The 144179-nt window shown below is 37.1% G+C and overlaps 4 protein-coding genes and 1 long non-coding RNA gene across 6 annotated transcripts; 4 read left to right on the forward strand and 1 right to left on the reverse strand.

Moving 5' to 3' along the window:
* Nucleotides 1-4662: 4662 nt before the first annotated feature.
* Nucleotides 4663-11687, forward strand: LOC756833 (leucine-rich repeat-containing protein 61). Its single transcript, XM_030977288.1, has 7 exons — nt 4663-4815; nt 6033-6134; nt 6831-6977; nt 7437-7497; nt 8257-8477; nt 11037-11162; nt 11598-11687. Exons 1-7 carry the CDS (start codon nt 4773-4775, stop codon nt 11657-11659), a joined length of 762 nt encoding a protein of 253 aa, XP_030833148.1. The 5' UTR covers nt 4663-4772; the 3' UTR covers nt 11660-11687.
* A 5988-nt stretch (nt 11688-17675) lies between these two features.
* SLC12A2 (solute carrier family 12 (sodium/potassium/chloride transporters), member 2) lies at nt 17676-65899 on the forward strand. 2 transcript variants are annotated; one of them, XM_030976266.1, is made up of 26 exons: nt 17676-17829; nt 22046-22467; nt 30193-30285; nt 31491-31566; nt 33695-33790; nt 38528-38667; nt 43618-43728; nt 44526-44637; nt 45796-45923; nt 50939-51142; nt 51639-51746; nt 52201-52324; nt 53781-53882; nt 54685-54840; nt 55586-55685; nt 56922-57033; nt 57887-58021; nt 58620-58726; nt 59796-59920; nt 60596-60916; nt 62045-62156; nt 62651-62737; nt 63402-63513; nt 64567-64634; nt 65307-65352; nt 65511-65899. In XM_030976266.1, exons 2-26 carry the CDS (start codon nt 22090-22092, stop codon nt 65598-65600), a joined length of 3243 nt encoding a protein of 1080 aa, XP_030832126.1. In that variant the 5' UTR covers nt 17676-17829; nt 22046-22089; the 3' UTR covers nt 65601-65899.
* A 3765-nt stretch (nt 65900-69664) lies between these two features.
* LOC115920718 lies at nt 69665-70746 on the forward strand. The gene is made up of 2 exons (XR_004062486.1): nt 69665-70096; nt 70134-70746. It is a non-coding gene; the product is annotated as an uncharacterized LOC115920718 (long non-coding RNA).
* Nucleotides 70747-72749: 2003 nt separating this feature from the next.
* Nucleotides 72750-81437, forward strand: LOC593705 (snurportin-1). The gene is made up of 7 exons (XM_793175.5): nt 72750-73088; nt 74874-75057; nt 75931-76035; nt 76969-77065; nt 77917-78092; nt 78805-78885; nt 79878-81437. The coding sequence occupies exons 1-7, from the start codon at nt 72913-72915 to the stop codon at nt 80325-80327; spliced, it is 1269 nt and encodes a 422-aa protein (XP_798268.4). The 5' UTR covers nt 72750-72912; the 3' UTR covers nt 80328-81437.
* A 5142-nt stretch (nt 81438-86579) lies between these two features.
* LOC115920720 (regulator of G-protein signaling 7-binding protein B-like) lies at nt 86580-106425 on the reverse strand. Its single transcript, XM_030977235.1, has 5 exons — nt 106257-106425; nt 104701-104825; nt 93385-93574; nt 91331-91404; nt 86580-86705 (listed from the first exon to the last, which is right to left on the reverse strand). Exons 1-5 carry the CDS (start codon nt 106262-106264, stop codon nt 86611-86613), a joined length of 492 nt encoding a protein of 163 aa, XP_030833095.1. The 5' UTR covers nt 106265-106425; the 3' UTR covers nt 86580-86610.
* Nucleotides 106426-144179: the final 37754 nt, after the last annotated feature.

The following is a 144179-nucleotide window of genomic DNA, read 5'->3' on the forward strand; positions in this document are numbered from 1 at the left end:
TGGTTTGGTTTGCTCTTTTGGAGTAGAATCCACTCTTTTTAGCGCGGATACCGACTCCATAACGTGGTCCCCTAATGTGGGTTGAACTTGTTAACAAAGTAATCACTCCCTTCTCCCTCTCTCTCTCTCTATATATATATTCTAATTATGTATATTCAAACATTATAACAATTTGTGTAAATCAGTTTTCCCCTCACTCTTATGAAAATCAACCATAGTTCTGTCAATGTACGAGGCCGAATTGACTCCCCCCCCCCCCCGCCCCGCCCCGCCCCGCCTCCTACTTTGAGAGAGAAAAAAAGGATCGGATTTAGCTCCAAAATTTTGTAGCAGCAGCTATAGAACCACCCATAAGCATGTACTAGCACAGGGTATGGATCTACACGCATTTAAAGTGTATGCTCGTCATTGATTTTGCCTGAAATTGAGGAGTCTAATTATTTTGTCAGCAAGTTTATTCTCTCAATGATTAAGAGATTGAGCAGTTTTGGAATCGACAAATCCTGCTCTTTATTTATATCTATATCTGTCAAATATCTTTTCACAAGTCACAACTAAACATAAGTAGATCTCGAGTTATAAATTGTAAGGAGAGATTCAATTTGTAAAGGCTTTTTTTTTAATCTCGTGTTTATACAGTTATTCCCAGATAAAAACGAAACCGATAATTATCGATGTTTTATTATAATTTAACCACAATTATAAAATGACAAATGACACATAATATCTTAGATCCTCTTATTTCATTTGATGTTACTGATATGATGCATATTTCATGTGTGAGTGATTTAAATCAATTTGAACAAAGGGTACCAAAAAGTCATTTGGCAGACGGTATCTGAATTTCAAAGAGAAAATCACATTACTAATAAAGTTCATTTTTGCCCTTTCATATGACACCTTAATCAGGAAAAATGAGCTAGGAATAATACAGTTCTGTTTGTTGAAAGCAACGCTATTGCATTTCCATAATTGTATTACACGAATTCGTTTTCACTGGCTGCCTGCCGTAGTAACAAACAGAATTGACGAAAGATTTAACTCCGTTTCGTTGACAATCAACCATATATGAAGTCTTTCGTCTATATGGCTGATTGTCAATGAAACGGAGTTAAGTCTTTACCTTGAAGCAGCAGTTACACTGGAAGAAGAAAATAACAGTGATTTCCTATTGAAACCTATTTACTTGATGGTCATATCTTAGTCAATACTGAACATATTCAATTGGTTTTCAACATTTTGAAATTATTTTTGTATGCTCTTTCGGAAAATGAAGTTAAAATTTGAAAACCCTAAAAAATAGTTTTTTGATGACGTCACACTTGACCACTCTAATATAGATGATCAAATTATTGACAGCTTACACTAAAAGTTTTAATTATTAATCACCCTTCATTTTATTGTAGCATTAATACATTACCCTGCATTATTCGTTATTCATTGCTTGGACGATTTGTCATGAGCATGATTTTTTTTTTATCATTCTAACCCTGTTATTTCATCAACTCTAGTTTGTCACCCATGTTGTGTACGATAAAGCGACCGATCATCGAGTTTGGAAATCAACCGAGATATACAGACTCACGGCATTTACTTTCCCTAAATTCAATCGTTACAGTTCTATGCTCTGATACTTCAGTACGGAGGCCTAATTGAGCTATCTACCCGTGAGATAAATAGTGACAAACGAAACGGAATCGGGGTGCATGTAAATGGCATAGTGGCAAACTTTGAATAAGCCTATATGATTTATGTGTGTTTTATAATATATAAAACAATTCAATTTATAGAATTCCTAAATAAATGTATTTGTTTTACGAATATTATTGTTGATTATTCGCAATTGAGCCACGTGTTATTTTAATGTTGCATTTCTTTGCCACTCTTTTAAATCAAACATTTCTAATATTTGTTTGCCTTTTCTGCATTATAGTGAAATGTATCTCATACGTATCATTTTGTTTTATCAGTAAACCAGATCCCCTCTAGAAAACCAAGTTGATTAACAAAATTAAAATAATTTACAATGAAACATTAAAATAGGCCTATACATACCTACAAATATATTTCTTTAATCCTTGATTTTCAGTATATAGGTTCCTAACCATTAATTTATCATGGTAATTCAGAGAAAGATAAATATTATGTTTACATACCTCTATTTCCATAAAACAATACAGCCCCGACTACCAACCACATTATATCCATACTTTCAGAATTTAACAGATAGCTGAAATTTTCACGATTCCCACGATTCCCTTCTATACTTCAACTGAGAATGATCAAATCACTCGAAATCACTTATAACTAAACTGGCAGACTAAACCAAAATCATGTCATCGGTAAATCGAGAATGTGATATGAGAAACTGTCGCTATGACAGGCCCATATTAAGATGTAACTGTATTGGACAGAAAAGGAAAGTGAGAGAGAATTAGATAATTTTGTATTCGTTGATGTCTTTGGAAAGAAAAACTTTATCAGCGTTTCATGATGGTAAGTGGGTAAAAGCCCTAAAAAAAAATAGACATATAATTTTTTATTTTGATTAAAGGGAAATCCAATCATTGATTTTACTATGTATATGCATTTTCTTTGTATTGTTTCAATATTGTGACATGGAAAATAAATTACGATACCAATATCAATACCAACCTTAAAAATAAAGAGTGTGTAATTATTTTGGCAAAGAAATTTCTAAAAACGGTTTACTTGAAGTGTACAACCAAGGGATCACACATATACCATTTTGGTCACAATAAGGAAGTCTAATTTATTTTCATCTTATATAATACACTCCGTTTATATTCATACTGGTAGCGATAGAGCTTCCGAATTCAAATTGTGGTTACTTCTCAGGTCTATTTTGATCATTTTCTTCTAGTAATTCCACAGATCGAGCACTGTAAAGCACAATACCCCCCCCCCCTCACATTCCCTTCCCATTAAATGGCGGGGAGGGGTTTGAATCCTGTTGAATGGAGAAAACGGAGAGGAAGATCGCGGAGGACGATAGGAAGAGCTGGACAGGCAACATTTACAAAAAATACGACACAGCAGTTTAAACACACTCCCCTATATTATAACTCATATCATTCTATAAGTTCTCTCACATGTCATCCATTGGATACCCCCCCCCCCATGGTATAAGGGGCGGCGATTTCTTTTTATGACCGGGGGGGGGGGGCAAATACGAGGGACAAGGGAGCATAGAAGTGAACGAGAGAGCCTAAGTGTGTTGCATGTCTTTAGTCCACGGGTGGCCAACCTTTTAAAACTCGCGGGCCACAGCTAACGATTGTCATAACTTGGCGGGTCGTATATGTAGTCTTCTACCCCCCCCCACACACACACACACACAAACACACTCATTTAATACGTGTACACACTCTGCAACTTGGCACACACAAAAACAAGCAAACAACAACATCAGTGGAAAAAAGATTTAGTGTGATTTCTGGGGCTACTTCTAATTAAACGCGGTGTAAAGAAAAGGGGACTATCCAGTTTACGATTAAGATTCATGAGAAAGTTCATTGGCGGGAGAAAAGGGTTGTAAGTTTCAAGCCCGGGGGGTGGAGGGGGGGCGTACTCAGATTTGGTTTGGTCGGAGATGTGCCGCTCAAGCCTCGAAATCCCTACCCATTTTAAAGAGTCATTTAGGGGGATTTTTTCTCGAAATAAGGCCCATTTTTCACAATTTTGGGGTGTCTTTCGGAATTTTGGAAATTATTGAAAAAACATGATATTTTTGTCAAAAAAAGGGCCCCATGTTGAAGATTTGTTTTGAAAAAGTCACCCATTAGAGCGGTACAACCCCGCATGTGGTCCTCGGGGTTTCAAGGCAAGTATGGCATTTCAAACATATTTCTCGATTCACAACATTTTTATATTTTCAAACTGCGTGCGGAAATTACAAACTGAAATTAACATGGCGAGTGATGTCAATATCGTTGTAATGTAATGAGAGGACATTTGAGGAGTTTTGTATCAACGAGTAAGTCAATATGCTGTGAATGATGAAAATAAATTATGGAAATAGAGATAGCTGTGTGTATTATGTTTTACCCCATTTCATCGCTGATATGTGGGCCGCATTTCATGAGCTATTTTTATAATTACTTTTTCAATGCTCCGCGGGCCGCGTATCACCAAAAGAGCTCGAGGGCCGCGGGTTGGCCACCCGTGCTTTAGTCAGTATTTGCTAATATTATAATACTTTTTTTTTTTTTTGCACTTTTTCAAATTTTCCGGGATCACCGCCCCTGCATGGTAGTACCAGGGAGTTGGGATTGCCTCGATCTACCTTAATCTACTGTATTAAAATGTGAAACTTCATTGAGAAGCAGTCATTGATGTTGGAGACGGCATCAACATCCAACAGGTGTTCCAAATCGTATCAGAATCTAGTTTCATACCCAGTCTGTGCCTACCATTAGCTCTTTATCTGCACCAAACACCCCAGTCTGTTTGAGAAATTTGATATGCACGCTTTACTTAATGAACTTTTATCATACTTTTTGTTGAAGAGATAGACTATTTTTTTTTAAATTTGCAATATAGGCTTATTTTGTGCGAATTATATTATATTGAAATGTTACAAGATAATAAAACGAAATCTTATCGTCTGAAGCTCAGGCTAGACCTTAATAAAAAAAATCGTAGAGCGGCGTCCATACCAACGTCAACATCATCGTGACATTGTTCGATATATTTTTAGCATTGTTTGAACTTTTAATAAGTTTAAGACTGACTCGGAAGTGCACAAGAAAATGGCAGACGGAGCTGGTGATAAAAATGAAGAAAAGACCAAAGGTAAGTTCAAATGAATGCCTAACAAATTGTATAACGGCAATCTCCGACTCCGCAGCAGCTCCTCCCACGACTGGCCCTGTCCTCTGTGACATGTCCCCGACCCCGCGGCTCCGGGAGTAGGCCGGGGCGGGCTCCGGTGTCCGTCGTCACGGTCGCCGTTGGCACTGGCATTGCGGTGCAACTTTTGTCAGGAATCCAGGATCAGTGAAATGAAATGCTCTACGTTCTACGTACCTGTACTCTACAGATCGAATTCCCCTTCCTTTCGTCCTCGTCGTTCCCCTCCTTCTTCTGTTTGCTTGACCATTCCAACGAGGAATTAAAGTAGAATAAACCTTTCTTTCTTTTTTCCTAGGATTTTTAAGAAAAAAAGACTTATTTTTGGGATAACAATTAAAAAGATATTATTACTTAGTCTCAGGTCTAGATCTATTATTAGCCCATTGTGCTTTGTGGTTGACTTTCAGGAGAGGTAATTTAAGTATGAGAAGAAGAAAAAAATGCCTTGTGGATCTTCAGTTGTAAAGTTACAGTGACACATAGATCTAGGTCTAGTCTAGTCTACTGTCTAGATCAATGTTATGGATAATTTAGACGAGGTGTATTGTACCAGGCCTAGATCTACATGTAGTCTAATTTGGTTCGGTTTCTTTTTCGGGTGTGTTTGTTTGTTAACACAGCTAAGATGCGATTTCAAATTCTATCTTTTATCTCACACAGACCTCTTGACCCGAGTCACATGATTACCAACTTCATTGATATGTTGCTGAGAATTGTGTTCTCTTCCTATCTTAGTAGCACTGTCATTTTTGTAAAAAGAAATCATGATGACAGTGAGTTTTTAGATACTGATAATAATAATCATAAAGAATACTTACTAAATACTTGGGTAGTTAAGTTAGCATAACGAAATGACGTGATACAAAAAGATGCATCCGAAACGCAAAATGAGAAATGGTTGGTGATGTTTGTGAATTTAAAAGTTCTTTTTTTGACATACGGTATCTGAATGAAAGTTTAGGTAAACATTAAGCCTAATCGAGATAGTTTATGTATGTACCAGCTCTAAATCCTAACGATGTGCTTCTACATGTACCTCTCGGTCATAACAAGAATTTCCAACAATTATGCATTTTGCGTTTGGGAAGTATCTTTCGTGCTGCTACATTTCGCTGAGCTAACTGATGCATTTTTTACATTTTTGTATCCTTGGGCAGATAACTCTTTACATGGAACCTGTATCACACCGCAACTCTTGAAGATACAGAGTGGAGAGTTCGAGATGGATAGTATCTTTAGCCTCAACCTCAGACACCAAGGTAACCAATAATCAAAGATCATAACAGACGGGAGGCAGCAACTAAGTCCGGGAACTTTTTACTTACACCATGTTAATAGCATTGCACCGTGCACCTGGCTCTCGTAAGCACACACACACACACACTCATCAGTGTGCAAGAATCTTCAACTGTGAAGGAGCTGGACTTAACCCAAAGAAGAAGAAGAAGAAGACTTCACCAGATGATTTAATAGAGTCTGATGTATGTTCAAATTAAGGCTGTGCACAACAGTGTAATGAGGTACCCGAGTACACTCCCAGGCTCACAAGCGAATAGTTCAAATTATGCTGAAAAGGGGGGTGCTGAAAAGGCTCATATAACAAAAGAAACTTTACACACCGGACTTATGCTGAAAAGAGGGGGGGGGGGGTGCTGGGTACATGCATATGCGTATCCTAAATAACACTGAGTGGGGGGTGCCGGGAGATAATGTTAATATCTTCTCAAAACTTTATTTAATAATTTCTATGACTAATTAGATTGATCAATAAACTTCTGCAAAGATATATGAACTTCTCTTTCTCTCTATATTTATTTCTCTGTCTCTCCTCTCTGTTTCTGTCTCTCTCTTTCTCTCTCTCTCTCTCTCTCTCTCTCTCTCTCTCTCTCACTCTCTGCCCCCTCCCCCCCTCTCTCTCTCTCTCTCTCTCTCTCTCATACTTTATACTTCGTCAGATATTGATGATCTTGGACCTATTGGATCTTGTTCTTGCCTTCAGCGATTGGACATCAGTAGGAACGACCTGACAAGTTTGAAGGCCCTCTCCCCTCTCAAGCAGCTCGTCTTCCTGAACGTAGCTGCTAACAGAATATCAAGTCTTGGTAAGTGTGTGTTTCAGGTGCGCACATTTAATTTAACCCCTTTCCTGAAAGGGAAATCCAGCCCAAGGAATTTAATTTTCAACAACTATAATGGGACTGAGAAAAGTTTAATTTTCTTTCTCAGGAACAGGTATATTCACTGTTACGTGGTGCCAATTTAACAATGATTCAATGCTCTGTACTTGTTATTCAACGTTGCTCTCATTTATGATAATTGATTAAAAACTTGGTGGCCCAGAAGGAGTCAAATTCCATGGCCTTGCATGAATTTATGTGCTTATGAAACAATTTTTTTTTAAATTAAACGTTACTTTACAACATTACATGATTTGATGCATTTTATGAGGTGCTGCATTTTTGTTTCTTGTTAATACAGTTGAGTGTTTTTGTGTCAACATTGTACATAGACTTCCTATAGTTACTATTGTTATTGTTCTTATCTTTATTGGATATTTACAGAGCCTTTGACGGAGCTGGAGAGTTTAAGAAGTCTGAATGCTGCTGGGAACCTGATTGCAAGGTATCTGGGATTTCATATTCTTTACGACAGGACACTTATTTCCATCAGCTAGTGAGCCAAGCATTTTATTGTAGAAGGCATCATGCGATAGTTTTCTTCTCTTTCTTCCTGGAATCTGTATGACATTTCTGGAAATGAAAATATTTTATCAGAGAAAATACAGATATGGTTTATATCAAATTCAATTTAAATTTATCAAGGGAATATATTATTACCATGTGATTAAATTAATGAAAGCCTCCACTTTTGCTCTTTCTTTGGTTACCTAAATATGTTCTATCTGAATTTGATTACGATGCACCATGAACAATCAAAGATCATCCAGTTTTGGTACATTATGATTAAGCCAGATAAAGCCAGATTAAGCCATGTAAATGGGAATTTATATCAGCATTTTTTGCAAAGATTTATATCATATGTGACGTCCAGGGCCCAAACAATGATTGCATTAGTAAGTTTGTCAGTCTATTTATCACCTCACTGCTCTTGCTACATCAATTATACAGATTGCGAGATCTTAAAGACCCAACTTTGATCAGAGTATGTCACAAATGACTTCGATCAACATCAACGCATAAACAAAGTATTGTTCTTTCCAATAGCCTTTAATGTGAGGAATTCAATTTTATTAGTTTTCATTTCTTTTTAATTTATTGGTTCAACCATTTGTTTAAAAACAACATTCAGAAATACAAACAATGTTCAGAGGACATACAAAACATGTTGGATTAACCGCTATTCTGTTTAATTTCTTTGCAGTTTTGAATCCATCTATGCCCTCGCAAATCTCCAAAACCTGGAAGACATGCGATTCCAGGATCCCTTGCAAGACTGGACCAATCCAATATGTAATGGCGCCACCTACAGGTCTACGATAATGTCTCACTTCTGCCACTTGAAAGTGCTTGACGGAGAGAGGTTGTGTGGGAAGGGAAGCGAGGTGTTTACGACTCTTCGTCAGCTTGACAGAGAAATAGCAAGTAAGATTACCTCCACCTTTTCATTTGTGTTTTGCTCATGTTTTGCTTTGTTTAAAGGTAAAGACCAGTATTGGAAACACCCCAATTTCAAAAAATGAAATGGAAGCTCTCATTACCAATCATGTGAAAGAATATGTTTTGACTTATACATGATGATAAAAAATTTGCCGGGAAACCGCCTACTAATTCATATATTTGGTAAATTTGTTTCTCTCATGGTCTGTGAGAGATATAGGGTAGTCCCATATACATCTTTCTGTGTATAGTGCTTGTAACTTTACGAAGAATGGGCCCAATTTCTTATCATTTTGATGATTCCAGAACCTTGCAGATGCTAGATGCTAGATGATTAACCTTTTCTGATCGATTCCACAACGTTTCTTTCACAATGCAATCGCGTGACCATAACTGGTCTTTACCTTTAATTTTCTCTCTATTTTTTCTTTTTATTCATTTCATACCGGTATCTCATATTTCATTTTTTTTTTCATTCTGTTTTGTTTGTTGGTATGTATACAGGCCTGATATTTATTTATATATATTCTCTCGATTCAAAAATTTAAAAAAAACCTGATTTCTTTTTTTGCCCAATTCTTTTTTTCTTCTTCCTAATTTTACCCCTATTTTTGTCCCTATTTTCTTACTCAAAACAGGTGAATGTTGTTAGATGCCAGGTTTTTTTTCCCTAATTTTTTTGTTACTCAAGGGGGGAGGATGGTTGAAGAAAAAGAGAAAAACCTTCTTTTTTAGTTAGTGCTCACTATCACCCCTGTGTATAGTAAACTTAGTTTTAATATTTCTCCTTGAATGAAGGCAGTTTCAACTGTATACCGGTACTATGATTCGTCATTCCCCTCCTAACATTTTTTAGGGGAGGCATGATGGTCCAGTTGATAAAGTGTCTGCCTGTCGAATCAAAGATAGTGGGTTCGAATGCAACCCAGGCAGGTGACAGAAGCCTGCATTGTGTATTAACGTGCTCCTCCCCTGTTTCATAGACGCAGACTATGTTACAGTGAAAAACACTCTGTCTTTCAGATAGGACGTTAAATGGAGTCCTCTGTGTAGAGGAGAGTCACCACCTTCGTACGTTATGAACCCACTGCACTATTGTATATGAGTGTGGGGAACCCTGGTGTAGTGGTCCACCTGCACATTCCCAATCAGCAATACCAGTAGGAGAGACCAGAGGGTTACAGTGATTTGCCTTTTTCCTCTCAGGCACAGGTGTCGCCAAGTACTTAATAATAAAAAGGTGTACATATTTGCTTCTATCCAAGTATCCTTGTATCATGGAGATTTTATGCCTCCGCCACCGAAGGTGGTGCCGGAGGCATCATGTTTTCGGGTTGTCCGTCCGTACGTCCGTACGTCCGTCCGTACGTCCGTCCGTACGTCCGTCCGTCCGTCCCGTTTGACCGTTATCACAATATCTCAAGAACCATTTAAGATCTAAACTTAAGACTCGGGAATAGTATTTATCACCATAGGAAGACGATCTGATTAGATTTTGGAGTACGTAGGTCAAAGGTCACAGGTCACAGAGGTCAACTTATGAAATTCCTTGTATTGAGTTTGTTAGCGCGATATCTCAAGAACCATTTGAGATTTAAACTTCAAACTTAAGGATAGTATGTATCACCATAGGAAGACGATCTGATTAGATTTTGGAGCACGTATGTCAAAGGTCAAGGGTCACAGAGGTCAACTTATGAAATTCCATACATTGAGATTGTTATCATGATATCTCAAGAACCACTGGAGATTTAAACTTCAAACTTAGTGATAGTGTGTATCACTATAGGAAAACAATCTGATTACATTTTGGAGCACGTAGGTCAAAGGTCAAGGGTCATAGAGGTCAACTTATGAAATTCCATACATTGAGATTGTTATCATGATATCTCAAGAACCACTGGAGATGTAAAAACTTCAAACTTAAGGATAGTATGTATCACCATAGGAAGACGATCTGAGTAGATTTTGAAGCACGTAGGTCAAAGGTCAAGGGTCACAGAGGTCAACTTATGAAATTCCATACATTGAGATTGTTATCATAATATCTCAAGAACCACTGGAGATTTAAACTTCAAACTTAACGATAGTGTGTATCACCATAGGAAGACAATCTGATTAGATTTTGGAGCACGTAGGTCAAAGGTCAAGGGTCACAGTGGTCAACTTATGAAATTCCATACATTGAGATCGTTATCGCGATATCTCAAGAACCACTGGAGAATTTTCACTTCAAACTTAATGATAGTATGTATCACCATATCATAATATCTCAAGAACCACTGGAGATTTAAACTTCAAACTTAATGATAGTGTGTATCACCATAGGAAGACAATCTGATCAGATTTTGGAGCACGTAGGTCAAAGGTCAAGGGTCACAGAGGTCAACTTATGAAATTCCATACATTGAGATTGTTATCATGATATCTCAAGAACCACTGGAGATTTAAACTCCAAACTTGTTTAAATTGCTCTATGGCGGAGGCATCATTTTCGACTGCGCGCAGTCAAAATTCCATCTAGTTTTTCTTCATTTTTGACAGAGTCCAATGACCGTTCAGGAGATCATGTGACTCAGAAATCATCAGGGTCTTGGGTGGACAAAGGATTCTGGGATACAGGCACAGTGCAGAAGAAAGAGATGGATGACACAGAAAAACAGATCAGAGGTCAGTGAAGAAAAGATTCTGAAAATAATAATAATAATAATGATAATAATAATAGTGGTGTCTTGTTTAGCGCTCGTGTCTGCACATTGGCGCTCCATTATCATTACCCTGGCTTTAGCACAGCTGCCATTATAGCCCCCAAGCATTTCAAGAAACTAAACTTGCCAGGTAGGCCTACCAATTTTCCTTACCTGGGTGAAGTGTGGCAAATGCAAATTAATAACTTGCCAAATACTCTTACACTTCTCCTGATCTGTAAATTTTGAGATGGTTCATAGATGGAAGTGTATAAAACAACTGGGCCCAGTCTAAACAAATTATAGTTTTCATCACAGCGCAGTAGAGAGTATCTTGGAATAGCTTGAATAAATTGATTGAATTATTATTATTATCATCTAATAGGTTATTTTTGGTGTGTGTTCTTTATTTTTCCAGAAATGCTTCTGGACTGCAGAACGCTCAGCAATGCAGCACTTCATAAAATACAGCAGACGTGACAGGACATAATGAGAGTTTGGGCTTGCAGAAACACTATGGGACCCGCTCCCGAGTCCTGATATCTGATCTAATACTCTCAACACTTATGAGAGAAAAATGGCTGGATAGTGTTGGCGAATTCAGAAATTATTACAGTTCTTCCTTTCCAAATATTTTGAAGTGGTTCATTCTTCATAGATGGGGGTGTACCAAACAATTGGGCCCAGTCTTAACAAATGATAGTGATGTAGGCTAAACTTCATTCGAGTTTGAAAGGGAACATCAGCAGAGGAGAGATGCTGGAAGATGTTGGCTGATTAGATACTCTCAACTCCGCTGCGGCACCAATGTCCTTTGGCAAGGCACGAATCTACATTTGCCACTCTCCACCCAGGTGAAGTAAATGGGTACCCGGTAGGAGCACCTCATCATGGCAGCTCAGCTACAGCCGGGATTAATAATGTGATACTTTGTATTAAGCGCAATTGAGTACAAAATTTCTTATAAAGTGCGTGCTATATAAATGGGACTGTTATTATTTCATTTTTTATATAACATTAAGAAATGTTCTTTTTTCATGAAAAGTAAAAAATTACCTGTTTTTTTAGCTTTCGCTTTCTTGCTTGTAGTGTGCACAGTCATAATAAACTGATATGAGGGATTTAACATTACATTTACCACATCAGGGTATTGCATGGGTCGACACTACCGGCATGGGCTCAAAGATTCGTTCATTATTAGTGAGTTCACAGTAAAGGTCACATTTTTTACTGGCTCACAAAGAATCTAGCTAGCTGTGCCTCGCTCGCAAACAATTAGACTTTGATTATTTATAGCTTTGCCTTACTATTTATAAATGCAACAAATAGAACTGAATAAATACTGAGATTCGAACCCACAACTACAACATTATATTACGTTGGGTTGATGAAATGTGGGTTTGCATGCTTATTATAATCCGATCACTAACCCTAATGGTTTATATGTGCACATGTGCAGGGTTAGCTTGTAAGCTAGTATTAATCAAAGAATCTTGAACCCCATATAGTGTTGACCTAATGAGTAACAGCGCCAGCTATGACAAATGTCTGACAAAGCTTGTAGCACAACAAGCAAATGCTCACCAAAGCTGGATAATATTTCACTAACTGTGGAAAAAAGAAAGATGTATCAAGTTCTGAGGGGTAGAGAGATCTTTGATAGAACTATATGCCATCTTCACATAGAGGGCAGCATTGATGAGGTGTTGTGGTAAGTGTTCATTCACTCGACTGTTAAAGGTAATACAAAGTTTTGGGAAATTTTGAAACTTGGGTGGATAGGGATTCTTTACAATTTTGATATATTTGAATGCCCCTGTGTATTATATGTATGTATGTATGGATGTATTGTAAGCACTAGAAAATTTAGCCCCTAAAACACTTCTGCTATTTTAAATAGCGTCTACGGCCGTACAGTGGTAGCTGCAACCATGAAAATCTCAAAATATGAAGTTGTGATATATAATTTCCAAACTAATAGCTAATTGGTCGATTTTAGTGAAGAAACATTGTTGTATAGCTTAATTAATATCTTGACCTTGAGAGGGAGCTATGCAACATTATTATTTATAATTTCGATCATAACTTTAGACTCAGTTTAAACCGCGACAACAATCACTGAATATTATAGGATCAGATATTTCTGATATCTTCATATGAACCAATTTCATGACCCCATACCAAAACTTTGTATTACCTTTAATGCAAGAGTTTAAATTGATATAGCTGGTAGGGTCATGGGAATTGCAGGGCCCTTGGGAAGAACAGCACTGATGCTGTAGAGGTTACCCTAGGATATATAAAAAGAGTACTATTATTAGTAGAAGTATTTTTATTATAAACCAGATTATTGTTTTTGTTATTATTATTAGAATTATTACTATTATTATTATTGTTATTATTATAATGGTTATAATTTTTTATTTTTTTTAAATTATTATTATAATAATTTATTATGATTATTATTATCATAAGCATCCAAGCAGAAGGGGCAGTGCATTACCAGAGTACCAAGATGGTCTGAGATTATGTCTTCAGATGTATAGGTTATATGATTTATATTCATAGAAGAAGTTTTATATAAAGATGATTCATTGATTATATTGAAAGTAAATGTATTGATTCCTGAGAGCCTTGAAGATTTTAAATTAGATGATACTGAAATGTTTTTATTTTTGATATCCTGTCAATTAATTTTTATGAACAGATGATATTAGTATTGAATTCATGATAGTGTACAGAAGTTCTTTATGTATTTCATGATTTTAAGGGGGGAAATGAAAGTACATTGATGTAACATTCTCTAGACTTTGTGTCATTAATCATTGTAATGGCTAGAATGAAAGGGCCTGCTCTATAGTTATTAAGTGAGTATGTCTGAAGGAACAGAAATTTAATGATGAATTGTAATTTGAGCTGTTTTTAACCAATTTTGTAGTCCTATAAAACAGTTTTGTACACAAGTCATGTAACAAAATTGAAAATACCATAGGTCAAAGTGCCAGTTATGAAAACAACACGCTAGAGATTCAGTTTCTTTCCATTTTTGCTGTGTGTGTGTGTGTTTGAATGCAGTATGATGCATTATTAGTTTGTTTTAGTTGTCATAGAGGGTTTGTTGTCAGAGTTTTGGTAGTCTAGGGGAGACTTTTCCTAGAATTAAAGAAATTAAGTTTATTTTAGTATTATTTTTTTAATTTGTTTTCCAAATTGGCATTGATTTAGGAGACCTACACACGAATTGCAACTTCAAATCAATCAATCAATCAGTCAGTCAGTCAATCAGTCGTTTCTATTTATATGTTCACAATACTTTCTATGTTAATTCATATGCATTCAGGGTTTTGATCTCTTAAAAATGGGATTCCATATAATAATACGCAGTTAGTACAGTAAAATATTAACTTGTGAAATACTTTGCCTTAAAATTGCCTTTTCTATGCTATGACAATCTGTTTGTTGCATTCTGTAATTTGTGTAAACTTGAGTTTTTTACACTTCCTTTTTCTGTCTGAAATCAAATGCATGTTAAAATAAATCAGTAATTATTTTCCACATGTATTTGTTTGTAATATCTTCTGCAGCTTATGTGTTTTGTTCTACTCATTACCTCTTTCCAATTCTGTTTCTCTCTCTCTTTCTCTCTCTCTCTCCCATGCTCCAATTTCCCTCTTTCTTTATTCTTCCATTACAAAATGTCAATTTCTTTTCTTTGAAAATGTACTTTACTGAAGTTCCACATTTCTCTATAATTATGAAACATTTAATGATCTTGGAACAAACTAACTAACCCATTGCTAATTTAGCATTGCTGTTGCTAATGCCAATGGCTATATGTGCATTTGGTGGTGTGGTAAGATTTTTCGGTTGACCCATCTAGAAAATATTTGGAATGTTATGATATGAATGAAATCATTGACACATGCAAAATGTTAGCCAAAGGTTTAGACTGATAAAAATGAGACATAACAGACATGATACCAATATTTCACTTATTTGGTTAAGCCATAATCATTTGTCAAGAAAGTTATTGGAAAAAAATAAATTCAAAGGCATAATAGAAAGAATATACCCAGTCGGATATCATAATTCCCTTTTATTTTTTTTGTGCATTTGTTGATAATTCTTGATCCTATAAGCAATGGCATATCGACCTTTTCAAATTCCAAAGCATTTCTTGAAGGATTTCCTGCAACTACACAAGGTTTCAATGCCAACTTAATGTTTTGATGAACCCCCCCCCCCCCCCAGTCCAGTCACACACTATTTTGAATACCCCCAAAGTGCTCATATTTCGAATAAGCCAGGGCCCCTTCCCCTTTCTCATAAGTGACCCTCCCCCCCCCCCCATTAAGTACCCAAATTCAACTTAATCTGACAGGTTCCCTATCCCCCTTCACTTCGACAAGTGCCCCTTGACCTTTGTAATAAATTCCTTTCCCCTTCTTTTAAGTGCCTCTTTTCCTTTCTCAGAAGTGCCCTTGTTTCTATGTGCCAGTTTTCATTTTTAATAAGTGCCCCTTCCACTTTCTCATACATGCCGCCTTCTCACCTCTGATCAAGTGCCCCTATGTAAATCTGATCAGTGTCTCTTTCGCTTTGACAAGTGCCCTTTTTATGTAAGAAATTAATCTCTTCTTATAAATGCCCCTTTTTACCTCTAATAATTGCCTTAATTTTGATGTTTTACATGCCCCTACTCATTTTTGATAATGTCCCTTTGCACTTCTCATAAATACCTCTTTTCATCTATGATATGTGCGCCTTTCAAATATAAAAAAAAGTTCCCCTTATTACTTTACAAAAGTGTCACTTTTCCTTTCAAATAACATTTAGCCTTTTGATAAGTGCCGTTTTTTAAAACTATATTTCGCATTGTCGCTAACAAAGTATGCCCTTTTGCAGTCACATACAGACCCCTATCAAAACTCCTCAAAAAGAGTTCTGCAAGTCAAGTTTGAGTGTTGGTATCTCTCTTGATACTATATTATTATATATAATAATATTATCATATTTGACGTTGTTATCATTGAAAAGCTTAATTATTCCTCTTTACAATAATGCCCCATATGTAATAATTATGTTACCATAGAGCAGACTGTCACCTGAATATGGTAAGTCAAGAGTGAAATGTAGCAAAATGTATTGTTACAATCCCTTCAAAACACAATCCATCTTCCCAAGAAATGAAGAAATCACTATCGGAAAAATCCACATCTGGTTTGGCTATTATAATAAGTCTCTAATCGGTCGCATGCAATGTCCATTTCACAAATCTTTAAAATTTTGGCGGCTCGCTGGCTTCCCTCACCCGGAAATGAATCTTCAGATCATGCACACACTCTGCAAAGTATGGTTCTGCATGGCAGTGGCGGATCCAGGGGGGGGGGGGCGGGGGCCTGGGGGCCTGGTCCCCCCCCCCGGCAAAAATAGGAAGGAAAAATAGAAGGGATAAAAAGAGGGGGAAAAAGAAGGGGAAAAAAAGAAGGGAAAAAAGAAGGGAAAAAAAAGAAGGAAAACAAAGGAGATAAAAGGGGAAAGATATCATAGGTATCATAATATCCTCAAATTGGGCCATGTATGCATCAATTTCAAAAAAATCTTCAACTTCTGAGGGGGGCACATCCCCCGTCCGACGCCCCGTGCGTTCTTGTTCCTGTTATTTGAACTTAAGACTGTTTTCTTTTTAATTGTATTAAAAAATTATGCACCAATTTAAAACAAATCTTCCAACTTCTGAGAGGGGCACATCCTCCAGACACCCCCCCCCCCCCCCCCCCCCCCCTGCGTGGCGCGCCCATTCGCCCCTCCTAACAAAATAACCTGGCGCCGTCCCTGGACTCAACCATTATGTTCAGCTCCCTAGCTGGCCTGCTCATTAATCCCCCGGGGATTGATTCGAAGTTTTAAATGCTCTCAACTTCGAAAAAAATATCGATAAATATTTGAGAAGGTGCCGAAAGTACTAGCTTGAAGGCGCACTGCAGGTCTAAATGTCAGACAGGGAAGATGGAAATTACCGATTTCGTGCAACAACAATCTCTTATTCAGACAAAAAAATTCTAATTTTACATTTTGTCTGTTTTGATGACGAACCCGGTGACGAAACCGGTGCCGAACCAGGGTCACTAACTAAGCCGAGCAGAAAACGAGAGATAATTTAACCAGACTGTGTCAATAAACGGTTCGATTCAACTTGAGTTAGGTAGGCAGCCTTGTAATCGGGCTTGTAATGCACAAGAATAGAAGATATGATTGAATTCTATGAAGGTAATGATTAAAATCTCTTGGAATAAGCCATGATGAAATTCACTCGCATCTCAGTTAAGCCGATTGGTTCTAATTACGGACCAATCACGAACTCAACCACGGAACCAATAGCTGCAGTGGAACTCCGTTCCGAATGACGTCATGCTGATTTGCCGTGCTAGAAATAGCACATTCGCTAATGAGATTCACTTTATTACGGCGCACGCGCCCTGGATTTTGATAGTGCTGTTTTATTTCCTCTTACATTTTCAAAGATACCGTACAATTGATTTGAGACTTACCCGTTGGACTTTGTCATTTAATTGGGAGCGGACTTTAATCACAATAAACTATTTTTAACGCCATATCGGCCAGTTACTCGGAATCAAGTCAAATTGAAGGTAAGGAACAGATACACATGATTTATGAGTGCATGATATATTTCGATACGGTGAGATGGAACATGATTCTCCAGGGTATTTTAGCGAGCTGTTTGTGTGTTTCGTGGGTCGCTCGCTGTGCCTCTCATGCCCCCAAAGTTGCGGGGCATGATGAAAAGAATTTCCGCTGGCTGAAATTATACAGTCAGTAGCTAGTAGTTCCTGAGACCAATTTATTGCCTCAAATATTATGTTACTTGCCTTGCTGTCATCACATACCTCATGAGAATATGAAATACCATTTCCAATTTAATTTTGTTCCTTAGTTTACTAGACGTACTAGTAGATCTAGAGGTCTAACTTTCATTAGAGTTCGCGTAACAAAATACTGCCAGTTCACCGTCTACCTTTATCATGGGTTGTTGTTCTTTCAGAGGATTTATCGCACATAGTGTGAGAGTCTCTTTACAATTACAAATTCAATGTAAAATGCCTCAAGAAAATCTTTGCTGAATCCGTTTTTCGCATTGCCAACGTGCGGATCAGAAATAAGAAACCGCAAAAATGCGGACGATCTTTTTTTATCGGATGTGTCTGTTTGTGTTTGCGAAGACGATCCTCATTTATGCTGACAATCCTTATTCTCGGACCAACGCCCCTACTCTACAGTCAGTAGTAGGGGCTATGGTCCGAATAAGGATTGTTCGCCTAAACAAGGATATCCACGTAAACGCGGACAAATCGCGTCATTTTAAAAAAGAGCATTTTCGTGAAATCCTTTGTTCGCATCCTGTTTTCACATTGCCACATATGGATCAGGAACCCTACATCCGCAGAGCACCGAAGAAAAAAAACATCCTCAAAACTGTGGACGATCCTTGTTTTTTAGGATGTATTTTGTGCGGGGATATCCTTATTGATGCGGACGATCCTCATTCTTGGAACAGCGCCCCTACTGGTATACTGTAGTAATAGTATAGTATTGAATGAATTAATTTGTCTTGACTTAATACATAAGTCTTGAATTGAAGCAACAGCTAACAAATTCAATTTAACGATTTGTGTACATATTGGCAACACCCGGTGGCTGATCAGATCCTGAGGCTCAAAGGTAAAAACCAGTTTTGGAAACGCCCCTCTCTCAAAAAAGGAAATGGAAGCTCTAGTCTTATTACCAATCATGGGAAAGAATATGTTTTGATTAATACGTGATGATACAAATTTTTGGTGAGAAACCGCCTACTTATCAATATATGTGATAATATATCACCGTAGGCATATATCTATCTGGACTGGATAGATATGGTTCATGTGTCGCTTAGTCCCATATACATCTTTCTGTGTACAGTGCTTGTAACTTTACCAAGACTGGGCCAAATTTCTTTTCATTTTGATGATTCCAGAACCTTGCGGTAGACACCAACACTTATAAATGATCAACCTTTTCTGATCGATTTCACAATGCAATCGCATGACCATAACTGGTCTGTATCTCTAATGATTGGAAATGCTGATTCATTTTTTTTCCTGAGGAATGTTTGAAAATGGAATTCTCTTCTAAGAGACGTATTAATGGCTTAGTATTAATTGGGGGTGCATTTCGACAATGTCAATGACTGACGAAATGCAGTACCGGTAGCTTAAAGGTAAAAGAAAAGACCAGTTTTGTAAACGCCCCCCTCTGGGCCATTCCATGAGAAGAAGGACATGACATCAAAAAAAGAAATGTACCTCTTATGTTAATTCTTTGATTTATCACTAACCTTATGCCATGGATGTTCATAAAACATTAGGGCCTTTCAAATTCAACACAATTTATTTTTCATTTTTGTTGATTTCCTAAGATCTCAAACCATCATCAAAAACGTACATGTGGGACTGACACTGTAGATGAAAAAAAAACAATTTATTGCAGATTACACAGGATTCTTGTAATATTTTTTCCTGAAAATTGCGCTAAATGGAAAAAAGATGAATATATTTCCATATTCTAAGGGGTCCTGTGATATTTAATCTATTACATAGGGGTGAAAATGGCCTCCGGACAAAATGTAACGCGAGTTACCGTAACGTGAGTTACCGACATATTTGCTTCCTGCATTTTACTAGTCCATTGTTTCTTATCTTTAATATTGTGATCTTATACTTGTAAGTCACAACCTACTATCAAATTAAAGTAGGAAAGATTTTGTCAAGATTGTATGAGGAGACTTTGCCAAAAGAGGGTCTCATAAAATTGACCATGTCCTTTTTTGTAACGCGAGTTACCGAAATTCAATAATCCAAGAATCTAAAAATGTTTGTTCTTCAATTTTCTTTTTTGTTTCATTCAGTTGTTCTATATCTACCCTGTCCATGTTTGAAAAAAGTATCTTGTAGATCCTAGCAGTTCTAAAGATATAGGCACATTATCGTGTCAATGTACCCATTAGGTGTAACGCGAGTTACCATGGAATGGCCCAATGGAAGCTCTTATTACCAATCATGTGAAAGAATATATGTTTTGACTAATACTTGATGACACAAATTTTGCCGGGAAATTGCCTACTAATTGATATATTTGGTAAATTATTATATCTATTTGGACCAGATGGATATCGCGCATGTGTCATGTATCAGATGCATGTGTCGAGTAGTCCCATATACATCTTTCTGTGTCCAGTGCTTGTAACTTTAGTTTTACTTGTATCCAATCTGCAAGAATCTTCAGGAGTGAATTAGGCAGGGTCAAGGGAAGAAGAAAAAGAAATGACTGCGGCTGAGTTGGCTGCATTTTAGTTTTGGCTTGTTTGCTTTTGCTTGATCCGAATGGAACAAAGAACTAAGGTCAGATTTATCCTAGTATTACTAGGATTCTTTAGTCTTTATAAATTGTCCATTTAGAATCTTAAGTTGGGCTTGTTAATTGTAACCTTTAGGTACAGTGTACATGTAGGCAGTTTCATGAAATTGTCAAGTTACGTTAATGATATCAATTTTTGTTCTAGTCTGAAATTGCTTTTAAAAGCTGTCGTAGTGTAACCCAAGGTGAAGATTTGTATGCAACAAACGATGAAGAAATAAAGAACAAAACGGGAGAAAATAGTGTGACCATTCAAGTGAAATAGGTGCCATTTACACTTTCAATTTTAATAAATTGTTTGATTTTTTCAAATTATTTTGTAGTTCAATGTTGCATGTGAACCAAGTTTACAAGAATATTAATCACAATTTTATATTGTTTGCTTTTGAAGTGGGTCACAGCTTTTAGTTTAAAATGCACTCATGAAACACGCCCTGACTATTTTAGGCTGTGAAACTGCCTACTTCAGGGCTTGGTGATATTGATATTATTATGTTGATATAAAAACGTCTCCATTTGCTTCAATTTGCAGAGATGCCAACCAAGACGATTTAATCTTATTTAGTACGATAATAAGAGTGAAATACAATAATACGATATCATCTCTTAAAATATGATTTTTCATCGTTAACAAAAAAAAAAAAAAAAAAAATTTAAAAAAAAAAATTTAACCCATAAAAACAGCGGAATCGTATACAAGTAAACCCATGCAACCCCAACAAAAACTTTGCTTTACAATTTTCTCATTAAATTTTAATCAAAGAGCAAACATTTTACTTGACCGTACTTACCAGTAAAACATTTTTCTAAAATGTACCGGCCTGGGGACGACTGGCCGGTGGTAGTGTCAAGTTTTCGTGAAAATCTGATTTTTCTCTCCAAAATCTGATTATTTTTTTTAGGATACTCAGTCTGTTTTTCTTGTGTCAAGAGGTTGGCATCTCCGCATTTGCCTGTGTGAAAAGTAATTAATGCTGACTTTACAAAAACCTAAAATGTATACTTAATCACAAAAGCCCTAAATACAAAGAACCTTGCAGGGCTCTTCTTTATACTCCTGCAAATACTTGAAGTCGGGTCTGGAAATAAAAAATTGTTACCAGAGAGTTTTTGTTTTACCTTTCACATGTTCCTGATGATAAATGAGCTAACATGCAATTTTCATTACAAAAATGCTCACCTCTTTTGACGGTTGGCGATCTTGATTCCGCCGTAAACGCAAGCATATGCGATGTACATGTATACTTACATGTATATGATTGACTCTGCGTTGCCAATTGGATACCGACTTTACGATAATAGCGGTTAATTTAGTGTACGTAGATGTAGGCTCACTAAGCCAGTTACATGTATTTTACTTGGAGCTTAAATTGTCTCAACATTTCACATTTTTAGGTTGCAGGGAACCCCTTCTTTGAAATACGACACTCCACCATCCCATGATGAGTGGAGAAGTGGGAGAGATGGAGATGGAGGATCTCAACAAGCAAGAGGATAGCAACAAGCAGAACACGGCTCCCAAGTCGGCTCCTAGCCCGAGGCCTGGGCGCTTCCAGGTGAACATCGTCAGCGAGAACCCTGAAGCTGCCCCGAAAGAGAACAAGGACAAGACTTCTCCCATTCACAGTGAGCCCAGCTCCGGCGGACAGTCGACTCCGATGGGCAATGAGGACTTTGACCAGTCCATGGCAATGCAAACCTTTGGTCAGAACACCATTGAGGTGATGCCATCCCTAGACTACTATAGGAACCTTTTCTCCACGTCTGCGACTGCCAAGCAGAGGCCAACGTTGCATGATCTTCACGAACCTATCAAGGTGAGTTTACTCCTCAGATGTGATCTTTTCTTCTTTTCCAGTTTAATGCAATCCAGGGCTTCAAATCTTGAAACAAATTATGTTGTAAATCGCGTTCTCTAAGCTTTTTGGAATCAATTCCTACATGTAGTTCCTCATTCCCTCCCACTATTATGACTCCATTTTCGGCCCATCTCCTTTTTATTTTCTTTATATTTTTCTTCTACAAATGTATTTGCCTGTTATTCAATTCTTCTTTTTTTAAATGAATAAAAAAAGCAGAGCAATGTGAAGACATAGAATTGAAGCAAAACTTACATTAACTACATATAGAGTCTTACTGAGACCATTTGTGTTCAAATTGACCCAATGGCATGGCAACTCTTCTATTTTAATAGACAAAAAGATGGTTGACAAAATTAAAAGTCAATTCTGCTTTTTTAGACATATAATCTACATGTAGCGTCTCACGTACAGTAGACCCCAAATGAACATTCCAGAAACACTTCTGTACCGGTAATCTGTATTGTGGTCCAACATTTGCTTCTGCGGGTCCAGGGTTCAACAGGAGCATGTGTCGCACAACCATGCTGTGCATGGCACGGCCTGTCTTCACCAGTATACACACCTTGCACCTGTTGTGAAGTCAGGTGATTGTGTACTGGTGGCAAGTGCTCAGCATTCAATATCCTATTCTAACCATTGTCAGTTTCAGTTTTAGTTTATTAAAAAACACCAGACGTGGCAATCATGACGAACAAACATAATCCAAGTTGGGACATCATAGAGGTCTCATTCAACCATAGACCAAACACTATGACTATTCCTAAACCTAACCCTAAACCCATTTGCAACCTTAACCCTAACCCTACATGTATATCTTTGATGAAATCAAGCCTGAAACACTTGTCCCTAGAGCAAACATGTGCTGTTCATATACATGTACAGTATGTGTGTGTGTGAGTGCCAAACTCACTGATGTATTAATGAAGAGGTTTAATTCCAGGCATTGGGTTTTTTTCTCCCCATTTTCATTTTCTTTTTTTTTCATTCAAGAAAATGTTTTAAACTCTGTGTGTTTGTATAAATGTTTTGAATTTTGTTTATACATTGGGATCTCGTTATAACGAGGTCCTTGGGATAAAAGAAATTACCTTGTTATATCAGGAACCTTGTTATATCAGGGTAAAAAAACGAAAGAATATATAGAGCTGGAACCAGCAAAATCATCTTGTTATATTAAAGGGGAAGTCCACCCTGAAATTAAGTTAGTTTTAATAGGAGTAGAAAAATGAGAGAAACAAGTCAGTGAAAGTTTGAGCAAATTCCGATTAAAAATAAGGAAGTTAGGATTTTTGAAGTTGTGATCAATCAAACACAAATTGGCAACTCTATGACGTATCATGCGAGCTCAACTTCCATTTGCTCAGTACTAAAAAAATCTGAAATTTTCATTTTCCCTCAAGAAAAATTTCAACCATACATGCACCCTAAATATAATAATTGCAAATATGTTTCTATACTCCCCCTGCAAGGAACAAATATATATTCCGTCATCAATAACGAAGGAAACATGATTTTATGGAATATTATGCACAAAGCAAATGAAGGAGAGCTCGTATAATAAGTCACAGAGTTGCCAATTTGTATTTGATTGATCACAACTTCAATAATTCATAACTTTCTTATTTTCATTCAGAATTTGCTCAAACTTTCACTCACCTGATTTTCTTATTATTCTGCCTCTATCGATACAAACTTATTTTGGGGTGGACTTTCCCTTTAAATAGACACCTCATTATATCAGATCTCTTTATACCCAGGTTCCACTTTATCAGATTGACCTCAATTTTGTAACCTTGATTTTTTTTTTAAATGTGCTTTTGAATTTTAAGCGAATAAAGAAGATGAAATTTACTAAAACCTATGATAGATCTTTAAGATTCCAGGGTATACATGATTGGAATTCTTTACCTTATGATTTAAAAAGTAGTTCAACCCTATCAAAGTTTAAATATTCATGTAAACAGTTCTTGTTTGAACAAATGAAGTGCACTGAGTAGATTTTTCTGTACTTTGTTCTGCCTGCGGTGTGTGTTGGTGTGTCTGTGTGCATGTGAATGAATGACGGTGGGTGTACTGTATGTTTGTTTTGATAAGTTTTACAATATTTGTTATAATAATTTGCTTGTATGATTACTTTTGTACAGGGCCCTATTCTCACAAGCTTTGCTTTTCTTGGGGTCCTGTCGATTTTGCTGTTAATTTGTTATGTATTTTATTTCGAATTTTAATGAAAAATAAATGAAATGAAACTTAAAACTTATCTTGAAATGTCGCAGTTCATGTAGATGTGCTACAGTACCGTGGAAACTTGTTATAATGAGGTCCTTGGGACCAAGGAAATTACCTCGTTATATCAGGAATCTTGTTATAATCAGGGTTAAAAAAAACATTTGCTTAGCATCCCTTCACGCTTCCTTATTTGAGGCAGTCTGCTTCTTTTTAATGAATAAAAAAAAAAACATTCCGCTAAAATTATAATTTTCCCTGATTTTGGCCTCATTTTCTTTAGCATCCTGAGTCCAAGTGGAGGCTATTTTGAAAGGGAAAAAATCAATACATTTGTAATGTTTCCTTCAAAAGGCATGTTTAATGATTCATTTTGGTTTATCTCATCATTCTTGGTTTTTTTTGTACGTGTACATGTACTGTACAGGTACCGGTACACAGATCTGTGTGAATATCGCACAGATAACATTATATTCCTTTTTCTAAATGTACTCAAACATACATGTACAGTGTAGGCATGTATAATACATTCCATATTTATGTGTGGATGGTGCATATTTAATTTGATTGTCACTACAAGATTTTTTTCGGAATGATTGAATCTGCATTCTGAAGGTGTTTGAAAGAAAATATCATGTTTGTCTACAGGGCATGAAATTCGAGAGCAGCTTGTGTCACTCAAGAAATGAATGCGTGGGAGAAGGGAGCGGGTGGATACTATGGGGAATAGAAAAAAAATAATTGTATTAAATTAAATATAATCTCTAGGACTTACATGTACGTAGCCATGAAAGACTTTTAAAGTACAAGCAGTTAAAGAAATTTATGTTGTAAGCCTCTTTTATTGAGATTTTTTTCACTTACCAGTATTTGAAACCATACTTTAGTTTTATGTAAGCTTGTAGAATTTCAGAATGAAGGAAGATCAATCAATTGTTTGTATCAAGGAAACGGTTTTCACCTACATTTGTAATTTTGTAAAAAGACCTTTTGAAATGTTTTTAAAGGCAACCTGTAAATGACAATACTCTACAAAGTACATGTAGTAGGGTAAATTATTTCTTCACAAAATCTACATGTACATATACATTTAAAATTTTTAATAAGGTGTACTAAAATTTATAATCAAACTGCACATTACTCATGAATGCATTGTAGCCTACATGTACATTTGTAAAGAGCTACTGCTGTTATTGTACTCATATTGTTCAACATGTAACATGTATAAAGTGTCTGATTGGAAATAATAGTATGCTCTGGTCTAACGAGTAACGACTACCGTATATCCTTCTATCAGTCAGTGACTCAGCTAGACAATCTGCAGGCACTTTTTAGGCAATATAATCCTATTGAAGCAAGTCTGAAGTCTTGTCTTGTCCAAGATGTGGGAAGCTGAATTTTACAAATAACAATTTGATTAATCTATACTTCAAGACAGGTGAACCCGGGGGGGGGGGGGGGGGTGGGTATAGTCAGGGCAGGGTTGTCGTCATCAGATCTCCCTTTTTTTTATAAGCTTGTCATAAGGATTAAAAAAATATTTTGTATGTATTGGACTTCTCTCCTTTTCTTCTTTCTTTTTTTTCTTTTTTTTTTTTTGGTGGGGGGGGGGGGGGGGGAGGCAGGGGCTTGCTTGTCACACATACAAGTGTAATTTACCCCTGCATGATCGTGTTTCAATTAAAACAAATTTTTAAAAGGAAATGCAGACACACATGTACTGTACAATGTACATCGGGGTCAATGATCATACTGTACAGTATGCTATGTACAGTGTAAATGATTAATAAGGCATTAACCCAAATGTTGAATCAGAATACGCGATTTGTAATCCCACTTGATCGATGGATGAAGCTCAGATTATAAGGAACCTGCGGCTTATACCTGGCTGCCTGCAACAGGGAATACTCATGATGACGTCTTGATTGCGGAAGCACTTTCGGTCTCAGGAGACTAATATATTCTCGAGTGCGATCTTTGCATGTAAACATATCTGGCTACATGTATCACTTTCATGCAGAAATTAACCAATAATATGCAGGATATGCAGGTAGCGCTGCAAGAGTTAAACAGTCAAATATATGTCCATTGGGGCCTTTCAAAAGAAACCAACAAAAATTGGCCAGTGCTGCACACAGGTGGTCTTTTAAAACAGGTTCTAATGGCACACATTTCATTCTAGAGGGAGGCTACATGTGTATGTGGGTGATTGCAATGACAAAATACAGGTGGCATTTATAGAGAGGTGGGTGCTACTATTAAAGATAGGAATCATAGGATTGATCGTGCATGTATGTGTACATGTTCATGTAGTGTGTAAAAATATCCAGTGTAGTTGTAAATATTTATTGGTTGAGAAATACAAATTACCATAGACATTTTTTTATCTAGATACCAGGGAGTGTTTCACAATTACCGGTACTAAGATTGACTTTAAGTTGGACTTACACCTGTACAGTAACTACAGGTGGTAGGCCATTCATGCCACTGTTTGCTCTCACCATTTACTGGCAATGGTCTGTCAAGGGACGTACAAATCATTGTCACACGTATCTACAGAATTGAGCTTTCTTGATAGTTTATTATTGAAGGAAAAAATATTATCTAAAGATCATAATTGAGAGACCAATGGTGAGAGCAACCAGTGGCACGAAGTGCCTGTCATATTTAAGTCCAACCTAAGTCGATCTTAGCCTTTGTGCTTTGTGAAACACTCCTGTGAGCATACTACTGTTAATACATACAAGTACATTATTGGAAGGTAACAGGTCATCAAGCACGTACCGGTACCGTACATTGTTGCATGCACTATATCCTAATTGGATCGAGTTTTAAAATAGATTTTTGACCTTGACCTGTAAATACCAATTGATCGAACAAAAAAAATCTGCAAATACAGTACACAAAAGGAAGATGTTTATTCATAATGACCCCCGATTGGTATGAATTTACTTATCACACTCAAGTATGGGTAATTTGTTTACATTTGAAGTGTGACAATTTGCAGTTGATTGAAAGACACATTAACCTGTCAGTGAGTAAACTAATTGTACCGGTACGCAACACCCTCTAAGCTTCGAAGCTTCAAATCAGTGAATTCCAATTACACATTTCATGTACATTGTACGTACTGTATGTAATACTTACAAAAAAGGCACAAATAACCCAAATTCATGATTTAAAGAGAACCATATATCCATTTACCTTTTTTGCATGGTGAGATGTACCTGTACATACATGTACATTAAAATGCACAATGTTATTACTCTGCTCTTTACTATGACATTTTGGAGGGCTTCCAATTCCTCAGGGATGACAATGCTTGTGGATGATTGCTCACAATAATATCAATATCATTGTTTACCTGTATGTTTAACTATATGTATGAGTCTTTACAAAATTAAAGTTAAAGCTGTCAGGTGTGTGATACCAGTATCCTGAATCACTTTTATTGGCCATAAACTGAGCCGTCTCCTTTCACCTTTTGTACTACAAGTACATGTATGTAAATTTATATAATAGATTTAAAATCCCAAATTCAGTTGTATTGAAATAAATTACCATCATTTCTAAGCTACCATTAGCCTAATTCTAAGCTGTTCTTATCAGACCACATGTGTGATATCCTATAGTTGTCTTCAAATGATGTCACACTATTTATAGAAGAAGCGTTACTTTGCCTTTGCGAGTAGTCTGGTCAGCTTGTGAGGGAGTTGAACCGCACATAACAAGCTTTCAGGCTTCTGTGGGCAAGTTTTCCCGCTTGGCAATCCCAGCTAGTCGAATGACTCGAATCTCTGCAGACGAAGGCTTGTTACTCATGAGGTTCGACCATGGTTCTTAAAATTAGATGTGACACATCCAGTGATAAGGCCATGGGGTACTTTTAAGCCAACATGTGTACTTACAGTCTGCGAGCGGAGCACGTTAACGTTAACAGTTCAGTTAACCCCCATTGGTCACTATAAAGCCTCATAAAGATTAAAAAAGTAGTCTGCTAGCACTGTACGTCCACAGCACACTTTGTTTCAACTTCTATTAACCCATTAAATACCAAGCTTCAGATAGATCATAGGGGCCTTTTTTCTTTTTTTTAACAATTATGTACAGTACGTACATGTACATCGTCGTAAAGGAGACAGAAGTATTATTGAATACTTTTTTTTTTTTATTGTAAATTGTATTTTCCTTCCTAAAGGACAATTTCCATTTGAAAATTTGAAAGGAGCCCTTACAGAAAAGGGTTGCCTTTAATATTTAATGCCCATTAGGCCTTCATGCAGTAATTAGAGTGGTAGCAATTACATGTGCAAAGATATTTACCGGGTTTAAAGGGCAACCTGTAAGCTACTCCTCGGGCTGAAGAGTGAAATCAATAGTCTGCACGGCTATCTTGTATACACATGCATTACTTTACTTTTTTTCGGCGGAAGCAAATGTTAAAAGGTCATTATTTGTTAAGTGTTGAATTCCGAGTACCAGCAGACTAGGAAATAGGAATGTTACATTAATACGTATCATGGATTTGTCCACAAGTACAGCTTTATGAAGATTTGTAACACCATACACATGTACATTTACATGTACATACAAATCAAACAGTGTATGAAAGTAAATAACCGATAGTATACTCCAGTCACTTGAATACATGATTCACACCCGTATGAGATACGTTTTTCCCCTTTTTTTGGGGGGGGGGGGGTGGAAGGGGCAGGGAATACCCCCCCCCCCCTTCTAAAAGAAAAAAAAATTAAAACAAAAACTATATTTCACACTGCTGTTATAAAGCAGGCAGGTTGTCAAATAATAAATATATTTGCTTCCATACATTTACATGCCGATATAATCCTTTTCAATTCTACAAGCAGGAATTTACAAGACGATTTTGAAGTGCTGTGTATGAAAATGATATGCTCAACAAAGAAGTTATAAAATGTACCCCAGTACTTATTTTATATTTCTTATGACACTTAATTTTTACCATACTACATGCATTTAATACCGTAAGTAACGTTGTATAAACCGCCCTCGTGTATTAACTGCACCCCTCTTTTTCGCCTTTCATTAAAAATGCAGATGAATGTGTAAGATCATTAATGTAAATTAAAAAACAGTAGAGGACCTCTAGGACCTCTAGGATAGAACCTTGTGGTACGCTGTGCGTAATAGAAGAAAAATTGGAGAAATTATTATTATAAACTACATATTGAGATCTATTAGAAAGATTACTTTCAAACCAAGATGACAGACAAATTTGAGTGTTGTTCTAGTTTCCGAGTGGTGAGTTAACACACCGATTACTGAGCTGGGAGACATGGCCAGGCATAGTGCCAGGTGGAGAGGCATAAATCGATACTTTTTAAAAAAAAAAGTGCGGTTACAACGTTAATTTCGGTAAAGTAGATTATTACAATCTTCCCTACATTCATCTTTCTCCAAATTTAATATTTGCAGGACCCTACACCTCAGGACGCTCCTTCTGATACTGAGAGCCGGCAACCTCAAGTTTCATCTGCATCAAAGTTTGGCTGGATCAAAGGAGTACTGGTAAGAATAATCATTTTCACTATTTAAGATCTCTCCAAAGGGATGAGGGATGCCATCCCTTTCAAAAATTCTGTCCACAATTTTTTGAACCCTTGAGAACTTTTTGTGCTTGAGCCTTGAGGGAAATTTTCATTCCCCTTGTGATATTCAAAGAGGTCCTCCATCTTTTTAGGTGAAAAGAAGTCTGATTAAAATAATTTGTGTGTCCTAGCATACACATGCATACAGTAGTTTTTCATTAAAAAAAAAAGGAAGAAGAAAGAAGAATTCACATCACACCAGTCCTCAAATCACTCCATTGGTCGCCCGTAGAAAAACGTGTTATTTTCAAGATTATTTTGCTATTATTTCACTGTATACATGGCTCTGCTCCGCAGTATAACATCGGCTTGATTAAGCATTACTTTCCTTCTAGACAGCTACGTTCTCAAAACTCTGGCTTACTTGTTACTCCTAGGGTTAAAACAAAGTGGGGGGAGCGAACCTTCGCTCATGCTGGGCCTTCATTATGGAATACTCTCCCTCAATGGATTAAGAATAGCAGTTCTGCTGAAGTGTTAAAAAACAATCTTAAGAAATATATCTGTTTAATTTAGCTTATAATTGATTACCATAACCTTTCGTGTCTGTACCTTTCCTATCACACTTTGTATAAATGTATCATGTATGTATTTCATCTCTTGCACAAGCTGCGCCTTGAGCATTTGACTGTCAAGTGGATTTGACGCCTTATAAATCATATGTATTATTATTATTATTAATTGTTAAAGGGCAAGGCAGGCTGTAACAAATATTTAGAATTAAAGCTACATGTATACCGTACATTGATGTGTGTGTATTAAAGTGTGAGTATGCTCATTTTAATTATTAGGACAGCTGTAGGATGTTCCTTCGATGAAAGATATCATTTTCATTATCATCTGTGATATTTGACACACACTCTATAGACTGATAATTCATCATCATGTTATTACCTATTCAGTGGCAGCATCAACAAGGCTAATACCTTGTACAGGTACGGGTATATTGAAGATGTCTCCTCATTCATGCATTGTTGTTTTTTGTCTTTTCTAATGAATTTATAGTATATACTTTGTAAATAGATATATAAAATGTAGGTCAAAATGAGCTTGACTGTCGTAGAAATTATCATCTTTTTTTCTTCTTCTAATTTCTTTGCATTGTCATGATTGGATTCTTTGTAGATAAGATGTGTCTTGAATATCTGGGGTGTTATGCTGTTCCTGCGTCTCACATGGATTGTGGGCCAGGCTGGAATATGTAAGTATTAAAACTCATTGCTTTAATTACCAAGTAAAACTAGAAAAAGTATTTCAAGAAGAGCTTTAAAGGGCATTAAAGGCAGCTTCAAGTCATTTGCATTTTGCAGCCACCCCAAAGAACTTTAAGATCAAAAGAACTTCAAGAATTATGCATTATGTGGAGTTCAACACTGAAAATGGGCTTAAAAATTGCTCTCCTGAACCTGTGCATCTGCCATATCTCAAAGTGTGACATAATATACACCCCACCCCTCCCCTTACCCCCCCCCCCCCCCTGGAGCAGACATTTCAGATCCCAGACATTTCAGTTTGGACCAGTAGGAAATATACATGTAGTGTGGAGCACTACGTATTTGCCAATCGCTAATAATAAGGAATAGATACACTGTACATGTGCGTTCACAACAGAATACCTTTCAAAATAAATACAAAAGCATGAACTAGTAAAAAAAAAAAAATAGCAAATAAAAAGATGATATAAAGCTCCAAAATGTGGAAAATGTTGTAAATTCCTATCGTAGCACTTACTCTTTTTTTTGCTCTATTGAAAGCACTTTAAACAAAAATCAATGAAAGGGACAGATTCAGCCGCACTGGACATGTATTGAATATAATTAAAGTAGAAAACTGTATGCTTGCTGTGGTCATCCAATCTTCTTGGGTATGTTTACATTATATGATATGATTGTAGGGCCCTCAGGGAGAACAGTATGTATACCGATGAGGCTACCCTGGGTAAACAAGACATATTATTTTTACCGGTATTATTATTATTATTATTATAACATGGGCTGTATATGTAATAGACCGTTGACATGGACAGGTTGTATTGTTGTTTCTGTATTTTGATGATTCTAGAATCCGTCAATACACAACTGTGTCTATTTGTTTCTTTTATAAGTTTCTTTTTCATCTTTGACAATTAACTCTCATGACCAGGGCCCTGTCTTTAAAGGAAACCAAAACCTTCATACTAAGTTACTTTTATTGTAAAGTTTAAGATATTTGAAAAATATCAGTGAAAATTTGAACAAAATCGGGCAAGGAATAAGGAAGTAAGAGCTTTTTTAAATTACTAGTCACTAGAGGGCGGTATTCAATTTGATGACATCATCTGTGGACAACTCTCCATGCCTTTTGTACATCAAATTTCATGTTTTTCCTTCTTTCTTGTGATTGAGATAATGTACTCCCCTGAAAGCAAGATATAGGATGCAAAATGATATTCTACTTCACATGTTATGAAGTCGGATCAAGAACACAAATAAATACAAAGAAAACAACAAAATTGTGAAATTTTATGTACAAAATGCATGGAGAGTTGTTCACAGATGATGTCATCAAATTGAATACCACCCTCTATTGACTAGTCATTTCAAAAAGCTCTAACTTTCTTATTCCTTGCCCGATTTTGTTCAAATTTTCACTGATTTTATTCAAATCTTATAAACTTTACAATAAAAGTAACTTAGTATGAAGGTTTTGGTTTCCTTTAATTTAAAGAGTTGCTATCAATCGCAACTTATGCAGGTACATGTACATACGAGATAGGAGACTGCCAACTTGTGATTGATTGGAGGATTTATAAATGATTTGGATCAATCGTGACTCTTCATAGGACATTCCCTTAAAATGGAGTATACTCAACTGTTCTGAACTTAACTGGTCTGGATTAAATGCATGAGACATTATTAATTCTTTCGAGTGCCAAGCTTCCCTGCCTGGAATTGGAGCACTAGACTATAATTGAATGATGATAAGTGTAATAATACACTCTAACAAGCTCAGATACAATGTACTCTGAATGTTGAAGAGCAGTGGGTAAAAAGGCAACCTTATAGTGTAGATAATTTTCCTCAAAGATCTTATTATCGCTTTAGGTCTATACAGGTCAGCTTTATGGAATAGCTGAAATATCAAGGGGGGGGGAAATAATGCTTTATTTCAGATTTCATAACATTACACATACTGCTCTCATTTTTCATAGTTTGAACGTTATTTTTATCAGTTTACAATCTTATTATTACCACATGTACATATGTATTATCAATATCAGGATCATTATTGATATCATCATCACTAATAATGTCGTAATTATTGTTAATGTTTTGCCCTTTCTTTCCCAGTATATGCAAGTGTGATTGTCTTGATGTCTGCTGTTGTCACCACTCTCACTACTCTCTCCATGTCAGCCATCTGTACCAATGGGGAGGTCAAAGGAGGTAAAGTGTGGTTGTACACCATTCTCTTTTCTTGTATTTGTACATATCGAGGGGTCAGTGACACAAAGACGTAACTCCATTTTGGCCATTTTGAGAAAAAGTGGTTTATGTGTCACTGAGCACTTGGGCCTTAGGGAGTTAAGTCTTTGTTTCACTAGCCATTGACTTCAATGGGGTGTTGGGTGGAGTTTGTAAAGTCTTTGTGTTTTCTGGAAAGCCCACATATTTCTGAACATAAAAATACTAATTTTGGCAAAATATGGAGTTACGTCTTTGTGTGTCACTGAACCCTCAATATGATGGTTGCAAATTAATTTTGGTATTCATTGCCATAGCGCATGTGTGAATAAATCAGTTAATTTATTGAAATAATACTTTTGAACCCTTGTACAGTTTGAAATCGAACTCAACTACTGTAGCACCAAGTCATTGAACGTTTGAGCAATGCGTTTTAATCGGATATTGCTCAAACTTTCACTAATTTGTTTCTCTTGTTTTCTGCTTTTATTGATAACTATCAGGGTGGCTTTAAAGGTAATACAAAGTTTTGGCATGGGGTCATGAATTTGGTTCAAATGAACATATTGGAAGAATACGCGATCCTACAATATTCAGTGATCGTTGTCGCTGTTGAAATCGAGTCTAAAGTTATGAAATTGTATATAATAAACTCTTCATTTTGTATAGCTCCCTCTCTAGGTCAAGATATTAATTAAGCTATAAAACAATGTTTCTTGGCTAAAATCGACCGATTAGCTATTCCCGTTTGGAAATTATATATTACAACTAGAAATTCTGAGATTTTCATGGTCGCAGTTACCATTGTACGGCTATAGGCGCTATTTGAAAATTTAATCAAAGCACCGGTTCATTTTTATATTAATTTTTTCTCGAAAGCAGAAGTGTTTTAGAGGCTAAATTTGTTAGTGCTCATAAAACATCCACAGGGGCATCCAAATGTATCAAAATTGTAAAGAATTACTATCCACCCAATTTTCAAAATTCCCGAAACTTTGTATTACCTTTAATCCTTTAATCAAGGAAATGGGTTTTCAGCCCATTTTACTTTTAACCAACTTTACATGTATGCATTACCTTTAAGATTGGATTTCATAAGTTACCATGGCAACTCACAATCACAATGAAGCAAAGTCATCCAGAATTATGGCTTGCCTGTGGCTAGTCATCCTTCACCAGATTGACACGATCAATTTTCCAATCCATTATCCCATCCATCCGTGTTTCCTGGATACCCAAATCTGTGGATGATCATGATGAACAAAATTCATTATGAAAATCTTTGCTTTTGTGGGAAAAAGTGTCACATTACTGGTTTTATAGCATTAATTTACTTGGTGTTAATGGTGTACAGTATATATTTCATTGTTAAAATTATTGCTTTTATAGGGAATAGTATATCACTATCATGGTTTTACAGGGTTTACTTGGTTATAACTTGGGTTTGCATTGTAACTTAATACACATGTACATGATCTCGGTTTAGGTTATCTGGTTATCTTTCGTCTGTTTGTTTGTTTTGTTGATTTTTTTAATCCTTCAATTAAAGTCATTGAGACCATGGTTTTGAAGAAGACCATTCTCTTAGGAAGACTCGATTAACTTTCTCTTCCAGTATTGCAAGCTCAAAATAGTGTTAAATAATGTAGATCACAGATGATCCTACAAGTCTGTGATGAGCCCTTTCAGGTCAGGATTTATGTTTAGGGCTAAATTGTTCACATATTGTTCTTCAAATTGGCCACAATGATATTTTCCTTTTATTGCTACATTGTTCACATAATATATATCTTTGAAAATAATATACTCGGACGAGAATGTTGTTGGGACGTTGAATAAACTGCAAATTTTGATAGAAAAGCAGTTACTTTGGATCTCCCAATGTGTTGCCAATGTAAGGATTGTACTGCTTATTTTCCTGTATGAAATTGTGAGCGTCTTATGCGGTATAGTCATGAAACAAAAAATGGATGCTCCGTGTGCAGAAATTGTTGCCCTTGCATGATGTGGCATATTTGTTAGGGCTCATAATCACAAGTTATTGAGCCAAACCACATAATGTGGAATGGTTAATACCAAAGAGTTCAAAAAGAGTTTGATGAAACAACCAAACCATCATCATGAAATTGATGATGGCAATCTAAATTCTAAATGTCTGTAGGTTGCATATATAAAAAATTGCACTCTGTTAATTTTAGATAGACATACACACATGATATGCGCTATTGTTCTTATACTTTTATATTGAATTATTATATAATATATCAAATTAGATGAAATTTGGCTTAGAGCTTCATGTCATAATTGTTTTTTTGAGCGATAATACTCTCCATGATAATCTGTTATAGCATGCTGAATACAGTACTAATGAATGGCTTATTAATAAATGAGAGATGAATGCAGTCTTTATTGGGATAATTATTGCAGTTTAATAGATAATGTCACTTTATATTCATTTTTTAATTCATTCTATTTTTTTCTGGGGGAATACAATCATCCACACTGATGTCAATTGTCAAAAAAAATTGCCAAATGCAAAAGTTTGTTGATTATATCCTCTTAATCAAATAATTTATGCACTTTTAAAGATCATCTTTTCCCTTTGACAAATTTTGATCAAATAAGTATTTCAATTATCAATATTTTTCACCTAATTTAATTATTTTTGCACTTAAAAAGTTGCAATTTTCCTGTCAATGCAATTTAAACAGGTGAGTATTTTCATCAATAAAATTTCATGCCCAGATTTCTCTTTGAATGCTACTTGTTTTGAACCAGTTTGTTAATTTGGAATTGTTTTAATTGACAAATTGTCAAAACAATTATAATTAGAAAATGCCGGCGTGTAAGTCTTAATTTTCTGATTATCAAAATGATTCCACATTTGTATACATGTGGATTTGTGTCATTGTTTTTAAATAGTTTTATTTCATTCTGTCTGTCTCTCTTTCTTTCTTTCCACTCTAATACTCTCTTTTACTCTTTCTTTTATTCCTTCTTTCTTAGTCTTTTTGTGTCTTTTTTTTTTTATTCGATGTTTTGCTGTTTTCATTTTATTCCTCTCTCTAACTTTGGCCAGATCTTTGCCCATTGGATTTTAATTAAAGACATTAGGGACCATGAGCAGAATCGGCTTGTCTGATCCTGCTCATTATTTTGTTTTCCTCTTATTTTTGTCTTCTTATTCTTAATTTTTAGGATTATCAAGATTATTTTGTGGTCTTTTCCCTATTATTGTACTCTCCTTCCTCTCTTGCAGTTGGCCTTTAAAATAACGAGACTAATAAGGCCCGAGTGCTGACTCACAACCTGTTTTGGTACATGCACCTTTGCTCCTAGGAATCAAAGACTCTGTGCTCGGTTCTGAAAACATGAATAAAGTGATTAATGAATAAAAGACAGGTTGGAAATGTCAGCAGTGCCAGAAGAAAATGTGAAGGTTATTGTATGTGGCCCCACTGTTTGGATTTTAAATGCAATCCCTTTATTTATAGATCACTTCAAAGTGCATGCATAAAAGGACTGGCTTTGTGAGCCACATCAAAAACTGTGTACCTCTCCCCTTCTCTATCTGTCTGTCTCTCTCTGTCTGTCTCTCTCTCTCTCTCTCTTTCTCTCTCTCTGTCTGTCTGTCTCTTCTCTCTCTCTCTCTCTCTCTCTCTCTCTCTCTTCTCTCTCTCTCTCTCTTTCTCTCTCTCTCTCTCTTTTCTCTCTCTCTCTCTTTCTCTTCCTCTGCCTCTCTTTCTCTCTCTCTCTCTCTTTCTCTCACTTTCTTTCTCTCTCTCTCCCTCTCAGTTCTTACTGGTATGCTATTTATAATGCTATACACTGTTTTCTCAGACGCACATTGTATTGTATGAAATATAAACACAAGTACTTTACTGTCTAGCACTTGCAGATTAACCTGATTATTAGGCTTACTTTTTGTTTAATCTACAAATGGATGTGAAAGAGGATACTGTGATGTACAGTACATGTACATTTATCTTCTGAAGAACAAGTGAAAGAACATTTTATTGTGAGATATTTTGTCAAGATATTAATGCTTGCGAACAAGAATGTTCAGAATACATGTCAGGTCTTTGCATACATTGCTTGCATTTCCCTTTCAGGTAACACTTCTGATAAAACAACTTAATTATAATTCTGATTTTCATGGATTTTGCATTTCTTCCTCATAGTGAAAGAATTGATAAATCGACATAACTTATTTGCGATTAAAATGTCTGTTGTTTAAGCTCATCATAACAAATTATTGGCTTAAAGACGACTTTAATTTCATACATGTACCAGTACATGTAGCTGACCATTATTACTTGTACATGTACAAATTGAAGTCCTCTTCTTTCTTTCTCTTTCTCCAAGCTCTTTATCCTCTTCTCCTCCTTGCCTATCCCTTTCTTCCTTTCTTCTATTTATAATGTATAAATGTACTTGTGTATTCGGGCGTACCATTACGAGCTTTGCTAATATCGGGATTTGCGCCTTCTTCCCTCCAATACTTTGATTATATTTACGTTCCTACGTTTAAATTGTATTGTTTGAACAGATGTCAAGTATGTTGTCAAATTGAATGGAAGAAACTAAATTTTCATTTGAATTTAATTTTATTGAATAATAAATCTTCAAAGAAACATTCCATGCTTTGATTGATTAATTGACTCTTCCTTTTTTGAGGCAATCCAAGATGATTTCAGTGTTATTCCTGTTTGTTTCTAGGTGGGGCCTATTACATGATATCCCGTAGCTTGGGTCCGGAGTTTGGAGGTTCCATCGGGCTGATCTTCTCCGTTGCTAACACCATCGCCGTTGCTATGTACGTCGTTGGTTTCTCGGAGACGGTCGCTCTCCTGCTAAAGGTTAGTTTGGTATTCCATCAAGTATCAATCTCAACTAAATGATTATTTCACTCAGTTACAGATGCACTTTCAAAATGAAATTGAGACTGAGATTGAGTTTTAGTATGCTGAATACAGTACTAATGAATGGAAATAATGAATTAATTAGAGATGAATGCAGTCTTTAGTGAGATAATTATTGCAGTTAGATAAAGTGAGTAAAAAAGGAAACAATCAGATGCGCTCCTTTGGTGAAAAATACTGTTCACAAGGGAAAATGGGATCTTCATCAACAGGTTTAATATACAGGTTGCTATGAAAGCACTTTTCAATTGTATATGTAGATGAATACCATTTAGGAGCAAATGCTTAAAAAATGTAAATTTTGTACTTTTGCATGAGCTAGTATGCACAACATCCGTTGATCGTTTATTCCCTTTATACATAAATGAATTTGTATCTAGGCTTAATTTGCTGGAGCTATTTTTTGTTTTTTTTGTTTTGTTGTTGCTTCACATAGACGGTACATAAATGGTACAAAGGATATTGAACTGAAACAAATCAAATACAGTGTACATCATTATGCCATTAAAACCTTGTTTTCTCTTGGTGTGGGAAACCGCCTTTTAAGAAAATGAAGACAAAAATTCAACCACCGCAACAAAATTAAATGTCACAAGCATAGTGCCATTCACATTGCCGTCTTTTTCAACACACAAATAAGTTAGTATGCCTAGGGGCATGACTTGTACTGAGCCATTTGTGTCACCTCTGCCATTCATTTACATGTGAAATAGCATCTATAGGTGGTTTACCGCATGACGTGTGAATGACACTTCATGCAGGCTTTGTGAAACTGGTGGTAGGGGGCGAGGAGACAGGGAAAGGGGGTAGGTACGACCTTTATAAGGTGCAAAGCAGGAACCTGCGTTTGTAGATGCGGCCATGGTGAAGATTGATGCACTGAGTCACTGTATACAGTCAATACCATGGGCTGTTTAAAGGGGGTACTCCTGTGAAAGATATTCAGATTAATTCTTCATGTTTATAAACCGATAACAAGATTCTTCTTTAGACCCCTGCACCACATACTTTCACCAGTACATGTATGCATCTCTGATTTTCTGCTTTCTTCTAAAGTAGTTGTTATCAAGTAGCTTGTAATCAAGGTTGGATTCCCCTTTATGAGGAGGAATATTTTACTTGAAGCATTAATGATGTACTTGTGCCTATAAAATAGTCCATGGTTTCTTGAACAGCAATATAGTTTGCTCCTTTTTCATACCCCATTCACAATGGAGAAACTGTCATCAGACCAAGGATAGACCAAACAAAAAATAGTATTACCGTAGCTCTGATGGCCAAGACTAAGAGTCAGTTAGTGGGTTTTGAATCAGTTTGGCCGTGTCAATGAGATATTACGGACATTCCCGGTCCTTGTTTCCCACAGAAGTTAACTTGTGTTAAAGCATTCTTTCTTTACTTTCTTTGACAAAATAAGTGAACCAAATTAGTTTTCAAGTCTGAAGAGGAATTAACTGTGTATCAAGAGTAATTATTGTATGCAGATTTCTCAACAAGGATGCAATTTTAATCCACCACACTTCTCTTCTATAAATCATTTAACTTTGAAAGGATGCAATTTCGCCAGGGTTTATTTCCAATATAACCAATCAATTCTAAGCTGATATCACATGCAATACATCAGCATTTGTGGCTTGCATCCTTAATCTGTAAATGTGGTTAAATACAGAGACCGAAATGAGAGAAGTTGTACTGCTACATGTCTGAAGTTAATATTGATTTTTTGGTATTGATGTACAAAGACCCTGTCAATATAAACTGGACGGGCATTAACCCACTTTTGAAGCTGTGAAATGGAAATATGGAAACCATAAAAAAATATAATTCTGCTCCTATTAAGTTATTTTTTGTATCACAGCATAGTTATTGTATTTTTCTGTAAAACCAAAAGTGAGTTAATGCATATTGACATACATATCTATTATTTTTTATTACATATTCAGCTTGTAGGGCTTGTACTCAAAACTTTTTCCATTACCGGTAACAAATATTTGTTTACAAACTGTTTCTTTTCAGTACACTTTAACATCTCAAAAAAAAATACTTTTGTGCAGCCTACATGTACATGTCCATTTAAATGTAGTTTCAATAATAATAATTATAATACACAATATTTATAAGGCGCTTAATACTGGTGTCTCTAAGCGCACCATATTCTGACTAAACAATTAGAAGATTATATCCAGCCTGTACCAAAGTTTTTAACCAAATACTTGAAGTGATTTATAACTCGCTATTAAATTGAACATACATTTTATTTGTTTTGAAAATCAATTTTGACTTATGCTTTGTAAATCCTTTATTTAGCACCTAAATTCTGGCCTGACACACTGTAATGTTTTTGATGTGTCGACCTAAAACCCAAGCATGTAGTTATCGCCGGTTAACACCCACTTTCGCATTGAATACTCAATTATCACACAGGAAACATGTTAATAAGTAATCACCGCTTGTAGAAATCCAAATGATCCCAACCGTTTGAGCTTGAGAACCGATGGGTTAATGGTAAACCTGAGACTTTGGCTTTCCCGCGTCTCTCCCCTTCACGCTGGCAAAGACAGGAAGTGCCATCAGTCGTAGACATTGATGGACGAGAGAGCTGGATGTGACAGAACTTAATTCCCAGCTGATCGAATTTCAGAGTTCGAACGAAGGGTTCAACAAAGAAAACAACATGGCAATATTCTAAAATGAAGAATTGCACTGTCATCTGCAGAAAATGAGATTCGAAGCTTAGATTACACCCAGCTTTACAGACTCTTGGGCTTGTCTTTGGAATTCAGTAAGCTCGGTTTATTTGATCGAGCTCCGATCATCGCTCGAAAGAGTTCATGCAGGGTGTTATAAAGAGCTTTGCGTAATTACTTAGCTCCCATGAAGAGATCGTGATCCAATATCCAAAACTTTTTTGACAATAATCATGAATTCATGATATATAATTTCTAGTTGAGGGTGTACATGCAGTACATACATGAATTTGCTATACAAAATTTGAAGTTTGTAGAATATGAATATTTAGTTTAATCAACCTTTCAATATATTTTGTGAGACAAAAGTACAGTTGTCATTATTACTTAAATTTCAAATATTTCAAATAGCGCCTAAGGCTATTCCATGGTAGCTGCGACCTTGAAAATATTAGAATATGCAGTTCTGATATATATTTTCCAAACAGGAATAGCAAATTTTTTCAATTGTAGTCAAGAAAGATTGTTTTAAAACTAAAGTAATATCAGCCTTGAGAGCGAGCTATACAACATAAAGAGTTTATTCTTTACAATTTCATGACCTTAGACTCGATTTCAACTACGACAACGGTCATTGAATATTGTAAAATCTAATCGCATATGCTTCCAATATTTCATTTGAACCAAATTCATGACCCCATACCAAAACTTTGTCTGACCTTTAGTATAAGAAAGTTTACTTGTACAATAAGGTAAGAATGCTCTCCTCGTCAGCCATTTTGATTTCCTATGGCGATGCCGATTCAAGATTCAATGCAGCCATTATGATACAGTGAACAGTTTGACACTACATGTATGTGAAAATCCTGTTCTCATTTTACTTATAAAGATTTATACTCACGTCCTCTCACATGTTTTACAATATATGTCTTTATATTTTTACGTTTAAAACAGACTACAATGATAACAATCTTGTTGTCATCAGCTTCCAGAGCTGTGCATACTTTAGTTAATGCTTCCATATACAAGACAAGCTTAATATTCAGAGACTCTAAAAGGGGTTCTGATCTATAGATAAAAAGAGAATTGAGATCCCCTTCTTAAGAGTTCATTATTTTAATACTACATTGTAAATCCATGTTATAGATACTGATTGATGTGTATCAACAATTTTATCCAGAATATTTCCTGCTGGATTTTCTCTCTTCCCTTTTCTGTCAAAGTTGGATTAATGAAGAAGACAAAGCAGAGACAGCATGATATTCTTTCCAAGGAATCTGATTTGAAAGAAAAAAAAGTGATGCTCATTACTTTATTCTTACGTTTTGGGGGTAATTGGTTAACCCATTGAATGCTAACCAGAGAGGAGTCTAGGTTTAAAGTTCTGAAAAGCGCTATATAAGAACTAGCTATTATTATTATTATTATTATTACATGGGTCATATTCTCATAAGTCAAGACTAAACAAGAATTTTAGTTCAAACTTCTATGGAATGCTAGTTTTCATCTTCCTCCTTCAATATTCATGACAAAGATAATCTACCAAAGACTTTATTGAAATTCAGTTCATACTCATATGATCTTTTTCTTCTCATTTCATTACAAAATTAATTTTGTGGACACTTTTCATTGAAGGATTAAAATAATCTGTACAGGGTAAATGAGTTGGCAACAGGCACTCCATAAAAGTGTGGACTAACTTAGTACACGCTACCGAAATACCACCCCATGTATTTGAAAAAGTGTTAAAATATTCGGTTCTTGCATAGCGCATATCATATTATAACGTCTCTATGCGCTTCCAAAGAGGTTTTAGCATGGCTATCATTACCATTTCAAGGAATTATTACCTGCCAGGTATCCATTTACCTTACCTGGGTCGAGTGTGGCAAATGTAGATTAATGTCTTGCCAAAGTGGTTTATTGGTGACTATTGCAATTGCACAACAGTTTTATTGTAGTGTAAAGAGACACAACATCTGCATGAGAATATTAAACAAGATGCCATATTTGTGTCGTATTTTATCTAGGAAATTGTTTGCTCCCTATCTCACTTCTTACCCTTTTCACATAAGCACAAATGTACAATAAAGGAAGAGCATCTAAAGGTAATCTTGATATGAGAAAGGACTAATACATTGCTTTTTATTTCCTTCACTCCTTTTCTCACACTCCCCTTTTCTCTGATGATTCTTTTCAGGACTACGATGCCCAGATGGTCGACCTGGTCAACGATGTCAGGATCATTGGTATGATCACCATCGTCGTCCTCCTGGCCATCATCTTTATAGGCATGGCATGGGAAGCTAAGGTACAGTACACATTCAATCACTCACCGTGTGATACAGCTTTTACTCTTCAAATTGGCAATGTTGCGTCCAGTGAAAAAAATCTTAGCAGTGAAACATAGATGCCATATTCTAGCCATCTCATCTTTTGATAGATTTACTATATAATACAGCTTTTACTCTTCAAATTGGCAATATCAAATGCATATAGATACCATCCTCCCAGCGATCAGTACAGTACATATTCACTCACTCATCATATGATACAGCTTTTGCTCTTCAAATTGGCAATGTTGCGTCCAGTGAAACATAGATGCCATCTTTCTACTTTCTAGTCACCATCTTTTGATAGATTTATTGTGTAATACTCTTCAAATTGGCAATATCAAATGCACATAGATAACATGCTCCCAGCGATCATCTTTATAGGTATGGAATTGGCAGATAAGATACAATTCAAGTTCATTCACTCACCATGGATTGAATAAAGACATTATAGAGCGCTGTATGATACAAGTTTTCCTATTTAAATTGGCAATGTTGCTCCCAATGATAATTAAACTATGACCAAAGATAAAGGCATGGCATGGGAGGCTATCTAATTTTGAATTTGACTACGTGTTGCCAATTTGAATGTTAAGAATTTAACTTTCCTTTAACTATCCCATTCAGCAAATCACATTGAAAATTGTTTTGCCCTTAGTCCTGCATTTTTAATTTGAGTATGTTATTTGGACTTCTATGACTTGAGATTAATTTTTGTCATATGACTCTGATTAATGTTGTGTCTTACCGCTTGTTTTGATGTCATGAAATACAGATTCAGCTGGTCCTTCTGGTTGTACTCAGTATAGCCATTCTTAACATGGTTGTTGGGAGTTTCCTTCCTGTAACCGAGGCTAAAGCTGCCAAGGGATTCACTGGATACAGAAGTAAGCATTCTTGTACTCTTCTCCTCCACCTCCTCCTCCTTTTCCTCCTTTTCCTCCTTCTCCTCCTCCTCCTTCTCCTCCTCCTCCTCCTCCTCCTCCTTCTCCTCCTCCTCCTTCTCCTCCTCCTCCTCCTCCTCCTCCTTCTCTTCGTCCTCCTCCCCCTTCCCCTCCTCCTCTTTCTCCTCCTCCTCCTCCTCCTACCTTCCTTCTTCTTCTCCTCTTACTCCTCCTCCTACTGTTCCTCCTTCTTCTTCTTTTCCTCTTACTCCTCCTACTTTTCCTACTTCTTCTCCTTCTCCTCCTTCTTCTCCTTCTTCTCCTCCTCTCTCCTCCTCCTTTTCCTCCTCCTTTTCCTCCTCCTTTTTCTCCTCCTCCTCCTCCTCCTTCTCCTCCTCATCCACCTCCTCCTCCTCCTCCTCCCCTCCCCCTCCTTCTCCTTCTCCTCTTACTCCTCCTCCTACTGTTCCTCCTTCTTATTCTTCTTCTCCTCTTACTCCTACTGTTCCTCCTTCTTCTCCTTCTCCTCCTTCTTCTCCTCCTCTCTCCTCCTCCTTTTCCTCCTTCTCCTTTTCCTCCTCCCCCTCCTCCCCCTCCTCCTCCTCCTCCTCCTCCTCCTCCTCTTCTCCTCCTCCTCCTCCTTTTCCTCCTCCTCCTCCTCCTCATCCTTTTCCTCCTCCTCCTCCTTCTCCTCCTCCTTCTCCTCCTCATCCACCTCCTCCTCCTCATCCACCTCCTCCTCCTCCTTCCCTCCCCCTCCTTCTCCTCCTTCTCCACCTTCTCCTCCTCCTCCCCTCCCCCTCCTTCTCCTTCTCCTCCTCCTTATACTCCTTCTCCTCTTCCTCCTCCTCCTCCTCCTCCTCCTACTCCCTCTTCCTCCTTCCTGTCGTGCCAATCAATATTGATGTCATGGTAGGTTTCAAACCCTCAACCTCTCTATCGAAAGTCAATTGAATGTAGCACTGTATCACTCTATTACTATTTACCTTTGTGATGGTGGTCATTATGATGGTGATGAAAGTGATGTTGATGATAAAGCACTTGACATTAAAAATGAGTTTTGTGCTTGGATTTAAACATAATTATCACAATACTGCCTCTAGGTATGCATTACAGAAAATGAAAAGCATTCTGTTTCTCTTTCCCTTTTCCCTTGCACAGAGGATGTCTTTGTACAAAATCTGAAGCCAGGCTTCCAGGATGGAGAAACCTTCTTCTCCGTCTTCTCCATCTTCTTCCCAGCAGCCACCGGTATCTTAGCGGGAGCGAACATCTCCGGAGATCTTCATGTAAGTTGTTCTTTGAATATCATCGTTTTTGGCATAAATAAAGAGACTATCCACTCCTTCTTTGTCAAAAGGAGTAATAATTGGAAGAAAATGGAGCTTAGCTTGAAGATGGACTTATTTCCACTTTCCTGACAAAGGCCATAAGGGAGTTGATGCATCCAATCCCTTAGTCCTCTGCCTAGACGGCCTTCCTTTTGCCTTGAACGCAGAAGCAACCGATAAAGATTGGACATATATTGTCACAAGATGGTGTATAGTATATAGAGCACCGAAGCTGTGACATCATGAAAATCTATTTTTAGAATTTCTCAGTTTGAACTTTATTTTCTGAAAGAGCATCAAAAATAATGTGCAAATGGCAAAAACCAATTGAATATGTTAAGTATTGGCTGAGATATGACCATCCGAATGAATAGACTTCAATAGGAAATCACTGTTATTTTGCTCTGGTTCATAACATGGTGGAGGGATGGTTGGTACTCTTACTCATAACTACCCCTCGGAGCAAATGGCAATGGGCAGTTTATTTATTAGATCAAGTCCAAAGTCATTTCCTCCGCCACCTGAGCTTCATCATATGGCTGTCATATCGTTACTCATATATTATGATTGATCTTTTATGAAGTTTTGAGTGCTTGATTTGATACATTCTAGCTGTACACAAAATATTTGTCTAGGATATTGGTACACTTTAAAGGGATTGGGTACCTTTGTCTCCAGATTCTTTAAAAAATCCTGGATTTAGCGTATGCTGCAATCATAATTATAAACCTTTAGGTCAGTCAGGAATCCCATGACTTTTACAAGCCTGTCTGATTATCAAGATATTTATGATTGAAAAAAAAAAAAAATTGGGGGGAAATGAGTATGGTAAAAAGGTCACTCAAAGATTTTTACTTCATGATCATGTTGAAGCGCAACTTTTTTTAAGGCATCAATATTACACCATATCACAGACACTGATAACATGTAGGGCCATGCATCTCAGATTTAACATTGTTAAACAATGCCTTTAAGGTGATTGATACACTTTAATATTACACAAAACATTTCCTTCCTTTGTGATTTTTACCGCTTCACTCCTTATTGCTTTACATTATTAGGAAGATACCCATCCATTGTGTGGAGATATAACTACCGATTGTTTTCATTTTGGGTTAGACCTGCTATCCGGATCATGTAAATGGTTGTCCCTGACCGAGTCTGCTATCCGTGATTACAGACAGAGGAAGCAATAGAGGAAGAGATAGAATTGGGTGGAGATGGAAATTGGGAAACAGGCTATTTATTCAGGCCCATTTCACATTAAAATATTACTATAGTGTATATTCCATTTTCAGTCTTTCATTTTTTAGATACTGCCTTTTTGCTCACAAGCTCAATAGAGGCGGGATGCAGGAAAGAATTTGAATTTCATTGGATGCAATTTTTGTAGTCTTTTTCTCTCCAGACCTCTCTTTAATCTGTTGGGGATTGAATTAATAGTAAAGTATGAACAGGACCTAGGGGAAGAGATTATTTGTCTATCATCATTATGTACTCATTGTTCAGTATAACCATAACATGAAATACAACCTAAGTTTCAGAGAACTTCCAAAATATTAAAGCATATGTTTCGCATGAAATGTGAAACTATTGCCCAATTGATTCCTTCAATTAAAATATCTGTTCCTACTCAGGCAAAGCAGTATAGAGGTTTAATAGTCCTTTTATTCAGTATGTTCTCATTGGTTTGTGTAGATTCAAAGATTTACAGCAACAGAGATTTTTTTTTTTTTTTAGGGGGAGGGGGGGGGGGGGGAATGGGACACTTTAAAAGTTTAAATGATAGGCCTGTGCTCCCTTTTGTCGAGAAGAAGTTTCTGTACCAAGAGATTAGCATTATAGAAATTGGATGTGCGTTGTTGTAATTATGGGAGGTCTTTGATTGGTATAAATGAATCAACGCCTCATATGACCTGCCTGACCTTATGCTTAATTCAAAGAGGTGATGTTGGAATGCGAACAGTCTATTTAATAGGCATCATGTGGTGCAACCAACATTAATGATATCCACAACAAAGAAAATAAGGTGGCGATAGAATGCAAACACAAAGATGTCCTGATTTAAGGGTTCATGTAGAAGGCATCATTAAGTTTAGTTATTTTTTGTTTTGTCTATTCCATAACATTGGTGTTATAATAATAATTTTTAAAAATCTGTAATAATGTGAAAAGGGCCTACCTAATTGAAGGGTTCATTTAGAAGGCACCATTTAAGTATACCGTAGTCCTTTTTCATATTATCCACATAATCCCCAAATGCTCTGTTAATGTAAATAAGGTTTGATTAAATGTGTTGTGACAATGTGAACAGGCGTAATTGAAGGGTTCATATAACAGGCATCGTATGTATGTATGTACAGCCATTTCAGTTATACCCACCACATGAATTTTAATCTCGGGTGGAGCTTTTAGGATAAAGCCTAATTAGAGGTAGTGTTAGAATGTGAAAAGGGCCTGCCTAATTGAAGGGTTCATATTGCATGCACCACATGTATGCATGTATGTATGTATGTATGTACATGTATGTACAGCCATCTGACTTATACCCACATTTTACATGAATGTTAATCTCGGGTGGAGCTTTTAGGATAAGGCCTAATTAGAGGTGGTGTTAGAATGTCGAAAGGGTCTGCCTAATTGAAGGGTTCATTTAGCAGGCACCGTATGTATGTACATGTACATGTACATGTATGTACAGCCATCTGACTTATACCCACAACATGAATGTTAATCCCGGGTGGAGCTTTTAGGGTTCAAAACTTCATTTAGGAGGTGTCATTTGCTAGCAGTATCTACAATATCCAAGAAGTAATTGTAGAATGTGAAGAGAACCTACCTAATTAGTTACAATGTACATGTATAGCCATATCGTTTGTTGTATCCACAACCCAAAATGTTCTTTAGAATGTATACATGGTCCAATCAAGGAGTTGGATAATTGAAGATTTCAGTTTAGAGGCATTATTTTCATGGCATCCACATGATCACTAAAGGAATTTAAGAATTTGAAGAGGGTCTACAGGTATATGTAATTAAAGGGTTCATAAATATTGGGCACCGTTGTAGATCTTTTTCTTTGTATCCACAACACAAAAGGTCATTTTCAATGTGAAGAGGGCCTAATTGAAAGATTAACTTAGGATACATCATTACAACATATGTCTATCCTCTGTCTAGAGATATTCTATCTATATATCCCTGCTCTGTTTATGGTATGCACAGCATACAGAATGTTGGTGTTGAAATATGAACAGTGCCTATTAAGGGTCCATGTAAAAGGCATTGTTAGTTATATCTACAACCCTTAGGGTCATCTTTAGAATATGAACAGGGCCTAACTGAAGGGTCCATGTAAAATGCATCATTAGTTATAGCCATCGTTTGTTGTATTCACAACCCTGAAGGTCATTTTTTTTAGAATATGAACAGGGCCTTCCTAATTGAAGGGTTCACATAGCAGGCATCGTTAGGTGTAGCCATTGTTCGCGGTATGCATGACATGGATGTTTAGATACCGTGTGATAGTTGGCATGACCATGTGTGTGTAATCATTAGGCCTGTTTTCATCAGCTCGAGATTGCCAAATAGCCCGCTATTTCTGATTTGGGAAATAATCCCAAAGCTACAAATTGTGTCCTCATCAGCTCAAGACTTCACCTCGAAACTAGAGCTCGACAAATTAGCTTGAGATATTTTGCTCAGCGTTCTTGCATAGTGCGAGTCTCCGGGCTGGTGAAGTCGCACCGGACAAACAGCGGGATATTTTGCAAACGAGCCCAAGATATCCTGGGATGATTATCTTGACCAAATATCCCGCTAATTGCAAATTCGGGCTGATGAAAACACAAATTAACTGGATAATTTGCGATCGGGATAGTTCAAATAGCGGGATATTTGGCAATCTCGAGCTAATGAAAACAGGCCTCATGTGTGTGTAATCATCCTGATGTGTCTGCCAGGAAACTCCACCACGAATCGTGAAAGTGCAGTGGAAGGAATGATAGGAAAAGGATAATCAGCGATGGTATCCCTGCCATAATATGAAAGATACAATTACCTAATGACCTCTACATGTACATGCTGTGGGGATGTGATATGCGTGATTAATTAAATAATACACCTGACAAAATTTATAAAGGTGAATCATGAGTTTGTGCAGGTGCCTGTTAGGGCTCAGTACTATGCATGTGTTACCATGACAGGTCTCGATCTCATATTTTGTGATTAATAATGTTGTGGTCATAAATATGGGGCCTCCTTTTTTTACGTGTACATGTACATAAAGGGATTTTATTATTCTATTGATGATGGCAACAATTTTTAAACATCCAGTATTTGTTTCTTGCATGTCAATTTTTGAATTCTGAACCGTGTAATCCCTCAGTGTCTTCTTTTGATATTATCTTGGAAAAGTAATTTAATACATGTATACTTTCATGTAGTAGTGAACAATGTATACATAAGAGTGCAATGTACTTTCCAACTTAGCAATTGAGTTTATAGTCATGCCTGTGATGGTATCTGATACCAGGTCGACTGTGTATGTGAATATCTCAGGTGGATTGATTTAAAGTCAATATTTTTGTTTTCTCCACCCTTCTCTTTATTCCTTCTGTCTGTCTGCACCCCCCCCCCCTCCTCTCTCTCTCTCTCTCTCTCTCTCTCTCTCTCTCTTCTTTCCCTCTCTTTTCTCTTCTTTCTTTCTCCCTTTCTCTTTCATCTCCCTATGTTCCTCCGAATTTCTCTTCTCTCTCTTTCCCCCCTTTCCTTTCTCTCTCATTCTCCCTGTTTCTCTGTTTGTCTGTCTCTCTGTCTGTCTCTCTCTCTCTCCTGTGTCTTTCCTTTCTCTCCCTTTCTATTTCACCTCCATCATTCTTGCTCTCCCTCCATCCATCCCTTACTCTCTCTATCTCCCTCACTCCCTCCCCCTCTCTCTTGCTCTCTCTCTGCATCACCTGACCAACCCACAGGATGCCCAGAAGGCCATCCCCAAGGGGACCCTGTGGGCCATCCTGATCTCCACCGTCATCTACGTGGGTCTCTCCTGGCTCATAGGAGGCTGCATGATCAGGGAGGCCACAGGGAGCATCGTCGACGTGATAGCCGGGAACGTCACCACGGCATGTCTCAATGGGACCTTGGAGTGTGAATATGGGCTCGTCAATGACCTGGCTGTAAGTGGACTCCAGTGATCACATTCTGAATGTATGATACAGCCGAACCTGTCTATAGCGACCGCCCAAGGGAAACACAAAGAGTGGTCTTTGTAGACAGGTGCCTTTGGTACATGTTTCAATGAGAAACCATTTTCAAGGGAAACATAAAATGTGGTCTTTGTAGACAGGTGGTCACTAAACCAGGTTTGACTGTATTTTCCCTTTTAGTAACAATATATATTAATATAAATATTTGTAATCAATATTGGCTGTAGATCTGGCAGTCATTATCAAAGGACAGTGCATGACATGAAATAAAAACAACTTCAAAAATTCATAATTTTCTGATTTTTAATTGGATGTTGCTCATTAATCGGATATTGCTCAGACTTTCATAAATTTGTGTCTATCATTTTTCTGCTTTTATTAAAAACAAAGATTAATTCGGGTGGACTTCCCCTGTAAAGGTTGATGGATTATCTAATCCTTATCTCATCCCTTTATCCCACTCCAGGCAGCCAAGGTCATCTCTGGATGGGTGCCGTTGGTTCTGGCTGGAATCTTTGCTGCATCTCTCTCCTCGGCTCTGGCCAGCTTGGTCAGTGCACCAAAGGTGTTCCAGGTAAGAAGGCATTGCTTTTAAAAGTCTAATTCATATCTTCAGATTATCTTTTAAAGGCAAAGTTTAATAATGTTAAATCTGAGATGCATGGCCCTACATGTTATCAGTTTCTGTAATATGGTGTAATATTGAAGCCCTAATAAAAACTGCGCTTCAAAATTATCATGAAGTGCCTCAAAAAATAAAAATCTTTGAGTCACATGTTTTACCATAATCATTTTCCCCAATAGACTGTAGTGTTATAAAAATGAAATTTCGATTTCCAATCATAAATATCTTGATAATCAAACCGGCGATCGGCTTGTAAAAGTCATGGGATTCCTGAATGACCTAAAGGTTTATAATTATCATTGCAGCATGAGTTAAATCCAGGCTTTTGTTTTAGAATCTGAGGCAATGTTACCGAGTCACTTTAAGTCTGTATGGACATTACTTTGTTTTACTTTTGACACAGGCTGTGTGCAAGGACAAGATCTTCCCTAAGATTGAATACTTTGCTCATGGTGTAGGAGCGGGTGATGAACCCAAGAGGGCATATGTTCTCACCTTCTTCATCGCTGCGGCATTCATTGCTATAGGTGAGTTGAGAGATACAGGGGTCATTCCATAAAGTTGGGGCAAAAAATATGACGGTGTCCATGTAACATAAAGTATGAGATCTTCTACTACACATGGAAGATTTATTTATTTCTGATATTTATACAGGGTGGCACATATCACCAATTTTGTGGTTTTCCATGAGGCCCTGTTTAGTTATAATAAAAAACAAATAATAGCATCAAAAGCAAAATAGATAAATACACAAGCATATAAACAGGTAAAATACAAATTAATTGGTATCCCCATTAAATAACTGATCATTCACGAATCATCCTTGATCATTTACAAGAAATAGGTGAATAGAATTTTATCCAATTTATCCAATAGAAATTAAATCCAATTTTTAAAAACGTTCATTTAATAACCTGATAATCTTAACGCACAGAATGAAATTATCTGTTGAAGATTTGTATGCAATGGATATATCTATAGTAGTGCCCTGCCAGAATCGTTCCTGTTTCAGTTGCTTTTTTTCAAAATATTTGCTTAATACACATTTCTCTTTTTACCAGCGTTACATGGACACCATATTCATATAACATTACATAAACTTTGGGTCAATAATATTGATTCACCATAAAGCTTGAGTACTTCTGAAGATAGTTGGCAATGCTTTTTATCCAAAACTCAATTTGAGCAAACATTGTTACAGTTGATAGGAGACATAGTTTCTCACTTCTGGTATGTCACAAAAACTGCCCCAACTTTCTGGACGGACCCAGAGAAAAAAACAAAATCTCATTCTTTCTTTTCCATGGCTTGTGTGGATGCAAAACTAGGTCCTATTTTTGCTTTGAGGGTAGACATTTGTTAATGCTCATTACAATTATCTATTCCATGTGTACTCAAAGGATTATTCAGATACCATATTATTTGTATCTTGAAAATTTAGTTTGTTGTGTCTTTCTTTCTTTATCTCTTTATTTCTTTGATTTGTACCGGAGTGTTGGCTCAGTCAGTAGAGCGTCCGCCTCACAACCGGGAGGTCGTGGGTTCGAACCCCGGCCGCGTCATACCAAAAGACGTTAAAAGATGGGAGTTGTTGCTACCTTGTTTGGCGTTCAACAATAAGGGATAGAGCAACGTCGATCTGGCGCTGCTCAGTGGCTGCCGGGCTCACGATCAATTGGGCAAAAAGAATTTCCGTTTCGGTTTAATAAAATTTGGAGTGGACTATTAGGCTATTATTATTATTATTATTATTATTATTTCTGTAATTCTGTGAGACTTGATATTCTGCTGTTACAGGAACTCAAGATTATCTATTAAAATTAGGCATGTTGTAAACATTGTTTTCTTTAATGAATATGGAAAGTTATTGTATGCAGCATATTTGACTGTGATGCAGTCATAAAGTATAGTACAGAGAAAAGGGCACCTGCCTAGAGATTGGACATTGAATAACTTTGTTTTCTTCTTTTATTTCCACTACAGGTGATCTGAACACGATTGCTCCTCTCATCTCAAACTTTTTCTTGGCTTCCTATGCTCTCATCAACTTCTCTTGCTTTTCTGCATCCCTAGCAAAGTCACCAGGTAAGTTCATATTATGTACATAAGATGATAGCCCACATTGTAACCCGGTGTCTGAAGCCCACGCACGCCAGCTATCCCCCACTCCTGGCGACGGATAATCAAACTGTTCGAAACGTCGAGCCACTCCTACTACCCATCCTCTCCAACCGGCACTATAGTTCTCTTTAGAACTATAATAATAAGCTCAAGAAAGATTAAGAAACGGTCCTTTTCATGACTACACACACACTCAAGAAAGAAAGATTACAGACAGTCCTTTTCAGGACTCCCCAATCCCTCCCCCCCCCCCCTTTCTGACATGGTGCTACCGTAAGGCTACTGTATATCTACTTCACCATGCAAGCCGATACTTATAAGCAGCATCAAACAACAGTTTGTTTTAGATTTTGTTTGTTTGTTATTGTGTGAATATTTTCTATCTATACAGGGGGGGGGGGGGGGTGTTTCATAAAGCTGTGCATAAAGTTAAGAATGACTTTACAAATGATTTGAATATGAAGAGCCAAATGGGATGCCCCAATTTTTTCCTGGCATTGTAATAAAGTGTTACTGTATTTCCCATAATCTCAATTAAATTGTAGCCAAAAATACACAATGTTTTGTTAATAATGAAAAGGTTAAATCTACATCTGCATATTTCAACTTTAGCTTATGCAATTAAAAGGAAATAGAGATTCCCATTTTAGCTGTTCATATTCAAGTCATTCGTAAAGTTGTGCATAACTTTACGCACAGCTTTATGAAACACCCCCCTGGTTTGTATTCTTGTCAATGTTATTTATCCTTCCCCTTCCCAACATAGGCTGGAGACCTGCCTTTAAGTATTACAACATGTGGGTAGCCCTTGTGGCCTCGGTCATCTGCGTAGGAGTCATGTTCCTCATCAACTGGTGGGCAGCTCTTCTCACCATCGCCATCATCTCCGGTCTCTACATGTACGTCCACAGCACAAAACCAGGTACGTGGGACTGTAATAATAATAAAATGAAATAATAACATTGAGTTCTTGTATAGCACTGATATCTGTCAGACTTGACACTCCTGGCGCTCCCGATTATTACCCTGGCTTTAGCATGGCTGCCATTACGGCGCTCTAGCATTTCAAGGAATTGATCCCTGCCAGGTTCTGTAACCAAGCAAAATGCGACCCATTGAGAATGGAAACCTGCACCAGACCAACTTTAAAGAAGCGCTACTCAACACGAGTCCAAAATTCTAATGCGAGCCCTACATACTTGATTGTCTTTGGTTAAAATTAAACTTACCTTCGATGTTTGGAGTTGCGTTTAATGACAACTCTGTTTGCAAGCAGCCCTGACTAACAAGAGAAATTATTCAATAGAATTACCTGTTACAGTTAAACAGGGTTTTCATGTAGCCACCACCTATAAAGAAGAACCAGTATGATGAAACTCTGTTGTCATAATAAAATGATCAAGGAATGAAAAGGAACGTGATTATAATCGTGATGTGCATAATTTATGCGTAACGCATGTTTTTAGAATTCATGGCATTGCAAGTGTGAAACAAATGTAGGATTTATCTTCTAGCAGAATAGTTTTCTTTTATGGATTGTTTTTTTAAAGAGACGATATTCGCAATTTATGAAAATTACAATGTACATGTACATGTACTTGGCTACCCTGCCCACTTCATATTAAAGGTAAACATCTCTTTATATCTTTGTTCATGTTTTGTAACAGAGGTAAATTGGGGAGACTCCAACCAAGCATTCTTGTACAAGAGAGCAATCCAGACAACTATCAAGCTAGGCAACGTACCAGAGCATGTCAAGACATTCAGGTAGGTCAAAGGTCATGCCCTGTTCATACTCTAATATTTAGCTTGCTTCTCAAATAGTTATCATCATTATCAGGTTCATGTTAGCTACTAATGTGTACAAAATATGAAGAAAAACTGTTCGAAAATTAGAAACTGCAAAATATTCTGAATTCTGACACCTCCAAGAAGCCGAAATTGTCATTGAACCATGAATTAACTTTTTAACAGTAAAAATTCAGTTGTATTTGAGGATCTTTTTATGTCGATAAACATACATGTACAAAGATTCCAGGATATGTTTCAATGATTGCTGAGTAAAAGATACCAAAATTCTGGCATAATGCCTTTTGGTTGAATATTTTATCATTGCAGCTCATCGTCATTACACATACATATTTTTTGCACTGTAGCCATCTGTTTATGAGAAGAAGTACAGTAGTTTATCATGGAAGACCCTAAAACTTTAAAGTGACTCGGTAACATTGTTGAAGGTTGATGAAAAAAATTGCTTAATTTTTGTATAAAATGTTACTTACTATATTCCTTGTACTATACTAACCCTCTGACATGCAAAAAATCCTGAACAAATTCTCAAACCACAAAGATATCTATGGTTTTCTTTGAAGGCGTCGATGTGAGGCACCCTCTAACAGTGATTAACAATAAATTCTCCCAACCATTTTTGAATTTTCCCAACTGTTTTTACAATGATAAAAATACATAAAACAGGCTATAAAAATCTGTCAACACTTAACTAGCTGGAATGGAATGTAGAGCCATTTTATTGCTTTATGACGATTTACATTCACCTAAAATGTAATTAAATTGTCCTTGTCTTTATGCTGAACAGGCTTTGACAAGTAGCAGAATAGAAGTAGAATAATATAGTTGGGAGATTTAAGGAATCGATAAGATCAGTTTTTCCCAATTTGTACCATGAATAATGATCCGTTTTCACTCAAATTTTCAGATTATCTTTAATTGTACATCTAGCATTGAAGTCACTACCTTAGCACCACTATCTCTCATCTGAACAATGTTACAAAGTCCCTTTAAGTGCTAAAGTAGTACATGGAATTATACAAGTAATTTGAGGTTAGGTGTTGGATGGATTATTACGCTCATGTGTTGTGCTAACACACTTTCAGATCTCTTTCCCTCTGATTGTTCTGCACCCACTTTGTATGAAGGTTAATTCTCTTCAATCAAGGCCATATCAATACTGATTATTGTTTGAATTATTATTACTTGTTACAGACCTCAAATCTTACTTCTGACTGGGCCCCCTAACTGCCGTCCAGCCATGCTTCATCTATGTTCACATATCACCAAAAATACCAGCTTGCTACTGTGTGGAAACGTTATTATAGTAAGTTCGACAGCTAAAATGACTTCACTCTTGTCTGGCTCCATGTCAATTTTTTTTGCTAGTACAGGAGGTATCTTTATGTACTTTAATAACTAATGTTTTTGTATGTATGTTTGTTTGTTTGTTTGTTTGTTTGTTTTTGTCATTGTTGTGTTTGTTTTTATTTTTAAAGAAAGTTTGCTTGATAAAGTTTAACATGTGTATCATAATATTTGGTGGATAGCCCTGATTAGTCTTTAGTGTACTGTCTACACAGCTTTATCCCTCCATATTTAACATCTGAATCTGTTCTGTTCCTCGTCCTTTTCCTGGTCCTGATCCTCGAAATTGGGATGTTATTGACCAATATTTAGAAAAGGTTAGCATTGGGGGAATGATTTTGTTTTACATCTATTCTGTCCTTCTAATTGATTCAATGCTTTCTGGATATTGAAAATGAGCTGAAGCTTAAGATTTGTAATTTAAATTTTCATAGTTGGTATTAAACAATGAGAGCTGTCATAGAAATATTATTATCAGTAGATGTATTCGATTAACATTCAGTATGATGAGATTTTTAGGTTCATAAAACTTGTGTACAGATATCTTGTTTCCATGTATTATTAATGTGTTTTGATATCTCAAAAAGCCTGTGGAATGGGGATGGGTATGAACCAACTATACAGGAGTCGGAATTCAGTGCTGGAATTATTCAAATTACAAGTATGTACATTTATAGGTGAAGATATAGTGAATTTTCTTTTTCTTTAATAAAATGATTTTTAGATGATTTTATCTTCAGAGATATGGTGAATCGCCAAAGTTTCTTCTTTGACTTATTTATCATGTTTGTATTTTCCCTCTCCTTTTTTAGGGTGAACAACCAGAGGTTTTCAGACAACTCAGAACAACAGAATATGAGCAATGGCTAAACTACAAGAAACTCAAGGCTTTCCTTGCCTTCACTACAGCACCAACACTCAGGAAAGGAGCACAACAACTCATGCAGGTACCTCTCTCTTTTACTCTCTCATATTTACACACACTCTCTCTCTCTCTCTCTCTCTCTCTCTCTCTCTCTCTCTCTCTCCCTCCTTCTCTTACTCTTTCTCTATCTCTCCCCCTCAATCTCTTTCTTCCTCTGTCTCTGTTTCTCTCTCTCCCCCTCTCTCTCCCCCTTCATCTCTCTCTCTTCCTCTCTCTCTCTTCTCTGTATTTTCTTTATTTTACAGGACTCTTTCATTCTCTATCTATCTCTGTCTCTTAATATTGTTCGTACTGTCCATTTGTACTCTTTGTAGTCGTCTTTATCCTCCTTCTCTCTCTCTCTCTTTCTCTCACTTCTTCCATACTCTCTCTCTCTCTCTCTCTCTCTCTCTCTCTCTCTCTCTCTCTCTCTCTCTCTCATTGATCTCTCTTTTGTCACTTCCACTATGTTTTTGTCTCTGCCAATCTCTGTTTCCCTCTCATTCTCTCCTATATTCAGGAAGCTTTGGGTTTTTACCCTTCCTACACTGTGATATTATCTTGCCCTTATCTTCAACAATACATCTTTTCTAATTCTCTCTATTTAAAGTGATTTCATTTGATCTGTTTTTATCTTGTAGCTTGGAGGATTGGGTAAGATCCGTCCTAACACCATGTTTATGGGATTCAAGAGAAACTGGAGTGCCTGCAAACCTGAAGACCTCTTAGATTACGTTGGCATCATACAGTAAGTTTCCAAAGTCTTGTCTCCTCCTTAAAGAGAAAGTTGTGTTCTGGGAAGAGATGAAAAATAATTTGTGAGCGTTATCATTCATTATTATGCAAGTGTGGAAGAACATCAGATAAGACATGTTCCCTGAAAAGCATGGCTCTTCAAATGCCTTCATATTCTAAATATGTCATGTAACATCGTAAAAATCCAGGGTAGTATTTTTACGCCACATGTTTGTGTAGTCCCATATACATCTTTCTGTGTACAGTGTTTGTTACTTTACCAAGACTTGGACAAATTTCTTATCATTTTGATGATTCCAGAACCTTGCAATACACACAAATTCTTATATGCTAGATGATCAACCTTTTCTGGTCATTTCCACACCGTTTCTTTCACAATGCAATGGCATGACCAGAACTCAACTTCATCTTTAAACTGGCAATTAGCCTTTTTCCCATCAGTTTTGCTTCCTTGTAAACTGAGTTTCTTATTTCCCTCGTAGAATCTTGTGACAAAATACAGTGTATATTAAATCTATATTTATTAATAGAGATTGCATAATGATACTAAAAAGAATATGACTTTTTGTAATTGCAAATAGTGATTTTACTTACATTTTCTGTCACCAACATAAAGAATTTTAAGGCTTATCTGTACTAGTTTATAGGAGGGATTAAACCACCCTGTAAGGTCACTAAACAGGTGGTTATCTCATCAACTCAGCTCTCAATTAACATAAGAAAAAGAGGATCATGGGGGACCAATGGTCATCGAATAGGCATTGTTTTCTATGTAGAGGGAGCAAGTAGCTACAGTGTGGCTTTAACAGTCATGTATCTGTAAAATGATTTGATTTCTTAACATGTACATGTTGTATTTTAGAGAAAGATTCAATTTCTAGGGATTCTCACACTTTTTTTTTACACATGGATTATGTGTAATTCACAGCATTCTTTATTATAAAACAACAATACAGTAAGGTTACTCAAAAGAATATGTATCTATAACGTTTTATGGGAGTGTCTGTAGTACATGTACATTTGTTCTATTTATGATGTAACTGTCTTTGTTTATCTTCCAGCGATGCCTTTGATCTACAGCTGGGTGTGTGTATCCTGAGGTTGCAAGAGGGTTCTGATGTATCAGCAGCTTTAGACTTTGAGAAGGAGGAGCCTTATAACCAGAAGGAAGATCTTCAGCCGGAAAGTATATATAGTCTTCTTTTCCATGGCCTGGGGACATCTGTTTTGTATTCAATTTATTTTCATTGTCTTTTGTCAATTTTTTTTCTCAAATTTCTTCTTTTACCTCATCTGTTTTCTCTTTCTTCTATCTATCCTTTTTTTAAAGTATTTTTTTAAACTTCTGCTTCTTCTTCTTCTTCTCTCTTTCCCTTCTTCCTCTTTTCTTTTACTTTTTTTTCTTCTTCTTCTCCTTCTTTTTCTTCTTCTTTTGCTTCTTTTTCTTCTTCATTTTTGTCTTCTTTTTTTTTTTTCCCTCTTTTTCTTTTTTTCCTCTTTTTCTCTTTTTCTCTTTTTCTTCTTTTCCATTCTTTTCCTTCCTTTTCTTCTTCTCCCTTTTTTTTCTTTCTTGTCCTTCTTCTATTTTTCTTCTTCTTCTTCTTTTCTCTTCCCTGGTGATATTTCTGACATAGCAGAGACTGGTTTGTTCAAATTTCCATTAAAAAAGAGAAAGTATCATTTGAATGTGGGCAGCTGTTAAATTAATAATCAAGCGATTATCAGGGAAGAAATAGTCCATGATATGAAAACATTTTCATGTATTATTTGTCAAGGCTAACAGAATACAAGCCTCCCACTCCCTTGTTAAGTTTCCAAGAGGGAGATGCCATTTTTATGCTTCTTCATTCCACCCCATCAGATGAGAAAGCATGCAACAGCATTACCACGCCAACCATCACGATCACGGGAACTACGCAAAAGGACAATGCGATGAAAGACAATATAGATGAAGAAGACGAAGAGGAAGAGGAGGAGGAGAAAGAGAAGGAGAATGCCAAGGAATCCACAGCGTTGGTCCATAACTCGGACAATCAGACAAACAATCAATCACGCCCTCTATTGACCAGCGAGAAGCTGGTACGCAACATGCCGATCGGCTCCGTCATCAAGACCACACAGAAGTTCCAGGGCAAACAGCCCAAGGGAACTATCGACGTCTGGTGGCTGTTTGATGATGGAGGTAAGTAGATCAAAATTGGGTCTCTTTCACACATCATCTGACAGCATTAAGGGTTTGAACTCTGCATAATTCTGTACATTAAGATAAGGCCTTTCTGGCTGCTCTCAGTAGACAATATGAAGATGGACTATTAAAATTTTCAGTTGCTGATTCCAAGATGACTTTGTAAACTGCAAAATTTTGCCTCTGCAGTTATAGTGCTTGTAAACTGCTCATGGCAACAATTTTTTAAGAAGATGGTTTATTACTTTTTTACTTGGTTGGTGTTAAGGTTTAAGAATATTTTTTTTTTTTATCATATCCGTACTACACTTGCTTTGATTTTGAAGCTATTCTTAAAGTTGGAAGGATAACAAAATATTAAGATGTCTGAAGTCCATGGTTAAACTATTTATAGTAGTGCCATTTATCATTGATTTTTAATGATAGCAACCTACATAGAGAAAGTGTTCAGATCAGCCTACAAGTGTTTTTACCATGCGAGATCAGGAGGGTAGTTTGTTATCTGTTGTATTTTTAAAGAAAAGTGTAGGAAAGATATCTTATATTCAAATCTGAAAGAAAAATTGAATTAAATCTCAATCTTTGAATTAAATCTCAATCTTAGAATATTGGCCCTATGATCAATCGGGCTGGAGTCTATTAGAAATGCTTTTTCTAAAAATGTTGTATTCATTGAGTTAGAGCAACTGTGTGGTACCATTCTTAACCTTGTGAGTGAAAATTGCCCATAAAATGTTCAATGCTAGATAACACCAAAGAGATAGCTTTGCTCCAATAGAGAAAGTCATTAAACACTGCATTCCAGTAAATACTTTTTATCCCACAGACTCTGAATAAAATTTTACTGGCAAAGTTCATTTCATTCGCAGCCACTATTTATGAAATAACTTGCCTGAATACCTTAGATACAGAAGCATACAAAAAGTTCAGAAGTATTCTGTAAACATACTGAAATATTTAGTTAGCACTTTGTTAAATCTCATGATTATGAACCCAGTGCACCATTCCACTCCTTCTGTATTCTGTTCAGAGACATGCAATTATGCCCATGCGTTTTGCATTTTTCAAAAACATTTGATTATTATTATTATTTATATTGTTTCTTTTCATCTTTTCGCTTGCTAGGTCTGACGCTGCTGATTCCCCATCTGCTCACCCAGAAGACCAACTGGCAGAAGTGCAAACTGAGGGTCTTTGCTAGCGGCAAGAAGGAAAGAGTCGATGATGAGAAGAGAAAGTGAGTCCTTCCTTTAGATTTGTATTATTTAAATGAGAGCTGTATAGCAGCATTTTCCCTGTACAAAAACTACAAAATTTTTAATATAATTATTGCAAATGTGTTTTTATGCAACCCCTGTATGATTAAAATGTACTCTGTTATCAATAACTAAGAAACTAAAAGTTTATGAAAATAAAATATCATTGTGTACTTCCCCTTTAAAGCCTATCTGCACTAGTTTGGCCAGGATGGATCATACTTCCCTGCATGGTCACTAGCAGGTGGTTATCTCATCAAATCAGCTTTCAATTAACATAAGAAAAAGGGGACCATGGGGGACCAACAGGTACCCTTTAGGCATTGTTTGCTCTATAGAGGGCACAAGTAGCTACAAGTAGTGCAGTCCTGCTTTAAGACTTTGAGTCAAAAGTTAATGAGCCAAATCTTTGATGCATCAACGATTACTTCATACTAATGCTGTTTATGTTTGTTTTTTTTTTACTTCTTTGCAGGATGGCTAACTTGCTGAGCAAGTTCCGTATCCCTCACGACAGTGTGAACATCATTCCAAACATCGGCAAGTTGCCATCTGCAGCAAGGTGGGTTTAAAGTCATCATGGTTCATGGCCCTGTTTCATTAAACTGTTTACCAAAAACAAGGCGCGCTGGCTCGGTGGTAGAGCAGTGGTCTCCTAACCGTGTGTAACATGGTGTCACTGGTTTTAATTATAGAAACCCTGTCCTACGGAAAGGACTTAATGCCATTGGCCCCCTGGTTGTTTACTTACAAGCATATACAGTCGGGTAAGACAATCATCAGACAAACCAAAAGCAAGTTGCAATAACTGTCGTAAGCCTCTGAAATCAGTCGATTCGCTGTGAGCAAATTTGTCATAGAAATGTAACACTAGTTGTTGATAACAAGTGCTAAATATATGTTTTCAAATTACTTCTGGACTTTTCGTATGTTTCTATATGAGAATTTTTTTATGGATTTTTTGCGTGTTAGAGGGTTAGTACAGTAGAAGGCAGATAATAAGTAACATTTCATACAAAAATTACGCAATTTTTTTTAATCAACCTTCAACAATGTTACTGAGTCACTTTAAACAGTGACTGCAAATGAAAATGACCTTTCCCGGTGCAATTTTGTCATATTTTGTGGGACACGAATTAAATAATTTTTACTGGATTAATTACAAGTTTTTGTTCCACTGTGAAGTGTTTTATTGGCCCCTAATTTGCTTTTGTTTGACCTTACAGTATAGAGAAATTCAACAAGATCATCGAGCCATGGTTACTGAAGGAGGGCGAAGACCCCAAGGCGTATCCATGGAAGATCTCAGAACAGGACGTGGAATCGCTCAATGATAAGGTGAGATGAGATGATCATGGCGACGACGACGACGACGATGGTGATGATGATGATGATGATGATGATGATGACGATGACAACGACGGTGATTATGATGATTATGATGATAGTAGGGATGATTATGGTGAAGATGATGGTGATGGTGATGACAGTGCTTATGTTGATGATGATGATGATGATGATGATGATGGTGATGGTGATGATGATGGCGATGGCAATGGTGTTGGTGATGATGATGGCAACAATGATGGTGGTGATGATGATGGTGGTGATGATGATGGTGGTGATGATGATGGTGGTGATGATGATGGTGATGATGATGCTGCTGCTGCTGATGGTGGTGGTGGTGATGATTACAATGGTGATGATGATGATGATGGTGATAATAGTGCTTATGTTGATGATGTTAATGGTATGATGATGAGAATGATGGATGATGATGAGAATGGTGATGAAGAAGGAGGAGGAGGAAATTCCTAAGATGTATCCTTGGATGTTGTGGAATCACTACAAGATGAGACAAGATGCTCTTTGATTGTGACGATGATGTTGATGCCAAAATTGATGATTCATGTACATGCACATGTGTGATGATGATGACGACGATGACTACAAAGACGATAATGACACTAATGACAATAACATTGATGATTTTCAAATTTCAATCATGATATCGACAGTGATAATGGTATTGATAATGTATTGATTGCAATCTTGAAGTTGATGTTGATCACAATATTAAAGATGATGATATTGATGTTGATAGTCCTAATAGAAATATGTGTATTTATTTTCATCATCATCATAGGATATGTTTAGAAGCTGTTTACAAGCCTTGAGCTTTTTGTAAGCTATCCTATCTAAGTTTTCACCAATTTATGTATGGCTGTTGTATGTTTTTTCACTTGTTGGATGAAAAAGAACTAAAATTGAAATTGAAATTGAATAAGAGCAGCAGTGCTGAACATAAATATTATGTGTCTTTTCCTCTAAAATATATTTCAATTACCCAGTCAATTTTCAGATTTTTTAAATATTTGTATCTCTTCCCAGACAATGAGACAAATCCGCCTAAGAGAACTTCTTCAAGAGCACTCCAAAGATGCCAGCCTTATTGTCATGTAAGTTGATCATTGTATGAAATTTATTTTCATCATACATCTTCAGATACATTTCTTCTTCTTTTTAACCCATTCACTACGCCTCAACGTTCACTCTTAATTAGCACTGGGTTTGAAAAATCAAGTTGATGCGCTAGTGCTCTTTGGCAAGGCATTAATCCTCATTACCAAGTCCCTCTGAGAGGACTTGAAGCCGTTGGTCCTCTGATTGCTTACTCACAAGCATACACATCCTTCCTTAGCAGTCAGGTAAAACAAAACCATCAAACCAGACTAAATACTGGTAATATGAATAATAATAAAAACGGTGCTTATAAAGAGCTTACCACCAAAGTCTCTAAGCACTATAACAAACAAAATACAATGATAAATAATTACATATTAAACAAAACAAGAAGTTACAAATAAACCTATAAATTACAATACATATGAAATATACATCAGTGTGAACAGAGTAAGTTAATCATCAAAAGCAATTTTGAATAAATTTGTCTTCAGACAAGTTTTGAATTGGTTGACAGTCTGACAGTTTTTGACATGTACAGGTAGTTTGTTCCAAAGTTCAGCAGAAGCTTTGCATAAAGAGCAACGACCATTAAGACAGAGTTGTCATCGAAGTAGACACTAAACCCTAAACCCTATTCTTACATTTTCTTGTTTTTTTTCTACCAGGTCTCTACCGATGCCCAGGAAGAGCCTCTGTCCACCCATCATGTACATGTGCTGGTTAGAAGTGCTTTCTGGTGACCTCCCTCCTATGCTGCTCATGAGAGGCAATCAAACCAGTGTTCTCACCTACTACTCATAGTATACGCTTCAATAGAACGTTCATCTTACGCAGACCGAACCCCCCCCCCCCCCCCCCCCATCATGTACATGTGCTGGTTAGAAGTGCTTTCTGGTGACCTCCCTCCTATGCTGCTCATGAGAGGCAACCAAACCAGTGTTCTCACCTACTATTCGTAGTATACGCTTCAGTAGAACGGTCATCTTAGGCAGGCTGAATACACCCAATGTAATACATCATGCTTTATATGAGAGGCACACAGCCCTGTAGCTCTCCTTCTACTCAAAGTACAAGCTTCAATAGAACGAAAGTTCATCTCAGGCAGACTGAACCCACCCATATGTAATACATCATGCTCCTGAGAGGCAACCAAATTAGAGTGCGTACTGATAGTACATGCTTTCATCTTGGGTAGTATGAATACACCTTATCTAACTTTTCTATCTAACAGATGAAGAAGAAATAGACTGCTTTGTTTTCATCATTATTATAAAGGCATTGAATGGTAGAATGTGTTGTATAAAAAAAAAAATGACAGATGAAGGGTACATTCTAGTGCACACAGGGTTGCTTGGATAGGTTATGATACACAAAATAAACTCATTTGACTGGGTTGCCAATATAACATCAAAAAATGACCAGGAGCAAGATATGCTAATTACGATCTTAGCAACAGATATCACGTGACAAGCTGTGGACCAATCACGACCTTGTTTCTGTACGAGCTATTAAATATATTTGGTTTGTAAGCCTCCATAACCTGAAGTGTTACCAGAGGCATTATTCCAGAGCCTTGTTAGAAATATACTTCCGGTTCTCTTCTTTTCATTGTTGACACATATCTAATGTTTTGAATATATATTATGCTTTATACTTGTATATCATACCTCACATACAGGGTAAAAGGGAGGCCAGTTTAGAATTAGATATAACTAATGAAGCTAAAGTGTGTTTAGCAATCATTACCAATATTTTGTAGAAAACTAGAGTCCCATGACCAAAACCAGGAGGAAAGACTTGATTACACTTGATTTGTGTTAAGGTCCCTGAGTCGAGACCAAAAAGGAGATTTCAGTAAACTTGCTACTTCAAAACACAGTCTATAATTCCTCACGACTATATCAGCTGTGTAAGTTTAGCAGAGATATCAGATAATGCGTAAATGTTTAAACGAATTGTGCTCTTACGACTGCATCATCACTCAAATAAGGAATATGTGCTTGCGCATATCATAACTTTTGATGTTATGAACGTATAATGACTATCAGCGTACACATGGGGTTACAGCTATTATAAATAATAATTATAATTATAGTAATAATAATGGAGCAATTTAAAGGAAAGCGGTATTGGTGATAAGTTTTGCAAGTCTTTTCACTTCATTTACTATTCATCATCATTGCAATTTCTTTCTTCAAGTATATTGTTTATTTATATCTGAATAGAAAAAGACTATTATTTACAAAGAGGTAAGAAGAAAGAATCTGTATATATTTCTTTTGGAGATATGAAATGTGTTCATTTTTATATTGTATATATATGTATCTTATTTCATACTTAGTTCTAGTATTAGTTATAGTTTAATGCAAATTATATAAGATGTATGGGTAGCTCTTTCTATTATTATGTGTTAGTTATTCTAAAAAGTAGTCCAACATGACCACACAAATCCTGTATACCATATAATACAGATTTACAGATTTTGTAATTTGTATGTTGTTTGTCTTATAGAAGGTCATTACAAAGAGGACTGAATTATTTAAAGGATTTTCACATATTCATCGAAATAATGATAGTAATGATATATAACACTTAAATTGCGCTTTCTATCTAGTAAAACTATTTCAAGGCACGTTATGAAATTAAGAAAGTAAAAAAGAAGATATACAAAATAGACTACTGGTACATGATTATACAAATTGTGGTGAATTTCAGGTACTTTCAGGTTCTTTTGAGCTAGTATAATATATTTTAGTTCATAATTGCCCCATGCAGTACCATTTACATTTAAAATTAACACATTTTTGTGTAAAGACCTAGTACATGAACATACATTGTATTGACAGACCTGAAGTGTAAATCTGCCAAAATGTAATTGTTTTTCTCAAGTAAAATGACACATTTAATGTCCAGGCATGTTCATTATACAATTAATGCTCTTGGTATTTAAACATATATGGAACACAGGATGAACAAATACTTAGACTTTCACATTTAACGCTTTTTTTTTAAATTCCTTACCGTAATTACTACTGATGTGTTTTTATTGTGATTTTTTTCAAATAAATGAACAAGATGTGTGTTTGGAGCTCTCAATGATTCCATTCTATATATAGTCATTCCTATAGACCAATGCCATGTTGCGGGATTGTGTGATAATCACGAAAAAATAAATTGATGTGTGTAAAGTTTGTAGATTTTTATAGAACTTTTAATAAATGATATATATATTTTTTAATGTATAGTCATAGTTTTTGATGATTATTTGAATGTATCACAAATCATAAACTGCCACTTTTTCTATAAAATGCTTGTGCCTGTCTGTAAAGTAAAGTAGAAGTTTTCCTGAAGCAAACTTAAATGGAAATAACATTGATGCATGTGCACTCGTCTTGTTGTCATTCATATTAACAAACCACCAACACTAAAATATGAAACATGGTTGGAATTTCGATCCATTAGAGGGAAAAGAATAAGTAAAAATAGGAAGTAGGGCAATATTTTACTGCAATGCATGTTTCATGTGCAAAGAACTGCGCTACAGTTACAGCTATCAACATATACAGGTAGAATACAAAATTGCTTGAAAACATTTACCAAAAATAATCATAGTGAAAAGGTTTCATATGGAGTAAATTAGAGAATATTGATGTGTGCCGTGTGTAATTAATTACAAATATTTTGCAATAAAATCTTGACTGTAAATTGTTGAAAGATCTGTACAAAGATATATACTCCTTTCTTATGTAATGCAAATGATTGAATGGTATTGAAATTTGCGTAGCATGGGATAACTTTAAGAGGGGTATAAGGGCAGGTGTTATCTACAGGCATTATTTGTTTTAAAGATAAGGTGGCTATTTTTATTGTTGAATTTGAAATTCCTCTCCCTTTTTGACCTCTTTTTCTTGTTCTCTCTATCTCTCTCTCTCTCTCTCCTTTCCTGTGTATGAACATTGCTGTGTATTCAAATGATTCTGATTATATATAAATGGATATTGTCAATTTAAGAAAAGAAGCAATACTGTCAGTGATACACAAGCACAAGAAGTCTTAAAGGTAATACAAAGTTTTGGTATGGGGTCATGAATTTGGTTCAAATGAACATATTGAAAGCATATGAGATCCTTCAATATTCAATGATCGTTGTCACGGTTTAAAATCAAGTCTAAAGTGATGAAATTGTGAATAATAAACTCCTTATGTTGTATAGCTCCCTCTCAAGATTGATATTACTTTAGCTTCAAAACCATGTTCCTTGACTAAAATCGACTGATTTTCTATTCCTGTTTGGAAATTATATACAGAACTGCACATTCAAAGATTTTCATAGTTGCAGTTACTATTGTATGGCCATAGGCCCTCTTTGAAATTTTATCGGGAGCACCAATAAATGTGATATTTTAATTTCTCGAAATCCTTAACGTTTTGGAGCCCATTTTTTTCCAAAGTTGCTTATCTTACACTTGGTTTCACAATGGTAATGCAAATTTTAAATTTAATAATCCTATCCTGTTGCAATATTACCAAAACTTTGTATTACCTTTAAGGTTATGAGAATTAACATTACTTTCACAGTAACTACTAGCATGTAGATAACTTAGTAGAAAAAGTGATCAATCAAACTTGTGGAAGACTAGTTTTGCTACAAAAAGATTCAAATGCATTCATATGCACGGATCATAGTTTATGAAGTTTCTGTTGAATTGAATGTTATCAGCGTGCAGTGATTTAAATTATAAATAGTTGTATGCTATTTTCTTTGTAGTCAATGTTATGCTGGGCAAAAGATAACCTCTAACAGAGTAGGTGAGTAAAGTAAGATTCTTTTAAAGCTTATCTGCCGTAGTTTGCAGGAGGAATTTGACTGCCCTGCAAGGTCACTGGACAGATGTTTATCTCATCAACTCAACTCTCAGTTAACATAAGAAAAAGAGGATCATGGGGGACCAATGGTCACCATTTAGGCATTGTTTGTTATATAGAGGGCGCAATTAGCTACAAGTAGTGCAGTGGGCCTTTAAAGTTCTTCATATCTTTGTGTGTGATCACCTTATGTATACACATGTATTATTCTTTCATTAGCCAATTTGTAGTTTCCTCATGAAAAAGACCCCCAAAACATCCATTAGAACCATTGCTCTCTTTGTTTCCCTGAAATGTTTTTGACGCCTCAAATATTTTTGTGTTTTTTGCCTTTCTCGCTGCTTTTAGTGGTTTTGTTACTCTCTTGTCATCATCGGCACTACCACCGCCATCATTATCATCATCTTTTCCATCGTTGTCATTTTTGTTTTAATTTGTCCTCCCCAAAGCTAATGTGCACCTTGTACAACCTTTCAAAGAGATTGTTAGATATGCAACTTTAAAAATTGGTAGATTTGATGTTTTGCACAATATGCCACAGTGCCTTATCAGCTGTGCAAAACATGTGTTCCGAATGACTAAGTACAAGGTTAGAAATTCACTGTTTTTACAATTTTCTAGTATAGGCAGATTATGATGTTCTATATGTTCCATGCAGGATAATTATACCATTATGAATCTTGTATCCAATTTTTGTTGGATACAAGGTTAGAAATTCACTGTTTTTAAAATTTTCTAGTATAGGCAGATTATGACATTCTATATGTTCCATGCAGGATAAGTAAACCATTATGAATCTTGTATCCAATTTTTTAGTTTCTCTTTTCTTATACCTGTTTTTTCTCTGTTCCATTTGCATTTCTATTCAGCATCACCAAATGATATTAGGAATGTATCTTTACGACGGTAATGTTTGTATACCTCATATATGTTTTCTTATATGCAACGTTTAACACTTGTTTATTTTATGACATCAATACTCGATCAGATAATGAAGCATAAATATACTGTATAGATATATGATGCTCTTTCCTCAGAGTCTGACTGACATATTGTCACCAATATTTTCCTCTGTAACAGTACATATATGTAGTGTAAAGAAAAATGTGCAATGGTGAAGTCTACTTTAGTTTGCATAACAATTGGAATAATATGTATACAAATATGTTTTGCTCTCTTATATACAACAAATTGGTCTATTTGGATGATAAATAAAAACTGCAAAATATGATAACCTTACCATAGCATTGCCTGGCTGTTTTTGTTATAGGATTTTGGTTTGCTATATGTTTGTGATTTCTTTATCCTAGCTTGATGAATTTGACAGTATCCAATCTAATCCAATCCAAAAGATATTTGATATAGCGCCTTTTCCTTGCAGTTACAAAGCGCTGCACACATGCTCGACAATGTTTGGGCCACTTAAAAAAAAAAGTTAGACACTTCTCAGAGATCAGCAAAGTATATGTAGGCTGGTAATAAAGTAATTTCTAGCAGAAAAGATGTGACTTGAGTAGTTTCTTGAACTGGTCAACAGATGAGGCCGTCTGCACAGCAGTAGGTAGTTGGTTCCACAGTTTTGCAGCAACCGATGGAAAAGACAATTCACCAGCGCGTTTCTTAGAGAGACACTGAGTGAGCCAGATGGATGATGATGAGCGGGTATTTCGGACTCGAGGACGACGAACCAAGCAGTCAGCTATGTACGGGGGACATCGGTGGTTGAGAGACTTGTAGACCAATAGTAGGATCTTAAAAGCTATTCTCTGTCGTACAGGCAGCCAATGGAGTTCAAGTCGAAGTGGTGTTATGTGAGTCCAAAGAGGAGCAGAGAAGACAAGCCTTGTCGCTGAGTTTTGGAGTCTCTGAAGACGATCAAGGTCCCTCTGGCTGAGAACACTGAAGTATGTTGACGAAAGTGGAAGAGAGGATGAGTGCATAGTTTGAAGTCTTAAAGCATATCTGCACTAGTTTGGCCAGGAGGGATTAGACCTCCCTGTGTGGTCACTGACAGGTTATCTCATCAAATCAGCTCTCAATTAACAGAAGAAAAAGGGACCATGGGGGACCAACGGGTACTGCTAAGGCATTGTTTGCTATATAGAGGGTGCAAGTAGTGCAGTGGGGCTTTAAATGATCGAGAGCTTATATGAGTGGTCCATGGATTCAGTTTCATGAGAAATTGGAAAGTGAAAGAATTGAATATAGTGTGTGAAAACTTAATCAAAATGATAAGGTATTACATCAACAACTTTTCTTTCTCTTTTACTTTTTTTTTTCATTCTCACCTTTAGTCTAGTAATTAGCATTTTTTAAATACCAAATTGCACTTGGGGTATTTTTTTAAAGGTTTTAGGCCCTTTACCTATCAAGTAATAACTTATACATTAATTACATGTACCATCATTTTGATTCGCTTCAACCTTGATAATTTCCTATATTTCTATGATATTTTAGTTAATCATTATTTATCTGGGTTGGCCTATTGAAATCTTGTAAGGTCGCAGAAGCGTGCACCTTCATCATTTAAAGTGAAATGAAGCCTGACACAGAAAACTGGCATGAGAGGAAAAGGTGATATCAAAGAATCAAAAGGATTTTTTTTTTCTTAATCCAAAAAACACAGTTGTTTTCAAACCTGATTACCAATAATACAGGAAATTTCATGACTATTTGGTCACAATAATGTAATGACATACAGTTTAAAAAAAAAAAAAAAAATCAATTTGTTGCTAGCTAAGTTTGACTTAGACAGAAATAACCTTCTGATATGGGTCATTTCTTTAATAAAACTGACATTTGTTGACATTCCCCAATACATAATCGGAGGTCTAGTGGAGCCAGACGTAGTCTCAGTGGAACAACCGACGATATAGAGAGACTGAAGTTTTTGGTCTAAGTACAATTCCATATTTTATTTTTTTCATGCAGTAGAATAGAAATTTCCATTCCGATGAATAAAGTATTTTTTTTTCTTCTTCGATACATATATATCAGTACTATATATTTATAAATGGTGCTGAAAGTTAAATGGTTGTAGAAGTAGTAGCGTCATCATCATCATCATCATCATCATTACCATTATTACTATTGTTATTATCATTGATGTTGTTGTTGTTGTTATTGTTAGTGTTGTTGTTGTCGACTTGTCGTTGTCGTTGTTGTTATTATTTTCTTCACAAAAAAGGAGTTTTAATTATTTTCCCCAGTGGCATTCCGTACTCCAATCCGCGTGCTACCGTTAAGCACTTCATAGTTACACGACCTTTCGTCGGGAGTTGGATGTGATAATTTATGTTTTCTGCTTTATTTTCCTCTTTATCACTTTCTCATTCTTCGCAACTGGGGCGTTGATTCCTTTTGTATAAACACTCACCGTCGTAAAGACGAAATTATATATACACTATGTCAACCGAACCAAATTTAGACAATTTAGCAGCAGCATTTTCTGGGGCGGTAGGAGTCTCTTTCTCCGCCGAAAGTTCGGCTACGCAGCATCCCAGGATGTGCATGTACAAGACGCGGGAGAGCAAGCAAAGTCAATGGGAGAGACGAAAAGAGAAATTGCGACTGCAGAGAGAGTATGTACAGAGCATGATTACTGTCATATTAAGATATTAATAATGATAATAATTGTTTTTTGAAATTTATTAGGATAACACTAGTCGTTTTTCAACCTTTGCTTTGTCTTTGAACTCGTTGAATTTGAAAGAATGGCTAATTGAATTGGCGATGATGATTGATAATGATGCTGAATGGGATGGTGGAAATTGGAAAAGAGTGTTAGCAAGGAGATTTGCCCCACCCTTGTTACATAATCATCAATGACTGTATGTGGTGTGATATGTCAATTCCAAGTTGCAGCTGGTAACTACAAATGTATGTCTATGCCAGAATAATGAGAAAACAAATAAAACTTACGCTTTAATATTTCCATAAAATATAATAATCAACTCAAGTTAGGCTGTTTTTGTGCTGTGGCATGTTTGACAGATCCAGTATGAAAACAAATTGTTAATTGCTTACAAAGAATTTAAAGTGAAATGAAAAGGTTCTTATATCTTTAAAAATTGATATTGTTTTTATATGCATTTAAATATCATGCACGCAATGACAATCATTTGGCACACAGTCAACTTATTTTCACAAGAAAACATATACTCTAGAAAATTATCCAAGCAAATTAAATAGTTGTGTGTTGAAATGCAAGGGATGTAATATGATGGTATGGTAACGTTTCTAGTAATAATGTTTTGGGTATGTGTATTTACCATCACAGATTTATTTATTTTCATGTTCACATAAATAATAAAACGATGATGATGACGACGACGACGACGACGACGATGATGAATTGATGATGGTGATGATGATGATGATGATGATGATGATGATGATTGTGATGATTGTCACGTAAGTGACTTTTTTTTTTTTTTTATTACTGCTACGGACACACAGAATAAAGGGAAATAAAGCTTATTAAAATAAAGTTAAATTGTAACGTTTAATTTCCAATCATTTTTCCTGTTTCACACACTTTGTTTTGGCTTAAGTAAAAATACAGTAGGTAATTAAACTTATCTTTAACAAAATAATTCTGGATGGGTAGTTTCCCGTCTGACATCGATGCCGGTCACAGCTCGTCTCGTCCACTTGGCCCTGGCCTCCGCAGACGGCGTCTTTGCTCCACTTGGCCCCGGTAGTCACCCCGGATTCTTGACCTCCGCAGACTGAGATACGATGGTGTGCGTCCCGATCCTAGACAAGAGCTAGCCCCCGACGAAAGCTATGGAGAACCGGGTGGCAGTTGAGCTAGCCTCTCGTCCCGACGTGGAATTACCCTCAGATATTGACTTTAATTGCCGACTTCTAACATGACGTTCAGTCTATTATAGCTTAGGTGGTTCTCCTCGATTGCAGAAAATCCACCTCTTAAAATACTCTACGGTTACTAAGTAAATTCTAAAAACATGACTACAAATATTTGGAGAGGAAATCATCTTACAAAGGAAAATACTTGTCTTCTAAAGAGGCTTCCTAAATGTGTGCCAAACAACAGATAAAACATGTACACTGAATTAATGACTTCCCCAGGCCTATTCATAAGGAACAATACATCTTGGCCTGAAAAGAAAACATCTGACCTTAACATCTTCACCTGACCTTAACAAAGAACACTCCAGACCAGAGAGCTAAACAAATAAATTTCTTTCCTGACAATGATGATGATAATGATGATGATGATGATGGATGGTGGTAGTGATGGTGATGGTGATGGTGATGATGATGATGATGATGCATTGATGTTGATGATTATGATATTCAACAGTTTTTAATTCTTATTGATTACATATATATCTGTTCAGGCAGCGGAGAAACTATGCTGATGTAGGAAGGAAGCTTGCTGAAGAAGATTATGCAAATATCACTCTCAGTGACGATGAGGAAGAGGAGGAGACGATGGATCAGACTTCGCCGACATCTGGGAAGAGGAGGAGAAGCAAGGGCAAGGGAAGGGGAAAGAAGAAGGAGCGATATTACAGCAATCAGGTATACATTATTCTAAATGTTCTTTTTTATTATGAAATGGTCCTTGAAAGCCTTTTAATGGTACACAAATTATTTGACTTTGATCAAACAAATCAGGGGCTGTAATGTTAACTATCATAACAAGTGTGCATGATTAATAACAAATGCTTCCAGAGATGTTTGTTTTAACTTTAGGCAAATACTTTGTGCAGACATTAACCAAGGATTCGTCTTAAATTTGTTTTTGTTTTTCTTTTCTTTTCTTCTTCTGAATTTGTTAGGACAATTAACATTGCTTTTACAAACATAAAAAGAAAGAAAATTTTTTTTTTTTAACATACCCATCCAGGAAATGTTGATTTCCCTCTTTGTCTAGTGAAAATTATTGGACTCTGACAAGACAGAGAGTTTTGCTTTTAAAGCTTAAAGGTAAAATTAGTACATCTGTCATACCATTATGCATTTCTTGACCAGGTATCAAATTATAAAAAATTAATAGAGATTTTTGGCTGGAAGGGGGGGGGGGGGCTGAGACTAAACATAATATAAATTCACTTTTAAAAACAGTTCTGTAGTGTTCAACAATGAAATTAAGCTTGTACTTTAAAACAAAACAAGACTTGCTTGTGTTGAAGTGTACACTAGATCAGGAAGAAGACCCTGTGACACAAACACGAGACATGTTGAATATGTTTCATACATGTATCTTTATAACATCAGATTATTCAGATGTTACAAATTTATGTAGGATCACATTAAGAATGTTTGTTTACCTGAATCCAATGAATAGGTTTTCATATAAAGAATTAAACGTTTAGTTCTTAGAAACATATTATTAAGCACTATACAAATGTGACTATTATTTACACCTCGTCCAATTTATTTTCCATACAGTTGATGTTATCTGAATGGTTAGATGATGTTCCATCAGACTTGGCAGAGAATTGGCTGATGGTTCCTTGTCCGGTTGGAAGAAGAACATTCATCATAACCAGCAGAGTTAGTTCAATTTTATTTTTTAATCTATAAGACTGTTAATACTATTTCTTCCCTCTCTTCTTCTTCTTCTTCTTCTTCTTCTTCTTCTTCTTCTTCTTCTTCTCCTTCTTCCTCTTCTTCTTCTTCTTCTTCGTCTTCTTCTTCTTCTTCTAGGGAAAACCTACTCCACCTGGAAATGGGATATAGCTTCAGAGTTCACACTATAATATTGTGTTCTTACTTTGTGAGTGAGTGGTATGACGTTGAATTGTTTGTTTGTTTTCATTTCTGTGATATAAAAAGAATAAAATAGAAAGGAAACAATGAAAAATAATTGTTTTAAACTATACATTTAAGATCAGCAAAAAAATAAATCATATGGCCTTAAATTGTACAACAACTTGTGTATATACATTGTAGGAACGTTGTTCTTCCCTTAGTATTTTCTGGCAAATTTATTTTTGCAACTCGTAGCACACAATTTTTGATAAGATCCCTATCAATTGGCCTTCTCAAGAATTGGCACTGCCCAAGTTGATTGATTCCACATTCTAAACCAGTGGCAGGCCGGTGCTTGTGATATACACAATGTATAGCAACATGATCAAAGTGGGCAAATGATATTACTGTGCTGCCATACTTGTCTACCAGGGGGCTGTTACTCGAAAACCGTCGTAAGTCTAACTTCTTGGACATCCCGTTGAAACGTGTGTTATAGAATAAACACACATTTCTATGGGATGTCCACAAACTGCCCCCAGTACCCTTCTATGAGACAAATTTACACTCAGCATTCCTCTTTTTCAAGTTTTTCAAATTTTGAATTTAACAGGATTCCATGGTATCAACCTTCATTAATCATGTTTGAATCTCAAGGAGCAAATGAAGCTGGATACAGAATCTTTGATGGCTGATTTTTTTTTTTTTTTCCTTTTTTCCCCCTTATTTATCCAGGGAGCAACATGTCACTACACAAAGAGCGGGCATTGTGTGAATCGGTTTCAGAGTGCCCTGCCGGGTGGATCAAGTGGGCAGAGTAGGAATCAACATAGTGAGTAGAACCCTTCTTTATCGAAAATGTGAAGAAGCCGTTGTTATATACATAATACAGTCAAACCTGTATACAGCGACCGCCCAAGGGAAACACAAAAAAGTGGTCTTTGTAGACAGGTTCCTTTAGTACATGTTTCAATGAGAAACCCTTTTCAAGGGAAACAAAAAATGTGGTCTTTGTAGAACAGTGATCACTAAAGCAGGTTTGACTGTACTTGTCTATATACATTGTAGGTACGTTGTTCATCCCTTAGGATTTTATATCTCTTTTATTTTATCAGTTATAAATGTACTGTAATGATATCTAGTACCTGGGTATGTCTTCTCGCTCTGATCATGTAGTATTTTCTGGCAAATTTATTTTTGCAACTCGTAGCACACAATTTTTGATAAGATCCCTATCAATGCAAACAAAAATGTCCAGATTCTGGATAAACTATTACAAAATCTGTCTATTTCCTCTTCTTAAAATAATGCCTTAAGATTCAAAGGAGGTCTTTGAAAGCTATTGCTTTACGCAAGGGACCCTGGCAGATTTACAGGGTTTGAACCCGGGGTAGTGTTTCACAAAGAAGATCGACTTTAAGTTGGACTTTACTATGGCAGGCCATTCATGCCACTGGTTGCTCTCACTATTAGTCTCTCAATCATGATCTTTAGATAATATATCTTTTCCTTCAATAATGAAGGAAAATATGTGAATTGTAGATTTATACATCCCTTGATAAACCAATGCCATGAATGGTTAGAGGACCTAGTGGCATTGTTAAGTCCAACTTAAAGTCGATCTTAGTCTTTGTGAAACACCACCTGAACCACTGCATCTTCTTTCTGTTTGTATGATTTCAGATTATTCTATCCTCGATTGCATCTACAGTGAGATCCACAGAACGTACTGGGTGTTAGACTGTATGTGCTGGCATGGTCATCCTGTGTACGACAGCGAGACGGAGTTCAGGTTCTTCTGGCTCCAGTCCAAGCTAGCAGAGAACCCGGAACTAGCGACCGGTTTCAAGAAACATCCCGTAAGCTTAAAGAGATTCAAAGATTTTGTAGAAAGTTGTCTCTGAGGAATTGTGAAAATATCCTAACTCGCAGGGGAAAATGTGATTATTGTGTTATTATCTATTTCAAATTTTGAGGAGGTGTATTTTGTAGCTGTAGTGGAAAAGAATATACCAGTAGTGAACATATACTAAGTTCCTGCACAGTAGCCTACCAGTTGTGCCAGTGCTCACTTTATATAAAATTCTAATTTCATGGTGAGATATTTTACATGTTTTTTGCTTTTTCAGTTGCACAAGTGCTGGCTCATTAATTATTTTTATGAATGCTTCTGTCAACCACACATTTTTTGTTAGAAGTCTTCTGGATTGATAAATATTTTATGTGGTTTTGATTTTGTCCTTGCTGAACATGATGCAAAATTAATGAAAATTAGTGTAATCTGCAATATCCTCTGTGTAATATTTTGAAGAGGACTTAAACATATAGTTATACAGCTACATGATCCCCTTCCCTGTTTACATTTTCCCCTTATAATGTTTTTTTTTTTATTAGCACCAACATAAGAGTATATTATTTCTGACCAACACCATTAATTTTATTCTACCTACCAGTATTTTTTTTAAAATTATATTTCTGTTCTTTTTGGATGGATTCATATCATGCATATATTTCTGTTGTAACATTGCAATAATTAATTTATCATTTATTTTTACCCTTTGTGTATACTAGATGAAATTTCTTCCCCTTCCGGCCTTCAAATGTGAGAAGCAGGTATTGCAAGATGCCATGGCAAAACCTATGCCATTCCCGGTGAGAGTTTGCCCTTATTTTGATAGAGTAGTTTTTGAGTGGGGAGGGGTAGAGAAGGGGGAGGGGAGTCGGAACGAAATTAGCCGTCGTCGTGTTGTGAACGACAGAGACAGAAAAAAAATGATATATACGGGACTAAGAATGTATGAGTGAGCGGCTTCCCCCTTTAAAAGACTTGTTGTTATCAGTGCATGAATAGCGATATATTGAACTTTAATACTTGTCTGATAGTTGACATAATTGACTCCACCACCGCCCCCTCCCCCAGATTGTGCATAACGACAGCAGTTGACAAGACAACCATACATGGTTCATATTTTTGCAAGGATTGATTCATTTATAATCTCTGTATTTAGATAATTTACATATGTATGTACATGTACATTAAAATATAGCAGGTACCCTCATGTCTATCTCATTATTTATCATCTTCATATCATTTGATTGTAGCTATATTAAAATTGTTTGCTCATTCAATAGTGATACATACCATATTGTCCTGGCAAACTACACACGTTGATTCTTCAGATACTGTTAGCATATTCTTTTGCGGCAAAGGAAATGAATGTACCGCGTCATTCTGAAGTTGCTATAGTATAGTCTTTAAAAGAGTTTTTTCTGCCTTTCTTGCTTTTCTTTTCTTTTCATTTCTTTTTTCTTTTTAAGAAGACATATCGAGGGTTCAGTGACACAGAGACGTAACTCCATATTTTGCCAAAATTAGTATTTGATAACAAAATGTTCAGAAAAATGTGTGCTTTCCAGGAAACACAAAGACTTAACTCCACCCACGACCCGATTGAAGTCAATGGCTAGTAAAACATAGACTTAACTCCTTAAGACCTAAGTGCTCAGTGACTTATAAACCACCTTTTCTCAAAATAGCCAAAATGGAGTTACGTCTTTGTGTCACTGACCCCTCGATATGTAGTACTCTGTCTAAAAATATTTAGTAATAAAGTCAAATATGAATTTACAATTATCTTGTATAGGATGAGCTAGATGGGCTGCTCTTCTACCACAAGGCTCTTCACTACACCCCCGGCGTGACCCCTCTCGTTGGTTGGCTGAAACCCTGGATGCTTCCAGAGATCCTTGGTGTACCCATACCGGACGCTCTGATGGCAAAGAGACCCCCAGGGGCGGAGCTGAGACCCCCTTCCTCCACCCCCTCACCGGCTAAGCCAGATAAAAAGGGACAGAATCCAAAGGATGGGAAAGGAGATTCCAAAGTAGAAGCTATGGAAGCAACTTCAGCTAAGCCAGATAAAAAGGGGCGGAAGCCGCGGAACCCAAAGGGTGGAGAAGGAGATTCGAAGGTAGAGGCTATGGACGCAACTGCAGCTAAGGTAGATAAAAAGGGGCAGAATCCTAAGGCTGGGGAAGGAGATTCAAAAGTAGAGGCTATGGACGCAACTGCAGTAACGGAAGATGCAAGCTGAAGCAAATCAGAGATGAGGTTAATCCAGACTTTTTGCAGAGGAGGGACACTTCATTTTTTTTTAAATCACTGGTTTAATGATTTGCTTTATCAGGAAGTACTTCTGCAGCCGAAGATACCAAATATGTTGTGCTTCAATCATTTTTTAAAGTCATCCGAGGAGAGTAACTATTATAGATGTGAAGTGGTTTGTATCTCTCAAAGGCAGGAAGTCATTAACAGATAAGTTTTGAGAGTTGAGACCCTGTTCAATCTTCCATATTTTCCAAGTGAGATAAATAAGAACAGATCCCTAAGGGTTCAAAAGCTACAGATGCAATGGAAGTCAAAGATGTGAGAAGAAAACATTAAGAAACAGATCAGTGGTGAGTGGTATGGCCTAAAGGAGTACTGTACTTCTGCAGCTGAAGAGTAATGACAGCTCATGTGAAATGCTTTTTAACCATTTTAAAGAAAGCTTGTTAAAGACATCTGTGTTTCTTTTAAGAAGTTCCATTTTGTAATCAGTTTAAAATGATTGTTACTTTAAAGCCTTGTTGAAAGTTATGATATGTTTGGCCTTTATCAATGCACTACTGGTCAAATTAATTGCTTAACCACCCTGTATTTAAGTACACAACTTTGAGACATTTATTGCAATATCCCTGGTTAATATCATGCGTTTTTATTGCTTGACACATCATATTTATACTTGCTGAAGTTTAGGTGAGTTCATTTTTCCAAGGAAGATTATAAAGATGTAAGTGTCTTTCTAGAGATCAGTAGATTCTCTTGATGCTAATGTCAGTGCAATATCACATTCGTCAAATAATGTTAGAATATTATTTGGCAGGTGAAAAGCCTCAACAAGTATATGTTTTCCCCAAATAAAGTACATGTATGTGAACAACCAACTCATGCATTATTGGATTGACAAAGAGCTTCAACTGCATTAACAAAGAATATCTCCATTATAACTTCATCTTCTGGGAGCAAGAAGGGCATTAAATCTGTATGAAAAGTGTATTAGAATTGCCATTCTGGCATTCAGCAGACTATTTCTGTTTATACGTAGCAATTGCAAAATTTGCCAACCATTCGTTATTTTTAAATAAATTCATGTTTCATCCAAGACACTTCAAGCATGCTCTTTTTCTTTGGTGCCGTTATCATAGTCCAATAAGACTCATATTATAAATTTAAGAGGGGTATTTTTTATTCCCAGATAAACTGTAAGTTCAAATCTTTTATGATTCAATATGACAGACAACAGACAAGCATAAATTTAAATTCATGTAGGGTTTTTCCTAGATGCTTACGGGATAAAGTATTTGATTTGCCAGTTTAGTTACGTATAATACACACTTTTAAAACATAGAACCCCTGTAACATACATTTGATGTCGATGTGTGGGACTTGCATAAGTTGCATAATGTTCTGTCTTGACAATCTCAAAATGTTCTCTTTTTTTTAAAGCAAAATGTTTGCAGATTGCTTTGACAAAAATGCTTCAGTTCTGGAAAATTTATTAAAGCTTTCTTCAGAAACAATTTATGAAACTTTATGATAACATATTTCTAGGTATGTTATAATTTATGATTTGGACTAAACAAGAACTCTTGAACTTTGCAGAGCACTTTTTCTAAAGAATGATATTTATTTATATCGTGAATGAAATTTGTTTTTAAAGCACATTTTATAGTAGACAGAAATAACCGTCTGATATGGGTCATTTCTTGAATAAAACTGACATTTGTTGAGAGACGGTCAGAGGAGCCAGATGCAATCTCAGCGGAACAACCATCGATATCAGAGACAGAAGCTTTCTGTCTAATTGTATAGTTGTCAGTAGTTAAGCTCTTGCCATCTTTGTGCAGCAAACTGGGATACCAGATAACTATATGTTCATACCTTACTTTACTCACTTGCTTTTCACTAGTTCCACCACATTGATATGAAATAATTGAATTACGCAAAGAAAAAACATAAAAAAGAAGTCATAAGCAGAATGGGATTTCATTTTATTCTTTTCATTTTATTACTTTATTCAGTCAGTGCATCATGTCTATTACTGATATCTTTTCTACAGAAAGAGCACAAGCTCTTATCATCTAGAATTGTCATGTAATTAAAGTTAAAGAATATAATGTACATAAACAAAGTTCAAGTTTCCTTCTTTGCGTATCACCTCCGTACACTTCATCATTATTTATACGCATTTGAAACGGATCACTGCAGGTTAGGTCGCTAACATTACCAAATTACAACATATTGTCTTTCCCTCAAATTACAGATAGAGATGTGAATGCATACATATCTCTTTGAATCTTTGCAAATGCAGTTGTTCTCCTTAGTAAGGGGATATATGGTATGTTTGTCGCCAGAAGGGCATTAACTCTCTGTTAAAGTATACCAGTTAACACCCTACTGGCTCCAAACAGACGATATGGTCATATCACTGATGCTTCTACAAAATTAGATGATATATGATTTGGGAATGTCAATCTAAGTAGGAATATAATCAAATGGGATTATTCTTGCGATGATTTCATTTTCCTTCTTGAATTGCATAGCACGACCATAACATACAGTTAAGTGAATTATTCATACCTCCTGTAAATTAATGTTTTTTGTGTGTTTTCCTTAACTCAAAAAAAAATGAGGAATGGTTGAATCAGGACCTTTGTTGAACATTTTTAGACGTAAGCTTTAATATGTCATATTCTCAATAAACAAAAACAAGACAAATCAACTTTTCACATACTGGTACTTAAAATATTACAAAACTTTCTAAGGGTATGAATAATTTAGTTATTAATTGTAAATCTAGATATACAGATGAGACGGGTTGACATAAATACAATATAGTTCCCGACCAAAATATTTTCCTCTTTTACAAACATTATTTGTTGTCTTACCAAGGATAATTCATTGACTTTACAAACATTGATAGTCAGCAGTTGGAAATATCGTGCTTGTCTTTGTTACCAAATGTTTGTCCACATGCAGTAATGATCCAGTGAACTGATGTTGCTACCTCCTTTTTAAGCAGCATAATGAAATAATAAAAGAAAGATTGGTGTTTTCAGCCTTATAGTATCTCATTTAATAAAACATTGATTTTTATTCTTGTTCATGTCCATAAAGAATATGTCTTGCACTTCATTTCCACTCACTTGCTTTTAAACGCATTTCATCTAAATGCTTTTTGTAATAAAAGTTTTATTCCACTGATTTGAGTACATGGCCTGCTGCTTTTACATTGACTGATTTCATAAATTATCACTAACAATCTTTGTAGTTTAAAAGGCACGTGTCAAAAAAACTACTCATCTGGATACTGCTCATGAAGATTTGTTACAAAGCAATTTAGCTTGACCATTTTACTTTTAGTTGACCCTACATTTTTTACCATTTATTTATCCGAGTATATTGATATGAAGAATAAACAAACAAAGATCTTTAGGAAATTAACCGATTTTATTAATGAGTTTTTTCTACTTCATCTTCATCTAGTTCATCTTCTGGCTTCTGTATTTCCCTTATCCTATTTCGTCTTCTTTGTATTGATATAAAAATCATTAGTCTTAACAACCAGCAAGCCAAAACATTACCACATTCATTACTGTCAAAGAATTTTCAGTAATATTCAATCCACAAAACTATTTCTCTGACAATATGATTTATGACGAGTGAAAATATCTATGCTTAAATGTTTTACTTGTACATTTGGTCCTTAACGATAGAAGTTTATGACCATGATAAATATATATGCACATTATTATCCAAAATACTATATACATGTACATCGAAACGTAACTTGGTACAAGGACCCCGCTGTTGAAAATACTATGTTCAGCTATTGATATGCTCTGTCTGTTCCATTGTGAATACCGTTTTAATATCAGACCAGCTGAAACAGACTATTTCACGTTTAATAACCATATTCAGTGTTTGGGCATCTTGTTGACAGCCATGTATCTTGTATAATGCGCGTTTTTTCCCCAGTACAAATTTTGTTTAACGAAATTTGTTTGTAGAGATCACAGAAACAGTTACTGTAGCTTTGATTTGTGAGATTTACATTTGCCAGCTATCAAATGGAGATTCAAACATGTTAATCAGTGTCAACGTGAAGAGAAATATAAGGGATAATTATAATACAAAAAGAAGTCTTTCCTAGTCTGATGTCAAGTCGGTATTTTGTCACACTGTAATGGCGTTTTTTTCTTCAGTGAACATGACCACAGTTTACCACACTGTTTCACAAGTGTAAAAAATTTGTGAGCACAGTATTTACACGATGCAAACATTATGAACCTATTCCAGTGCACACTTTGGTCACACTGTTATATGTATTAATCTGTGATCATGAGCATAGTTTACCAAACAGTGTCACACAATTTTGAAACGGTGTAAACAGTGTTTTCACATAGTCAACGCAAAAAAAATGTTTCCAAATCTTTATCGTGTTCACACTAAGATACATACATATGTATGTGATTCCCTGTGTGATCATAACCACAGTTTACCACTGTGTTTCACAAGTGTCAAAACGGTGTGAACAAATTGTTTTCACAATGCCAACACGATGAGCCTGTTCCAGTCCATACTTTGGTCACACTGTGATAGGTAGCCGGAACATAATATCTGACTTAATTTGTGATGATTACCACAGTTTTTACCACACTGTGTCACACTATGTAAAAACGATGTAAACAGCATTTTCACATGGGAGACGCAAATAAACAATTCCAAATCTATTCTGTGTTTACACTGAGATACCTATGTGATTGAACTGTGAATATGACCACAGTGTACCACACAATGACAAAAATATGTAAATGATGTTATCACAAGATTTCGACGCATTGAAACGATTCTAAATTCATTCAGTGGTCGCACTGATGCACTATTACCGTTCCTTTTAAAGAGACCAAAGTTTGCATCAGTGGTTACACATTCTTTTAAACAAACCCCATGTGCAAACAATGTTTAATATAGTCACTGTATTATTTTCCCAATTGTCTATGTTTCTACAATGAGTGTGAATTTCATTTTCCTGTCTGCTAAGTTTACTAAACAATCACTGGCATTGCCAGTCTGGCAATGTGGTAGTCATCCACACCGGTATAAATTTCTTCTTTCAATTGAAACTTTAGACAATAGAGCGCAAGAACATTATTCTCCTATAGCTAACTTAATAAACCAATATTACCACACTAGCTACACAACAACATGAATAGAACATACATATAAATGGAGTGATGCACATGCGTGGAAACGCGTTATTGCTGAAATATTTACATCTTGCTTTAACATTCAATTTATTTACATTTCATAACGTTACCAAATCGTTGCTAATCCGTTGAAAAAAATTAAAACGATATGATTATTGATTTTCACTTAATGCACTTTCTTCTCTCTTTAGAGGAGGCAACCTAATGTTACATCACAAAATATCAAATAGCTTTTGAGTCTCGCAAAAATAATTCTGTACCTCCCGAGAGCTGCGTTGTGTTCATCAATAATGACTTTCATTTTGTTTAAGTCTTTTGTTGGGTACAATTCTGCTAGTAAGCATCTTTATCTCGTGTAAGACAGAGAATAATATTAACATGATGATGAAGTAATGATGATTATGATTCCTCAGCACCAGAACTATCGACCTTATACTGTTCAGTCTTCCAACGGAAAACTTCGCTTATTTGATAGCGACGTGTCGGTAGTCTCTTCTTGACTTATTGAGCTGTGTTAGAGAAGGTATACTTAGAATTTACGTTGGTGGAGGCATCCCTTCGTTGTCATTGTCGTGTTAAACAGTGTTCATTGTCCCGTGCTTGCTATCGTTAAGCACCCGTTGATTTTGGGATGAGACCGACGGATCACAAGATGATCAAGCCATAAGAGAGACAGCCCATGAGATCAAAAGCCGATGAGACCGATAGTATTGGTCTCAAGACTTCTGTAAGATTTCTGGTGTCCACGAGGAGGGCTAAAGAGACTGATAACCCGCCAGATGTGCAATGGCTTGTCTCGTGGGTCTTCTGACAACTTTTTGTAGGTTAACGGCGTTGTCTGTCTCGAAGGATGTCTTGTCTCAAAGGCTGTCAGTCTCGAAGGCTAGCAGTCGTATAGGTTTTCAGTCTCTTGGACTTTTGGTCTCGCGGGCGGGCAGTCTACTTGGATGTCCCAGATCGTCCATTTTAATGTTATAATCATGTGTTCTTTTTGGTCGAATATTTTTAGCAAAGGGCTTCTTTAGGAACCCCAGATAGTTGACGTTGGATTAGCTGATTATGTCTTTATAATTGTTTAGAACAGCAACACCATATAAGCCTTCGTCTCATCTTGCCCACGCCGCTCACAGGAAGAACTTCGGAGATGAATGCACTACCATCTGTGTGTGAGGAGAGAGACAGGGAGAGAGAGGGTAAGAGAGGGAGCGAGGGGCAAAGAAAGAAAGAGAGAGAGGGGGGAAAAGAAAGGAAGAGATAGAGGGGGATGATAGAGAGAGAGAGAGAGAGAGAGAGGGGGTGAGAGAAAGAGAAAGAAAGTACAGTAAGGACAAAATAACAAGAAACATAATTATTAGCAAATCGAGTAAATTTGAAAGTTTTGTATACACTATGAGATTATAACAGAGACACTATTATGTTGGCCAAACATCATGTTAAAAAGAACATTGGCGGATCCGGGGCACGAGAGTACGTACCTATTTTGTTTTATCCCCTCCTCCGAAAAAACGCAATCTTAAGTAGGGGAAATATATATCCCCTCACCCCCCCCCCCCCTTCATAATTTGCTCCCGGCTGTAAAATCGTCGATCCGCCCCTGAAGAAAGACATGTAGTTTTAAGGTATTAAGTGACCCAAAGAGGAAAATAAGAACAAAGTACCGAGATGAAATATGAAGCAGAAAGAAGGCCGCACCTTTGTTTACGTCTTTGGGGGAAATTCATTTATAATCATAGGAATGATAATTAAATGTGCATTGTATTTTTCGAGACGATTACTAATATTCAGGAAGAAAGGTATTACTAATTGGTATAACAATACTATAGTTTTCCGAGAAATTCAAATAGGAGTATATTATCATAAAATGCACGTAGTTCAACCAAGGTTCAATCATTAAGTTGTAGCTAATTCTGCATCCTTCTATTTCCAGCCCCTCCCTTTTCTTCTTATTCCTCATGAATAATCAATATACTAGGCAATTGAAAAAGCGCCGGAATTGCTTACTGCATATTCGCTACATTAATGCATTTAATAACGAGCGATGCGAGTACATCTCTCCGTCTACACTTCTCGTTCTCTCTCTCACTCCCTCTCTCTCTCTCTCTCTCTCTCTCTCTCTCTCTCTCTCTCTCTCTCTCTCTCTCTCTCTCTCTCTCTCTCTCTCTCTCTCTCTCTCTCTCTCTCTCTCTCTCCCTCTCTCCTCTCCCTCTCTCCCCTTCTCTCTCTCTCTCTGTGACTTATCTTCTATCTCTATCGCTAACTGGTTTGAAAGACAAAATCGTGATCTCGGGAGCTATTTCATTACACGGCTTTAATTCATGATTACGTATTCGATTGAGGTTTTGCTCTGAGTGCTAAAAGTAAAAGAAAGTAAGTCTGATCAAGCACCTACGAGAATTCTCGTGGGTCTAATGTCTGATATAGTCTTGCATTCCATCATTGTGTTTACGCTTTTGAGTGCTTTTGTTTTTAAGCCATTAACGGTGTACTTGTATCTATAAATAACTTGAAATATGATTCTCACATATCCCTAACGAATTTAATTCCGAATCATATCAAAGGATCATCTGCCATGTAATTGAGAGAGAAAATCCAATTAATACTACGAGTTTGGTTTTCGAGACACTATCGAAGCCTTTTTTTTTTCTCCAGCTTTATTGGAACACTAGGAATAGACATGATAGAATTGTTTTATTTCACAAAACGTCACCTTCGATTAAGAAACAAAAATACACCTGATGAATTGTAATGTTGGTTGGTAATCTATGATTGTATGAACATTTAGCATCTGATATAATTATTATCTGAATTTTCCAATGAGTCTGAATAAAGAATCCATTCAACTTTTCAAAAGAAAAATATTCCAAAATAGCCTCTAGCCTTTTGTTGATTTAAAACAATGACATTTAGACATAACAACTGTCCAGAGATACGTATTATATACGCCTCCGCATTCAGTAAATTGAAAATTGCAGTTGATACATAAATTTGACATTCGATACCATTAGGGGAAAACGGTAAAAATAGGCGGGGATAATCAACTCAATAGGCAATTTGAATTTAAATGGTGCGGTTCAATTTCCAATTGGCATATTGCCTGTTCAAATGAAATAGAACTTTAACGGGCAAATTTCAGGCTTTCCCATCAAATCCAGATACCCATACAGACCACTTTTGTTTTGAAGGCGTAGTTTGAATAGCATGGTAATTTAGGCTAGTTACTATTAGTTCATTTGGGCACGAAATTCATTCCGTTTAAATTGGGTCGTCTATTTTCTGCGACTGCCATGCAATTTACGGAGAGCTTTTAAGGCATTGCCAACGGCAAATGATATTAACAAATCATCTATCCATAGAATTACACGTACGTAGCATAACCGTTAATAAGTTCAGGGAGAGGTTGAGGGAGAGAATCAGAGAGAGAGAGAGAGAGAGAGAGAGAGAGAGAGAGAGAGAGAGAGAGAAAGAGATGAAGATAAAAGGGCGCCATGCCGCCCTCAATAACATTAATCCCCGGTGACATACATTTGTATTTGCTCATCGCTTCCTGCAGTTATATGTTCTGCACAAACAGGAGTATTCCATTAACGACCCATAAATGCACTGTATTAGGGCATTGGGTTTAAGCGCCAATGCGCATTCTTACAAACCCGTGAAATCGCCTTTTAAAGGTACAGCTTTCCATCAAAATACCCGTGAACTAAAAGATGTTCATTGTTTTCTTTTCAACTTGATTTGCTGCTTATGGTTGGAAATTTTGAGTAGATAAAAAAGTTTGTGTCTGGTCATTAAATGTCACAAACATTGCCAGAGATAATGGCTGTATATGTTTGACTAAGATTATTTCTTTCTTTCCTTGTAAGTGCTTGATGTCGATATCTGTGTGAGCGTGATAATTGCTCTTTAATCCTTATGATGTTTCATTTGAAAAAACTTTCGGGCAATTACAGAAATTTAGATGTTAAATTTTCTCCCGTTATTCCATTTCCTAAACCAATTCCGAAGCACTATTTTAGGGATAAAAAAACCACTTACCACTTACCGCCCTCCCCCCCCCCCCCCCCCTCCCCAAAGCCATCTCTCTCTCTCTCTCTCTCTCTCTACCTATCTCCTTCCATCTTCCAATCTGTGAGTGTTGTACTGTCTTTATATCTCCCTAGCGAATTTCTTTCGTTGCGGTTTACTCCTTTCCTCCCTTCTTTACATCTTGTTCGGTCTCTTTTATTATCCTCTCTCTCTCTCTCTCTCTCTTTCTCTCTCTCTTCAGTCTCTAATTTCTTTCTCCTTCTCCTTCTCTTCTTTTCTCTCTTATTCTCTCAAAATTTCTTCTCTTCTTTCTTATTCTCTCCTATTCTCTTATCTTCTCTTCTCTTCACTCCTCTCTCTCTCTTTCAATCTCTCTCTCTCTCTCCCTCTCTCTCTCCCTCTCTCTTTCTCTCCTCCACCTCTTATAATATTTCCTTCTCACCGCACCGGCATTCCTGATTCTCGCAGCTTCAATGTCCGGACATAAGAGCTCTTGTGCAGAGAGTAAACAAGTTACCTATTCTCCACACGTAACTCATTTCCTTAATTAACATAGACGTGCATCAAAATTTAGTTCAGTCTCCAAAAATGTTATACTCAGCCACACTCAAAAACAGAAAAAATATGTGGTTTTAAAATACCTTTTGAGAATAGCAGGAACAAAATTAGAAAATGGGCAGTGTTCATTTTTATTGTTATCATACCATATTCATAGACCGATAGCTCCCCAAAATCTTCATTTTGAAAACACAATATTTCTTAGGATGAGTGTATGAAAGTATTACCATTTTGTTAGAGCATTAATACTGATTCCATTTTTAATACTGTTTTTCTCCACCTTTCTCGTACACAGTTACATTCCCATTAAATTTATGGTTTACTGTATAGCGCCAATATTAAAATCAGTGATTGCAAAATAGGGGATTGAACCTATGATGTTCGGGATGTTTTTGTTAATCCTAGGTATAGAAATATTTCCCGATACAATCCCTTCTCTTCTAAAACACTTAGGGAGTTTTTAATGCATTTTTTCAGGGTTACAGTTCTCCTTTAAAATGTGTATTAATGGGGTTTTTAATCACTTTGGACACTATCTCTGTCTTTTTTCCCTCGGCTCAAGTGCAATTTTTGCCACTCCACATCTCTCCTTGAAATATTGAATAATACATATTTACAACAGAATAATCGACATTTCTGGAAATATTTAGAAGAAGTCGGGTGAGAATTGTTCGTATTTTAAGCTTGTTTAAGACAAAAATCCACACAAGCATGATTTCAAGGCATATCTGATATCTAGAAGCTTGCATGTGAAATAGATTCAACATCACATTTGGAGGGGATTGGTGAAACGTTTGATAATACACGACAATACAGCGTTCTTTCCAATGTTTTTTTCTTTTCGCAAGCAATAATTTATGATTGAATCCACTTATAAGAAGTGGTTGAAGAGGATTTCACTATTTTTAGCGTGGTTTTCCACTCGAGACAAAGTGATCCGTAACTTGTCTTAGGAAAAGTGGATTTCCACTCATATTATATTTACAGAGTAAAAGGGTTCACAACAATCGTTTAAAGTGAACCAAAACATTTATATAAAGAAAAGAATTTATTTCAAAAAGCTATAACTTCCTTATTCCCTGCCTGACTTTGTTCAAACTTTCACTGATTTTATTCAAATATCTTAAACTTTACAATAAAAGTGACTTAGTATGACTGTTTTGGTTCCCTTTAAACGAATTTCAAAAGACTGAGTCTCACTTACCTGGAGTTCGTAGTCTTGGAAGTAACTCATTCTGATCGACCTCTCTTAACATGGCCTGTACATGCCGTATGTCTCTGTAGCAAGAGGAGAAACAGTCAGAGAATATGAATTTGTAAAAAGAAATATATCAAAGTAATACTTAACACATTTAAAGGTAAAGACCAGTTATGGTCATGCGATTGCATTGTGAAAGAAACGTTGTGAAATCGATCAGAAAAGGTTGATCATCTAGCATCTAGCATCTGCAAGGTTCTGGAATCATCAAAATGACAAGAACTTTGGCCCATTCTTCGTAAAGTTACAAGCACTATACACAGAAAGATGTATATGGGACTACCCTATATCTTTCACAGACCATGAGAGAAACAAATTTACCAAATATATGAATTAGTAGACGGTTTCCCGGCAAATTTGTTATCATCGTGTATTAGTCAAAACATATTCTTTCACTTGATTGGTAATGAGAGCTTCCATTTTATTTTTTGAAATTGGGGCGTTTCCAATACTGGTCTTTACCTTTAACACATTTAAGCTCAGTGTGTGAAATATCGAGGATGGTAAGTGCGAGAATATCACGTGATCCAGCTTTGATGGCAGCCAATATTTTCAACAACAAAACCATTCTCTGTGGTTATCTTAAACTGCCTCTTTGCTTCTGTTTATACAGAGATTCTTATTTATTAAAAAATGTTTCTTTATTGTAGTTATTTTGCTAACACTCCTTTTTCCATTCTTATGACTAACTGTCAATCCGTTCACCCTCCTTTAAAAAAAAAATTCCCCTTTTTTTCTTGATGTTGTTGTAGTCGCTCTACGTATACACACTTGTCATATTCTGCCTTACTTACGAATGCATAGCTCTGCCAAATTTGCAGGACTACGACCGCAATTACCATCACAACCACCAACGCCACGAGATTGCAGCTTCTATAACAACACAATTCAAAGTCATTCTCATTATTACCTAGTTCCCAGTACTTGATCGTCACTCCCCCCCCCCCCCCCCCCATACAAAAAAGAAAGAAAATCGCTTCTACCATACTACCATAATCAGGCGCGTACGCAGGGGAGGTATATTGATGTGTGTAAACCTCTCTAAATTATTAATTTTATTTAATTATTTTTAAAAAAATATGCCCATGGTTGACCTAAAAAAAGTGACCTTACCCCCCCCCCCCCCACTAACGAAAAAAAAAATTCAAATTTTCAAATTTCGAGACCAAAAAAAAAAGTGTCCTCTTACCACAAACCCCCCCCCCCCCCTTGAAAAAATCCTGCGTACGCCCCTGACCATAATCATAGACATCTATAACTTTCATCATCATCAACAACAACTAAATCATCACCGTTACCGTCGTCCCAATACTGACACTTACACGCATATCAATGATCATGTGCTCTGAGATCGTTCGTTCTCTTTTCAGTCTATCTGAAATCCCATCAAAAAACATTGTCATCCAATTCTTCTCCTCATTATCGAAATCGCCACCATCATCCTCCTCCTCCTCTTTATCAGCTTCATAATCGTCGTCGTCATGGTCATCATCATTATTATCATACTTGTCATCTTCATAATCATCGTCATTGTCATTTTTATCCTCCTCCTCATCATCCTCATCATTTAAGACGTCATATCTCCTCCTCCTTCTCCTCCTCCTCCTGCTCGTCATCATCATCGACATTATCAAGATCATTATTATTAAAGCCATCGTCACCATATAACATCGTCATCATCATCATCATCATCATCATCATCATCATCATCATCATCTTCATCATCATCATCAACATCCTCTTCCTGCTCATCATCATCATCGACATTATCAAAATCATTATTATCAAAGTCTCCGTCACCACATAACATCGTCATCATCATCATCATCATCATCATCATCATCTTCATCATCATCATCATCATCATCACCAACATCATCATCACCATCACCATCACCATCATCATCATCATCATCATCATCATCTTCATCATCATCATCATCATCACCAACATCATCATCACCATCCAACTCCATCATCGTCACCCTCCTGCCACTTACACGCATATTTGTTCGAGGTCGTCTTTGATGGTGACGGGGGCATCAATGACCATGGAGTCTTCCATGTGCTCGGAGATCGTTCTTTCTCCTCCTTTCAGTCTATCCGAACCCTGGACGGTGTTAGAAAGGGGCTTCCCCGCCGGCCAGCTCCCTTTGTTAGGCACGTCAGAACTTTCTACTACACCAGGCACTGTCATAGACAAGAAAATAAACAAAATAAACAAATATATCAAAATGACACAATCGCAAGAGCTTTCTAAAATCAACTTAACGGGAAAACCATTCCTATTATTATACGCATTTCAATTTTTAAAAGTGGTGGGTTTAATATACTAATGATCCTTAAAAACAAAGAAACAAGGAAGACAGACCGAGCCTTCATGAAAAGTAAATTTCACAGTATTACATGGATAATATTCTACCCCTTCCTCCCGGTCAAAATATACTCAGGCTAAATTGAGTGCGACTGTCAATACATTTTTTTTAAATATATACAAATATAGATATATAAATATTTTTTTTTGTCTTCATTTTTTAAATTTGTTGTTGTTCCTTAGCTTTGCTTTTGTTTTGACAGAGAATATTTGATACATATGTGGGTTCCCATCCTCAGTCAAAGAAGCCTGGATCTGCCTTGAATACTACCACCTCGTCATTCGTTAAACTTATAAAACCCAACAGCCGATCGATTCGACCAATACCACGTTTCCATCTTGTCCTCAATCTCAAATTAACGCCTCGTATATAAAATCATCTCTCCTATCATCATAAACAAAGCTGTTTCAGTTCAAAGTGATATTCTATTTTCATCTTGCTTTAATACTCCATTTCATTTTCCTTGGTGCCCCATTCTATATTCTGTTTTATTTCACGTTTTCGCTATTTTCTGAGTTCTCTATGTTTTTCCACAATCTTTATTCAATAACTGTCTTCTCTTTTCATCATTCTTTTACCGTATTCTGTTTGAAAATATCTCTACTGTTTGTTCGTATGAAATTATAGACATTTTAAAACATATCTTTCACACACTCCTGCATTTATGGTTAATATGTACCTCAACTCTCTCTCCCTTCTTACAAAATGTGAATAACACAGCGATGCTTTACAATTCTATAGACATGTCGGAGAAATAACAAATGAATGAGTTGGTTGGGAAAGACATCACCTTCCTAACCCTCCCCCACCCCCTCCACAATCATCATTCTCCTCTCCTAACGCCCCTTCCTAACCAAACCGCTTCCATCGTGCCTGCACCTGCTCATGTTTCTTGATCAAAATCCATAATGTGGTTATAATGTCAACATACATCATGATAGCAATGCGAATTACACCTGTGTTGTCTTTGCGAGGTTAAGCGCTGTCGCCATGGCAACGCGTCCTCATTTTTGTCATTCGCTGACTGCATGCATCGACCTGGCCTAGCGCAATCGTGGTTATTATGATCTTATTATCTCCATCTCCATCTCTGTCTCTGTCTCTATCTCTCTCTCTCTCTCTCTCTCTCTCTGTCTTTTTCCCTACCTCACCTACCTACGTATCTATCTGACTAAAGGACACTCGCCCTTTTGTCTCCACTATGCCACCCTTTTTACCTCCTGTCTCACTCTAATTTATCTTTATTTCTATATTGTCCTCTTTTTAACTCTCTCAAACGCTTTTTTTTATATACACATTAACATACACATTCTCTTCTACTCCCTGCTTTGTTTATCCCTTTCTTCCCCCCCCCCCCCCCCCCTCCTCTCTCACTCTCTCTCTCACTCTCTCTCTCTCTCTCTCTCTCTCTTTCTCTCTCTCCCCCTCTCTCTTTCTCTCTCTCTCTCTCGCGCCATTTCTCTCTCTTTCTTTCTCTTTTTCTTTCTCTTTCTATCTCCTGTATCTCATTACAATACAAAAGGAAATGATTCGTAAAGTAAATAGCTACTTGTAGTAGTTGCCTTTACAACCGTTTGCACGTTTATAATCAGTTGCAGATATCATTATTGCAGATTAGATATTAAATAAACCGAATGATCTACAATGCGCGTTGATTCTCTTATCTATAGAAGATGTTAACCTCCTTTAAGGCAGATCGGAAACACAATTTTGTAGCGCGGGATCGACGCGGCTTCCACGATCAGGGGCGTATCAAAGTTAGACATTTCGGTTAATTATGCACCTCGGCACGTAACTCGAGTCTCTTGATTCCCTTTAAAACTAGACTACAGTATACGCATGTATCGCAAAGTATACTTTTGCCCGGTGGGTATATACAAAGCTCTAAAAACAGAAAATCATCACTTGAAGTAGAGCTTAAAGATAGAGTGACAACCAAGATGACTTGGTAGGGGTGGATACAGAGGGGGGGGGGGGGTGGCAACAAGGGGTGCCTCGTGGTAATCTAATATATGATATCTTCAGTGTACATGAAATTTAAAAAAAAATGCCCTTTAATGTGCCCCCGTCAGCCATTTCAGATCCTTACGAACCTGAAAATATGATAACTTTCTAAATTGGGGGTGAGGGGAGCTTTTCAGATCACGACTAGAGTAAAATAGATCTTTTCATGTGATGACCTTTTTTCGAAGGATTTGCAGGCTTGTGCCCCCCCCCCCCTAGAAAATCCTGGACACGCCACCGATTACGCGGGGAGGGGGGGGGGGGCTCTTGTGGAATGTATCAATCAACGATAAAGGACTGCTGTTTCCGTTCCCTGTTATGGTGTAGAACATGTTTCGATATACAGCAGAATGAAATACTAGCTGGCTGTACTAGCTCAAAATATCGACCGAATATTGCATTGAATTTCACCATCTACTCTTCCTGCCTTGCTGAGCTACATCGTAGCACATCCATACTATGTTGTGGCGTGCAAACGCAACATTTCGGATTATTCCTATAAACAAAAAACACGCGCCAGCATACCTGTAGTGCGTGTTGTATCTGATGCCAAATACACCATCCGGGACGTTCCATATGGATGAGAGGGGATAGTGCATATGTTTTCTACACGGTAATACGCAAGCAGCAGGACTAGAGTACACCCTAACCTTTCCATTATTATCAATATGGCAAGCCATCTGTCTTTTGGGGTCGCCTATGTTTTCTTCCTCAAAATGTTAATGCCAGTTGTAGAAATTCTGTAATAGCCGCATTTTCTGTGTCACCGTGTTAGATTGTTTGTTTAATTTTATTTCTGAAGTTTTCAACATAATAGAAAGTAACACACAAACTAGGTACATCTATGTTGTTAACAAAAGTTAAAATACATATACAATCATATCATTTGTGACCTTTATGGACAGGTACTAAATACATTCTTAATAAGTCTAGATCGCAACATCCAGCATTTCGTGCGATTAGATAAGGCTTCCTCCTTTAAGTTGATATTCTATGTCTTGACAGTATTTTAGTTTTAGCCTATGTTATATTTCACTCAATCATTGAGTTATTAATGTAAATATGTATTGAAATTATGGAAATAAAAACCTCGCTTGAGGATAAGAGAAAAAAATGTATTGACAGTATCGATATGAAGTATATCATGGCTAATTGCTGCAAAATTTATTTCAATTAACTGTCTCATTTACTAATTTTCAAAGTTAAAAAGCAAACAACGTAAACGAGCAAACGTTAAATGTATTTGGCGCCTAGAAACTTGTGATAAGGCGCGTTATGAATGTGACCTATTATCATTTTTGATACGTTGGATATTTTGAGTATCAACCATAAGAATCTAGCGAAAATAACCCAAACTGTACACCGCCTTTGCCTAAACATTTCTAAAAATGAGTAGGAGGGCAGAGGAGGTCTTGACTTTTCTCCTTCCTAGAAGAACTGTCAATTTATGTCTTTAATGAAGATAGATGCATCGCTTTACCCATTTTCCCCGGCCGGTAATCGAGCCACCGTCACCCATACTCGAGCATCTTACCCCGGTAAAGGGAAGTTCATTCTTTAGTTTCACTTTAAAAGCCGTGTTTAGAGAGGACTCGGGCAGTAAGACTGCTAGAGTTACATCCTCTGTCTTTTCTCCTCCTCGGACGTCTTTTCTTTCTCATAAATTACCATCGAGAAAGGGCTCGTTCACTCGTGTACGGAGAAGGACGCAGGTAGAGACTGTCTTGTGCTACGTTAAAGATGAAGTTGGTTTGAGTGGTCATGCGATTGCATTGTGAAATAAACGGTGTGGAATCGACCAGAAAAGGTTGATCATCTAGCATATAATTATCGGTGTGTACTGCAAGGTTCTGGAATCATCAAAATGATAAGAAATTTGGCCCAGTCTTCGTAAAGTTACAAGCACTGTACACAGAAAGATGCATATGAGACTACGCACACGTGCGCGACACGTGCGCTTATCTCTCACCACACACCAATAGATAAACTAATTTACCAAATATATCAATTAGTAGGCGGTTTCCCGGCAATTTTTTTTATCATCATGTATTAGTCAAAAACATATTCATTTCATTTTTTGAAATTGGGGCGTTTCCAATACTGGTCTTTACCTTTAAAGATAAAGTTGAGTACAAGCCCATGCGACTACATCATGTATATTGTCAAGGAAACTGTTTTTAAAAACTCTTTGAGAACGATTTACTATGCAGTATGCAAGGATTGATGTATGTACTCTGAGATTTAGGAAAGATCAAAATGATAAGAATTTGAATCAATCTTGCTGCATTTGCACTGTGCAGAAAATATTATTGGACTGCACGTGTATATGGCATGAAAGTTTGATCCATCTCACAACTATTTATCCACATAAATTATTTCGCATATGATATTATTCTTACTAAAAAACGACATGCACTGCACACATCAGCATGGGACTGGACACACGTATGGCAAAAAAGTTTGATTTGAAAAATAACTTTAACTATTTCTCGTACTATTTCGAATATGAGGACAATTTGAATGGCAAATTCCTATACGGGGATATTTCTATTATGATTTTTTCTCTCTCTTATGACAAAGAAAGAACGAGAAAGCTCACGACTTTTTATCTTCGCAAGAACTCAATCTTCTTCTTTAAATTGTGCAAGTAAAGCGAGGTGATTTGAATTGGGAACGTGAAACCTGATCTCCAGGCTTTCGAGAAAATAAGTGAATGTGTCTAAACACTGATTAATTCTTGATGCTGACGAGCTTTTGAAGAGGATAATTGTCTCGTATCCATCCTGGTAGCTACGTAGATAATGCGTGGGCTGCTGAACCAGTCGGCTGAACTTTCAATTGATATACACGGCATCAGCTGCAAAAACACAACGGCGGTCACATTTACTGAAAGGCCTGATTCTAACAAGGTTTAACCCTTTAACTATATAGGCTTTGTTTTTCAGTCAGAAATAGGGTTAAGAATACTATTAAAAAAAAATACGTTACGCTAAAAAGATCATGACAAGGACGGGAGGCGGCTTCCAGAACATGTGTGGTTAAACATAGACTGCAATCTAATTCTAAAAGATTTAAAAAGTTCATTCGCTGGGAACACACTTTCATTTCTAAAACTGCAATTACATACAAACAAACAGCTTTTATAGATTTTCAGCTTTGGAAGGCGGGAGGGAAAAAAACGTATTAATCGGATGCATAATTATCAGTTCTATATATAGGATGCAAAGCTCATCCCATATTATGGCGTCAATTTGAAATATCTTGAAATCTTCTACAGACACTTAATAATTATCTGTCAATGCTTATTATGCTGATGCTCTTTATCAACAGTGATTGAGGAGCAGCGAAACTGTCAATTCACTTTTTCTCTATGTATGTCCCATTCCACGTTATCCAAGGGCAAAGTCTGAATACGGTGCTCTGTTTTCATTCCGACATTCGCAGCAGGACACTGTTGAATCGACATCGAGCATGCAAGACAAATATGTAGACCGGTTTGGTTTGATTGATTGGTTTGCAGTGCCGTGGCGTACACCCGAGATAAGCGGACATTCGGGTCCATAGCAAAGCAATTCAAAGTGCGTGTTTGTCCAGACAACCGTATGGGGAGTTTATCCAGCTCGCGTGGTCACACGCAACCCAGAATCTTCTCTCCCTCCATCATATATATATACATGATTGTACTGGGGTACTGATATGTCTTTTATAAGCGAACTGCGTTTTGCAGGTGTTTCCACATACAATGGCAAAGCTTTTATTTGGGCTGATCGTCATGGAAACCATTGAAAACAAGGTGAGGAACAGTATTTTTACAGTTACATTAGAGGTAGGCCTACTATGTCATTTGAAGGATAATACTAATTTCGAACTTCCCTAAAAAAAGGGGGCTTGAAAATGTCTTTAAGTGGGAAAATAAAGACTATTACTTGTCAAATCGACTTAAGTGCTACCAAGTCAGTAAGTAATAGTCTGATTTTCAGATCATTGTACCGAATGGTATACGTTTTGTGCTGCACAAAGATTCAAGCAGTTTAATTTTGGCCATTACAAGAAGTGCGTTATTGATGTAGACAAATGCTAATGTATCCTTTACAGCTCGTTTTACCAAAGAAGAAAAGAGCCAGTCAGTCACTCAATAGTGTCTGACAGTGAAGTCTAGCAATTAAACGGGTTTCCTTGCATAATTTGAATATTAGGACACTGCTAAAGTTTAAATTTCACAGATAGGACATACATTACATATTCGTAATTCCTGCAAAGTTCTACAGAAGATGATGTTGGCTGCAAAAAGGATTTAAGTATTGCAGTATTATGGTAGAATTTTGTTTTCAATTTTTCAAGGTAGGCCTAGTACGTTAATTTCTTCTTCTTCTTCTCTCTTCTTCTTCTTCTTCTCTCTCTCTCTCTCTCTCTCTCTCTCTCTCTCTCTCTCTCTCTCTCTTCCTCCCTCTTTTGAAGCGGAAGGATATATGGTTAAACTTTAACAACTTAAATGTTAAATGAATTTTTTTTTTTTTAAAGCTGAAGAGTAACAACATTCTTCAAAATGCCATAGCAACACCTTAAACATGCTGGATTCAACTTTCAACATGCTGGATCCAGCATGTTAAAAGTTTATTTTTGTTTTAATGTTTTGTCACTCCTCCGTCTGTTTAACGGAAAAATTAACATTTTGAGTTATCAGAGTGTAGAGAGCGTTTCACAACCACGTAAAATTTCAAAAATCTAAAATCGTTTAGTAAAACAGAGAGGGGGCAATCGCATCGAAATTCAGATCCGAAGTAAAATTAAAAACACGTGACATGCGAAATAAAGCGCGTTTCCCCTGTGCACAGCCACATTAACCCTAATAAGGCCGGGGGCCATTATGCCCCCCCCCCCCCTTCCACGATTTTTGTGATTACTCGGGAACGCATATATGGATGGCGCCACACCGCTCGCTGACTTTTTTCTTTCGAGTCTTGCGCAACTTTTTAAAGAATTTTTTTTGAAAATCGGACCTACGGTTACAAGGTCACGTGACCTTTTGTCTTTGCATGTCAGCCCGAAAATCGCTCATTTTCGTGGTTTGTGTACAAAACATATGGAAAAGTCATTTTTCCTAAAAAACAGATCAAACATGGGTTATTGGGTCTTGTTTAAAGTTTAGATGGTTGTTTGGGGACTAAAAATAGTTGAATTGTAGTAAGAAATGAAATAAAACAACAAAAACAATGAAATACATAAGTTAAAAAAACAATGAAATACATAAGAAATTATCAAAACAAGGGATAACATAAGGAATAAGCTGGCTCTTCAATATTTTTTTGTCGTATTATTATTCAGAATGGTCTAATGAATATATGTAGTGAAAAAAAACAATGCTTAAATATGATAATATATGATTTATGAGTAAAAATATGATTTTTATGACTTTATTTGCATAAATTACCATAAATATGCAAATTAGTAAATTTTTCAAAAAATTGAAATTATCATATTCTTCTATACACTTTACTTGACACGCGTGCAAATTTTCGCGGCGATCGGCCGCTTCGCGGCCGAGATCTTAAGGGGGGCCATAATGCCCCCCCCCGGCCGTACTAAGACCTCAAATAGCCCGGCCTTTTTAGGGTTAAAAGAACAGTGTAGCTAATTCAGTGATAATATATCTGGTCTTCCATGAAATCCTGTTACTTTAAAGATGAAGTTGAGTTCTGGTCATGCGATTGCATTGTGAAAGAAACGGTGTGAAATCGACCAGACAAGGTTGGTCATCTAGCATCTAGCAACGGTCAGACCACATATCACCCATCCTCCTTCGTCTCCACTGGTTACCTGTAAAAAAACGAATAGACTTCAAAGTTCTACTTCTCACATACAAAATACTCCACGGCAAAGCCCCTTCATATCTATGTGAGATAATCCATCCTTATGTTCCTGCCCGCACTCTCCGATCTCAGCAACAAAGTCTCCTACAAGTCCCACGCACCCATACTCAATTCTACGGCGAAAGATCCCTCAGCTACTATGGACCCACTCTATGGAACAACCTCCCCCTCAATATTCGTAACGCCCCGACAGTCGACTCATTCAAATCACTTCTGAAAACATTTATGTTCACCCAATAGTCTGTAATTATATATATGCTAGTTTATGTCAAATAATGTTATTTCCTTACAATAAAATATCGTAATTATTTAACTATTATAATTGTGTTCATAAGTTTATATCATTTATATTATATCTTATTTTGTCATCATTGTATACGATATGTATTTCTGTTAATTCATGTATAATTAAATCTTTAGATCAATCATGTAATTTATTGTATATTTGATTGTTGTAAAGCGCATAGAGAATTTATTATAATGCGCTATATAAAAATTACTTTATTATTATTATTATATAAGAATATGTGTGTATTGCAAGGTTCTGGAATCATCAAAATGATAAGAAATTTGGCCAAGTCTTGGTAAAGTTACAAACACTGTACACAGACAGATGTATATGGGACTACACGAACACGTGGCGTAAAAATCCTACCCTGGCGTTTTACGATGTTACATGACATATTTAGAATATGAAGGCATTTGAAGAGCCATGCTTTTCAGGGAACATGTCTTATCTGATGTTCTTCCACACTTGCATAATAAGAATGATAACGCTCACAAATTATCTTTCACCTCTTCCCAGAACTGAACCTTCTCTTTAAAACAGTTACTGTATATAACAAACATAATACAAGAAATCGAATTCAGACAAGGCAATAACTTAGTATGGTAGTTACTCATTACTTCATACATGTGCTTCATTAGTATACAGTCCTACCAGATCTTCTAGTTTCTAGCTTTGTTATAAAAAAAAAACTACATTAAATACACGTTACGATGATAAATTACATTTATTAACACTACAGCACAGTCCATACTAGTTATCTTCAAATTGATGCTGTCCTTTGTACAGATTACGAATTCAATATGTCGGCCAAAACAATGTGTCTGCAAGGTGATATGAAGAGGTATAACTGCGTGAATAACATTGTGTGATACTGTGCGGTTGTCTTATAATGCGGTTGTCAGAGGCACCGTTGTCCTACATTCAAAAACTAAGAAGCATTGGTAGGCCTATTTTATTCTATAGGAAAACTGCAGTCTGGTTGAACCAACACCGGACTACTACCACTGGACAACTCCACGCCCAGGCCAACTACCGCCGGACAACAACCGCCGAAAAACTACCATATAGGGCAGCTCTTTCACGCAAATTAAGTATTGAAAACCGACGCTTCAGAAATTGTATGTGCACACGTGCACACGCGTTTACACCCCTCCCCGCCAGACCTGCAAATGATGTTCTTTTTCAATCTTAGGATTTCTTTTTTTGGGGGTAGAAATTGTATTTATTTATTTTGTACAGCCCCATACTAATCGTTGCCTTCCGTACCTAAAGTTATGTCCGAAATTACTTTTCTATTTATAGATAACGAAAATAGAGATATTGATTATGCCAATATTCGGCAAAAACACACAGGTATACCCCGAAAAATATATATTTTACGATTACACCATTTACCTGAATGAGAAGAAGAGAGATGGTTACAAATATCATTCGGGGATTCATGGAATTATATCTTCACTGTTTTAATTAATTTAAACTGCTTGGCAAAATATTTGCGTTTAGATTGAAATAATAACAATAATATAAGGGAGAGAGAACTCGATAAAAACGTCTTTGAAGTTTGCTCCCTAATTACGTACCCATTCGGCACAAGAAGATGGGTATTAAGGATGATATTTTTAGCGTTTCTTACATTAATATGAGAGCGAAGATGCACTTAGAGGAAGGAAGGAGAACATTAAATGCCTTAGGCAATTTAATTTGAGAAAACAAGAATATCTATGTTTTTCTTTTGAAGAAAAAAATGACGGGAAAAGAGTTGGGTGACCTATTTTCATACACGCCTTTTGTTTCTGCATGTCAAATCGCGCTTCTATTATCATAGCGCTTCACTAAAAGGTATTTAGAATAAATATTTCTCTAGAAGAGGAAAACATTGATCAGGTCACTGAGAAGGGGGAAAATCTGCTTATTTCAATGAATAACAGGTTTAAACTATGAAATCTGTCTGGAAAATATAAGAATAAGGTTATTCTGATCCGATTTCCATTTTTGAACGATAAATATTTCTTTTTTAATAGTTCTTCGATGGCTTTATTTGGAACTTACGTTAAAGACGAATAATGGTTTCTTAACTACAATATCTATTGAAAATAGTCATCACCACTAGTACTTGGAAAACGTGAAGTGCACTTGCGGACTTATACTACTCTTAAAAAGTTATCCTAACTACACTTAACTCTATTTAATCTATCTGTTCATTTACTTCTGAAGAAAAACATTAATACACTTTCTCTTTCTCTATCACTTTCTCCTTTTCTTTCTCTTTCTCCATTTTGTCTTTCATCTTCTCTTCCTCTCGCTGTTTCTCTACTCTTTTCATACTCTTTCTCTTGCTCTTTCTCTTACTCTTTCTCTTTCTTTTTCTCTTTCTCTTTCTTTTTCTCTTTCTCTTTCTCTTTCCTTTTCTCTTTCTCTTTCCTTTTCTCTTTCTCTTACTCTTACTCTTTCTCTTTCCTTTTCTCTTTCTCTTTCGTTTTCTCTTTCTCTTTCTCTTACTCTTTCTCTTCCTTTTTCTCTTTCTCTTTCTCTTTCCTTTTCGCTTTCTCTTTCTTTCTCTTTTCTTTTCTCCCCCTCTCTCTGTATATCTTTCTATATTTTTCTTCCTTTTCTACGTATTGACCCTTTTTCTTAAAACTATACAGAGACAAGCTTTTCCTGATTATCAGTAGGCCGTCGTCAAATCGAGGTAACAATAATGGATGGCGATATCATAATGGTGACAAGTACGTGTACCTCTGAATTTTCAATTAAACGTGAAATGACTGGTGTACATACCTCTGAGGGCGTCTACGGGTAGTATCTGCAGAAGAATAAGTGATTTAATCATCTCATTAACATACATCTCCATACAGCCCGTCAGCTGAATGAATAACCTCTCGAACTCCGGTCTTGTTCGACACCTGCATGCACGCGACGTCGCGAGAAGAAGAAAAAAAACGAGAAAAAGATGGGGAATTAAGAATTAGGTAATTGTCTTTATAATGTTTCCTTATCCATCATACATGTACAAAATATATATATATATATATATATATATATATATATATATATATATATAAAATATCTTTGTTATATTGTAACAATTAACTGAATTTATAGGCACCCAGCACTGGCCAAGGTAATAGTGTTAGACACATTGTTCTGGTTAGATATAGGCCTTTGACTAAACAAGCCGTTTGTGGGGCTACGGCGAACAATTCAAAATGTTTGCAACAACATGACGACATCGAAAACGCCGCGGGAACCCAAATACTCAAAATGTGCAGCAGTTTGGATATTTTTACACAATCGCATGTTCGAATAGCATTCAGCACAGAAATGCAAAAACACTTTCCCCACTTTTCCAAATTAAACGAAAACACATTTGTTTTTGAACAAATTCAGTGCCTTTACAAGCATTTGAAAATTAATAAGGTTGTGTTTATTTCACCATTTACTCTCATCCTAAAATTGATCAAAATAATGTTAAATAATGTCGTCATTGTCACATAACAGCCCAGGAATAGAATAAAATTGGGAAAGTGAGCTTCACATGCATCATCTAATTTCCTCTAAAATTGATTAGTGTTTCTTCATATTTCTTTCATGTCTTTCCTTAAAGGCAATATTATCAGGCCTAGTCATGGGGAATTCGACACCATCCGAGCGTTTTCCGATAGTGGGTGTTATCAGTGACCGAAAGTAAACATTTGCTATCTTTAGGAGAACCGCCCAGTAAGGAAAGCTCATCATCGCAAATTCCCGAACGATCTCCGAGAGTAGAAGGCAAGCTCGGGTAATTTCCAGGTGGGCCAGCGAGTTTCGCTTCGTGTGAGATTTGTAAATACATTAATAGGTAATGAAACCAAGTGAGCTGTCAGCGAATTATGACGCAATACGCAAAGAAAATTCCCACAGTTTTAAAGACGTACTGTCGCCAGATTCAATGTGCAGTATGTCATAATTCGCTGACACTGTGGTGGAAATACAATTTGGATGTACAAATCTCGCACACAGCGAATTGGATGCCCCACCAAGAGATATCCCCAGTTTCTCGGAGAGTCTTCGGGTTCGGGGGTAATTCAATGATGATGACATTTCTTCATAGGGCGGTTGATAGAGGGCGCGGTGCATGTCATAATACCAGCGCCATCTATACACAGAATTTTGCCAATTTTGGGCAAGCACAAAACAAAAGAATATACGCCATTATTGCGACCCAGTGAAATCAAGTTGGCCAAACTCTGTCCGTCACATTCGTTACGTGGTGGATATTATCCGAATGGTGTTAAATACCCAATAAGTACCCACGATTGTGTACCTTTAAATCTGTGACCCCTGCATTAACTCACCCTCGCATGTGTGGGTACAGTTTGGTCTTGGCAGTCTTGGCCGCCTCCAGGCATTTCCGTCTGTAGCGGCGCACTTCATGTCGGAAATGCGAGCAGTCCCCGAAGTCGGCGATGCTGATGAGTTTCTCTCGGTAGATAGCCACCTTGACGTTAAAATCACGGACGAGCTGAGAGATGATCGACCAGAGAGAGAGAGAGAGAGACAGAGAGTGAGAGAGAAATATGGAGAGAGAGAGAGGGTGAGACAATGTAAGAGAGAGGGGAAAGAAAGGGAGGGTAAGAAAGAGAGAGAGATGGAAAAAAAAGTTTAACTCGTCATTATAATTGTGGAAACTGCCCCGGATGGACTCCAAGATAAAAGAGTTTTGTAGATTGTGTTTCATTATAATACTATAGGCTGATTTGTCACAGAAAAATCATGATATAAATGACTTGCTTAGGCCAACAAAATGCAGATAAATGAATACTGAATATTAAACATTAATTAAAATCACAATCACACCAAAGAACACATTGGATTAATTCATCTATTGATTTGCCTGATATCCACATTTGCTTGCAATGTAGCTATCGTCTTAAGAAAGATCAGACATTTTCAAGATAAAGTTCAGTTCTGGTCATGCGATTGCATTGTGAAAGAAACGTTGTGGAATCGATCAGAAAAGGTTGATCATCTAGCATATAAGTATTGGTGTGTACTGCAAGGGCCTGTAATCATCAACATGATAAGAAATTTGGCCCAGTCTTGGTAAAGTTACAAGCACTGGACATAGAAAATGTATATGGGAATATTTTTTATCTGATTTTCTTCCACACTTGCATAATACGATGATAACGTTCACAAATCATGTTTCACCTCTTCCCACAACTCAACCTTTTCGTTAACGTTTTGAAAGAAATATATTTCGAGTATATTCAATTCAATTCATAATCTTCATGAAAATATCATTGTCATTATTCGGAACTTTAGGCTACTTTGAAATGAAAGTCCTTGAATGTCAACCATTTGTTTCTTAATAGAGGAACAAAATGGTTGCCAATAATTTATTCAGCATTTTAACTTCATTATTTGTTATACATTTTCTGCTTATGTACTACATGACAAATTGTATCAATTACATAATATTCATACGCATGAAAAAGTTTGAAATGATGACATTCATGAAGAAACCAATAAATTTCCATTCAATTCAACTTTATTCAGTTATGCAGAAGTGAAAGGTGTCTGAACACTTATCTCGTCCATTTCTGTATTCATATCTGCGCGATATGGAGTCGAATATAACACTTAGTATACTTCTTAAGTGCTTCTGTATCATTCAACTATAGTCCCGCGTTTGAAATGTTCAGTAAGAAGAAAACAAATCGTCCATGTTCTCTGATACAAAAAAACCCCAGGACGAATGGTTGCAGATTGTTCTATCTTCAACCCAACCTCGATATTCAGCAATCATTATTTTGCAGTTATGACAAAAAGACAGGAAGCTAAAGGAACGAGCCATGCAGAAGTAGTGACTTATTCCCATGCGTTTTGGCGGGGAAAACACCAACTACTTTCTCACTGTGCTTCACCAACCTTCCAGACGATCGCTTTTAAATTGTGTGGTATAATAATTTAAAGGGGAAGTCCACCCAGAGATTAAGTTGATTGTTACAGAAGCATAACAAATAAATAAAAACAGATCAGTGATAGTTTAAGCAAAATCCGATAAAGTATGATTATCTTTTTTTTAAAAGATGTAATCCGACAAACACAAATTGCCAACTCTGTGAGTCGTGCGAGTTCCTCTTCGATTTGCTCCATACAACACCAAAAGCAAGAAAGGTAAATTTTCTCTTCAAGAAAATATTATATATTCACCTTATATGTAATAATCGCACATATGATTTTATACAACCCTGTAAGACAAAAATACTATTCCTTTATCAATAGCTAAAAAATAGAAATTAAATTCATTTCTGAACAGAGCAAATGGGAAAGGCCCTATAAAAATACGTCACATCGATGACGAGTTGTTTTTGATTGATTACAACTTAAAGAAAGTCATAAACTTCTTATTTTTATGCTAAAATTCTCATCTATTTCTCTCGTTTTTTCTGATTTGTATTCAATCCAACTGAATATCAGGGAGGACTTCCCCTTAAGTGACTCTGTTCATAATATACAGTAGATGCCGTTTACACGAAAGCAGCAATGTTAGACCTCTAGCCCACTTCATGCAGAGGAGTTTCACATTATATATACATCTCGGACGAATTTGATTCTCTGGTTTGTTGCTATGGCGACCATCACATTTCATTAAACTCTACTAGCTATTAGCCTTACAGCATTCGTCGAAGGGAGAAAAAAAATGTTCATTACAATGACGGAGCAACTTTCCATTTCCAACGCACAGTTTCGGGTTTGTATTTTTACGTGGGTGAGAAAGAGTGCTTGATGGGTAATCGGACGTAACAATAGCAATAATCGTATTATGGAATGCTGGTCTATTGTGTACATTCAAATGGAATGGTAGCACTGGCTATAGGTTCTTTATCATAATTATGAATACATGCTTCTCTACATAACCAAGCAAAATAGATCAGATAAAATTGTCTCTTTAACACGCTGGCAAAGACCAAAACAAAAAAGCTTGAGGCAATAATAGCCTTGCGCATTTCAATAAGCAATTATTATAATGACATGTCACATGATCTGAACATGATATTTGGTGATGGTGGTTATTTTACCTGACTGCTAAGAAAGCATAAATGCTTGTTAGTAAGCAACCAGACAGCCGACGGCTTTAGGTCCTCTCCGAGGGACCTGGTAATGAGGATTAATGCCTTACCACAGGTCACTAGCGCATCGACTTGGTTTCGAACCTGGGTCACCGGATTACGATATCATATAGTAGTTGCCCTCGAGTTGAATTATTTTTTGGTATAGTTTTTGCAATAGCGTTCTTTAAACGTCTGACCGTTTTCACATCTTTCTGTCTGTCTGTCTGTCTGTCTCTCTCTCTCTCTCTCTCTCTGAATTATCTTTTCCTCTTCCTTCTTTTAATTATTTTACCGCTTAAAGTGTCAAGCAATTAGCGCTGTACATAATGTATGTATTTATTTATGTGTGCGTTTGTGAATGTGTATTGTGTAATATCTAAATACATTATCTTCCTCATGAGTTAAAAAGCATACAGCACACGTGCACTACTTTCACGTTTAACCCAAATAGGCAAACACAAATTAATCGTTAGAATCGGAAATGATTTAAAAAAATGTTCCACAAAAGACTCAACGTTCTTTATGTATACATCACAAACATCACAATACGTTTCACGCAGCACTCTAATGCGATGATTTCATCATTCTGCACTTGAATAAACTGGAAGGAGCGATTGGACGTGTGATTAGATGTGTGATAGAATATCGAAACCTAAGCTACATTCTCTCACAGGCTGTAGTTTATACTTGCAATCTTTCTCTCTGTATGTATTTTTCTTGATCACGAATACCTCTCCTTTGTCAGTTTACGCAACCTTTTTTCTTAAAGGCACTGTTCGGTATTTGTGTTTTGCGATGATGAAAATCGATCTCGAGTGTTTGAACTATCCCCAAGAATATTAAACTATTTATCGAGTGAAATATTCGTTTTTTATGAATAAGGGGAACTCTCTCTCAAAAGTTCGTTCTTGAAAATCTTTGAGAAACATTAGAGTTGTGAACATACTTAATCGAAATTCAAGCACTTTTCTGACTTACTTTTAGAAAGTTACATAAGACCTTTAAAACTATAGTTTACGCTTCTGCTGGTCTAATGATGTCCGTAATATACCGTATTGCTTGGAAATAAAGTGTTCGAAGAAAAAAAATGCTTTTATCCGGGGCTTCTATATTCGACACTTAGAATCTCTAATCTGAATTAAATTATGTATTGATGCATCAACTGATTAATGAGTTTCTGGGTTAGTGAGAGGGGAAGAGAAATAAAGAAAGAAAGAGAGAGGGGAGATGGAGACGCAGAGAGACAGAGAGAGGGAGAAGGATGAAGTAGATCCTGACAGAATAAGAGAATGTATGGACAGACAGATAGAGAGAGACAGAGAGAGGGGGAACTGGGGAAAGGTGGAGATGGAAGAATAAAACTACAGATAGAGGGACCGAGCGCAAAAGAGATAGGAAGGTTGATAGAGAGAGATAGAGAGGGAGAGAGAGAGAGATAGAGAGATAGAGAGAGAGAGAGAGAGAGAGAGAGAGAGAGAGAGAAAGAGATACACAGAGAGGGGATAGACATAGAGACAGAGACAGTGAGAGTATCGAAATGTTTTCATTCCCTCTATGAACAGATTTTCTCAAATTCCCTCTTCCTAAATTCCAGACTTGAATTCGAAGGTAATACACAAAAAGTCGAGGGATTGGTCGCTTTCCTTGTTGACGTCAGTCAGTCACACAATGGTGTCTGACAGTGAAGTCTAGAACTTAATTCTTTGCATAATTTCAATACTAGGACTCTACTAACGTTTAAATTTCACATATAGGACATACGTAACATATTCATCATTCCTGCACGGTTCTACAGAATTTGATGTCGACTGCAAAAGGGAAACATTACCTTTAAGGAATGTTAAAAAGTGCATTTTAGAAAAGTGCTGAATGAACTTTAAATATCGCATGAATTAAGAGCGCATGAATCTACTAATCCACAGACGTTAAAACGTTATGACTGAGTTACAGCATTATAGGTAATGCAATTATGAATTTGTGGCGGGAATGCTATTTAAGACAACCAACTTTGTCTCGTTTCTAATCGTGACATTGCATTTCTGCAATATGTTTGTATCATAAATAAACTGGGGCACGGCAGTTGATCACTATCTCCCCCCCCCCCCCCCCACCCCTACATATCCCCCTCTCTCTCTCTCTCTAAATAAATGAATAAATAAAGCCCACATCTCTCTAATAACATTATGTCCTTAGATTTCTCTTCTTCCATCTCCATCTTTCTTCCTCTCTCTCTCTCCTTCTGACTGACTCTTCCCTTTTCTCTTCCTCTTCCTCTCCCTCTCCCTTTCTTTCTCGTCGGTAGTTACAAAATAATATAGAGAGGGATAAAATTCACTGGAGAACTAATAAATGACTACAAATAATTGATTGAAGCGGGTTTTTTTAGAATATCGCTGTGGTTTTGTACGAACAAAAAAAAAGGCTGAAAATATCAAACTGACTTATATCTCTTAGATAATCTCTCTGAGTGGTCTTGATTTGGACTAACTAGGGCGTATCATAACTAAAGCATTACACTTTTACTTCGCAGGTATAACAATTTAATATGCACAAGGCAATAACGTTTTGAAATACAGAATTTTAAAGGAAGTAGGATTGCAGGAAGAGGAGGCTCGGGAATTGTGAATCCAGGAAAGCGGGGAGTGACAGTGAATGTTTTACCGAGGATAGGACGGTATGAACCGGTATTCGCACTGACGTAACTTAGGTTGTTACGCACGAAGCGTCATTTCCATAGCGATATTACCTACGCCAATCGAGCTTGTGAAGGTTGATACGCCAGTTATGCGGTGGTCACATCCCGCCGTACTTGCAAGTGCGTGCTGTCTACGTGCAAAAACGTGGGCAAAAATTGGGTATCCGTACGTGTTGAGTACCGCCTCCGTACGGATTTTAGCGTTGGTCACATCCCACCGTGCGTGTTTTTAGTCCGTACGGTTTTTGGGGAGGCCACGGCCGCCACGTTTTTCTGAAAACGTAGGGAGGGAGTGGCAAAGGCAGGGAGGGAGTACCGGCAACGCGCGTCACACGCACTGTGTAAGTACGTGGCACGCACGCCACGCCTGGCCGTGAACGGTTGCGTGCATCGTACGTTGCGCACGTGGTAAGTGCGTTGTACGTGCTTACAACGTGCTTACAACGTACGGTCTCCGTGCGGTTGCCACGTTATCGTACGGAGGCCGTACTTACAAGTGCTGCTCACGTACGGTGTCCTTACTCACTCGCATGTTGTAAGTGCGTGCACGTGCGATGAACTCGATGTTTATATAGGACGACATTCCGATGTTCTCCAGAAGTCCCAGCTGTTGCTGCCTCAAGATGCCGCCCATTCCACCGAAGAGACTATATACTGCATAAATCAGTGCGAACAACGTGCGTTGTAAGTGCTTACTCGGTACGGTCCACGTGAGTTCTGCGTGCTCGTTGGATAGCTGAACTGGGGAAGTGGCGAGTAAGCACGGACCACGCACTTATCACGTGCGCCTTTAAAAGACGCACGGAGTCAGTGCGCTGTGCGCTCGTTGGCAGTACCGGGCACGCACGTCACACGCACTGGGGTGAATCGGTAGCCCGAACGCAGCCCGAACGCAGCGAAAGTTCCTCATGCACTAAAAGAGCTACGGTGTGTCTGCGTGCTCCCAAATCCGTACGGAGGTGGTACTCATCACGTACGGATACCCAAATTTTGCCCACGTTTTTGCACGTAGACAGCACGCACTTGCAAGTACGGCGGGATGTGACCACCGCATAACTCGATGCAATCATTGCGCTATTCATTTTGCATACACTTTATGTACGATGGCACGCCAAAAGCTGCGTCAGTCCCTTACGCATTCCTACGTCAAAAATGTTAATGACGCATCGTGTGCAACGAGCATTAAGCGCTATAACGCAACAGATTACGTTTAGCATGCAACGCAGATACGACGTAGAGACGCAAAGTATGGAGAAAAGGGAATATCTTTCCCATCTTTTCAGGCATGGCAACAGATCATTCGTTTATCATTCATACTTCACTTTTCAGAACATCACTATCCTATAACTTATATCTATTCACTTCGCTATATGCACATCAGGCTCTCGGAAACGAAAACGTGCCTGCTCTGTGGGTTGAAGTTAATGAACTCCGCTTTAATGTTCTCCAATTTCCTCTCATCAATCTACGTCCTGTCACCATGTCTAAATGTCCGGACCAACCCGATCAATAAAGGGGGTTCACCTTCTACATGTTACGCCTAGATAGCAAGTATCATGTGGTGTCATTGCATGGCATCATCGGGGGCGCAAAAGCCAGTTCCCAGTGCGATACAATGACACGTAATCCTCTCTACAGTTAATTGAAAACCCTGATACAAGAAAGAGAGAATGGTCCTCTGTTATTCATCGGCTTATATATACTCTGATGAACTTTTTTCAATTAGATTTTTCTGCAGGATGTATTAGGGAAAGAAAATGCAACTTCATAGCCGCATAGAAGTGGTAATTTCTTACTTACATATTGTAAGAGAAAAACTGATTAGAGAATACCCGTGATATGGGTACACCAAAAATGTTAACCTGGCCCAGAAGTGTTTTAAGACATTCCCTCGGATGGAAACCACGCACTTCACATGAAAGGTCACATTGTGCCTTCGAGTTCTAGAGAGAAAAAAAATACATTCATGTAAAATTCATGATGGAAGCCCACAGGTGAAGTGAAGAGACAGTGTGGTACGTAAGAATAAAGCTTAAAGGCATCGTTTAACAAATGAACGTTAAATCTGAGATGCATGGTCCTACATATTATCAGTGTCTGTAATATGGTGTAATATTGAAGCCCTAAAAAAATTGCGCTTCAAAATGAGCAAGAAGTACCTGAACCAATAGACTGTAGTGCTATCAAAACCATTAGGAAAATGGTTTTTGAAATTTCGATTACTAATCATAAATATTCTGATAATCAGACAGGCGATCGGCTTGTAAAAGTCATAGGGTTCCCGACTGACCTAAAGTTTATAATTATCATTGCAGCATGGGCTAAATCCAGGATTTTGTTTCAGAATCTGAGACAAAGATGCCCGATCCCTTTAAAAGTTTGTTTTCTAGACGAAGAAACAAGCGAGGGGCAATTATATAATGAAAAACCATCAAAACCTAGCAAAGGGTGTATTCAGGAAGGAACTTATATGATGTAGTGATGCCAAAAATTTTATCTAGGCCTTAGTTCAATCATCTTTCCTCTCTTACGAATAAGATGCCATGCACGTAGTTCACATGAAAGGCCACACTAACATGAAAATGCCTTCTAGTCCTACAGATAATTCACTCATGCACAATTCATGAAGGTTGGACCGAGGTGAACTGAAGAACACGCAGTTGAAGGTAAAGATAGAGCTTTGTAGGCTGTGTTCTGTCGACGATGGAACGGGAAGTTGTACGACACTTGCTACCGCGACAAATGCTCCATGATAAGTTCCTACACTTAACGAATTCCTAACGTCAACCCTGAATCTACTTTAAACCTATACCCCCTTTACATACACGGATTTTTCTTGCGAGTCCTTACGGATCGCACAAACTCACGGATCTTTCACGGATCCTTACGATTTGGCCAATTTTACGACCGGTTTAAGAGTTATAAAGAGCTGTTTGCGGTTTATTACGGATCATTACGAGTTATTGCGATGTATTTACGGCAACAGTCCACGATTCGTTACGAGTTATCACGGATAACTACGAGCAAATAACGTGTTAGTTACGACTTGTTTACGTGTTGTTTCGAATAGTTACGAGTAAGCTACAAGTTATTACTAGTCCTTAGGATTTTTAGCCCAAAAATAATAACTGAAAATGAAGTGTTCGAATTTGCAGCTTTTATACCTTTCCCAAAATCGTAAACAGTTCGTAAGCATACGTAAAGTATACGTATCTATTCATAAAGTATTCGTAACTACACTTAAAGTGCTCGTGATAACCCGTGTCACTCCGTAAAGCCATCGCAAAATGACCCGAATAAAATCGTAAACAACACGTAAGCACACGTAACCATCCTTAAACTGCTCGCAATAATCCGTAAATAATCCGTAAACAAATCGTAAACTAACCATAACGAATCGTTACAAAAATCTGTTACGAGTCATTTACGGATTCTTGCGAGCAGTTTACGGATGGTGACGTGTTGTTGCGAGCGGTTACGGATTGTTAAGAGCTATTTACGAGCTATTTACGGACAAATCAATCCGTGGACAATCGTAAGAAGATTTTTGACATGTCAAAAAAATCTGCCTCTCCTTTCACGGATCCTTAAGAGTGTCTACGAGTTGTTGCGAGTTGTGACGAGTTATTTACGGACACCAGCGAGTTATTTACGGATGCTTGCGATTGACTACGAGTTGGCGATCCGTAAGGACTCGCAAGGAAAATCCGTGTATGTGAAGGGGGTATAACCTAACCCTTACCCCAACTAGTGTCCCTTTATAAAGGGACACTAGTTTGGGGTAAAACCTGTCAAAACCCTTTATAAAAGGACACTACCCACCAATCCAAAAACCTAATTGCAACCACAACCCTTTAATCTGTAAGACATAAAGCTCCGGAGCAAAATTTCGGAACGAAATACATAACAAAAAACTCCTGCCAACATTCTCACATAAGGTATATACAAGGAGGAACTCTGGTAATCTTGTGACACCGAACTGGTAAGCAGGTCAACTGTAGATCTTAGAAAGATATCAAGCACTTCACGTGAAAGGTCACAAGATGCCTTCGAGTACTAGAGGGATGAGAACACGTCCATGTGAAATTCATGAAGAGAAGACCTATGTGAGACGGTACCATGACTAAAGACATGGCTCGTTAAATACATAAGAGTGAAAAGTATGTAACCAAGACCCCAACACACCTGACACAATACTCGCACAGTGTATATAAAGAAGGAACCCTGTGATGTAGTGACACCAAAAATGTTAACATGGCCCATGTTCAAACAGCTATCCGTTCAGATGAATGCCATGCAGGAACTTCACATGAAAGGTTACATTATGCCTTCGAGTTCAAGTGGGATGTAAATGTATACATTCATGTAAAATTCATGAAGAAAAGACATATAGGTGAAGTGAAGAAAATGAGAGTATAGCTTTGTATAATAGTCTGTGTCTAGATGATGAAAGGTAAACAGAACACATGGTATATACAGAAAACCTAGCAATTACTTTTCTATATAGGCTTTTGCTCATATTTCAAACCCTTCTCTTGAAAACCATATTCATAAATCCGTACTATTCATCCTAAAATGACTAAGTACACAGTGCGGATGATGAAGAAGAAAGATTGCTATGACATACATCATCAACGACATCCATGTCTTTAAGGACGCACAGATGATAATTGAAGCAACCTAAACAGAAAACAAACAAAAAATAACCATTTGAATTAATAAGTTAAACTAAAGAATGACAAAAAAATACAGATGGCCTATCTCAGAAAAACAAAGATTCCTAGTGGTGATAAATGACCAAGAGCAATAGTTTTATATACCAAGAGGTTAAGACACTTGTTGAACAAAGCTGAGTATACATCCACACAAAATTTAGCTGGGGAGGTAACCATGGTTCGTGCCGGGTATATGCAAAAAAAGGTTTCGTGCCCTTTTAAAGGTCTTTTTGATGTGTCAGTTTACAACTGCTTTATTAGAGGGAAAAATGACAGAGAAATACAAAAGTAGACCTACTAGAAAGGTCTTTCTGATGCGTCAGTTTACAACTGCTTTATGAGAGGGAGAAAATGACAGAGAAATACAAAAGTAAACTTACTAGAAAGGTCTTTCTGATGTGTCAGTTTACAACTGCTTTATTTATTAGAGGGAGAAAATGACGGAGAAATACAAAGTAGACTTACTAGAACGGTCTTTCTAATGTGTAAGTTTACAACTGCTTTATTTATTAGAGGGAGAAAATGACGGAGAAATACAAAGTAGACTTACTAGAAAGGTCTTTCTGATGTGTCAGTTTACAACTGCTTTATTTATTAGAGGGAGAAAATGAAGGAGAGATACAAAGTAGACTTACTAGAAAGGTCTTTCTGGTGTGTCAGTTTACAACTGCTTTATGAGAGGGAAAAATGACAGAGAAATATAAAAGGAGCCTTATTAGAAAGGTCTTTCTGATGTGTCAGTTTACAACTGCTTTATTTATTAGAGGGAGAAAATGACGGAGAAATACAAAGTAGACTTACTAGAAAGGTCTTTCTGATGTGTCAGTTTACAACTGCTTTATGAGAGGGAGAAAATGACAGAGAAATACAAAAGTAGACTTATTAGAAAGGTCTTTCTGATTGTGTCAGTTTACAACTGCTTTATTCATTAGAGGGAGACAATGAAGGAGAGATACTAAAGCAGACAAACTAGAAAGAGAGGTCATGAGAACGACGATAGGAGGAGAAACTCTTTAAAAGAAATAGAATGAGATCAATTACCGGCTTCATTATCTTTAAAGATGTATGTGTGCAAAAGCATTGGGTATTATTTTTTTCACTTCGAAACACACTTTGATAATGGGAATCGCGACCTTGCTATATACGTGTAGTATGCGCCTATCACTCGCGCAGCTGGAAAACCAATAACTTATGAATTATTTGTATTGAGTTGAAAAGATGCTCATTAAAAAAATAAAACCTTTCGGGTATAGAAGGACAATTCCTTGTACTATGACCCAATTACATTACATAATATCGCCTAGCTACCTGAAGAATATCCCAAAATTCTGTAGATAATTACGGCACATTCATTTTATGTTTGGCCAATTCGTAAACAAAAAAAATATTAAAAGAAAGCAAGCATCATCTTTGAACACATTATTTAGTTTCCGTGAAAGTTTCCGATCGTGTGTTTTCTACATTTAGGAATTAATCACAAGTTTACTAATAATGATACTATACTATGCTTTTATAACACATAGTTCAGGGCTGTCTTTATTATGCGTTTTTACAAATAACGATGATAGAGAAATATGATAAATCTACACTAAAAGAATCATACATGTATTTCCTTTTGGGATTAAAGTAATGTCCGACAACAGAAATGGAAATTCCAATTGGTTCTGATATTGAGATGCCACAAAACTATTGTTCAAACGTTTTACTTCTTTTTACCCAAGGTACAAATCTAGCAATACCAATAGTACAAATAGCCAATCATAACAACATTAACATAACATTACCCTACTACAAGATTTGCTCTCAGAACGGTAGATATCGATGAAGATTATTTAAAGGAAGCCATTTAAAGGAAGCCAGGAGATGTGACTTTAAAGTCACATCTCCCTGGAGTAAGCGTAACGGTTTATGGCTTGAGTTGCCGTTATGGTTAGGGTTAGGTATAGTGTTGGCCTGTTGGGTCCAAGGTTGGGGGGGGGGGTCTTGGTTGGGGGAGTAGAGATTTGAACGCGGAGGTATAAGCTTGTGTCGTACGGTGTTCAGGTGTGGCGGTGACCAAATGAAAATAAATCGTCAATCAGATTATGATAGCCAGGCGCCATGAATAGAGAGTAGGAGCCGGTATAACGTCTAGTAAATTACTATCCATCCAATATCTTGTAAAAATGTATGCTATTACCGAAAATCGGAAGAATAAGCTAAAGCAGACTTGATGAAAATTATTTAAATTGTCTTTTAAGAAGTCATCAGATTTATCACTTTGCTGACAAAGCAAAACAAACTCAAACTTCTCAACATGAACCCTAAATGTGAGTACCATATCCCCTTCGGACACCCCCCCCCCCCCCCCCCTCCACCCACATCCTCCGCTGGCACCGCTCCTGTCGAGGTTTTTTCCAATTATGATCCAATTGTAATATGGCACTCTCCGATTGTGACACGAATCGCGTCGATATTACCAATATTGTACGACAAAACATACACTAATTTCGAATATGAGTGTACCAATCCCCTACCACCCCACCCCTCTTCTCCCCTCCACTAGCAATGGCCCAACGAAGGTCACTCTCAATTATGATACCATTGTTACACGAATCAGCGTGGATATATTATTGTCCGACAGACATACCAACATTTTGATTAGGAGAGAACAACAAGCCCCTAAACACCCCTCCCCTTCCCCTTCCTCCGTTGGCACCGCACCTGTCGAGGTTACTTTCAATTATGATCCAATTGTAATTTGGCACTCTCCGATCGTGACAGGAATCGTGTCGATATTATGATGGATCATCAGTTTTCGCTTCCCATCCAGCAACAATGTGATAAATGCTAATTAAGTTCTACCTTCTCTCCCATTCGCCAATCCAATATCAAGACAAAATCCTTTACGGCGTTGATGCACAGTCAAGGTCAAATTTCAGTATCCGCATACAAGGCCATAGTATTTTTATCTAAGATACAAGAGCATTGCTGCAGTGCAAGCATGTGTTGAAGAAGTCTTTTGTCAGAGTTTTCAAAAGATAATATAAATAGCCCAGTAAACCCACCGCCCTTTTCAAGACGTTCAATGAGTTGATGAAAAACATGTCCTATACATTTATACAACGCAATCGCAAATGTGTGAAATATACATATTTTAATTATTGCTCCCTTTCAAAATGCATAATATTTTAGTGCATTCATGATACAACCGAAACAAAAATGCGACGTTTTGGGATATACCGATGATTGCGACTAATACATTCGGATAGTATAGGCTATTCGTAAAACATATTAAGGAATTCTTCACTTTTTCAACATGTACGTATTTCTTTTATTCGGTAAAATAAATTTGATTCATGAACCACATCTCAACCTATATTTAGACTTACAATTTACAGCATGCGGCTTTCTTGATAAAAGAAAACTAAAGGAAGCAAGGAACAAAAGAACTAAGTTCCTCTACGTCTTCCAGTAATTTGTATTTGACATTTTGCTTTACCGTAGAATCAACGTACCCGGCACCATTATATACCACAAATTGCGCATTTGTTTTTATGCACTATCCTTGGGCGGTATGTCGCACAAAATATTTAGCGGGAAAAATTTGATCAAAAATTGAGTCGTCACTAGCAACCTTTAAGAGATTTCGCTGTGATGTCATTATGGATCAAAAGGTTTGGATCACGTGACGATCTGTCATGTTTAGATTGATAACAAGGCTTCTCCGGTATTAACTGCCAAATTGAAGATCTTTTATCTGTTCTCAATGTCATGGTTTGTCGATTTTTTTTCTCTCACTCCCAGCCCCCTCCCAGCCCCCCTCTCCCTCTCTCTCTCTCTCTCTCTCTCTCTTCGTCTATCCATCTATCTATCCATCTATCTATGTATCTTTCTCTCTCTCACTCTCTCTCTCTCTCTTTCCCTCTCTCTATTTTTTCTCATGTTTCCCTTCTCTGTCTCTTTCGTTCTCCTTATTCTCTTATTTACCCTCCCCTCTCCCTCTCTCTCTCTCTCTCTACCACTCTCTCTCTCTATCCTATTTACAAATGCTTTATCTCCCCCATCTCCTTCCTCTACACATTCAGGTAGATTAATAAGTTTTCTGTACATTACAATATTGTAGTATTTTACGTCAGAGGTATTCTTCTTTCTCATTTCGCAGTAAAAAAAAAAAACACCTGCTCTTTGCACCGTCTTTAATATCTCTATACGGGAAATTATGTTTATTACATTCTCCGCTCTCTGCGCATCATGATAATCACAATTGAAGCGTATCCGTAACATATTGTACTGAATGCCCCCGACTGAATGCGTCACCGCTACTTGCAGAAGACGTCATGCCATACCGATATTGTTATTATACCGTAGGCCTTCATTCTGCATGGAGCGCGGGTAGTCTAGACGATATATTCTTCTCATCATCAAGACATCAAGCAACGCTGTCTGTCTGGACCGGGGGTGAGCAGAATTCAAAGGTTGTGGGGGCAAGGCGCTGAAATACAGAAATCCCACACATGCACAGACGTGATGATAATAGAGTACCTTGCATGCATGCTCCCACATGTATTGCACGCACGTTACACACACACGCACCAGACAATCACGCACACCCTCACCCTTACTCACACACTCACGCACACAATGACGCGTTGGTGACGTTGTGTAAAAGTACTGGAAATAATATGTATTCATGTTTAATTGTGTTAAGCGGAGCCCCATTAACCCGCCATACCACCATACTCCCCCCCCCCCCCCCAGATGGAAATAACATGTATTCATGTTTAATTGTGATTAAGCGGAGCTCTTTAATCACTCTCACATACCCCCACCCCCCACCCATCAAATACGATTTGTTTTTCAACTGAATACCTTTTTGCCATCAAGTGCCGTTGGAAGTCATTTTCGACAAGGTAATCTTGTTATCATTCAATGTTGGATTATGGAAGCCAAATCTAGGCATTAAAAGATTACGCCTAAAGCAGTTTAAATGTTATGAAATTCTTCCTAGATCAACTGAGACGTGAGATAGAAAGACAGAAAGAGATGCGGTGAAAAGAGAGAAGAAATAAGGAGAGGAAAGCCATACGAAGAGTAAAGAACCGACTGACAGGAAGTGCAGAGTGAGAGAGTCACAGAGAATTCTACATACAGACAGAGAGAAAATGGAGCTTCTGTAATTATTGTTGGTGGCGTTCATTGCGGAATGCGCAGACAAAATCGATTACACAATGGGGTAGTGGTAGGCACATAGATTGATAGTAAAAGGAAAATAGATACTGTACATTTAAGATAATGTAATTTGATTTTAAGATCTTTTGCTAATGACAAAATTAATGTTGGGCAATGTTGTGGAATGTGCGATCTATAGTAGATGTGGAACTATCAAAATAAAATCATACACCACCATATTTACCTGAAAGAATGTGTGAGAAAGCTAACTGGATATAGAACTCCTGGGACTTAATACTTCAAAAATGCCGCTCAAGAGGTGAAACTGTTCATTATTGTCAAAGTAATGCAACAGTATAAACATAATTATGATATGATACTGTGATCTTCTGTTTACCTATGTATAATTGGCATACCCTGACTCCATACTCTGCAAGATACGCAATTCCTCATGTTTTTAGTTTCGTAGGTTTGAGCAGTGAGACCCTTGAAAGATTAACATAGATTAACAGCGAAATCGAAGGTAGTTAGCATCTTCATGAGCGTCTTAAGTCCAGTGAGACGAAGGAAAGCGCTTGGGAATGACGCGATCGTTATCTAATGTAGATCTTAAAGTATTGATTAGAATCTGAAATTAATGATAAATGCTCATTAGCATATAGATCTGAAATCGAACGAAACAATGGATTCAGTTGTATTGGGAGTGGAGAGAAAAGGAGGTACAGTGTTGTCACATCAGTATTGGGTGAGGGGCGGGGCAAGGGTTAATGGACCCTATATATTACATAATACTCTTTCAATAACAAAATATGACTTTTACTGAATGAAATAAAAGATGAACCAATTGAGTGAGTGTAAACTGATTTCTCGAACGATTCAGGCTTTTAGTCATGATATTTCCCCCCCCCCCAAAAAAAAAAACAACAACAACAACAACAACAACAACAACAACAACAACAAACAAACTAACTGCAGATTCCTAGCACTGAAGCTTCTAATCAATATTATTTACCCCTCCCCATCCTGAAAATCTCACAACGCCCCCAAGTCAACAGTATTGAAATGTGTAAAACGGGGGTCAATTTCATATCAGTCATTTTAGCGCATAGCTCGATTGCGAAGCCGGTATTAATGACACTTGAGGCTTACACAGGTCACGTGTAAACGAAATTCTACTCCGGTCTGACTTCCCGCCTAAATTTGCCGTCTGCGTAACTTGACACACACAAACATGCTTGCTTGAAATCTTGGGATTTCCATGGCGAATATTTCGTGTATGATGTTAAGAGCGATGAAAACGATTCTCTCTCTCTCTCTCTTTCTCTCTCTCTATCTCAATCTGTTCTCATTATCAGTGTCATATTACCATAAAATTGCTATTCCATGATTATACAAAAACACTTTCTCCATATTACCTCACGTTTTGCATATCACAATCATGATCGCAAAGAATCGTTTGAAACACGAAACGAAAGTATTTTCATAGCCGTGTGCGTCATCTAGTGAAAGGTGCGAATTTTACAACCAAAGGTTGCATAACCCGAACCTGATTTCAATAGGGATGAAAAGTATGGTATTGAAAGTGCTCCTGGGTGATTTCTTGAAAGTTTTAGCGATTTTATTGAATTTAGGTCTGCTTTCTCTCACGTTGTCCTTGAATGTGTGGTGATGACGAAGACGATGATGATTCACAGCATTTATTTGGCGCTATATCTCTGTTTAAAAACATCCAAGGGCACCCTTTCCATCTTCTAAAAATTATGTATGTCACTTAAGGGAATACCGGACGCTTTTAATAACAGACACTTCATTGATTCAATTCCAAAGAAAATTTTGTCGGAGGATAATCTTAGGTTCCTCTTTCCGTTGTTTGTATCAGATATTGGACATCTTATCGAGTTCTTAAGATATGGAACTGTCCCCGAATTAAGGTCATGCACAAAGTATAACATGCATAAACCACCACCACCATGCATGAACAAATCGCGTTATATACCGTGTGAGTCAAAAAAAAGTTTACACCTAGAAAATTGTTAATTATTTTTTAAATCATCTATGAACAGTAAAATATTATACATCTTATGAAAGAGCGTTTTATCACAAATCATTTGGTATCATTTTTGTGTGGTCTGTGTTCACGCTTGGGTGAACAGGAGGCATTGTTGCGAGAATGCAAAAATCGACTTGCGCCAAAAGGATGGCTCCAGTATGTATTATGTTGGGATTAGCAGAGTGAGAGAATGAATTGAATGTATCAAATGAAATGCATTGCATATGCTTTTTGCAAAAGCAAAGTCACAATAACACACAAACACGCACAAATGTTCGTTGGTATTTGATATTCGATGTTATTTGGATCTGCAAAGACCGGATTAATACACAAATCCCAATTGTTTCATTCAAACATCACATAAGCAACTTTGGCGCAAGTCGATTTTTGCATTCTCGCAAACAATGCCTCCTGTTCATCCAAGCGTGAACACATACCACACAAAAATGATACCAAATGATTTGGGATAAAATACTCTTTCATAAGATGTATAATAATTTACTGTTCATAGATGATTTTAAAAATAATTAGCGATTTTCTAGGTGTAAACTTTTTTTTGACTCACACTGAACACGCACTACTCATCTACTGAGAGCGGGAATGCAATTGGAATAAACAAGAGATTCTGCTCTTAAAGGTTGGTGTCAAGAATTCGAAAATGTGGATGTTGTGCCTGAATGAAAAGAGCGCTTTTTGGTCAAATTGCAGATCTCCATAATGTCTTAATCACGCAAACACCGTAATTTATGTGAGTTCACAATTGTGAAGTTATATACAGAAAAATAGGAGATATGTAATATGCACCGGGGAAATATACGTTGAAAGGAAATTTTCAAAGCTTTTTAAATTTTCAAAATAGTAAGTTTGTCAATTGCAAAGCTTGCACGTATATTTCCATATAATATCACCTCAAGAATTCACACAGATCGTCCATGCCTGAACCCTATGCTACTAAATACAGTGCTCCACTCTATATCATATGGATCAAAACTCACAAGAAACTTCATCCCCACTCCGACCCCCTTTAAAATGCAGCTACGCCACCAGTTGTCACTTTTGATCAAAATCATGGCATGCTCCGTGACAACAAGAAAACGCCTGTTTTGTTTTTTTTTTACTCGAAACTAGCAGCTGGTGACAATATGTGCTGATGTGTATGCACGTGAACATATTAAACTTTCACTCTTTATTAATAGGTCACCTAAAAATATACATTATTGGATGAATCGCTCCTTTGAACCCGCCAAAATGTATTCATCTATTGTTTTGTTTTGTTTTGTTTTGTTTTGGTTTGGTTTGTTTTGTTTTGTGCATGGGGTCTGTTTTGATTTTTCTGATACATTTTTTTTTACCTGAGTGAACACTTTCTAAAATATCGAACTGGAAATAGTGATGTAAGTATAAATTGCTGATGTTTAAATAAAATCTTAAAATAATGCAAAAGGAGTTTAAAGGGGTAATTATTTGCACATGGTGCGTGTAATAGAAGACTTAGTCATGTTGTGCATTTTGCAACTTTGCTTTCACCAACATTACCTTTCCTTTTTTAATTCTTTGCCCGTCTTTACATGTAGTAAGAAATTGTTCACCCTCGACACCAGTGGCGTACGCAAGATTTTTTCAAGCGGGGGGGGGGGGGGGTTAAAATCGGGGGGGGGGGGTAAGGTCACCTTTTTTAGGTCAGTCATTGGCATAATTTTTTTTTTTTTTAAACATACACAAAACATACACATAAAAAAAACTCAAGGGGGGGTTTAACCCCAACCCCCCCCCCCCCCCCCCCCACTGCGTACGCGCCTGCTCGACACTGTTGAAAGAGGAGAAGGACATCGTGAACTAAGAACTACTCCAGTTTCCTGCCCTGTCAAGCAAGGACCCCCTTGATTCGTTTTCACCGTATTCCGCCCACTAGAAGACTTGGTTGAACGTAGTTGCAACGGTGTGTGAAGGTGAAACGGAGATGCCATTAATCTAATTACAGCGTGTTGTACATGAGTGCATGTGGATATATAACCCTTCCAACCGTACATGCTACTAGAACCATGTGTTAAATTCGTATACGGAAGTATATATAGTGTGAGTATTAAAAGAAAATGAAAGGAAACTCAGCTTGAACCCTCAATATCGTTGTAACCCATTAATTAACTTAATAATAATAATAATAATAATACATAACATTTATTAGGCGCTTAATACTGATGTTTCTAAGCGCACAGTGTTCTGATTAAGAGAAGACTATAACCCGTAGAATTAAATTAGAAGAAAAAGCAAAAATACAAAAGTAACATAGATAAGGTAAGAAAAACAGTGGCAATCAACTAAATAAAGACAAATATGGTGCGCACCTCCATTGACCGACGCACAACTGCAATTTACAATTTGAAAAGATAGATTTTGAGTAGAGATTTGAATTGAGATACAGAGGGGGCGCAGTGAATAAAGGCGGGCAGTTTGTTCCAGAGAGCGGGGGCAATAACTGAAAAGGCGCGGTCACCATACCGGGTCAAAGATATCCATAATTGTAGCCGATATTTAGATTTTTCATCATTTTTCTGGATTTGTTTTCATTAATACAACATTTAAACATATTCATAACATGGGAAATTATAATTATGTGAAAACAATTACAAAATATATAAATGTACTTTAAACAATCAAATTTACTTAACTTCAGGCAAAAAAATCAAATCATATACAGTCGGGAAAAATAATCAAGACCAATCAAGATCAGCGTTGCATGCACATAATTGTTTACAAGGCTTACTATTAACCAATCAGAACCATTATTTAAAATCTCATTTGATAGTAAACCTTGAATGTGTTACGGGGCCCTCCACACCATTTACTCCATGTAATAGTTGGGCAAAGGCTTCTAATAGACCAGTTCACGGTTAGCACATGGCTGCAATGACCCCGAATATCCACAGATCTTCAAAACATGGAGAGGTCCCACTTTGTAATTTTTTAAATAATCACTCCTACAGCGATGGAGATACTTCATACTTAGCCTTTGTTCCCCCTTTTCAAAGAATACTTTCACCTGTGTATCATGGAGTGCTCTGCTTGTGCATAAATGAATAATAATTACATAACTGTCATGAGCGCGTATCCAGTATTTCGTCTCCGTGTATTTCACACTTTGTTCTGCAATGACCTTTATCTGCTCATGCTCAGACTGCAACTGTTAAGTTTTTTAACGTCCAATGTTCAGTGATCCTTATCACATTTTGGTAAGCCATCTATCAAAATCTAATTAAAGAAGACATTCTCAACCTCTATATCATATTTCAACAATTATATTTTGTTTTTTAACATTTTTTTCTTCAAAAAAAAACAATGTTCGGTCATCTTTATCGCATTTTGGTAAGCCATCTATCAAAATCTAATTAAAGAAGACATTCTCAACTACCATATCATATTTCAACGATTTTACTTGTTTTTTAACATTTTATCTTTTAAACAGCCAATCTTCAGTCATCCGTATCGCATTTTGGTAAGCCACCTATCAACATTTAATTAAATAAGACATTCTCAACTACTGTCATATTTCAACGAATTTATGTGTCTTTTAACATTGTTTTTCTTTTTCAAGGCCAATGCTTAGTCATCTTTATCGCATTTTGGTAAGCCACCAATCAAAATCTAATTAAAGAGGACATGCTCACTTACCATATCACATTTTAACAGTTTTCTTTTGTTTTTTAAAGACGTTGGGGCTTGAAATACAGGTTTCCTTTTGTTTTTACTCACATTATAAGTTCTTAACAGAGAAAGGAGATAAAATATTAGGCAGGGGGTTTTGTTTTCACGTGCTGAAGGCATGCAGCCGATGTGTACTGTTGATTAATTCCCTACCAAAGGATAATCAATTACGGTGTGTATTTCGACTGAATCCATCATTTCGTTCGATTTCAGGTCTATATGCTAATGAGCAATCATCATAAATTTCAGATTCTAATCAATACCTTCAGATCTACATTAGATAACAATCGCGTCATTCCCAAGCGCTTTTCCTTCGTCTCACTGATTGTGCGTCGTTAATCAAGATGCTAATTCCCCTCGGTTCTGCTGTTAATCTATGTTAATCCTTCGAGGGTCTGACCGCTTAAAGGAAAAGTTGAGTTCTGGGAAGAGGTGAAAAATAATTTGTAAGCGTTATCATTGAATTATACAAGTGTGGAAGAACATCAGATAACAAATTTTCCCTGAAAAGCATGGCTCTTCAAATGCCGTAATATTCTAAATGTGGCATGTAACATCGTAAAACTCGGGGGTAGGGTTTTTACGCCACGTGTTCGTGTAGTCACATATACATCTTTCTGTGTACAGTGCTTGTAACTTTACAAAGACTGGGCCAAATTTCTTATCATTTTTATGATTCCAGAACCTTGCAGTAACACACCAATACTTATATGCTAGATGATAAACCTTTTCTGATCGATTGCACACCGTTTTTTCACAATGCAATCGCATGACCAGAACTCAACTTTATCTTTAAGAAAGAGTACAGATTTGGGCAACGCCCTCTTCCTTTTTCCCCCTCATTCACACACTTATCCCCTGATGTGCATCTATAATCTGTATTAGCCTATATATCTTCTCTCTTACCCCTCTCATATTACTTCCGGGGTAGATTTGTCGTGAGGAAATTCTTCTGGGCGCCATTTATCTAATCGTCGCAAGTCACACTTCACTACCTCGTAATATCTGATACTTCATGTTTCAGGGAGTGTGTCGAAGCCGGGTTTTGTTAGTACCCCTCCCTCCCCCCCCCCCTTCATCATGTTAATCCACTCCATATGAAATTATGAAATATACCTAGAAGCTGGGCGGGGACTCAAGGAGGGGGGGAGCAGCCAATATCTTTCTCCCTTCTAGACCAACAAAAAAGCACCTGAAAATGTAGTATATTTTATTGTTGGATAAGTTTTGAGTGGAAGAGTACTTAAGAATGGGAAAACTCTGTTATATATTGAGTATTTTGGCTTTCAGATTAAAATTTAAAAAAAAAATTGCCACCCCCCCCCCCCCCCCCCCCCCCCCATTTGAAAATCCTAGATATGCCCTTGCTGCACCGTACATGAATCTTCTTCGATCAATTCAATTCCAGTGACTTCTCGCTGCTGCCATACCCCTGAGATGGAAGTCGTTAACGTTAGAGAAAGAATACTTCTCGGAACATTAGGCGATTTCTGTCCACGGCAGACTGGATTTATTATCACTCGCGAATCATCTCTCAGAGCCCAAAGGGCATTAGTTCTGCTAAATGATATGAGTTCATCGCCATTCTGACTCTAAGTGGTGTTATCAAGGGAGGGGAAAGAAAAGTTCTACCATTCTATACAGTTATGTCAGGTGGAATAAGCCGTCTGTGAGCTGATGAGAAAGGGTTGGGTTCAAAGAAACGAGGAGTTCAATGATTTAAATTCAATATCCATTCCTCGCGCGTGAGATAGCACTGTATATCATCGGTTACTTCCATACATCTGCAGGTTCAATTCAAAGGAAGAAATTCAATACTTTCCGCGAATTTGCCATTAAAAGGTTAAAGATTCACATATTAGATAAGAATATGACAGATTTATGATAAAGAAGAACATGTGTATGTAGACTATACCGTCTCATTCAAACCGTACATCAGACTCTCTGTCAAAATGAACGTTACTCCTATGCAGGGTTTACGACATTACCATGATGTCAAGACTGCACAAACAGAAAAAAGAATTTCATATAACATTACAACCTCTGAGTATTTTTCCCATACAGATTGATTTGAATGGAACCAATATTAACAAACGACATGGTATGCACAATAAAACGGGTATTTCTGACAAAATTAATTCTGGAACGGGTGCTCAGTACACAGGTCCTGTTTTTGTGCAGTCAAATTTGATCTTGTTTGACATCTTCTTGCTGGTATAAATGGATTTGTTGCATGAATATTGATGCTATACATGACTAGTTCATCTGTGAGCATACTCTTGGGATGGAATGGAGTAGTTTTGTCCTGTATTTTTGAGCTACTTCGTGGTACTTGATTTGGCTTTTTGGACTGACTTCACATACTGTGCCCACCTATATATATTCAAGCTGGTTCACTAGTTGTTACTATTCATGCTGTACTGGAGTCATACCATGGCTTGCCATTGAATCTGCATGCATGTACATGTATGTATGTATTTATATCATAATACATTATCGTGTATGCTTAGTCTCACCATGCCACTGGCTGGTAACTCAATCTAGTGTCGGTGTGTGATACTATTAGTGCACCATAGGTATGAATCTCGGGCGCATCACAACATTGCCATTTTTGTGCTGCATTGGGGGTAGAGATTCTAATATTAAGTCTCACCATGGCATTGGCTGGTAACTCAACCCCTGCAGCCATGTTTGTGTGCGTGTTCATACTGATATCAGTATTGCTACTGAGTGGTGATGTGGAAATAAGTCCCGGACCTAGGAAACCCAAGTTTCCATGTGGTGAATGCCACAAGGCATGCACGTCTTATAAAGGAGCCAAAGCAAGTATACTGTGTGAATCATGCGACACCTGGTTCCATGCTGATTGTGTAAACATTGGCAATAATTTCTTGGCTGTTCTCGGAAGATGTGATACACCATGGGAATGCTGTAACTGTGGATTGCCTAAGTTCTCATCCAGCCTATTTGACACTTTACTAATGTCCGGATCATCGGACACTGACAGAAGCAGCGAGTCATCAAGCTTAACACATGACAGCAGCTACTCAACTTCAAGTTCTGCTTCTCCCGGACCACCACAGACTTCGTCCTCTCCTTCGAAGAGCCTGTCTCCCCAAGGTAAACTACGCTTCAAAACTCTGACTATTAACTTCCAGAGCATAGTTTCAAAGAGGGAGGAATTTTGGTGCCTTGTGGATGCAGTTAAGCCAGATGTAATCATGGGCTGTGAAACATGGCTCAAACCGAGCATAAGTGAAGGAGAAATCTTCCCGCCTGGCTACAATGTGTATAGGAAAGATCGTAATAACGGGTATGGTGGAGTTTTGCTCGCCATCTCCTCAAGCCTTGATAGCTATCAGGTGCAGGTGACTAGTGAAGCTGAAGTGGTTGCTGCAAAGATCGTGAACAGAAACAACAACAACAGTGTTATTTTTGGAGCTGTTTACCGACCTCCAAACACCAACCAACCTTATATGGACAATATGAACCAGTTCATACGAGAACTGTGCATGTCTAATCCTGGCACAGCGTTGTGCATCGGAGGAGACATGAACTTGCCCGATATAGACTGGGAGACAGAAGAGATAAGATCCCATCAATACAGGAAATCTCTAAGTGAGACATACCTGCAGACTCTGGCAGATGTAGGACTTAGTCAGATTGTCAACTTCCCAACAAGAGGATCTAACACACTCGATGTCATCATCACAAATCGCCCAACGTTGGTTGGGCAGTGTGAGCCTATGCCGGGACTCGGTGACCACGATGTGGTATTCATGGATTTGTCTGTCAGAGCGTATAGGAATAAACCTATCCGTAGGGAGATATTCCTCTGGAAGAAGGCAGACATTGACGGTATTCATACAGATGCTAAAGCATGGGCAGACTGCTTTGTAGCTTCTCATGACACAACATCTCCAGTTGAAACTCTCTTTGCTGAAATCCAACAAGCCCTGGATAAAATTCTAAGGGACCATGTGCCAACCAAGATGACTTCGACACGGCCAAACCAGTGTTGGTTTAACACCGCCACGAAACGCATATGTCGCAAGAAGGCCAGAGCCTATAGGAAGGCTAAGAGGATCTCATCCATGCGTGGTAGTGATGCAAAAGCAACAATCAAAGCTTGGCATCGCTACAACGCTATAAAGACGACCACACAAAAGTTGTGTAGACAAGCCTACAACAAGTACCTTGCTGACTTGATTGACAATGATCCAGGCTGCAACAAGCGTCTTGGAGCCCTTGTGAGAACCATGCGCTGTGATCACATGGGAGTAGCACCATTGAAGGAAGGCAACATACTTCACTGTGACCCGAAGCAGAAAGCCAGTATCCTGAACAGGCAGTTTGCCTCGGTGTTCACCACTGATGATGATGACACAGCTCTACCAGACCTGGGACCCAGTCCTTATCCAGCCATGGATGATACATCAGTTAGCCGAGCAGGTGTAGCGAAATTGTTGAAGAAACTAAAGCCACATAAAGCTACTGTGCCAGACGGCATCTCTGCTAGACTCCTCAAGGTGACAGCTGATCAGATTTCACCTGCCATTAGTTTGCTTTTTGAGGCCTCCCTACTTCAAGGCGAAATCCCTTCTTACTGGAAGAAAGCATATGTTGTTCCTATCCACAAGAAAGGGTGTAAGTCATCTCCAGCAAACTACAGACCAATCTCACTGACAGCAATCTTATCAAAACTATGTGAACACATAGTGCATTGTGCTGTCATACATCACCTGATCAATCACAACCTGTTGTCAGACTCACAACATGGTTTTAGGAAGCGAAGATCGTGTGAAACACAACTCATCCTTGCCATCAATGACCTTGCCAAAGGACTGGATGATAGAGAGCAGATAGACTGCGTCTTGTTAGACTTTGCCAAAGCGTTTGACAAAGTCTCTCACCGACGACTCCTCCTCAAAGCTGACTATTATGGTATACGTGGCACTACTCTTAAATGGATCGAAAGCTTCCTTAGTGGCCGCACTCAACAAGTCACACTGGAGGGCCAGCGTAGTCACGAGGCCAAGATTACATCTGGAGTGCCCCAAGGTAGTGCTCTCGGCCCGTTGCTTTTCCTCATATACATCAATGACCTACCAGACAGTGTCAAGCACTCAACCATACGCCTCTTCGCTGATGACTGCATGCTATATAGACGCATCAGATCAGTCCAAGATTGTACAAATCTTCAGGAAGATCTTGACAGGCTGCAGGAATGGGAGAGAAAGTGGCGGATGGAATTCCACCCGTCCAAGTGCCAGACTCTGAGAGTCACCAACAAGAGGAAACAAATCCTAGGCCTGTATAACATCCACGGGCACGACCTGGAATTAGTGAGTTCCGCCAAGTATCTTGGAATCAACATCGATCAGAAGCTCAACTTCAATAGTCATGTTGATACTACAGTCAAGAAGGCTAATTCTGTGACAGGCTTCTTGCGACGGAACTTTAAACACTGTAGACGGCGGATCAAGCAGGCCACATACTTTACATACGTCCGACCAGTGGTGGAATATGCTGCAACAGCATGGGAACTACACACACAGCGGAATGTCAACAAGATTGAAATGGTCCAACGAAGGTGTGCTCGCTACGTCACCGGTGACTTTAATCAAACCTCCAGTGTAACGGCTATGCTTGAAAACCTGAATTGGCCATTGCTACTCACCAGACGCCTTCACAGCCGCCTTGCCATGCTGTATCGCATCCGTTTCAACCTTGTCGACGTTACCTGGCAGTCCTTTCTCACTGAACTGACATCAATAACAAGAGGACATGGATCTCGTTTTAGGACATTCAACTGCAGTAGTCAGACCTATGCTTCTTCCTTCTTCCCAAGAACCTGCAAGGACTGGAACAACCTTCCACAGGACCCAGCCCAATACCACTCTCTTGACGCCTTCAAGGTCTTCTTGAGTGGGATGCAGATGTAATGTCTACAAGACTGGGAATGTTTTTTTACTTACACATGTATATATGCACCTGCACAACAAGAACAACAAGTTAAAATGTGGAATGACAGGACATGTGAAAGTCTCCACATATACACACAAAACCAGTGCGATTATCTTCATCACCATGAAGCGGCACTTAACTGGAAGAAGAAGAAGAAGAACAACAACAAAGTTGTTTAAATTACAACCACAAAATCGTATATCTTATTCTCGCTTCGGAGAGTAATACAATATTATGTCACATTTAAACATGATAAATGAGACTAATTCATTACCGCCGTTGTATTTATTGCAGCACTACCGTTACAATGACACATCACTCGAGAGCAGGACTTGTATCTTCTCAATCAAGCCCTTTATTATCATTCAACACATTTTGAATTCTAACCTCCAGCAATTACATACTCAGCCCATCAGGCGCGGATCTAGGATTTCTTAGGGGAGGGGGGGGGGGGGGGGGGGTAGTGAACATATTTTTTTTTGGGGGGGGTCCTCGAAAATTTAAAAATGCGCACCCCCCCCCCCCCTCCTTGAGCGCCAGGGAGGGGGGCCCAACCCCCCACCAAAAAAAATTGTAAAAATCACGTGTTTTAACAAGATTTTTTTTTTCTCAAGGGGGGGGGCCGGGCCCTCCGAGCCCCCCCCCCCCCCCATCCCTGGACCCGCCACTGCAGCCTATCCTTGAATATGATTTATTTCAGAAACTTGTAATGACTTTGAGTTGCATTAGAATATATGAGGGTATATTTGATGAACATGATAGAGGTCTATAGTTTTAATATAGGCATAGTTTAGAGTTGTGTCTCTTTAACTGTACTTTTAAAGAGTCTGCCTTTCGACTGTTATATAAAAGCGTTCAAATAATTATGCTTATCATTATCATTCCTGGCAGCTTGTATATGCTCATGGGAATCACGATAATGTTTTTTTCTCATGATTTTCATCCTTTGTTTTGTATGAGTAATTCTTGTGTATACACTTTTGTTTTGCCTAATAAATAGTAATAATAATGATTATCATTATTAACTCAGAGAGATAAGATGAAGCCATGTCGGGAAAACACTGTAACGCTAGATCTTGAACTTCAAACTTGGTCTAATTGAAACCATGCAAGGTCTTTGAAAATGGATTATATCCATTATCCATTATATTATATGGATTCAACCGATTTTACTGTAGCTAATATTACATTTATTTATTTATTTCTGCATGGTTCAACAGTTTACATATTATGATCATGACCATCACGATAGTAAACACTAGATTACAATCATTATACATTTGCAATTGTAAATAATACAGAAGCATACAGAGGCATGACAATGTAAGCTTAATGCTTGAAAGATTGCCACACCTTATCATCTAACGATATATTTGTTAAAGTGGACAAAGAACAAGAAGCCTTACATCCGAATTTGAACTACTACATTTTATCAAGCTGCTGGGAATACGTTGCTCTGTTAAAAAGAGTATTTTAAGAGATTTAAGTGGCACAACACCAAATTATTTGAAGTAATTACCCTTTGCATTTGTGCTTATCTTGCTTTGCAAGATTCGACCATGTCTACATGTGTATTGTGTATTGTTAAGGGGTAGTGAAATCAAGCTTAAAGACAACTATCTTTCGTAATGTGAAGGACCTATAATCTGTCATTAATATTATAAAGCACATAAATTGATGCAAATAAATACTTGGATTATCAAGAGATTTACAGGCCAGAAATAAATTATAAACAAGAATCAAACTGGTGCAAATAAATCACCAATGTATTATATTCGATAAGCGGAAGGCACCCCATCTGCTGATTTTTACAATAATTTTCACAATTTTTGTTCGTTTAATTATTTTCGGGGAGAGATGTTATTTGTCACTCTAATCGGACCTCCAGCATGTCCAGTCTTAACGAGAGTCCCAAATATCATTCAAGTAGCAAGAATACAAAAGGATATGGGCGTTTCACAGTGTGGTTGGCATTTCACAGTGTATTTGGTGTTTCACAGTGTGGTGGGCGTTTCACATTGTGTTTTGTGTTTCACAGTGTGTTTGGTGTTTTACAGTGTGGTTGGAATTTCACAGTGTGTTTGGTGTCTCACAGTGTGTTTGGTGTTTTACAGTGTGGTTGGCATTTCACAGTATGTTTGGTGTTTCACAGTGTGTCTGGTGTTTCACAGTGTGTTCGGCGTTTCACAGTGTGGCTGATATTTCACTGTGTGACGCTGTCAAAACCCCCGATCGACCTTCTCCCCTTCCAATAATGAAAATTACTGAAGGTTACTGCTTTTCTTGGGCCTAGTTATAACGACCATGATGATATACAACCAGGCGGTGTGTTTTTAGCGCAGCAGTAATCACATCATTCATGTGGACTATATAGCGTCGTAATTCTGGCAGACGTGACGCTATTAAAGGGTAAAGATTACAACAGAGTACCGGTCATGTGACTAGTCTATGAGAGAAATCTACTCAACCTCGCTGAAAATTACAAATACATACTGAAAGCAATGTACGCAGATTTGGGTATATGGGACTGTAAACCGTACATGTGGTATCAAAATGTGGTCAAACCTTTTATTCACCGATAATGTTGTTATTGTTACATTTGAAAAATTATTGTTATATATATATATATATATACATATTTAGTGCATTATATAGGACATTAATCTACATTATTTTGTCACTCCCCACACAATGTATAACGGTAGGAAGAGACTCCTTGAATTATTTCAAGAGCAAATCTCTTCAAGTGACAGTGTTGCTATGATATTCCTTAGCATAGATAGTGTCAAGAAAAAAATGAGAAAACTCACAAATTATTTTCACCTTTATCCGTACAAAACCTTCCCTTTAAGAGACAAGAGCGCGTATATCCTGCCGCTGCCACCGCCATTAACCATGGCAACGATGATGGCCAGGAGCGGCCATCTATCTTACGAATTTGGGGGTTGCCAATATAGATCAACTGATCGCAGGTAAAACTCTTACTAGCCAGGATACACATCTAATAAATAATAATAACAATAATCTCGTAAACCATTGGAGAACGTGTATATGACTGCTCCCACTCACCCCCAAATTCGACGTCCATAATGATGGTGAAGGCCAAAATAAGAAATTAAACTTAGACTGGTTGCTTTGTAATGATTTGATAATGTGGGTACACGAAGGCCGATACATTTTGAAGTCAAGGTGAGATGCTGGAATGTTCATGTACAGGTTTTATTTTTAAAATGTTTGTTTCGGCTCATGCGTTAATTTTTTTTATAAATAATTTGTTGACGCGTGTACCTAGTACTTCGGTGAGATAGTGTCATAATAGAGGTGTAACACGACGGCAAAAGCTTCCGGATTATTATAAGTAAAGGGCAATTTCAATGAATTTTATATATTCTATAAGAAATAACGTTCGTTAAACGTCATTGTCACGTGGGTGATCGCAAGACCATTGCAGTTGCCTGAGGTTGCGTTTTCGAAAGGCTTTTCCATCGTGTCGTGTATGTGTGTGAAATATAATCTAATAAACGTGTTGATCTTAATTTCAATTCCTCCTCCTATTATTACGAACCTTATACATATTTATGTGTATGTTAATTATACGCATGAGCAGAACGAGGAGATGAAGAGAGATTCATTAAAAACCACCGCAGTCATAGGCACAGGTAAAGCTTAATTGTGTGTTTTCTTTTCCTTTTTAACTATTGCTGTTTTTAATATTCATGTGTTGTGAGATGCAGGAGTGTTTAATTGAAAAGTAGAATCATATTGTTATTATACAATCTCGCTGGTAAGTATATGCACATTGGACAAGTTTGCCATATCTTTAAACCTATCTGCACTAATTTGTCCAGGAGGGATTTGACCTCCCTGAATGGTCACGGACAGGTGGCTACATCTTATCAAATCAGCTCTCAATTAACATAAGAAAAAGGGGACCTATGGTCACCGCTTAGGCATTATTTGCTATATAGAGGGCGCCAGTAGCTATAATTTGTGCAGTGGGGCTTAAAGAAAAAGCGTATTCAACCTGCCTAGGTCAGTTATAGCCGCTCCCTCACGCCTAGTAATATTATAATCGACATGAAGTCTGATTTGAGTGCGAGGGAGTAAAGGTCAGTCATTCGAATGGGGGGCGGGGGTTGGAGGGCGGGGGCAGTACATGCTTTGAATTAAATTGTCTACATTAAGGGTAAACCTACTATCTCTGCGGAGGAGTGACTATTGAACAAAGCCAATGAATGTTACACATAAGATCACCACACACAACAAAAATCACAGTCATTTTGCAACATTGTATGTCATAGATAAAGTGCTTTTGTAATTTATGGTGGCTATTCTATAATCGAGTGAAGAATCTAAACATAACGATGGGTGTTTAACATAAGTTTTTAAAACTCTCTTCAATTTGAGATATGTTTAGGCACAATTCAAGTATTTTCATTTTTTGGTTGCATATTTAGAATAGTACCTTTAAACTTAAGATGATTTTCTGTATAGCATATTTTACCACACATTTCGTGTTTCTCGTTGAAAATGCGTCACATCACAATGTTTCTGCTTTAAACTTAGTAACCATAATTGTGCAATTGTTGCTTTCCAAGATCTGTTTTAATGGATGCGTATAATGCATAGCACATACCCGCCAATGCTCTCTCTCTCTCTCTCTCTCTCTATCTTTAACACGGTAAAGGTGATCTTAAGTATACTCGCAATGGCAGAGAATAACTTTTAGCAAAGCAATTAACTCAAGCTTTAGGAATGGTCAAGAAAATAAACAAAAGAAATCTGTCGAAATTAATTTTTTTAAGGAAATATTTTGAAAATCGAAAGCCGAGTAAAAAGGGATAAGATCAGAAGTACGTAAAGTCCCATGGGCAAATTCATTTTAAACTCTAAACGTGGTTAAATTTTACGCAATATGCGGTGGAATGGAGAATTCATTTTTTGTTTCAAAAAATTTAAAACAATTTTGGGTAAAATTTACCCATAATGACGTCAAATTTACACAATATTGAGTAATAAATGTGCATGCATTTTACCTAACAAAATACATGTTCCCTTTTGAGCCAATATTGTGTATATTTTACCCAATATTATTTTAGAGTGAATTACTTGCAGTAAAGGTGATTTGCACGACATCTTTGTTAGTCTGACCATCTAGAGAGCGAATTAACACTATGGTGAACAACCAGGTGTATCTTAAGCCCGTTTCCCTTGCAATCTAGTTTCATTTTTAGAAATCAAAATGACAATAATACAATAATATTAGATTTACTTTTATATCGTTCATATCCACCACGGAAGGTGCTCAAGGCGCTCCTAGATTTTACCCCGGCTCTGCTAGGCTGTCGTTTTAAATGCTCGAAGTATTTAAGGAAATCCTTCCTTCCGGTACACCCGAGTGGACAGTGAAAATGTGCAATTAGATTAATGTTTTGCCAATGGACATTAGTGCCGCATTGGGACTTATGTGATCCACAACCCGAAGACGAATCCACTTGACCGAATTTAGCTAAACCGAAATCAGCTTTAATGTTGCGAATATAAGCAAAACGATGGAGAGAAAAAAAGAATGGCGATACAGTATTCTTCTCGCTTGAAATGTTTGGGGACACCTGTACTTGATCAAAACCCAATTATAGCTACTCTGAAATCATGAGTGAAAGTTAAAACTAGGTACAATATCAAATTTTCATTTAATCGATAGATTTATGTTCGAAATCCGATATAGCGGGAAAGTAACAGAGAGAGATATTAAAACAAAAAGCGTGTGACGCCATAATACGCTTCAGTTATGTCCGTCTATCTGTTATGTTTCTCCATAATATATTTCTCTCATGTTCTATTTGTTTTAAAGTACTTTTCTAGTCTCTCTATTGCTCTCTCTCTGTCTCTCTCTCTCTCTCTCTCTCTCTCTCTCTTTATCTCTGTCTCTCTCTCTCTGTCTCTCTCTAATAACCCCTCTCTAACTATTTCTTTTTCTCATTTCTTTGCTTTGCTTGGTACTTATTAGCTTTCTTTACAATATTCTACTGTTCAAATTATTGTAAAAACTATCAACAAAAAGATTTATTGTTGACATCAATTCAATATGGAAATTTTTTCTATCTTGATCACATTTCAAATTGTACATGTTAACTCTCAAAACAACCGCTAAATCAAGTGTGTGTGTATAATATTGGTTTTTTGTTTAACAGTCGTGTATAACAATCAGAAATGATTCTATAATCCTGGGGACCGACCTTTAACGTCACCATCCGAAACACATAACTCAGTTTTTTCTGAGCCAGCTTGTAGGCGAAGACAGAGAGCTGATCAAAATGAACGTACTGCTTGACCAACTCATGTCTCCCTATAAACGAGACGATCGCCTATCCTTGAAACTACTCTACCTCAACGTGTCTGGCTTGTATTTATTTTTAAGAAAGACAGGAAATTAATGGAACCATTATCACAACGAGTGCAATTTCCGCTGGATCCACGTTCAAGTCACGCCAATGGTGACCGAACGATGGGCGATCATTACAATACAATTTAAATTGCATCAAATCTATATTAAAAGCATAGCACACCGTACAAAAATCATTGTGAGCCTCTGCGATAAATTGATTATTCATATTCGAATAATTTATTTTGGTTGGATACAACGGTTTATTAGAAATTATTGCTATGATATCGAAATAATTAGGTTAATCATTAATCTCCAATTATTGTTTTCATACATTAAACTTAACACCTGCTCATTTCAAAAGATACGAACAAACGGCGTGAATTAATATTCTTGTTATCCCTGGATTGTGTATTTATTTCGAATCAACACAATTACTTGTGAAAAGTATGGATTCTAGCTAGTAATATATTTTTTAATAATTGAGTAAAACAGTCAAGACTTGGATGCCAATCCCAATAGGCAATTATTGTGTGAATAACGCAATGATAACGGTGTTTACTCATTAAATGAACACTGTTTACAAATTTGTTATAAGGGCGTGAATCGTGTTTGCTGATATTGCCTGGCCTATCACTTACTTGCCTTACGTCATGAACTTTTGAGTTCGAAGTATAATGAATTCTCACAAATTTCTTGTTGAACTGTTGAACTTATTCATCTTCTGTTCCATCATCTGTAATTTCCAGCACTTATTCATGTTTCACCGCGTTGTATTACTATATTGTCATCATATTTCATTCAAATAAATGCATCGAAACAACAACCCAGCACTCAAACCTTTAATTAGTTTGGCAGCTCTATCCTATTTATTATCATATTTTGTATACGGACTTGTTTAAAATGTAATCGCATTCTATAAAGATCTTTAAAAATTCTGTTCAACTGAAACCAATTGATGAACTTGCAATGTAGAATGCTCGAGAAAAAAAACAATCAAGGACTACTGATGATATTCCATTCTCCATTTAGGCAGTCATTACTTGTCATAATCACACTTAAAAGTAGTCAATCATCGTTAATGCAGAGAGATGTCATACAGAAAGCCATTAACTTGTCAGTCTGACACTCGTATTAGGCGTAACAATTTACAAGTTCTGTATAGGTCTGTAATCACGAGATAGTGACACTATATTTGAAGCTGATTATTAATTTGTGCTCGTTCATTCAATGTGGCCATGTCTACAGCACGATCGAGCTGCTCAGAATCAATCCGCAATGCTTCGTCATACCGATACGCACACCAACACACACGCACACACACTCACACGCACACAGTCACTAACCCACACCTATATTCATAATTTATATACACCCAGGCCTAAAGCGCCTGACGGCAGCGAATATTACATACATATTTCATCCCGACGTGTACAGTTTTCGTGTAATTAATCTTTCCTCTCTCTCTCTCTCATTCACTCCCGCTTTTCATTTTAATTACGAGCTGCTATTTTGGGGCACCTCCAAACAATTCTAGCCGAGGATGATTGTCTACTAGAAATAATAAACCGCCAATAAACGGCCTGCGCTAATAAAGAGGCGACGACAGAAATAAATGCAGGATATGTGTGATGTGGAATGCTTCCCGTTCGTTCTTTGAAGCTGCTCACAAATCTCTTTTCTGTAACCCTAGACGAAGTTGATGGTTTCACCCAAGGTATTTAGAGGATTGCAGAGGTGCGATGTCCTGATTGCTTTCGTTCCGAAATCGGTAAATTAGGGACTTAAGATCCTGGTGTTGATGGTACAAGAGGACAGCGGGGAGAACAAGAAGGAGGAGTGAAAATGTGGAGGATGAGGATGGGGAGTGGAAAGATGGGAAGAGCTAGAGGGAGGAGAAGATGTGAGAGCTCTGGAAGAAGGAAGTTGTGTATTTCCCTACAGGTTATGGATGTTTATACATTTTGAGATTACTAAAAAATAGACATTTCTGGACCACTTCGATTTCAAATCACCTAACTCTTAATGTCTCCATGTCGTTCTGACCGTCCCATCCTCTCTCTCTCTCTCTCTCTCTCTCCCCCACTCTCTGTTCACCCTCCTGTTTCTCTCTCACTCTCAAACGTCATACTTCGCATGGGGGATGGTATTAAAACAGGGGGACGCCCAAAATACCATGCCTGCATCATATGGGGTTACATCATGGGGCGCGTTCGCGCCCCGGGGCCCCTCGGAATTCCCCACTGCATTTCATATAGCAAAATTTGAAAATAATTGTGTTTCACCAACCTTTTCGCACTCGTCTCTGAGTATTCTCGCCGATTCTTCGTCAATATCATCGGGCGATCTCACGAGATCATAGAGCGACGCTCTCGATCTCTGATCATCATCGATATCATCATCCGGATGGAGATGATGATGGTGGTGATGATTGGGAGGTTGATGATGATGAGGGTTGTTGTGATTCGTAGGGTGGTGGAGATGGGACGGCTGGATTTCGACGTCTAGTTGCTCGCCAGACGAAGACAGAGGAGTACTGGCCCGGCGGCCTGGGCTGGCCAGACGCCGCGATGGGGTGCCGTTGTTCATGCACCCACTTTCCTCCGCTCCAACGCGGATAATACAGGGAAAACAACCTGGCCGACAAATCTAGTTCGTCTTCGGGAAGAATCGATATTTAATCTCCGATCGATTTGGACAAGGAAAGATCTCAGTGAACCGTAGAATATTCCATTACATTTAAAGTGTCTGCGTAGAAGGTGTCGCTGTCCTTTCTTGTATATAATCCATTCTATAGAACATAGTTCCTGCAATGTATAAAGAAAAGAGAAAAGAAAAATTATCAGTATGGTTTAGAATTGGTAGGACTGCTGGCTATTGTCTAATCGACTAGGAATTAGATTTTTGTATAGCTTTTGCCTTTTTTTACTGAAGCAACCGAGGCCAATAAATTGACACATTCGAAAGACCATTTTGAAAACCCGTCGAACTTTCCTCATACCGGTTTTGGGGTAAGTAGAGCGCATGCGCAACTCGTCGATGAGAGGGAGAGAGAGAGAGGAGGAGGAGGAGATAGGAGAAGAAATAGAGAGAGAGAGAGAGAGGGAGAGAGAGAGGGTGGGTGGAGGGGGAGAGAGAAATGAGAGAGACAGAGAGAGAAGATTTAAAAAGACAGACAGCGCACAAATCCAATGAAATATTGCTCAACGCGCTGTACATTTAAAGAAATAATTAGTGATAAACGGACAAACAAATTTAGGAAAAATTAAAAGAAAATTATTAAACATTCAGTTATTGAAGATGTATATCTCAAGAGGTACTATGTCTTCTTGAACGAGACAACTGGAAGATCAGACAAAAGACTGGAGTGTGTATTCATATTTGGGGTAGTGATTTTCTTCTCGTAATATCGCTGAATGAGTGAAGAGAAATTGCACGGCCACGTACAAGAAATTGAAGACGAGTTCAATTTTCAATTTCATTAGGATGATGTATCTATGAATAAACAGTATGTGCTGCAGATAAGTGGAAGTTATATTTGCATTGGAAATTTGAAGTGCCCGGTTTATTTACCATTTGTCGAAGTCTCCACATGATACTGAAGAAGATCACATAATTTGTTTTATATATTACTGTCCTTAATGTTGATTGTGATGGAGGAAAAATTTCCATCAGATTTGCTTTAAAAAATAATCAACAGCAATCATTGAGGAGAAGGAGATGTAGACTTTTGGTATTATTTAATATTCTGTTATTTTATTCATCTGAAGAACAGGTGTCTGAAAGGGCAAATGAATCGCATCATAGTATTCTTATTTAATATTTTTCATCTACTTCGTAAGCTAGAAAGGCCGAATATGAAATATCAAGCGTAGACAACTAGAACGGACATTATACAGTGCGTCCCAGAAAAAACGAAACCGAGAATTATCGATGTTTTATCATAACTTAGTCACATTTATAGTTAATAAATGACACGTATTTGGAAAGCTTAGATCATCCTCTTTCATTTGATGCTACTCATATGATGTCAAGTTTACGCATGAGTGATTCAAATTAAGTTAGCCATACAGCGTCAATTTGGAACCGTAAGATGCAAAAGCATAATTATTCATTCATTATAAACTATTACACACAACAAAAGAATGGGGAATGGTTCCATGATAAGAATTGAACAATAATTCTTCTACCGCCTCTTCTTATTGATTTCTTCTTCATCTTCTTTTATCCTCCCCCCCCTTCTCCTCCTGCTTCTTCTTTTTCTTCTCCTACTTCTTCTTCTTCGGGTTCTTCTTCTTCGTCTTCTTCTTTTTCTTTCTTCAATGCACTGGCGGTAACGGTTGTTAGAGTTTCAGCCTCAGCAACGCCCTGTCTTTGGATAATAATGTCCTAGGGAGTCATAGTCTGGGGACATTTTCTTCGTGGGTAGTGGTCCTATAGACATGACTGCCCAAATGGCACTACTATACTATATAGGCAAGTTGTGATCGTGTTA

This window comes from Strongylocentrotus purpuratus, unplaced genomic scaffold, assembly GCF_000002235.5.
Source record: "Strongylocentrotus purpuratus isolate Spur 01 unplaced genomic scaffold, Spur_5.0 spur5_scaffold_9, whole genome shotgun sequence".
Taxonomy (NCBI): domain Eukaryota; kingdom Metazoa; phylum Echinodermata; class Echinoidea; order Camarodonta; family Strongylocentrotidae; genus Strongylocentrotus; species Strongylocentrotus purpuratus.

Excerpts from the sequence above, each read along its gene's own strand:
- LOC756833 (XM_030977288.1), top strand. The coding sequence starts at position 4,773 with ATGGCAGACGGAGCTGGTGATAAAAATGAAGAAAAGACCAAAG. Across the intron at positions 6,135-6,830 it reads CCTCAACCTCAGACACCAAG|ATATTGATGATCTTGGACCT; the intron begins GTAACCAATAAT and ends ATACTTCGTCAG. Across the intron at positions 8,478-11,036 it reads GCTTGACAGAGAAATAGCAA|AGTCCAATGACCGTTCAGGA; the intron begins GTAAGATTACCT and ends CATTTTTGACAG.
- LOC593705 (XM_793175.5), top strand. The coding sequence starts at position 72,913 with ATGTCAACCGAACCAAATTTAGACAATTTAGCAGCAGCATTTTCTGGG. Across the intron at positions 75,058-75,930 it reads AGCGATATTACAGCAATCAG|TTGATGTTATCTGAATGGTT; the intron begins GTATACATTATT and ends TTTTCCATACAG. Across the intron at positions 77,066-77,916 it reads GCAGAGTAGGAATCAACATA|ATTATTCTATCCTCGATTGC; the intron begins GTGAGTAGAACC and ends GTATGATTTCAG.
- SLC12A2 (XM_030976266.1), top strand. The coding sequence starts at position 22,090 with ATGATGAGTGGAGAAGTGGGAGAGATGGAGATGGAGGATCTCAACAAG. Across the intron at positions 31,567-33,694 it reads TGTGGGCCAGGCTGGAATAT|TATATGCAAGTGTGATTGTC; the intron begins GTAAGTATTAAA and ends TTTCTTTCCCAG. Across the intron at positions 51,143-51,638 it reads GGCTCGTCAATGACCTGGCT|GCAGCCAAGGTCATCTCTGG; the intron begins GTAAGTGGACTC and ends ATCCCACTCCAG.
- LOC115920720 (XM_030977235.1), bottom strand. Across the intron at positions 91,405-93,384 it reads GACCTCGAACAAATATGCGT|AGACATACGGCATGTACAGG; the intron begins GTAAGTGGCAGG and ends CTCTTGCTACAG. Across the intron at positions 86,706-91,330 it reads TCCAAGACTACGAACTCCAG|ATGGTAGTGCATTCATCTCC; the intron begins GTAAGTGAGACT and ends CCTCACACACAG.